This window comes from Pinus tabuliformis, chromosome 1_1 (genome assembly GCF_031772625.1).
Source record: "Pinus tabuliformis cultivar Carrire ecotype Pingquan chromosome 1_1, CPIR1, whole genome shotgun sequence".
NCBI lineage: Eukaryota > Viridiplantae > Streptophyta > Pinopsida > Pinales > Pinaceae > Pinus > Pinus tabuliformis.
In genome coordinates, this window is record NC_142297.1 from 659,131,761 (window position 1) to 659,275,939 (window position 144,179).

Sequence of the window (144,179 nt, forward strand, 5' to 3'; positions counted from 1 at the left end):
AATATAAGCCTCTTGAATCCATAAAATAGGGTCCATTTCTAAATATTAGATTCCTGTCTTCCTTAGTTTCGAATAGAAAAGTAAAATATCCCCTTCCACAGAATCTTATGGCTATTTTCCCTTAGATATTTGCACTCCAGTTTCTCTCTACCCATTTTTGGACTACTCTGGGAGAGGGCCACAACCCTGTAAATTGTCCCACCAAACCACGTTCAGCTAAAGAGATAACAGCTTTTCTGGGGAGCATTGGAGGTAATGAGATCTCTGGAATGTCTACTAACTTTTTCATGAATTTACTAGCGGTTGGCCTAGCTTTTGGAACTCCATTTTCTGCTAATAGAGAAGCAAAGGCTGCTTCATGATCATATGTTCCTTGCTGGGAGGAAGAATCCCCCCCTGCAGAGAGGGGCATAGTGAGGGAGAACTCAGCAGTACGACGCTGCCAAGAGGAAAGAGAACAGCATGAGGCTGCGCAGGGAGAGGGAATGCATCAGAGAGGGGCCAAGCCCGAGCTTAGGAGAGCTCAGCAACAGGAGGCTGCCAAGCGAAGGGGCTACAAGAGGCAGCAATGGCTACTAGGTCAGACCTGCGCGCGCGGGAGCTCTCATCCTTCTTTCTCCCTTTGGATCAATTGCCTTGCTTTTGGAGAACAATTTTTAATTTATCCTCTGAAACTTCGGCCATAAGTTCACAATTATCCTCCTCATTGAGAAAGTGGGGAAAGGGAGAATCATGCAAATGACTTACCCTCAAGCTTCTTTCATTAAACCAAAATCCAGCTTAAATTATTCATACCAACTTCTTTAGTGTTGTTAAAATGTCTTTTTATTATTATTCTTATGTCTCTATATGTTCCTCATGGAACATTCTTGTGTGTCTCTTTATGCTCTCATGGAACATTCTTTAAGATCTTTCTTGCTAAATGTCACATTTGATTAAGTAGTGATGCTAGCTAACACCACTTAGGTTCTTCTTCCTTTTCCCCCTTAAATCATGGATTTGTGTCCCACCCTTTAGGCCATTAATGAGTTATAATATTTTATAATAAAAGAGGCATTACATTACAAAAATCAAGGGGACTATACCAGTGGTGTCACATCCAGACCCTAGATCTAGTAGACAGAGGTCTTCCCATTGAAGTTTTTTATGAAGATCTAAATTTTTTCCATCTCCTTCTGTCTCATCGTCAGATATGACAAAGATTGACTAGATCCCAAATCTAGCTAGAGTAACTACATTGCATCCATATTTGCAGGTATAAAAGGATATAAACACCTTGTCTTCAAAACCCGTGAAGTCCTCAAATCTCTATCTACATCTAACTCTATAAGAGATATGAGATCAGGATGGCACAATTTCACAAATTCTACAAACCACTCATCCCTATCTACAAAAATATATGCATGAAAAAAATGGAGTCATAGATCCGAGCTTACTAGAGAGACATCATTTATGGTTTTAACAAAGATCTGAAAAAACTCCTCTAAATATATATTTGTATTATGCAAACTGTTAACTACATGACTCTTTGCTAGATCTATGGAGACATGAGGCAGATCTACACCAAGAGTGGATTATTTCAACATATGCATGACCAGTTGAGCAGATCTTTGTCTGCGTAGAACCATAAACAAGAATCCCTCATGGAATTTACCATCTTTGTAATTGCTACCATGAGTGACAGGATCCTTGTGGTATTATTTATATCCATGACTATGAAAGTAAAGTAGTCAAAAAACACATATTTACAATCCATAACACCCATGCAATCCTATCCACACTCTGATATGCAAGGGAGGGATAGAGCTGCCACACCTTTGTAACCCAAAAACATCTCTCCGCCCTTCCCATCTCAAAATTGATTATGTAGACTTTTGATATCAAAGAACATGAAAACAACCATACCCATTCCAAGAGTGCTCCAAAATAGACTCAACCATGAATAAACTCATGATGAAGCAAGGTATCTCTAGGACTATGATCACCAAGTGCTTCAGAGATGAGTTGAAGCTCGATGCTGGCAGAGGTTACATCGCAGGAAAAAACCCTACCGCACATCTTGGCTCCCTCCCCAAATATAAAACTAGCATATCTATATAAATTAAATGTGTGGTAAATGTCCATGGGCATCAATCCATAATGAATATCAAAACACACACTTCATAATACATATCACAGTGCCAAGGTTAAAAAAAAATTATAGAGATTCACCCCACTTTACCATGAAGATTATTAACCTGTACATAGGCTTTGTTACAATATCATGAGCTAATACCGTGACCAATCAAACCAAGAGTCATTTCATATGAAATTTGTTCATATAGCCTTTTATTTAATTAATTACTTTAATTAAAATGGTGGAAAGGGTATAGCTAGTAAGAACATTTTAAAACATTCAATGGAGGGTAAACCCCTACCATACACCTAATAATTATTCATAATCAAATTAAAATTATGGAAACCCTATTCCAAAATAGACATGCCTATCAGCCTAATTAAATAGACAAATCAATTATTATCAATGATTTTATGAATAAATCAATTACTATTAAAAATACATAAATTAAAGTAATGTTTATAATAAATCTACAAAATAAATCTTTAATTTTTTTGTAACAAGGTGCATGAATCTTATTTATGAAAATCAACACTTACTTTTAGGAGGAGATGCCATGGTAGCATGGATTTATTATGAGGAAGGTCCAACAGGAAGATAAGTTTGATGCCTATGTATATTGTTGTTTAATTAAATATTAATTGTGTTTATATTATTGTTTTATTTTATAGAATTGTTTCCAATTAAAGCTTTTCTTAAACATTTTTTATTTTTTTGGATGTATATATGGACATGGAAATAAGAGAATATACTTATATTAATATATGCATCTAATCTACATACCCATTTCTATAAGAAAAAGAACTAACATAAATAATGACTTCTATTATACACCTACATACATATCTCACCCATGCTCTTGAAAATGCACATATATATCCCTCATAGTTTAAACCCATATTGTATATAAGAGACACGCTTAATGACTCATGCAATTGGGGAAATACACCTAATTAACATGAATAATGCATGCAATTTATCTAACTACTCAATCATATAACCATGTACATGACCTCAATTGTTAACTTATGCATTCATAACCCTTGTAAATAAAAGGCATAGTACATAAGCAAAATGGGTAACATAATGACACACCTATTCTATGCAATAATGACTTCTATTATACACCTACATACATATCTCACCCATGCTCTTGAAAATGCACATATATATCCCTTAGTTTAAACCCATATTGTATATAAGAGACACACTTAATGACTCATGCAATTGGGGAAATAAACCTAATTAACATGAATAATGCATACAATCTATCTAACTACTCAATTATATAACCATGTACATTACCTAAATCGTTAACCTATGCATTCTTTACCCTTGTAAATAAAAGGCATAGTACATAAGCAACATGAATAATATAATGACGCACCTAACCTATGCACCTACCTATGTAGCTATGTGACACACACATAAGAAACACGCCTAACATGAGAGATGCACCTAACCTATATTGCACTTAAAAATACCTCTAGACGATGCAAATAACCCTTTCAAGACTATATATCCCATGCACCTATTCCATATATATAGATGATATGTGAATTAGGTGCTATGGATTAGTGCATTAAGGGGTATATATTAGTGTGCTAATGTGTTAGAAGATACATGTTAATGTGTAATATTTCTTCTTTCTTCCTTTTTTTGCTAAAGCAAGAGTCGTACCTTCATTATCATTAAATCGGAAAAATATTTACATAGAATACAACCATCCACATGGATTCATGGATCTAGCCAAAACTACTTTCTAAAAAACCAAGGGTCTCGAGTTAAGTGTGAAAACTCTGAACCCTACCCACAAAACAGCACCACCCTCAAAAGCAAACAGTACCAAGGCCACAAAATCTACCCATCAAATCCAGATGGGGGACCAAGCCTTTAATCTCCACCATCAGTACTCCTTGCCCAATCCAACGGCAAAGGAGGACATCGTTGTGCCAAGACTCCCGCCAATTAACAGTTTGGACCCACCAATATGCGCGCAGGTTCCTGACCGTAGATCCTCCCAACTTGATCCAACGGTTGAGGAAAATATTTCACTGCTTAGAAGTCCGCCTTTTAACCTTATGGACCCACTGACATGCCCGATGAATCTTAGCTGTAGATCCGTTGTTCTTGATCTGACGGCCGAGGATCATATCGCACGGATCAAAAGTACTACTAGTTAACGTGCGATAAGGGCGGTAAACTAACCCACCCCTCGGCCACGTGTAGCACGATGAGTGGGATCGCTCCCAAATCTTAAAAACCACTTCCCGCCCGAGAGGCCCCTGATACACTGAAAACCACTCTGCGGGTGGATTTGCGTCCTTGTACAGAGAATCAGGAATATTCCGACCGCCACTAGAGGCCGGATTCTAGCAGCTCACACCTTCTCCTTTGCACCCGTTTGTGAGCCCATGTGAAGTAAAACCCCATCCCTCCAGCCAACTACCCGGGCAGCAAAATCCGCTGAGCAACCTAAGAAAGAACAAAAATAGGAAAAACTTGCAATTCATAACTAAACCAAATTAACTGGACAGAGCCTCCATGGTTTTGTTACGATACACCATCATATCTTTGTCTGCTTGGTTGTCGCATTGTTCCTTGAGACCGTCTTGAGGCAACCCTTGCCAACCCATCGCGACCCTATTAATGGTACACTTCACTCCTTGATTAGCCAGTAAATCAGCCAGTTTGTTAGCCTTCCTACGCACATGGTTAAAACTTACTGTGCGTAGGCCTCTGAGGTGGAGCTGGATCCTTTGAAAGCCCTGGATCAACCTCCAGTGTTTTGAAACCTTCTCCGGCTCCGAGCCCCAACTAATTCTTTTCATTGTGTTGATGATTAACTCAGAGTCAGCTTCGATAATCACATTTTGCCGATTATCCTGCACCAGGAGTTCTAAGCACTGCTCCATAGCCATGGATTCTGCCATGTTATTTGTAGCTCTGCCCAAATGGCCATGGAAGATGGAAAGGATATTATCGGTATCATCCCTTAACACCCCTCCAAAGCCTGCAGTGCTTGGGTTTCCTTTTGAGGCCCCATCAATGTTATATTTCAGAAAGCCCATAGGGGGAGGATGCCAGAAGTCCTGCTCAGTATCCATAACCTTAACCTTTCTGTTCAGGCCCTGCGGAATAAGCCCCTGCATGCCCAACTGTCCTAGAATCCTCATGTTAGCATCTGAAGGTGGATTCTTAGGGGTATTTCGCACAATGGTACCAACTGCCTCCTTCAGTTGTGCCAAGGTCTGCTCAAAAAGACATTGGAAGGGTTTTTTTTCATTTTTGAAAATTCTCTTGTTCCTTTCTTTCCAGACATTCCAAATAATGAAGTTGGGCGTAAGAGCCCAAGCTGAGCCAAGAATTTCATAATCTGAAAAATTTCGCCTCCAATTGGTTAGGGTGTTGATGATACTCCCTCTATCCCTGTCAGTCTTTTGGAAGATGTTGGCGAAAGAATCCCACAATCTAGAGGTGAAGATACAATTATTGAGGAGATGTTCCATGGTTTCCTCTTGGGCCTCATATAGCTGGCATCTGGAAGGCCCCAGAACACCCCTTTTCCTTATGTTATCCCAAGTCAGAATTTTCTTATGATAAACAAGCCACATGAAGAGTTTAATCTTCATCCAGCCTTGATGCCTCCACAGATTCTGCCAAATTCTATCTGGAGCAAGAGAATCCATCTCAAGGAGTATGCATTTTGCCTCCTTAAGATTAAAGGTGCCCTCATTATTGTTGCCCCACCTTAACTGGTCATGCCCCCCTGTCACTAGAATCTTCCTTTGTTCCAACATCTGCATAAGAGCCTCTACTTTAGCTTTCAAGGGGCTATCTTCCCTGTAAACCATGTTCCTCCACTTTCTCCATTTGCCTGCATTATTGGTTTGGTCCCAAAAATATTTGACCTTTGATAACCCTATGATGTCTGTCTCTCTCTTGAGGTCCACAAATTCCTCTTTTAGCAGTGTTGGTTCTTGTTGCCATTTATCTTCCCAAAAAAGTGCCAGATCCCCCTCTCTGATTTCCCAAAAGCTATTCTTTTGTACTAAGCCTCTATTCTCCCAGGCCTTATTCCAGATGTATGAGCCCTTTATATTTCCAAACATCCTTATATGATCATTAATTTGCCAAGTGCTGGCATATTTTTCTGTCCAGATACTAGCCCACTGAGCCTTTGGTTCTTTGACCCATCTCCACCATAATTTAGCCCCTAAAGCCCTACTTAGAACCTCTGGATCATCCAAACCCATACCTCCATGATTTTTTAGTTTGTAAATCTTTTCCCAAGCTACTAAGGCCCATTTCCTTTTTTTCTCCCCCTTACCCCAGAGGAAGTCTCTTTGAATGGTTCTGAATTGTTGTAAGACTCCTTTTGGTGCTGGGAGTGCTGATAGCATGAAAACTGGGATAGATTGGAGAATAGCCTTTGTAAGCACCAACCTGCCAGCCAAGTTTAAAGATCTGATGGTCCAATTCCTGATTTTATCCTGCATCTTATTAATCACCAGCTCCCATATGCTCTTATGTAGAGGTTTAGCAGTTAGAGGGACTCCCAAATATTTTGAAGGTAGAGAATCCCTTTGAAAGCCTAGAATTCTGGAGATATTCCTTTGAATAGCAATATCGGTATTAAAGAAAAAAAGATCTTAGATTTGGAAAGATTAACCTCCATACCTGTGGCCATGGCAAAGTCACTTAGAAGTTGTTTGTATGCCAAAGCTTCTTTGACTGTAGGGACTCCCTGCAGCATGGTATCATCCACAAATTGTTGATGAGTCAAGGTCTGTCCATTCTCAGAAAGTTGAAGACCCTTGATTTTGCCTTCTTCTTTTGCCTGCTTAATCGATCTACCAAGTCCTTCCATCATGAGTATAAAGAGAAAGGGAGAGAGTGGATCTCCCTGCTTGAGTCCTCTTGAGGGAATAAAAATCTTGGAGGGAGAGCCATTTACCAAAATTAAAAAATTGGAAGAAGTTACCAAAGCCATGACCCATCTAACCCAATTATGATCAAACCCAAAAGTAGTAAGAACCCTCCTTATATAGGTCCAGTTCAACTTATCATAGGCTTTGGCTAGGTCTAGCTGCATGATCATTCCAGCCTTCCTGTTGCTAGTCAGTGAGTGCACCACCTCCTGTGCTTGAATGATGTTGTTGAGAATTTGTCTACCTTCCACATAACCAGATTGCTCCCCAGATACAAGAATGGGGAGAAGAGGTTTGAGTCTGTTGGCCACAACCTTGGATATAATCTTGTAAACCACACTGCACAATGCTATGGGTCTAAACTTATTAGGACTTAGGGCATTATCATGTTTAGGGATCAGAGAAATGAAGGAGGTGTTGAGTGCCTTCAGAATAGTTTTATTCCTCCTGGAATCTTCTACTACATTCAGAATATCCTGTTTAACAATATTCCAACAAGCTTTAAAGAAATCCACATTAAAACCATCAGGGCACGGCACTTTACCATTCTGCATTTCCTTGAGGACTTCACTGATTTCCTCTTCAGTTACTGGCCTAATGAGGTTGAAATTATCCTCTCTAGACACTAGTCTTGGTATATGTCTTGTTAGATCCTTGATGTAAGGCTCTCTGTTTGAAATGGTTTCCTTTACAATCCCACGAAAGTGTTGAACTAACACAGCTTCTATTTCTTTATGGGTGTTGAGCAGTTACCCTCCCTCATCCTTAATCGAAGAGATTCTATTATGAGCTCTGTTTGCCAAGGTTGACCTGTGGAAAAATCTGGTGTTTCATTCTCCTTCTTTTAGCCATTGCACTCTAGATTTTTGTCTCCAAAATATTTCTTCTTGTTTACATAAGTTCTCCCAATCTTGCTGGAGTTTGGTGGCTCTGTCATTGCTGACTTTATCAAAGCCATCCTTGATAAGGGATTGGTTGAGTATCTACAATTTGTTTTCGACAGCTTTTTTTCCTTCAAAAATATTGCCAAATTCATTCTTGTTCCAATCTTTTAGCCTGAGCTTGATATGTTTTAGTCTTTTGTGAAGAAGAAACATACTTGTACCCTGAATATGCAAATCTTCAAACCACCAACTTGAAATGTTGCTGGTGAAATCTGGATGGGTGAGCCAGATATTCTCAAATCTAAAAGTTCTATTCCTGGGAGTACCAATGCCCCTAATCTCCAGTTGAATTGGCCAGTGATCAGATCCTCCATAGGGGAGAATCCTTGCTTCCATTCCTTTATCATTGAGTATAAGGTCCTCTGAGATGATAAATCTATCTAACTTTGAGGCAACAAGAGACACTCCTCCTCTTCTATTGTTCCAAGTAAAGAGACCATTACTTGAATCAATGCCAACCAGCTTCATAGTATCCATAAAAGATTGAAAAGCTAAGGAATCTTTGTTTAGAGTTCTGGTACCCCCTTTTTTCTCCGATAGTGATTTGATCATGTTGAAGTCCCCACCCATAATCCATGGTATCTCTACATATCTCTCTCTGAGATCCATAAGAGAATCTAGAAACCTGAGTTTGTCATCCATTCTCTGAGGGCCATAAACATTCGTGACCAGATAGGTCTCCCTATCCCCCACAGGTTGAATAACCACTGATAAATAATTTCTAGAAGCCTCAGCATCTATTATACCAATCTTTAGGGGATTCCAAAGAGTAAGAATGCCTCCTGCTGTATTTTCTGCCTTGACTTCTAGAAACTCAAATCGATTGAGCCATTTGCTATAAAGTTCTTTTATTTTCTGAATGGAACATTTAGTTTCCTGGATAAAAATAATATCCGGAGCTTCTTGTTTCATTCTGTTACTAAGTAATCTTTGCTTCCTTTTACTACCTAGACCCCTGATGTTCCAAGAAGTAAACTTCATCATTAAAGATTTGTGAAAGAGTAACTAGTTAGGTCTTTCATCTTACCTAAATCTATCATTAGCTTTCCACACACCATCAACAGCTCATTCTGCTTTTTTTTGCCTCTTTTCTTTCCTGGGCATCTAGGTGCTAATCCTGATCTGTTTTTTATAGATTTCACACCTTCGTTACCCTGGTTTGCCATATTACCTTGCCTGTCCACCCCTTTAGCCTGGGTTTTCCATAAGTACAGTTGTTGTACTCTAGAGAACTCTTCTTGAGGTAACGAGTCTAACCCTCCCATGGTTCCCTGTTTCAAGAACCCTTCCAAATCTAGGTGCTCTCTATCCAGAATCTCCTGAAGTTCGTGGTCCTCCATTTCCATCTCGCTCTGGGTCATTTCCTGGTCCATATCCAGTTCTACATCGCTCATCATAGCCTCTTTCTGTATATTATTATTCTTTGTTTGGTCTTTTTCTTCCTCTGTCTCCTTCTCCTCTGGACTTGCCTCCATTCCCTGATCTACTTTTATCATCTCTTCTTCTTCCTCGAGAACTTGGAACCTGTTCAGCTTAACTTGAGGCCCTTCTGCTTGATGTTGCTTAAGTCCCCTTTTGCCCCCTTTTCCTCTATGGCTCACTTTTTGAAAGCTTTCTGTATCTTTCATTGTGGAAGCTTTGCTCTTATTCTCTATTTTACTGAGAGGGCAATCCCTGAAAATGTGTCCATGCTCATGGCATATGCGACATCTAAAGGGAATATGTTTGTAATCTAATGTTTGCACCCATTCTTCATCAAAAACTTCCAAGATCACCTCATCCGGTAGAGCTCTGAAGAGATCCATTTCCACACAGATTCGTGCAAAGGAAGTGTATTTTCCTCTTCTAGTGGCTTCAGAAGCTTTGACAAAATGTCCTAATTTATTACCTATGGTTGTTAATGATTTTGTTTGCCAGTAATCAAGAGGAAGGGAGTAAAGTCTTACCCAAACCGGAACTGATGTGAAAGTCTCCCACTCCGGGACAAAGTTCATCATCCACGGCCTCATATAGAGGCCAGCAGCTACATAGAAGTAGGGCCCTCCTTCAAACACTCTATCTTTATCCTCAATATTAGTGAAGACCACAATAAAGAATCCTTTTGACCCCAGATGTAGGTCAATGCTCCCTTTTGGTTTCCAATGGTATTTAATCCATGTCTGTAAAGCTTTTTCAGTGGGCCATACTCCCATGAATTTAAAAATGATAGCATAAGTCCGCATGTGGTCCATGTGTGCCTGCAGAGCAGGATCATTCAGAACTACTCTAGGTGTAACCTCAGTTTTGGGTTTACAAGGTCCCTTCTGTGCCTTGGTTTTTGCTCCCTTTTCCTTGTCGTTTTCCTCCTTTTCTTTTGTGCTATTATTCTCTCGATCTTTGACTCCCTCTTGTTCTTCTTCCCTGCTCTCTTTCCCTTCTTCAGCAAGACCTCTAACCTCTTCTATTGGCTTATTACCTAGGCTGGCAACAACCTGCTTGTAGGAGGGAGTGGAGCTCCCTCCTCCACGCCCTTCCATGGAGTTCAACGCCTGCTACAAACTTTCAACCCTAGTTGTTCGTCGCGCTTCCACCAATATTTCTTCTTTCTTCACTCTTTGCTAGTCTTTACATATTTCTTCTTTCTTTGTAGCCTTAGCAAATACTACCAAGCATTAGAATTAATTTATGTTTTTGTCAAATTAAGAGTAATTTCAACATAACATCACAAGTCAACAATATAATAGGTGATTTTAGTTTTATATCAAATTCCAAAAATTGAAATTTGACACTATACCTAGTAGTAATAGCATTGAGGTTAAAGTCAACCTCAAAATTGAGTTTTAAACTTGGTGTTATTTTTTGAAGCAAAACCCAATGTTATACTTTCCATTTAGAATGTTTAGGTCACCATTAGTGCCAACCCATGAAATAATGTCGAACTTTCATCAAATACACTACAAATGTAAATGTGAGCAAAAAGAGAAGCTAAAAATGAAGTTAAGGATAAGGTTTTGTTGTAGTGGGAGAACATGACAAAAATAATTGAAGTGTTTAATGGCCCACCATGGCTATCCCCATAGTAAATGAAATACCATATATGTCTTCAAAGGCTTATAAATTGTCTAACAAGGTTGCATCGTTTCTCCATTCCTTTATATACAATTATGTAAATCAATATGGAGAGCCTTGAATCAGAAAGAAGAAAATGATTTGTTCCCTTTATGGAAATAGTTGTAGGGTCCATGTCCATCAATAACTCCTAATTCATTGAGTATACCCTCTTTATGGGCAGAAACTCAACCATAATAGCATAAATATTAAAAAATATTTTGGGCATATATCTTTTGGATTTTGGAGGGAAATAATTAACAACAAAGGTATGAGATATTTGAAATTAATGTTGATGAAATCATGCTTTCAAGAATATCCATTATTTTAGATAATTTTTATAATTCTAAATGATATTTAATAACATATTTAGGGATCCTAATAGTCACTCATATATTGGGATTCAAAGAATGTTGTATATTGATTAAAAAATTCAAAAGGATCTTTTAAAAGCTGTTTCTTTAATACCATAGAGATGATTAGCCCCATTTATCAAGAAGTGGGATTTTTTTACATTGTACAAGTACCAATGGATGATTCAATGAACCCTTTGTGAATATATGTCAAAAAAAAAAATTGAGGAAGTGAGCTAGAGGGGAGTTATGATGGTGCCCTCCTTTCATTACTTTGACTAGCCTTTATATCCTCTATGGTACTCATTCCTTCAAGCTCTTATCCTTTCCAACCCCATCTAGCCCATCTTTTAGCATAAGATTGGATGCTACCATCTGTGGTGGATTAAAAGGAAACACTTCTTCCCCAACCAACAAATTAAATAGCTTATAGATCATCGTCATTGCCTTTTTAATTCCATCCAAGAGAATCGATAATATAGTAATTCAAGGAGATACATTATGGGACAATACAATACAATATAAATGATATGTTTATGTCTACCATCAATATATGCCCCTTACCCTAAATAGCTTAAATGATGGAGATACAATAACTGATGCAATGAAAATGTGTTTATCTTTATCCACTAGGTATTTTGTTTACTAATCTCACCTAAAACAATTTCTTGAACTATTTCTTGGCCTTTGAGTATTACTATTACAACCCCGTTGCAAATTCCACTATGTATCCTTCCACTATTTTCCTTGCTTTTAAATATATCCCTTGATTAAATAGATGATCACAATGTTAGAGTTATTAGATTATTGATATTCCTTTTCGTCATCTTCTCATATCTGCAATGGTGTTGCAAATCCTCGTCAAGTCTATGCAGCCATTCTTACAAAATCAAGGGAAATTCTAACCCAAATATTATAGAGCTCTTCATAAAATGATGTTTCCTTAAACTTTTTCTTGCTCCAACATAGCAACATAACTTTGTTTAAAGTAAAGACGTTGACTTGTTAATCAAGCCAAATTTATAGTTGTGATTTAGTCAACCATTGCTTGATTTGTTGAGAATCATCATTGAGAATTCGGTGTTGGAAATAGAAGCATATATAAGCTTGAATTGATAGGTCATGGTTCACATAGGTGTCCAATAAGGCTTTTTGTAGTAGCACGAACATAGTCAATCATTGAAATATGGAGGGCCTCACCAATTCTATGTTTCCAAGATGTTGGATATGTGGGGAATACTACAAAATAAAGACCTCATGTTACAAAAAGATGGTTGTACTTTACATTTCCATTCATCTACTACACGTTAGATCTACCACATTAAGCTTACTTCATAACACTCATCGATAATTATGAAAATATAATCACGAAACACAACATAAACATCATCAATATAAATCATAAAACACAAAACGTGTAGAAAATGAGATGGGTCCATATTATATTTGATAATTAGTAGCAAATATTTTACGATAAATTAGGAGACCAACAACTTAATGTTATATACAATATGGGTTTAAACACTAAGGGATACATATGTGAATTTTCAAGTGCATGGGTTGGATATGTATGTAAGTTTCGAGATGGAAAAGATGAGTTAGGCTTGGAGGCAGGAACCTTTGCCTTCGCAGCCCTTTGTATATTTTTTTCTCTTGTCTATTTGGTTGATCTTTGTCGTCGCCGCAATGGCTCTTATCATCATTGCCTTCCTTCGCAATTGCTTTGGTCTTCTCCGTCGTGTCACTGTGCATATTGCCTGGGTGTCGTTGTTTCTTCTCCACTAGTGGTTTTGTTTTTGCGAAGGGAGTTGAGGGGGCTAGGGTGTTCTAGCTTCACGCATCCCTTTTTCCTTTGGCCTCGATCTATTGTAGGGAATCGAGGAGGTTGGAGTATGACATATTCACTATCATTTTTTCTCCAGTTTTGTGCCTCTTTTGCTCAATTTCGATGGAGGAGGCTAGCTGCAATTCAGGTTTGTGGTGGTTCCTTCGCGGTATTGGCCAATTTCTTCATGTACTCGAAGGTATTGTTGTTGCAATTGTGGTAGTTTTTTCGAGACAATTTATTGCCACAGTTTTCGTATGGGGTTTTCATGGGCTTCTTGGGCAGCTTTTGCCCTGGTTTGGTGACCCGTTTTTTGGGGTTTATTGTTTTTTATGTAATTATTGCCCATCTTGGGGTTAGTTTTATGCCGCCCCTTTGGGGTTTCTTTTGTTTCGTGCCTATGTACCCCATTTTTTGGGCTTTCTGGTGTGCCCTTTGGGGTTTTATGCGGGTCTGCACTCTCTGCTCTATTGTTGGCTTCTTGGCCTTTTATTTGAATCACCATGAGCTTTTTCTAGTCAGCCTTGGGTTGATGTATCTATAATGGCCACAAGCATCTGCAAAAATGTAATTTCGTCGTTGAATAAAATTATGGTTTTTTTTTCCATGGAAAAAATATGTATGTAAGTTTACAATAGAAGCAATTATTTATATTAGTTGTTTTTATTATAGAGATGGGTATGTAGATTAGATGTGTATCTTAATATAAGTAAATTTTGTTATATATCTATGTCCAAATCCACATCCAAAAATATAAATGTTTAAGAAATCTTTAAATGAAAATAATTCTATGAAATAAAAAAATAATATAAATGCAATTAATATTTAATTAAAAAACCCCGGATGCGGGTGTCTAGACAGGTATCAACTGGGATGGGACAGGGGTGGCGCGAGGAGAGGCGACACCTGCCCACCCAGTACAGTATGATAAATTGGTTCATAAACGGAGGTGCTCGAAATATGGTATGTGCAGAGCTCATTTACTCGATGTTCAACGACTCTGATTTTCCCACCCTGTCCGGCACCCTGGTTTATGCTCTCGCACGCTTCGGCTCGTCTCAGACCTCGGCTCCATTCATAGCTGCAGTAATGACGGAAGTATCTCGATGCCTGAAGGAGGTTGGAATGTTAAGGCTCAGTTATAAGCTAGCGGGGGAGCAAAGTCCGTCATTTCATCCGCAGAATTATCCAGAGTCTGGACGTAGCTCTATTTTCTATAAATCTTATGTGGGTCTCATCCTCTCTACTGCCTATGGTAGATTGAACGGGGAGGATGCTCTGAATCCTTGCTCTAGTTTTGCGGTAGCGCTGCCTCCGTCCTCCTTTTGTTTTATATCCTGGGCATCAGGCCTGCGCATAGTCGTTTTCCTGATTTCCTCTGGCCTGGTCATTGCTGCTGCCCCGTCTCGCTCTCCTCCCGTTGCTTCGGTCTCCCAAATGCCTCGTCGTCACCATAGGATGAGGTCTCGCCGAGGTCAGCCCAGGCGGGTGCCCTCCAGCCCTTCCTCCAAGTCGCCCTCCCTTTCAAGCGATTTTTCTGTTGGGCACTATCCGCGCACTCGAAGTGGGAGAGGGCGTCCCTCGTATGGCTCTGCGTTCTTCACCTTTTGCAGTTCTCTGAACCGCCCAAGGATCACAGCCCACATCTCAGTGGTCTTCCATGAGGAAGCCCAAGAGGGAGAGACTAGCTCTCATCAGGAGGGCCCGGGATTTGGTTCTGTTCTGGTTTCAAACATCCAGATGGGGATTGGCAGTGCGTCTATGCAGGTTCCTGAAGCTCAAGCTCGCAGCGCTCAGAATGTGGAAATGGCGCCGGCAGACCCTGGTCCTTCCAACTCTACAGCAGCTCTTGAAGGGGACATGCCGGATACAGGTTGGTGCCGGATTGTTGAAGAACCTCCAGATGTTTAGCTTGCTCTCTGTTGACATGTCAGCATGCCTTGCGGCCCATACTATTGGGCATGTTTTTGTTCAGACAGTTATATGGAATTTCAGTTCTTTTTTGGTTTTTTTGTAAACACAGTAAGTAGTTTTGGATTGAGCTCCCTGAAATGGGGCAGTGACATTCCATGTTTATCTTGACAACTTTGTCTCTCTTTAGGGCAGTGTTTTTGACTTCGGTCACGATGTAATTTTACTCCCTTCATGTTAATAGATTAATCTTATTTAAAAAAATAATAATAATAATAATTAAAAAGAAATATACATAGACATCTACCTTCTCTTCCTCTAATATTCTCTTATATAGCTATGCTATTTTTAAAATTAAATTTCCATAAAAAAACAAATGCTAAATTTAGTACTTTACTTTTATTTTATTAAGAAAAAATATTTGATATTTCACATTTGCTCTCTAATTTTTACTTATTTTACTTTTTACTCCTAATGCATTATTCATCACATATTTAAATTAATGCATTATTCATCACATATTTAAATTAATTTTACTAACTAAAACGTTAATTGCTAAAATAAAGAGTGCACATAAAATAACTTGAAAGTGTTACAAACCAATTTTTCCTCCAATATAAAGGAACAAGCGTTAACTTTAAAATATTTAAAATTGAATCTATTTTGTACAAAAATCTTAGTAACCTGGAAATGCATTCCAATTAATAGTTTCATCATTGCTTTGACAACTATCTAAGTGAAGTGTGACACTAATTAATGCCCAAAACAAACTATATTAATCCTATTAGGAGACTTATACTATTCCTTTGCATTTGCATTCTCAACCACTTTCATGTTTGTCCTTCCACAAAAGACTTATATGGGCATAAATGACCAGGCAAATATTGTCTCCTGTGAGACAACTTTATAATGTTTTCAGATAAAGAATTCAATATTCTTGTGTAAGCAATGCAGTTGAGTTGTGATGCGTTGAGACTTGAGAGTACAAAAATATATAGAAATTTCTTTATCATTTCAGACATATAAAATAATACCATTGATCACAGCAAAAGCTAAATTATTTCTTTAAAATTAAATACATGAGTAAGCAATATCTTTCAAAGTCTATTATCAAGAATGCATGGAAAGTAAAACTAGTGGATCTGCCAAACTTAGCAAGGAAATTATACCCACTGATGCTCCAATAACCTTACCGAAATTAACGAGAATGCAATCAACCCATCCATTACAAAAAATCAAAAAACATAGTTACACGAGATAATGGGTGAAACTGTTGTCCATTGGTAAGTCTTGTTTCTAAATAAAACTTCATACATGACATAAAAAGATAATAAAACAATTGCTTTGCAGTAAAAAATAGTTAAAACTATTCCAGGTGGCCAACAGATATAGTCTATCATAGCCTCATCTCCCATAGTATCATCTGTAAAACACATAAAAATATTGATAATCACCTCTAGTAACTGAGATGCAATTAAAAGCATCAAATAGTAAAAGATAACAGTAAAGTGTAATGAAATGTCTTGACGTGGATGGTCAAGTTGTCTCTCTGCATGCTTCCTCTGGGAGTATTTAGTTTCCAGTGCTTGATAACGTTGTGCTAAATGGTCTAGCTCACCATGCCAGAACTGGGTCTACTTCACCAGTAACTGTTTTCTCACAACCAACCGGTCTCGATATCTTCTCAACCATTCATTACTCTGGAGTAGAGCCTGATTCTCAATTTCTAATTGAGTGCATTTTCTTCTAAATCTCTTAACTTTTTTCTTAAGCTTATTTACTCTCGGAAGAATCTCCAAGGACTTCTGATCTTCCTTCCCAACACCTTCGGCAATTTCTGACTCTTTCCCCGTGCTAGCTTCCTGTTCCATTTCAAGGTCAGCACCACGAATAAATAAGGATGTTCAAATATCATTGTGGCCTAGAACATAATAGAAACATTGTATTTTCATATATCATTATGGCCCAGAACATAATAGAAACATTGTTTAGGTTACGAGGTAATGATTAAACCATATTTTGGCAGAGGAAAATCTTCAGATATCATTGTTGCACATGCATTACTGGGTAATGATTTAAGCCATATGTTGGCAGAGGAAAATGTTCAGATATTATTGTGGCACATGCATAAATAAGGATGTTCAGATGTCGTTGTGGCCCCTAACAGAATAGAAACATTGCTTGGGTTACTAGGTAAATAGTTAAGCCTTAATTGTGTATATATTATACAACAAGAAGTTGGATATAGTCTCAAACTTCTGTTGCAGTGTTTTTTTGAAGAAAAAAAAGGAAATAACACAAATCAGATACAAAATATTCCATAACTCTAGAAAACATTTTTGAGTATTTGGGTAGACGTCAATATTACTTGACACTGCATATCCAACCCAAGCTTAAGAAAATATTCAACCGCTACCTGGGCGGTTGTGTTCTCTGCCTCCTCCTTGTGTTTAAATTTCAGAGGTGAATCATATTTTCAACCATTCAAAGTTTGACTACACTGAAACTAGGGCATATGATCTTTCCCTTCATTCCTATTAGTGTAGATTGGCAGTTGTAAATAATGCTTTTGCGCATACTCCTGCAATTTACTCTTGAACATTTTTGCTCTAAAATGCAGAAATAAGGTCAGAGACAAAACATAGAAACAAGTGTAGAACTGAGAAGACAGGCCTACTACTAGCTCTTTGTATAGTGCACCACTCATGGGATCCCAGGAGCTTTTGGAGAGAAGGGGTTTATCTCAGCTACTTAGGCGTCAAGGGGCCAAGTTAGTTGAAACAACAATTCCTTCAATGCTCAACTTCAAATCAAAACTATACAGAGCAAGCAAAAATTCTTTATAGTGGGTAATTAAAATGTTCTAATTTCACAGTCTGGTCACTGCAATAAACAAAAGACATGCTTATAATCAAATATAAAAAATGTCAATCTTCAGAATTCCTTAGTGCACTGGGGATCGGGTAGGGATTCCACTTGCAACCTTTTTCTCTTTAGAATGCCTTAGAAGCTTTATGTTTGGGGACACCTTGGGAATCATTTTTTCAACCTCCTCTTGTTTATTTATATATGAAATTCATGTGCACTATGTTGTAAGACACTATTTAAAACAAAACAAAAAATGTACTAGACCATTGGAATTAATTACTTGAAAACATGTTGGAAGAATATTTTAATTTATCAAGATATGCCTAAGTGACAACAACTAGTTTTTTGAAGCTAATCTTATTTGATAACCCATTCATCTTGCTTTAACATCATCTAGTTCCAATTCCAATACAACCATAGAGGCCTCTTCTAAGTGAAAAAAAACCACAAAAAGTGATTTAGAAAAACCAATTACTTGTGAATCTTACCGAGCACATTTCATGGTTTGGAATATGAGGGTAATACATATGGTTAAGGTTTCTCACGCTTGTCTAATGGTAGAGGATTCACTACTTCTAGAGTTAATGAAAGCTATGACCATAATATGTTTCTTAGAAAACCAAAAAGCCTTGTATTTACTACATAAACAAGCACAATGTGCACCTAAATTATAATGCTACGCAAAAAAATGAAATTTAACAAGGCATGACTTATGGAAATATTGAGAAAAAGTACTTTACAATATACTTGCAATAACTTGCAATAAAGGGCATGAGTATTGGAGCTTATGTGGGGCAATGCTACACAACATTATATCCACACAACAATGAGTTTCCACTGATACCATTCAAAACACACATGCACATAAGTCAAGATTTGTGTTTAGGGTTAAGGAATTTGGCATCTTTTAATGTATTACACTATAATTCTCAAGTGTTATACATCAAACACATGTACGTTGGACAATTACATAAATTTAATACTCGTCTATTAGGCTTTTCTTCTATTAGACTCTACTCATACACATACCTACAAGATTGTAGTTTGTTAAACACAAGGTAATCTTAGCTTAGATCTACCTTCAGTTATAAACACACGGGAAAGTGTGGCAAGGTCTTCATTTCTTGTCCTCATTGAATTCAAGAAAAAACATTTAAAGACACTCAACAAATTATATTGAAGCAAACTAATGCTAATACATAAGAAAAAAATTTAAAATTATCCAAAAATAATAACATAGGAAAAACTTAGGCCAACTTGGAAAGGAAGTTTATTTCATTGCTATATGGATGGATTAATCACCAAAAGTGATTAGAATATTTCTTGTGGGCATGGATTAATAAATCATTGAAATTGACTACCAAGGTTCCCAAATTTCTTGGTCCTTTAAGTAGCTCTGCATCCAAACATTTAAAATGAGGGCATTCCACGATGACAGACTGGATACTTTGAAAGTTTGATCATTTGGGTCAAGTGCATTTCATGGTCACACGTTCGATACTTCGTTTATCGAGATAAAGTAGTTTGTCCATTTCGTAGAAGTCATTCAGCTCACTTAAATAAAATTGTGAATGTCTTCATCTCCAATTTTTATTTGAATTTATCTTCCAACTAATTTGTTATGAGTAATCATTTATAAATAAAGAGATTATCACTCTAAATAAATATATATAAAAAATGAACAACATTGATATTTGTATTTCGAAGATTTAAAAATTTGTGAACTTGATACTCGCAAAACAACTCCACACACCTCAATGTTGACCATGGAAATCTCAACAAAATTCCCAAACCCTTTGATATTGATAATAAAAAGATATTACAAAAAATGATTTAACAACAATCACTTATAAAGAATGTCATCAATGATTTGAAATTGACAATATTTATATATGACAATAATATGTAACATTTGAGTTTTCAAATGATATTAAATTGCCATCTACAGTTTCATCAACTTTAACAACAATCACTTATAAAGAATATCATCAATGATTTGAAATTGAAAATATTTATATATGACAACAATATATAACATTTGAGTTTTCAAATGATTTTAAATTGCCATCTACATTTTCATCAACAAAATCTAAGGAGGCACTCTAAATCTTTGATTGTACAACCAAGTTAGCAAAAAAACAATAATTTCCCTGGCACACGTTTCCCTCCTCGATGATCAAGTCTAATTAACTATAAGTCCTCCAAATTTAGACAACAACTTGATATTTATAGGCACAATAATTAATAAATATCATTAAAAAAATTATAGACAAAAAAGGTTCATTTTTATGTAGTGATATGAATAATATACAAAATACTTACACCAATTTTAGATCAATTTAAAAGAACAATTAAATTTTATAAACAAAATGTAACTTTATTAATTGGAATTAATTTAAACCGAAACAATAACGATCATTTCTCCTAGTTATTCAAGTTAAACTTAATTAACATAAATAATAATAGTTTGTCTAAAAAATTAAATTATATTTAATAAGGTGTAATTAAGAAGGAAATATATTACACCAATTTTAAATCAATTTAAAAAAAAATGTTATAAACCAATGTAATTTTATCAATTTGAATTAAATTTAAACAGAAATAATAATCATTTCTCCTAGTTATTCAAGTTAACTTAATTAACATAAATAATAATAGTTTGTCTATAAAATTAAACTATATTTAATTAGGTGTTAATTAAGAAGGAAATATATTAGGCCTAGTTTACCTTTTTCACATAATCAAATGATACAATTTTGCATAAAATCACTATTTTTCATGATTTATAATACATTTTTAAATGTATAAATAAATTCACAATAATAAAAAACTTATAAAATATTTGATCAATACAAATTTAATAATTTAGCTCTGAATTGATCAAGTCATCGTCACTAAAGCACCTCGCTAATAGGAGGTCACATGGTCAATTCTCCTCGATAACCTCACGGTTAAGCTCTACTAATAAACCAACATGATGCAATCTCTTTGGATGGATATGCCCAAATATTTCCAAAACTAACAATAATTCAAATATACTATTTCTAATTAAAATTTGGATAAAACTTAAAATACACTAAAAAAAAATTACAAAATCATAACATGATAAAATATTTAGGTTGCAATGAAATATTATCTTATTCATCCACAATTATATTTATTAAAAAAAAAACACTCTTTATAAATCAATTGTTGTAAAAACTTTAAACCTACATTTATTTATTCACATCACACACACATATTCCTAGGAAATATCTAGGCAGATCTACCCGAAGGGATCACATTCTACAAACTTATTAGCAAATCCTAATCGTCGAGGAGAATTAACCCCATGACCTCCCATTAATAAGGTGCTTTAGCAACAGGAACTTGACCAATTAACCCTCAAGGCTATATATATATATCTATATATATCTATATATATATATATATATCTGACACATAATCCATGTCAATTTTGAACTACTCTAACCTGGTTTTGGGAGAATTTGCGGTGTGAGAACAAAGGAGATGGCCTCGACTGTTTGCGCCTGCTTTTCCTTGGGCTCTCTAGTGGGTTTAGAGCAGGGAGGATCCAGATCCATAGTCGATCGTCCGCCCCTACAACCCCTGGCTCAAACGAACCCGGATCAAAGCGAACCCCCTGCCCGCCAAGATCTGGCAGATACGGTTAACACCCTGAAGAAGCAGATCGCCGACAATCTCTGGGTTGAATCAAGCGGTTCGAACGGCCACTCAGGAGATCACCAAGACGCAGCTGACGAGAGCAAGATCGGCGGAGAAGCGGCCTTCTGCAAAAATGGAACTAGCAGGATGGAAAATCGTAGTTTTTATTCAAGGTATGGAAGTAAAACCCCTTTCATTGATTTTCAAAACGCTGCTCTGCCCTTTATTGGCGCAGATCTGGGTTCCCTCCTACCATGGAGCTCGAATTTGGAGCTCTTCCCTCCGATCCGTGGCATCCTGTATAGAGTATGTCCTAAACTAACAGACCTAGACTCTATAATGGCATATCGACCCCATTTTGACCCGATCCAGGGGAAAAAGCGCAGATCGAGACCTGGGAGCGTCAAACCAGATATCAACTCGACAGATCGGACCCATCAGACTCAAACCATATCAGATCTGGTCGCCCACCCTTTGATATGGGACATGAAAAAACCACAGAACAAAATCTCTGCACCAGATCCATCAATTACAAGAGATGGAACTCCGGCAAGAGGATTCCAAGTATTTATTAAACTACCAGAAGGAAAATCGAAATTTATCTGGGTACAAAAAACGGATACTGTAAAGCAAGTGCAGGAAATGATCAGGAAACAATTAGGATTCCCCATCAGATCACAAAATCTGATATATGAGGGCAGAGCCCTTCAAGATACTAAATATCTCTGGGAATATCAGATTGAACCCCTGTCAACAATCATACTTAATCTGAGATTGAGAGGGGGAGCATCTGTTAATGGCAGAAATAATAATAGAGCAGAAGGGAGTGGCACAGGTGCTGGGAAAAAACCAAGTAACACCTCCTTCAAGGACATCCTGCAAGGGAAAAACAAAGAAGGATCAACGCCAAATCAATCAGGGATGGTCGCCAGGCCATATATTGTGGAACAGCTGGATCATACCCCAGTATATAACATAGACACACCAGAAACAGAGGAGTATTGTAATATATATGAAAGGCAAGCAGTTATATGCAGATTTAACAGCTTTTGGCCCAAACCAGTTGATTTATTCCACTGGATCTTCACGAACTGGACCATGCAATGCGAAATACACCTCTGCTCCAAAGGATTCTTTATAGTAAACTTCTTATCAGCAGCTGATAGGGACACAGTTCTGCAGGAAGGACCATGGTTCTGGGGATCCACAGGGCTTTTCATCCCACCCTGGTTTCCAGAATTTGACGCAAACACAATGGTTGTTACAAAAATGCCAGTTTGGGTGCGTCTACACAACCTCCCAATACATCTCTTCTTATCAGCAGCTGATAGGGACACAGTTCTGCAGGAAGGACCATGGTTCTGGGGATCCACAGGGCTTTTCATCACACCCTGGTTTCCAGAATTTGACGCAAACACAATGGTTGTTACAAAAATGCCAGTTTGGGTGCGTCTACACAACCTCCCAATACATCTCTGGACTGATCAAGTACTAGCTGGAATTGGAAATACCATCGGTCGCTACATCAAATGGGACACACAGCGATTGGAGGAAAGAATTTACACATATGCTCGGATATGTGTAGAAGTAGACCTCAGCAAAGGCCTGCCAGACCAGATTCAGCTGAAGCATGGGCAGCGGAGCTGGACTCAAGGTCTAGACTTCGAAAATACCGCCTTCAGATGCTGAATATGAAGACAAACAGGACACCTACAAAACACATGTCCATCAGCCAAAAAAGACAATCGAAGAAAGAAGAAAACAGAAAAACAAGTGAAGGGATGGCAATTCTCCTCACCTGATTCAGATGACGAGGAGGAAGAAGAGATGGAGACCACAAATCCCAAACAGCCCAGCCAGACAAACGAAGTACCAACAGCGGAAGACAAAAGACCACAGGAAAAATCAGAAATAACACAGGCAAATACAATAGATACCATGGACATGAGCAGAAACAAGTGACATCACATATCAGATTCTTCAGACTCTGATAAAGAAAATCCACAACCTGTGGCTGAAACTGCATTGGCATTGATAAGTCCAACAGAACCACAGGGGGTTTGGAAAAAAGTTGAGAAGAAAAAGGGGCGAAAACTATGATTTTCCCCCACATGTACATAATCATATATGCATAACATGATATTTTCTTGCACTTGTACACCCTGCGCGGTGTTGACAGATCACTGCTTTCTTTTAAAAAAGCACCATTTTTGACGGAACACTGCTTTCAGCATATGCCGATGGCATCTACAACATGTAATTTTTCAACATTAATGAAAGATTACGATTTTTCCAGTGGAAAAAATATATATATATATATATATCGTTAACGCAAGGGGTATCTATAATATTACATATTTTTTGTCATTGATTAATATTTTTATAAATTATTAATTATGTATTTAAATGTACAAAAACAATATAAATATTCCCTCTTGGATGAACTCCCCTCTAGCTATATATATATATATATATATATATATATATATATATATATATATATATATATATATATATCGTTAACACAAGGGGTATCTATAATATTACATATTTTTTGTCATTGATTAATATTTTTATAAATTATTAATTATGTATTTAAATGTACAAAAACAATATAAATATATATAATTTTATGTCGTAAGGAATTTCCCTCTTGGATGAACTCCCCTCTAGCTATATTTTCCACTACTTTGTGTCGTTGAATGATTTGTAAGACAATTAAAGTATTTTTAGGTGTTGGTTTCATGTCCCGCAGGCACATGTTTTTGCAGGTATTTAGGAGGTTGGATGGGAAAATCTTAGCCATAACCACTTTTGTCTTATGCTTTTGGTCTCAGATGGCCACCTAGGAGGAGTTGTGGAAGGACCTCTGCCTTACAAATGTGGCCCTCACTGGACTCACAAGCACAAGTTTTTGTTATGAATGAAGCAGGAAGCAAAAGGAAACTTTATGTGTTGTGCTACCATGTTAAACCATGGCTTTCCATGGACAATCTCATTTTCCTTTGTTCGTTCACTCAATGCAACAACGAGCTCTACCATGTTTTTTCTATGACACGATGTTTAGATTCTTGGAATTGTTTCATGAGGAAGAGCTGGGAAATGCGATGGTGGGCGACTTTGGTGAAATGAAGGGGTTGAAGGTGAGTTGGGTAGTGACAGTGAAGGGAATACAAAGGGTTTTTCAAGTTATGAACAACAAGAGCGTTAGGAAGAAAATGATGGGGAATTCCTGTAATAATTTTTCCGGAAGTCTACTTGACCATTCAAATCTTAATGGACCACAATCCAAATTTGGACCATCAAGTGCTCACATGGTGGTTATGAGTGTCGTAAGTAAAAGCATCAAACACTAGATGTGTGCATCCCTTTGTGTTTACTACCCCTTCCAATATAAATCATGTCACATTCCACATGATTTAGGCTCGCGCAATCTTTAATTTCTTATACTCCATGAGTTTAGGGATGTTAGTTAATAGTTTTCATGGCTTCAATCCAAATCTAATGGAGAATTACTATGTGAATATCTCCAAATACCAACCAGAAAGCCCAGAGAAAGCTTATTCAAATGATAATCCTATCTAGCATGAGTATCTTACTTACGCAAACGATGCTCATTTTGACATTGATATTTTATTGCCCTTATCCCCAATAGACATTACTCCACTCGTAAGCTTAGACAATGATGATGGAAAAAATAAATATGATTTGGACTCGTTTATTTGTAGACCAAACCCCCCCCAAACCCAGATCATTGCATTTCTCCTCCCGCCGAAAAATAAAATAAAAATAAAATAAAATAAATAAATAATAATAAAAATAATAAATAAATAAATAAATAAAAATAAAAATAAAAATCACCAAGCCCAACTTATTCCCCTCCAACTTCCTACACCACCTCTAGATGATATTGATAAGGATATTCCCTTTCCACAACCTTGTAATGTTCCTAGAGTCAAGATCCAGTTCCCAAAGTTGCTCAAAAGTGCTACCAAGTTGAATATATCTTTGTTGGGATTTAGAAAGTTGACTAAACATGGAAAGGATTTGCAAGCTCCCTGTGTTTAACATGCTATTACTATTGACCCTACTATGCCAAAGCATAATAGATTCGTTACTCTGAAATTAAAGGTTGTGGAAGTACCATTGGTGTCTCTTTTCACTAGAGATAATTCTAATGGTTCCAAGAGAGTTGACAATAATCATGGGCTTCAGAAGAAATCAGAGGATTATGATGATGGAAAAGGACAGTGTAAGAATATGGATAGGGAAAGAAGAGAACCAAGGAGATTGTTCAAAAGTATGTCCAGAAGATCAAGCCTCTTTATCTTAAGATTTCATAGAGGTATAATGAGAAAATTAGGTTCAGAGATCTAGAGAAATCCGGGGAAAGAAATGGAGTGAAAAATGGTAGAAGTCCAGGTTCAGAGAGAAAACTTGAGAAGCAGATGTCATTCTCATATTTCTCTAGTAACTTGAAAATGGTTCACAAGCATTTGAGTAAGGGGAAACAACAACCTTCTAATATGCAAGAAAAATATTGAAACTACAGTAGTGACAGCATAATTGATGGAGATATAAAATGTCATTACCCATTGCATACAATCTAGTTGCATTGATGGTAAGTAGTGTGGTAGAAGCCCTGCTTTATTAATATACCCATTCCTCTTATTATTTTGTAATTGTGCTTACTCAGTCTGTTGGGATCTCTTCTTGTTATGTCTACTAATCCTAATGGGAATTCCTCTTATGCTTTTACTATTAACATTGGTTCTTGTAGATCCTAATAGTCATACTTTTATGTTTTGCAGAATTCCCTCTAGAACCTTTTAGGTGTTCTTCTTATTGTTTACCTAATTGATTTCTATTTTGAGTTGGCTCAGTGTCAAGGCTCAAACATATTAGCCACCCAAGTTCTAACTAGAATTCCTCACTTCCATAAGCATTATTCACTTATCATCCTTCCTATTTTTGTTTTTGCAGTTATGACTGCTCACTACAACAAAATAGGCAATTTGCACCATATTTTAGTGCATTCTTTTTCCAATTGGGATGAGCAACCTGGCGTTAAATCTGGCTATATTGTACATTTTTTAAAGCATCCTTTTTATGCCATATTTCGCATCCTTTTTTACACCAAATTTTGCATCATTTTTTGCATTAGATTTTGTACCCAGTTTTGCGCCATGTTTTGCGTCTAATTTTGCACCACTTTTTGCATTTAGTTTTGAACCTTTTTTTACGACAGGTTTTCCTTCCAATTTTGCACCAGGATTTGCATCTAGTTTGACGAGAAGTTTTGCTTCTAGTTTTGCACCAGTTTTTGCATCGTATTTAGCGCCAAATTTTAATGGACTTTTTTTACAATTGGGATGAGCAACCTGACGCTAAATCTGGCTCTATTGTATATATTGTAAAGCATTCTTTTTTGCACCTGATTTTGCATCATTTTTCATGCCATATTTTGCATCCATTTTTACACCAAATTATGCATCAAATTTTGATGCCAAGATTTGCATTAGTTTATGACACGTTTTGTGCCATTTTTTGCATCTATTTTTCTTCATTTTTTGCTTCTTATTTTGTGTTATTCTTTGCTTCCATTTTTATCCCATCATTTGCATCAAGTTTACATAGTCTTTTGCATCCACTTTAGTGCCTCTTTTTGCATCCATTTTGTGTCGATTTTTGCACCTAGTCTTACATCATGGTTTGCATCTAGTCTTACACTAGTTTTTGCTTCTAATTTTGCACCTATTTTTGCACTAACTTTGGTGTCTATCTTTGCACCATGTTGAATTTGATTTAGCACCAAATTTTGCATCCATTTTTGTGCCCTTTTTTGCATCTTTTTTGGAATATTTTTTACGTCCACTTTTACATTTGATTCGTCTTCCTTTTTCGCATCTCATTTTGCACCATATTTTGCATCATTTGTTGCATCTAGTTTTGCATCGTTTTTAACACCATTTATTGCATCCAATTTCAAATCCTTTTGAGCATCCAAATTTGCATCTATATTTGTATCATAGGTTAAACCATGTGTTGTGTCCACCTTTGCATTCCATTTTGTGTATAATGTTACATTAAATTTTGAGCCATTTTTTATTTCCACTTTTGCATTTGTTTTTGCACCAAGTTTGCATCTAACATTGCATCTCAATTTACATCCATTCCCTATGAATATTAGGGCACGGTAGAATCGAACCATGAATCACCAACCCCCTGCTTGTAAAGCAGATGCTCTTCTATTGAGCTAGCACCCTTCAAAGAATTAGACCTTGAAACTTATAAACTCTAAGTTATAAAACTTTAATTAAATTATAAAACTTTCTGAAGTCTTGTAGGTTTCATTGACTCAACTGACAAAAACAATTGTTCAATAAATGTAGAACATAATTGTCTTAGAACAAGAAAGCAGTTTTCACATGGTTAATATGCTCAACCACCTAAAAAATAGCATGTTTAAACTTGAGACTAACCAAAGTACAAACCCAAAGTCCCCAACGTTCTATCTACTCTAATACAAGTTTGGAGATGAAAGAAATCACTAAAGAACTTAAAAATTGTATACAACTATAGTAAAAATTGACAAAAGTAGGCATTATAACTGCTATGATGATTAAAAATGAAAATCATGTAAAGCAAGCAATTCAATACAGACACTGGACATGATGGACCTAACATGAAATCTAGTACATAGTTCTCATATGGGCTCCATGAATATACATACCTCTTATACCTCTGGAATGTAATTCTTTTGAATCCCCAAAAAATTAATATAAAACTCCAATGATATATGAAGAAAAAAACCAAGAAACCAAAGGGCCTTCAAGAACTAAGACACAAGGGACAATGAAAACACATGGAGAGTGTTCCCAGTAGCACATTTCCCTTCAAGACGATGATAATTAGCACAAGGTCACTCTAGCTCACCTTTGTCTCTGAAGCTATGGTTTCTTTTTTTCTCACTAGTATTAATATAGTGGACAAAGGCCAAGTTATCTCCCTTAATGTTTTGTCTTGTTTAATTGGCACAAAAATTTCCAATTTTAAACATGATATTGGTTAAGCTTCCACACTTAGACATAACATTTCCATGAAGCAACATGAGGGTTTCTCAATCGAGTTATCAAAAAGCATGTAAACATTTTATGTGCATATGAATAGGTGACCTACCTCTTATAGATAAAAAAACAGAATTGCTTTATAACATCGTAATACAATCTTATTGTTTATGATGATTAAAGATGATATATGGGACCAAAACAGAATATTTTGAATTTGAAAATGCCAATAAACCCTTCTAAGAATTGAATCATAAATAATCAGCTAGTTTAGCAAAAGGACAATGAGCAGGCAATCTATCAAGGTTGGCTTGACTTTGTTTAACAAATTTGGTTGATAGCGTTCTAGGGAAAGAAGCAAGTAGAGCAAACATAATATATGATAATTTAGCAATCAAGAAGGCATGCCATTTGAGATCTCAGTGCCTGTCACATTATGTTTGTAATGCTAATAACAATATAATGCCAATATTGATAAAATTAAAGTGAAACTAGACTCTGGCTATTGATTTTAAGCTTGGCCTTTTTAAGCAGCAAAAAAAATAAATTTTGATCTTTTTGAATTTTTTTAAATATTGGATATTGATTAAAATAAATCTAAACTAATATAAATCCATCTTTCTGATTATTTTAATAACATAAATCCATCTTCATATCATATTTATTCAACAAATAGACACTTCATATCTATTAAATACGAAGACATAAAAAAACCACATCTGTTTTTGGTTTTTTTCCCTCCATTATCTATTACATACAATAAATACAAAACAAAAAAGGTTTGTTTTTATCTTTATTTTCCCTTCTTTCTTTCAAATTAGACTTTGAACATTAGATTATTTTCTATTAAATACCTGCATACATACAAGGAAATCTCTCCTGACATTTTCAACTAAATGAAACTTCTTTACCAGAGTTGAAAAAAACTTTTTACTCATAGAAAAACTAATGACTTAGCATTGATAGCTAAATAGTAAATTTGAAGACCCTAAAAGAACATAATATCGAATAATGGTGGAAGAGGATTTCTAAATCAATTATAAAAGTAATAAAAGGTAGTTAAATCAGTAATATGAATGCCACTCACATCTTAGGTGCTTTGATGGATGAATATTCCCAGTGGAGAATAATGACCATAGATTTTCCATTTTTGATGTTGTCTTCCAAAAAAAATCCATGTCCTTAGTAATAACTAAAGGGACAAATTGAAATAACTAACTGGTAAACAGATAAGTGAAAAATGAATAATGCCCTCAAATTTACATGTATATGACCACCTCTATACTCGTAATTATAATAGCAATCAATAATAGTATAACCCTCAACATCGTATTCTAACTCCCCCTTCATAATTTTACTCAACTGAAGCAACAATATAATTAAAAAAAAAAACAAGAATAAATTCTTACAATATAGTCCTTTGTTGGGAACATTAAAATCTGAAATTAAATGAATTGCTCTCAATTAGGGGTAAATTTTACAGGGAATATTCAATAACAAGGAAAATGGGTTTCGGCTCGTTGAGGAGATTGAAGTTTTCCATGGTGATAAAATAGAACTTTATGTAATTTTTGGTCCTCTGAAGCTCTAAAACATTGGCAGTCCAAATTTACCCTTCAAACAACAATTAACTTGACTCTCAGATGTTTGCTCCACCGCCAAATAATTCATGATAAAAAAAAATAAAACTAAAATGACCAGGAAACTCAATTTTTTTTGTCACCTTTATGGGTAGGGTAGAATGCACCACATGCTTCAGAATGCAGAGAAATCAAAGACATAATGATATATTTCTTTGAAATCCCTGCCTCCGTGTTCTATAAATCATTCCAGTGTTGCATCTTTTCTGGGACGAGAGAAACAAGTTCAGTTATTAGTCATATCGTTACAAAAATTTCCATAGGACTTGATCATTGTCATTAACATTATCCCTTTTTTTCAAATTAGGATTGGAGAACTTAGTATTAAATAAGGGATGTTGCAAAGCAGCAGGTCCCTGCCAATGTCAATAAAGTTTAGGTAATCGGTCTAGGGTAAGATCAAAAGCTGCAACAAGATGATGAAAAAAAATAATGTCAATTCATGCACTTGGGCATCATACAAGTAACAATATTTCAAATCATAATTTGATGTTTTTATATGCACATATAAATCATATTATTTTTGGGCCACATTCATGGTAACTTATTCATGAGTAGGAAGTAAATCAACAAAAAGTATTAACAAAGCTTACCAGACAGTTGTTGCCATAGTTCTTTCTAATCCATACACTCAGAAGTGCAAGCATCACAGGCAGCTTGATCATAATATCGTTTTTCCAAGTGCAAATCAAAAGGAAGGCCCTCCTCGTGTTCATTCATGTATGCAAGGTTGAACATAACCTGAGCATTTGTCTGGGAATGAGCATGCATGTAAGCCTTTGTAGCACGCTCAAAAATATGTTTCAATACCCTGCAAAGAAAGACCAAAAAGTCAAGAGTTACTCTAATGACCTATACAAGCTGCCATGACATTCATATTGAGATATCTAGAGAGAGAAACTCACCCGTCCATAATAATAGGCAGCCCCAATTAAAAGTGTTGCATGCTCATTACCTTGCTTTGGTGCATATATCATATTCCCCGAAACTTTGTGCAACCTCATATCCAAGTTAAGCAACTCTCGAGTAGAATAGTAGAGCTTTGGCTCTTTTCCCTTTCGAGTAGCACTCTAAAGCCCATCGCAACAAAGGAATGCCATTGGCAGAAAGGAATTGGGAAATAGGTTCATTTTCATCCACATAATCTTGCACATTGTACATTTGTGCAAATGATGTGGTGTGAGAGGCAATCGTGTTATTATTTGAACAATATAAGATCACAATTCCACAGTTTAATTTTCAACATGTTTTTGTTTCATTGCACTAGGCCCAATCCCATGATATTGATTACCCATAAGCTTAAATTGTGTGTATATACTTCGAAATGTTCCCATTTAATGCCAGTTTTTCTATTGTGGTTTGATTCACTTGAAACTTTGTTTCTGGTTTGGCCTTCTTATTTATTTAATTTAATAACCTTTTGTTCATATAAATTGTGTTTGCAGTATATTCCTGGCGCTTGATCATATTCCCAACTACAGTCTGATGATGAGGATCAAGTGTTGCATCTATTTCATCAATCAGGCTACAAACTAGTAACATACGCTTGTTAAATAAGTTTCTTAGCCTTTCTATGATCATCTTGTTACATTTCCCAGGCATAGCAGCTCAATCCATTGTTGATAAATAAAATGTTGCAAATGTGAGAACACTTCCTAAATATTGGGTCCACATGTCCCTGAGGCGCGTAAATGATTCTCCAATACAACAGTGCTTTTTACAGTTACACAAGAAATGTAATGAAATCACGTATAATTCAGTCGAATCCAATTCAATTTTAAGGTAATGCATTAATTTTGTTTATTTTCCATGGTTTATTTTTGTTGCATATGAAGGACTATGCAAAATTTGTTGTGTTCTGCTTCAAAACTTTTGGTGACAGGGTGAAATACCATTTAAAATGGATTTCTTACATCCCTAAATTTTTCCATCGGCGGAATAAGTATTAAATTTTCCAGACTACTATAAGGGTTTGGGAGAATATATTTTTGGTTGAGCGAGGTAGAACACTATTATGAGGATAAGGTGCCTCCCAAGCCATTTAGTCAAAGGTTGTGGAATGGCGGATGGAAAGATGTGAGCTGAGCCACAATCAATCTTCGTGAAAAGAAGCAAAAAAGACTGTGAAGTAAAAAATGTAGTGTGAATTAAAGGAGCATGAACTTCCTTCTAGTTTGGTTATCATTACTATGAAATTGCTTTTGGCTAAACAAGTCGTTATCAAGTCTTTGCAGGAAATAAAGAGCACAACCAACTCTAACAAGGATCACTTTAATGTGATGTGGTCGAGAAGGTCAAGTGCAAGTGAAATCCATCCTGAAGGAGAACATGTATATGTGCAAGTCAAACTAATGATCCATATCATGGAGCATGGGCCTATGTGGAAACCTTTGGTGACTTATTTTTTTATTTAAAAACAAATTCTATGGGAGCTATGATCACTAGAAAGGCCATCTTTGCAATACTCAATTTCACCATTCAATATGTTCTTGCACAAACATTATTGAATATGAAATCACAACTAAAGGTGAAGAGCACCAACCCAAGGCAAGTTGGCAAGTCATCCTCTGATGTCATTGATAATGAAGAAGATAAATAAGAATGAATTCTCTAGATTGACCTCATTAAATTACTTAATTCATAAATTCATTCAAAGATGCAACTTCAATATACATTCATTGTTTCATGTGTGTTTAATTGAAATGAGGCCCATTATACTAAAATACAGTAGGCTCCAAGGGATAGCTCAGTTGGTTGGGTTCTTGTTGCTAAGTACCTCGCCTATTGGGAGGTCACGGGTCAAATCTCCTCGACGCCCTTCGGGTTAGCCTTGCTATTTTGGCCGGCAGGTAGATCCCTTCAGGTTGATCAACTTAGATTTTCCCATGGATGGAGCGACAACTCAATGTCCGTGAACCACCTTTAAAAAAAAATACAACACAGATGAGTTCCAAAAGAAGAAATTACACAACCATCCAAGAGAAACTAAAAGATACATACCTCCCCATCTTCAATTGTGATGATGTGTGGAGTAAATCCATGACCCGAACTCCATGTGAGAGACACATTTATAAGTAACAGAATAACAGCAATCCATTGTCAAGGAATGGTCTCGAGAACAATTCATAGACTCATAGCCTATTTTAAAATCGGCAAGAGCTAACCAGCCTGCCATAGGGCATTAAATGCCCGTATGGAGGCCGGCTCTACCATGGATGTTCATACCCGAATCCATCGCCTCATGCCCGCATCCATCGTCATGCCATCGTTTAGCCGGCTGGCCGTCTGCATCGCGTCATTCCTTTTCCGGGAATGCGGGACCCACCACCCCCGAGTTGGCACCGGATCATTTTTCAAACCTGCCCTCGCACCAAAAGAGCCATTTTCATCATTCACGCTCGCGTTTGAAGCTCCTCTGCTCTGCCTCTACAACCTGACGGGAGGAAACACCGCCCGCACTCACAGTTGCACCCACCTCGAAGGCAATCCCGGGCACTCACAGTTGCACCCACCTCGCAGGGAATCCCGGGCGTGAGGTAAATTAAAATTACAGTAACAATGGATGTGCTAGTTCATCAGCGTTAATTTACAATGCAGAGCCACTAGCGCAGAAGAATGCAGATCAACTTAATTACCTGAAAAATTACCTGAAAGATGTGGAGGTTTGCCGTTACACCAAAACCCGTAGGTGTTGGTAAACATTACAAGCCAGTAACTAGGATCCCCAGGGTGGAAATTACAGATTCTATAGAGGTGCGGTGATTCTTCCAACACCCCCCCTCAAACGCAACTTGGGGGAATCGAACCTGGGTCCAAGCTCCGATACCATAAAAATCCAGACCCCTAAAGAGCAATTTCGAAATGAAACAGAATTTTTCAAACAGTGAAAAATTATTCCGAAAGAAACCTGTGCTCTGATACCATGTGGAGGTTTGCCGTTACACCAAAACCCGTAGGTGTTGGTAAACATTACAAGCCAGTAACTAGGATCCCCAGGGTGGAAATTACAGATTCTATAGAGGTGCGGTGATTCTTCCAACACCCCCCCTCAAACGCAACTTGGGGGAATCGAACCTGGGTCCAAGCTCTGATACCATAAAACAGTGCGAACAATGCATATGGATTTCCAAATGAATTAATTAATCATGAGCAAGCTGAAGCTCAATAATAATACAGAGATATTTACAATAATAGAAAATCAAGTTTCTATGTAGAATATGGAAACAATCAGTTTCATCTAAGAAACTGCTAAAAGAATAAAAATAGCAACAGCTAAAAGAATGAGCATTAAATACTAAATAGGAATATTCTAATAAAAGAGAACCCCTCTGCTTACAGAAAGTAACCGAATGTGCTAAAAAAAAAAAATTGTTTTGTGACTTGCAGTTATATATACTGCGCAAAGTTGTCATTCAAATGTCTAATAAGTATTAAAATCAGGAATCAGCTCAATATATAGCAAATGGATTTTCAATCGGATAATAATTTGCAGCTGAATTAGGTGAATTTTTCAAGCATAATGAAAGTTTTACTATAAGCAAGTCTCATATCTTATTGTACAATTTTCCTATTCTGAACAGAGTTTGAGACCATTACCTATTATAAACAGAGTTTCACATTGATTAATTTGAAAATTTGAGCCATTTTTAATGTCTTATTGTACCATTTTCCTCTTCTAAACAGGGTTTGAAACATTGATTGATCAGAAACCTTGAACTTTTGTTTAAAAGTAAACACATTTTCTTTATATAGGGAAAAGAGGACACTTTATTTTCCAAGATAATGTTTTTCTTAGTTTTTAATAGAAAGTTGCTTACTCATTTCAATGCTTTTTAATATTCAGCTATTTAATCATTGCAATCTAAAGGAAAATGTTAAGGCAAGTTAACCAAGTGTATGGTTGATGAATCTTACCCATGTTTTGAACTGTGTCAATGCAGCGAGGAAACTGGAGCCAAAAATTGGTTTGCAAAACAGGGGTTAGAGTTAGCAATCCCTATCAACAATATTTCAGGGGAAGTGAAAGCATAGAGCAGGTTATGATTTTGTTTCAGGACCAATATAAAATTTTATGGCTGCATATTATTTATTTTGTTCTATCTTATGAAATGCCTTTTTTCTTTGTACCAAAATTCTGGTAGAACCTGTCACATATCTGCTATTTCCCACCTGAGTAGCTTGTCCAACTTGGTTCTTTATATATTCATTCTTTCTGTCAAACTGTGGAAATAAAATAACTAAAGACTACCTTTCTTATAAATGATGTGTTTGAAAATCACCTAGATGCATAAGAGTTTACCAAAACCAGATAAAGAGCCTACTTTACATGCAGTAATGCCATGGTACACGTTTATTTTAACCGGCTCTCTGAGGCCCTCTTATAATAACAAAAAATATGTAGTGTGACCTTTGATGACCAAAGTCAAATAGATATTATATCTTATGGAGATTTAAACTGGGGAATCTATACTTACAAAGTGGAATTTCTTGATTTTGCTAAATTTGAATTATTACAAGAATCTCATGCTTCCATTTTTTCCAGCAATTCATTCATTTTAGTCCCGCTCTTATGCATTGACAATATCTATCCATTGCTTCAACCAGATGACATAACTCAATATCAACCAGCGACAGTTTGGTTGAATGTACATGTTTATATTTCTAATGTCAATATCTATTGTTTCATTTCACAATTGTGGAGTTTTGTTTTCATCATCTTGGATACTTACATTTTTCTTGATATGTATCAGTACTCTGTTTTTTTTTTAAACCAGAACTTAATCATGTCCTCTTCTGTGATATATGTATCTAAATCATTGACTTTGAACAACATTTCTTCCACTGAGATTTGGTTTTTACAAGCCATTGTACAAAAATTTAGAAAAACAAAGACAAAGCTAATATTGTTGCTTCTTGGCAAAGATGATGTAGATCCATCAACAAATGCAACATATGGTTCCCTCGTAAAAAGCTTAGCATTTGTGAGGAAATTTGTTGTTGGAATCATGGTTCCAAAGGACTACATTTGCTCGGTCGATACAAACTTGTATTTAGAAGCACCTACAAGTATTCTACAAGATGCACACTCTGCAGGGCTGGAAATATTTGCTGCTAATTTTGCCAAATTATAGCTATGACCCAGTAAGGGAATATCTTCAGTTTGTGGACAACAAGAATTTCACATTTAATGGCATCCTAACCGATTCCTCTGTAACAACATCAGAGGCTATAGGTATGAATTTCTTTCTACTTAACCTCCACCAATTTTTGAAATTCCTTATCCATGCCCACTTGGCCAAAGAGGTATTAGTTTATTTCTTTAAACTTGCAGACAATGCAAACATCAATCATCATAATAGTTATATCAGTGCAATATTTAGCAGCCTGTGTCCAAGCCTTTTTTTTATGGTGCCAATCCATTTCCGCCATCAAAACAACGATTTAAACACTCCCACGGATTTCCCCAAAATTTTCTCACAAGATTTTGTCCAGAAATTCATGGTGTGGACAAAATTTTGGGGTCATGAGACAACACCCAAAAGTTTTGAATTGCAAATTCTGGGAACATCTAGGGTGGACAGCAGCAAAGTCAAACAATTTATGTTTTGTACTGCAGATTCTGCGAACATCCAAGATGGACAGCAACCAAGCTAAACAATTTATGTTTTGGATTGCAGATTCTGCTAGCACACATGATTTGACTTCATAGATTGGAAACATTTAGCACACATGATTTGACTTCCTGGATATTGCCTCTTGTTGATGGTGATCTGGATAAGCATAGGAGTGTTCTCTCTATTTGGAACCCTCCACCCAATGCAATCCCTCTTTCAAGATGTGAGCCATAGCTCTGGAAAACACTAACAGTGAACTGCAATTGGAATCGCTGGATATAGCAATGTTTTTGAAAATGTAACAGGAAAAACCATTTTCTAGGGTTTCTTTAGTCAATCTTACTAAAAGATGATATTTTGAAGTCCTTAGAATCCTTGATAGCATGACAAGGTTTGTCTTAAATGATTCATTTCTTCTTGTCATGCTACATCCTCATTTTCATGAGCATGCATGCATTATTAACTCTTTATGCCCAAAGTCTTATCACTGATATTTGATTTTCTGTTATTTTTCAAGGATGTGCATTCAAACTTGAGGTAGCATAAAAATAATCAATTTCAATCAGGATATTTTTTCATATTAAAGTATTCTAACATGAATCTATTTTGTTGTTGTCACTATGCAGTGCTTCTAAACTCATGGAATGGTGGAAAAGTGGACACTGTGCATTGAAGTATCATGCTACCCAAATCCGAGTCGAGCATCTTTAAAATTTGTCCTTCACAATGGGCCAAAAAAACATGTGATTTATAGAATATGGGAAGTGCAGGGAAAGAACCAATAACGAAGCATACTACATTACACTTGTTGCGGGGTTAAAAGAGGCAAAACACAATGGGGTGAATAACATAACAGTGCTGACAAACTCAGATTTAATCTGTAATCACATGGAAGGCATCTACAATGTTCGCGCAGACAATTTGAAGCCCCTCTACAGAGAGGCAAAAATCTGGAGTGCTCGATTTAATTCTTTTACGATAAAGCACCTTGCGGAGATCCATAAAATGTCTACTGATCTAATGGTTGGAGCAATCTCAAGTGTAGATGCAGGTGCCAGAGATGATTCAGGATCATCGTTCATTCCACTGGAAAACATTGATCAGCATCAGTATAGGTCTCGACTATGTGTATACACCATGGTTGTCATTTTTCTAGGGATTCTCATACCGTGGTTCTTTCAGTAAAGAACTCGTTAATGTACTTTTTTTTCGTTTTGTAATATCATTCACCTTAGATGTCCAATCATGTTATAACTGAATTCATGTGTCCAATTATGTACATTATATTTGAGGTGAACTAATTATTCTTAACCTACTAGTGGTTCAGCGAAGATTATTGTAGCTCCGTTTGAATTTAATTTTAATTTCAAGTTTCAGATGCTACCTCTTTAATACAGTGTTGATTTCCACCTGGATGGATGCCATGGGAATAAATGAAAGTAACAAAATAGGGTTATTTACATCTGGTTTGTTGGTTTTCACAACATTTAAGAAGTATAAGTCATTTCTGATGCAAACCCTAGCTATATCCATATCTATATGATGACAAGCCGAAAATAGTTGATGCATGATCTAATGTGAGATGAAGAATTTCATACCATGAAACCCTCCTAGGAACATTGATGCATAATAATGACAAACTCTAACCTAGTATGAAGTGAATTTTCTTAGGTACATGGTTTGCCCTAGAATGATGCAATGTACGCATATATCAATGAAGCCCTACATGCCCATGATGCCTTTGAAGATGCCATAATCTTAATAAATAAAGAACACAAGTGAAGAAACGCTCATCTTTCAAAATTGCCTAAAAGATTAAAAATATGGAGTCCCTAAACTTTGTCAAAATCATAATGATAAATTCTGCTTCAAAAAGCTTAATCCCCCATTTTCTTGACATTTGTTTTTCTTGACATGTCCCTTGTTCGTCACACCCACACTAATCTTCCAACTAGGACACCTTTCTTACAAGCACAAGAAATGCTCTAGAGTCTAGTGTCCCATGTTTCCAGCACCAGAACCAAAAACTAAGGCTTTGGAATTTGCAAGAATGACACCAACAATAACAACTAGAAAGTTAAAGCGTAATGCCCCATAATATTGGCCATCTCGTTACCACAGGTCTAACTCAGCTAATGGCCATAGCTCATCATCTAATCAAGAACACTCACTATTGACTTTACACCAGAATCAACGGTGATGTGCGACCATAAAAAGTATGCCATAAACCATAACAGGGAAGTACATCATCACCATCCATATTCATCAAAGTGTAACGAAGAAAGATGTAACAAAATACCATGCTTATTAACATATACACAGCAACTACAAGAATCCTGATGGAACAGAGTAGGTTATCAAACATTTAGAACAATGCTCCATTCAATATCCACACAATATGGCAAGAACCCTTCAATAGCATGCCAAAACTAATCAATGTTACCACTTGTAACAACCCAAAACTAGCAACAACCCTAAACTGTTCAGAGCTCAAGTACTTGTACACCACTACCTGCTCAATGGCAATTTAGGTAACCTTTACAGCATTCTGTTACCCTGATGTACATGCATCTTTCACATCCAAACTAGTAAGTAAAGCAGAGTCGTTTCCAAAGAAACGTTACAATGAGTTCGAAGCTCTCTTAAAACTTCCAAGTTTAAAATGAATATCACTTTACATTTGACCAAGTCAAATAATATATCTAAAATGGGGATTAATAACTCACCAACCAAGTTAAATAATATATCTAAAAGGAGGATTACTCGCTGTACCATATAATTCATCTTTAGATCCTGTGTAATGCATAAAGAGGTGGAATACTATGTTATGGAGCCCATGTACTATTATCACAAGCATCACTTTCACTTATATCAAGGTGTCAAGGTTATTTCTATATTATATGTTAATTAGTGTCTAGCAGTGAGCAGCTTGATTAATTCATATATCCTGAAGCCTTATGAATAATTGTATAGCTATGTTTTTATAGAGATGTAAAATTGGTTATGTTAATGGCCTAGAGATGGCCTGTGCTCATGGTTTTTTGGAGCCAAGGCTAGTTTACATATGACATCACTATGTTTTCACAATCATAACAGATTATATCAGTTCATTTACTAAATGAACTAAATTATGGTGCATCCAGAAACCAGATTAGTGTGATATTAGAAATTTTATTCATTAGATTTTAAATCCAGAATGTTTCAGTGTAATGCCTTATGGACCTATTTTCACAATCATAACAGATTAAATCAGTTCATTTACTAAATGAATTAAATTATGGTGCACCCAGAGACCAGATTAGTATGATATTAGAGCTTTTGTTCATTAGATTTCAATCCAGTGTAATGCCTTCTGCACCCTCTTTGGTATATGGGTTGTTATCTATGTAATGTCCATAATAATTGCAACTTTTACAATAATACTATCCTTCCTCCTCCTCACTGATTGAAGAACAAGGATCCATTAAGCTGCCAATATCCTCCATAGACAAGATAACCGCTTAGCTGTATAGCTAGTTACACATATCAAACTAGTAAGTAAAGCAGAGTTGTTTTCAAAGAAACGTTACGATGAGTTCGAAGCTCTCTTAAAACTTCCAAGCTTAAAATGAATATCACTTTACATTTGACCAAGTCAAATAATATATCTAAAAGGAGGATTACTCGTTGTACCATATAATTCATCTTTGGATCCTGTGTAATGCATAAAGAGGTGGAATGCTATGTTATGGAGCCCATGTACTATTATCACAAGCATCACTTTCATTTATATCAAGGTGTCAAGGTTATTTCTATATTATATGTTAATTAGAGTGTAGCAGTGAGCAGCTTGATTAATTCATATATCCTGAAGCCTTATGAATAATTGTATAGCTATGTTTCTATAGAGATGTAAAATTGGTTGTGTGAATGGCCTAGAGATGGCCTGTGCTCATGGTTTTTTGGAGCCAAGGCTAGTTTACATATGACATCACTATGTTTTCACAATCATAACAGATTATATCAATTCATTTACTAAATGAACTAAATTATGGTGCATCCAAAAACCAAATTAGTGTGATATTAAAAATTTTATTCATTAGATTTTAAATCCAATGAATGTTTCAGTGTAATGCCTTCTGGACCTATTTTCACAATCATAACAGATTAAATCAGTTCATTTACTAAATGAATTAAATTATGGTGCACCCAGAGACCAGATTAGTATGATATTAGAGCTTTTGTTCATTAGATTTAAATCCAGTGTAATGCCTTTTGGACCCTCTTTGGTATATGGGTTGTTATCTATGTAATGTCCATAATAATTGCAACTTTTACAATAATACTGTCTTTCCTCCTCCTCATTGATTGAAGAACAAGGATCCATTAAGCTGCCAATATCCTCCATAGACAAGATAACCGCTTAGCAGTATGGCTAGTTACACAGATCAAACTTTACAAAAAAAACTCATTGAAAAACCATGGTGCTTTACAGGGCTTATCTTCCCAAGCATATACTAAAAGCATACAATTTTGTATAAATATAGTGAAATATGCTACAAATTACAATGACATTTGAAAAACTCCATCACTAACTCTGCTTTCCAAAGCAATGGGTGTCTCACTTGGAGGAGGCTCACAACACAAATAGCCATGGAACTGCTATTATAGCTCTGTTCCGAAGAATAGATAACTCTTGATACATAATATAGCCGAAAAGGTATAACAATAACCAGATCGTTCTGCAGGAAAGTGATCTAAGGTTAGACTAAACATCTGAAAACAAATCTAATATATTCTTAGTGTGAACAGGACTTTATTAGTTATGACTTCCACCTGTTGCACCTTGTCACCATCCTATACGAACCAGTTGACTCCCTGATCAGAGAATCTGTGAGATGGCTTTCCAAACAAACTTGGAAAGGCTGATTTTATTCACTTTCATGGACATCAAAAGACAACTATAACTGCAAGGAGATGATGATTCTGCCATAAAAAATTAATAATCAGCTCAAGATTGCGGTCGATTGCCACGCAAACTGCTAGGTGATGCCTGGCGATTAAGTTCCTAGAAACATGAAGCACAAAATAATTTAGAGAACTGATATTGTAGCATGTACTCTTTGCTTGAGTTTAAGTGTTGTTTGAGAATTCTAGGGGGCAGCTGCAAACTTTCAAAATTTTGAGTGCATTCTTTAACTCAAAAATTCAAGAACAGAAAAAGCCCAAAGCAGAAAAATATCAAGGTCAAATGTCACAATTTGGAATGAGCTTGATTAGCATACCTCTGAAAAACGCAGGTGTCCAAGTTGTGTATAGGTTGACTTCACAATGGTTTCCCATAGTAAGCCAGTCTCTTCTGCTCTCACAAAATTCAATATCTTTCCAGCATAGCTCTTGAAATTAAATCCCTGCGGTCTCTAATACTATACAATGAGACCCTCTCTGTTTAATAGAGCAACTGATCATTTCATGCCAACATCACTATGCAAGCAATCCTCAGAGGTGTTTTGTTGCAACTATAAAACCAACCAAACCTATGAAGAATAGCCCAAAAGTCATATCATGAGGAAGCAAAGCAATAAAACCCCAAAATGAAACACTTTGAATACACTGACCAAAAGAAATGACAAAACCATAGCAAGAAACAGGTAATGGCAATTGTTTGATTCCTCCCTTGTGTTATCACTTAGAACTAAAAAAAATTTATGCATATAGTTGTTGTCCTATTCCAATTACAGAAGGTCTGTGTCAAGTTGATTTCGTTTTATATGTCTTACTTAGGATTTGGAGTTTTAAAGTTTTTGATTTAAACTATACTCAAATCCTATTGGTTCTCCTCTACCATCATTGTTCCATAGTCATGTCTTGTCTCATCCGAGTCACCGAGTCTTTTAGGGATTTCGCAGCGTAATCCTATTGGCCAGTTTCGCAGCGCAATCATGGTTTAGTAATTTCGCAGCGCGTTATGATTAGGTTGTTTCGCAGCGCATCATTAGAATTTAAAACTAACAGCGCTGCGAAATCGTGGATTCGTGCATTTCGCAGCGAACCCTTCCCGAAATGTCAAGTCCGTAGCTGAGTCATCAGTTGTGTCCACTCATGTCAGTTTATGTGCCTCTCGTATCACGTTTGAGCGCTCATTTGCCACTACCCCACTTATAGATCTGTTGATATGTACAGAAATATCATTCCCAATAGATTCTACCGTGCATAGATCTTTATGATAGTCGTAAGTGCTGCATGAGTGACCTGTCTGTTTGATTATGTATGGAAGTGTTTCAATGAAAAATTTGAATTTCAAGCGAGCCCGATTACAAGCGAGGCTGAATTAAAAAAGAACTGAACCATCATTGCAACTGAAGCTGTTAGACTCTGTGTGTGTGAAGATTTTGAAAGGAAAATGGAGAGAAAAGAGCACAGATCCGGTAAATGCCAGAGGACTGAACCCGAGGGCTTGGATATAGCGTTGAGGGATGAAGGCGTGAAGAAAGCATTCAAAGATGTCGGCTGCTGGAACTTTTGCAAGAAGCTACAAGGAGGACATGCGCAGGTAACCAAAGAATTTGCGCTAAATTTCACTGGTTTAAATTCAAAGATAGCTATGCTAGAAGTCCAAGTTTCTCCAGAAGCCATAGCTGCTGTGACAGAAATCCCACGAGGACGAGAAGAATGGTTTAAAAATTTTAAGTTTGATATGAACCCTTGTAAAGAGTTTTTAAAAGAGGCATATGTAAACGAAGACTTAACAAAAGCAGTGCCCAGAAATTATGTCAAGGAACATTATGCTCTTCTTCTCACCTGCATTCAGAAATACTTGACATGTGAAGGAAGGTACAATAAGGTCTATTCATATCATTTCAAACTGCTTCTACATTTCACTGGGAAAGTATCCATAGACATTCCTTTTTATTTATTTCGCAGTTTGAGTAAGATGTGTGACAAGGTGCAGTTAAGGAAAGAGGACTGTGAAACCTCTTTGTTTCATCATGGTTTAATTAAGTTGCTAGTTTTGGATGGCCTCCAAAAGATAGGCAGAGACTGGAATTCGTTTATTTTCATGGCTGGATTCCAAAACAAGACTGGCCTTACTCCACAACCAGTCAGAGAACTCACAATAGCTGAGCTCCAAAAAGAAGCAAGAGCTAAAAAGCAAATCAAGTCACAGCAAAGGAAACCAGTGAAGCCACTGATCATTCAAGAACAACCTCAATAATCAACAAAGGAAAAAACTCAGGATAAGAAGACTGCACCTAAAACAAGCGGATCAGAAACAGTCTCAAGGGTAAAGACAAGAGGTCAAATAAATAAGGAAAAGGGTAAAGCCATAGCTGTTGAAGAGAGCCCAACATCCAAGGCAAGCTTGAATGATTTATTACAGGCCATTGAATTCGAGCAGTTTGAACTAGTCCATATTGATTTGACACAGTCATCACCAGAAACTGCCAAGAAGTCTAAAGCCTCAAAAAAGCTCAAGTTCGATGAGCCAGGTGAAGAATTCATTTTAAAACCTCGAAGACCTATTACAAGGAAGCAAGTAAAAGAAGTGTTGTCAAAAATAGAGGCAATCGAGAAAGTTAGGCAAAATAATGCAAGCAGAACAATCATCACATCCCAAGGAGATAATATAGCAGTCATAAAAAGACAATTAGAAGCAGCTAAATATGAGATTGCCAAATTGAAGCAAGCAGTTAGAAAACATGCAGATGTGTATACAAATTATCGTAAAGCTCTGTGGAAAGGGACTGAAACTTTTCAAAATCAGTTGAATTCAGTAGTTGATGGCCATGCACAATTTCACACATGGACAGTACCAGCCATCAAAGAGGCCCAGTTCATTAGAAAAATAAATATGCAATTAAGAGCTGAGAATAAAGCTCTGAAGAAGAAGATTGAAGACCTGAAGGTACAGCTGGACCAGTTATCTACTAAATGAATTTTCTCTTCAAGAGAGGTTTTGTTCCAAATTTTTGTCAAATTTGTTTAGTCTTATTGTTTTTGAAGGCATGTAAATCCCTGCTATACATATGAAAAGTCGAAGGAAATTTTTGGCAGTCAAATGTTTTGGTGATAAAGGTCTCGGGTCCAAGTCAAACTGTTTCAAATAATTCAGCAGTTTCGTAGCGCGCTACGAAACTGCTGTAGGTGATGATTTTAACGCAGACAGGCAGTTTGGTATTATGAGCGGGAATTTTGAAAGGGAGACACCTAAAGGATATACAAGATATCAGATGGAACTACAATAGCCGTTCAGATCAAGACAGGTGTACCTTAAAAAGGGTGGAATATTTTAACCCAAGTTAAATTTCTGTTATAAAGCCACTTTATCACCGTTCAAAGGGTATTAAATGAGTTGCATACAAAGAACTTTTGCTTGCACCCATATCCATCGATGCAGCCTCCAACACATCAGGAACGTGGCAGTGCTCCATATTTTGGGTTATTAAAAGCTAAAGACATGCTGCTGTACATTTGAGAAATTTGAGGAAAATTGGAACCGAGAAGCAAGGGATATCTCCTAACACTACTGAGCAGTTAAAGGATTTGGCGTTCAAAGTCGAGATGGAGTATTAAACATCCAGCTCAGCCACATCAAAAAGGGGACCAGGTGTCAAAGAACAAGAAGAAGTCATTATGCATGGAAGATAGAGTTAGAGTCATAGTTAATTTAGAACTCTTTAAAACTCCAGTCAGCACTTTATTGTATTTAATAGTTAGTTAAATAGCTGATAGGTGTCATTAGAGGCAGTTATCGAATTCCCCTCATGCTGGAGGAGGAAGTTCGAATTAGTTAGAATAAGGATTCTATATATAGCTGAGACAGCGATGTAATGAGGGTTGGATATTTTATAAAACAGAGTATTGTTTTGGCTTATGTAAAGACAGAATTCAGTAATATAAGTTGGCTGTTTTTCTTCTCAGGATTCATGAGGGATTTCCATGTTTAGAATGTGTGATTTATTCTTTCCTTAATGTCTTTTACAGTTGCATATATGTGTAATCACTCAGAATTCATTGATCATGCTCTGACTTCCTGTATGCATGTATGAACTGTGGTTTTATATGAGTTGTGTTCTGAACATCTAAATGCTAAATGCCCTGACTTCTATGTAAAGGCAGTCTCATTATTTACTGAAGTATGATTGACTCCATAGGCCCAATGGAAACTAGTTTAATGTTTGTCCAGCCTTCATATTTGTTAATGTTATTCCACAAGAGTTAGCCATCTTATTAATAGTCAAAATCAATAACCCTTTGAGAGAGCCCTCTCAGGCTAAGGAGGCTAAGCCTTAGTCAAAAGATTGGTTTGAAACAATTACTTGAAGTCTTCCTGGTCTGCAGCCTTCCAGGGCCTGATTTTGAGATAACACCTTGAAAGGAAGGCTACGAAGGATTTTGGTTGCAATAACAAACATGAAATCATAAATCATCTTTCAGAGCAGCACTATCCAATCCTAGCATGGCTCAAACAATTTGCAAGGCAAGATCAGTTTCAACTGTCACTAAATTTTGGGCAGTTGGGTTATTGGCCCTAACACCATTAGGATCATCTAGGTTCTTTTCATTCCAATAAATATTTTGGCACAGAAACCCAACTGAACAGAAAACTTACTTAGCATAACTGAACCACCAACCCCTCCCCATGATGATGGCAATGCTCTTCAACAGAATTAAATTGCAGTCAGAGAACACGGTGTTCTAAGCTAACTTAGAAGTTAGAACCACCATTCCCTATTTGATCTAATCCAAAATCTCCACATACACTAACAGTTTACAGTTCCAAGGCCATCAAAAATGCAGGGAAACCGAGCAAAAAGGGCAACTGCAAATGGGTAGAAATGGAAATGTAAACAGTAAGTCAGCAAGCATGGATCCTTGGGCCTGTTATCTGTAACTCCCAATGTTTAAGCAAGCAATATCATTATGGAGGCCTGGGAAGTGATGAAAAATGGTCAAACTGAAAAAGAATTCAAAAGAAATATGGGGAAACTCACCTTGTGGTAACTGATAACGAGATGAACTGTGGTTTGAAGAGCATTTGGAAGGCTTGTGAGGCTGTTAAGATTTTTCTTTCCTAGAAGGATTAGTTTCTCAGATATGGCATGTCATTTAATGATCACCAGCTGTGGTGGTCCCCTCTTGTGAAGTTTGAGGGCAAGCTGCTGTTCGAGTCTCCCTAGGTCTTAACTTTAAGGTTTTTGAAAAAAGGCATTAACTTAACCAATGAATTCTTTACCAGATGATAAAATCCCAACGTGTAGATTGCTAGCTCTAACACCCTTTGTTTGAGCCAAAATTTTTGGCCTCCTAGCCATTGCCAACCAAAAAATGGACAGGCTAGGAATTGGACTAAACTCTGTCTCCAAACAAAGTATTAGATGGTATACTATTTTGCAAGAAGAGAGAGAATTTTTTGAGTATGGTCATTTTAAATTAGAGGATGCCAATAAGTTTAGAAGGGAAGTAATGGCTGAAGGGGTTTAGATTCCTTCTTCACCATATGTGGACTGTCTCCTAATGGCAGAACTGGATCTCTCTAAATAAGATGGAAGAGACAATACACCTACTATGTGGCCATGGACGACCAAGGAAAATGTTGGATGACGAAATTTGGTGAAGCAGAAATACCTCTATAACTAAGCTGCATGATATGGGGAAATGGAAACCTGAATTTGAAACAGAATGTGATGGAAATGTGACCCCTCAAATTAGTAAACAGTGAAATTTTCAGTTTTAACATTATGGTTTAGAATATAGATTCATGATTTAAAAGATACCTTTTTATTTCAGATCCAAAATTCTGGTCACGCAGTTTTTACTCCAAAAGAAAGAAGCAATAAGATACTTTTTTCAGCCCCACTGAAATGTATTTTAAGCGTGTTTCAGCCGTGTTTTAGAGTTTTTGTACCGAAATGTGGCTGGTATGCAGGGGGTACATTTCCTGCAACATAGCTCTACAATAATTGTTTTTATCCTGCTAGGTCCATCCTTCCTTCATGAGTCATGACACGTTGGACTTGAAAGACATAGTATTGAGTATGCAGAGATTTAAGGTATGGATCTGGTGAGTTCTTCACAGGGGCACCTCGAGATTCTTTCATGACAAGAAAGGATGTGTCAAACATGTACAATAATATCAAGAGGCTGGAGTGTGTGAAGCATGAAAGTGATCCAATGAGTGTGGATTGTTGGGTTAGTGAGTGCCCAGAGAGCTTTTTCTTCTACCAACAACAAGATGTTGTTAAAAACATCCCTTTCATTATAGGCATACAAACTAAGTGGATGCTTTCAATGATGGTGATATACTCACACAACAACATGTTATCAATGAACTCCACTTTTAGCACTAACAAATATGGGGTAAACATATTTACCAAAACTTCATTTATTCAACTTTATTTTAATGTCGTCATCTTATATGCTTATAATCTTGTTTTTTTACTGTAATGCGGTATCAACTGTACACCATAATGGCTTTTGATGATCATCACAATGGGATTCCAGTGGCATGGGTAATATCATCACGGAATGGTACTCCTGATATTTGTAAATGGATGTCACAATTATTTGCAAATGGGAAAAATGAAAACTCAGATTGGCATGTCCGAGCTGTCATCACAGATGATGCAGCAGCGGAAATCAAGGCATTAAGGTGAACCAGTTTTTATTTTTAGAAGAGATAAAAAGCAATAATGTTCAAGGATATTCTCTTATAATGTTATATTATTTCAGGACTTGCACAAACTGTACACTATTATTGTGTGTATGGCATGTCCGTAGAGGGTGGTTGAAAAATGTTGCAACTAAAGTCAGGGGAAAGGAAAATAAAGTATGTATCTTCCGTGCTCTAGGATTAATCATGCATTCGTGTGAAGATGATGCATCTGTGCAACATGAAATTCAAAGTTTCTTTGATGAATTCAAAGAAGAAACTGTGTTTTTGGATTATTTTGCAACCAACTGGTTAAACAACAACAAATTATGTAAGTTTCTTAAAGTTGCATTTTATCAGTTTATTTTGTAATTGACCATTTTCTATTGTTTTTTCGCATCTAATATATGTTTTTTTCCATATATGTGGGCAAAAGCATATAGGGACTTCCCACATCCAACCAGGATACTAATAATGCTATCAAATCTTATCACCGGTATCTAAAGCAAAGGTACCTTTGTGAGAAGAACAATGTGTCCCATAGAAGGGTGGATTGGTTGTTGCACCTATTATTAAAAAAAGTCGAGTTGTATTACATTCACATGCAACGTCTAAAAAAAACTGGTTTTGTCCGAGCTTCAAAAATTGAGCAACAAATAAATTTAAGTAAGTGCAAGGCAAAGAATATCCCAGATGAAGATTGTATGGCTGATGGAAACAAGGAAAGTGAGTATTTGGTTCGTAGCCAAACTATGGAAACTCGTGATACATGGTATCATGTCATCTATAAAGCGCTGAATCTAAACTTTTGTAATTGCAAATGGGCCCTAAACGGCAATATTTGTAAGCATATTTTAAAAGTTGAAATGGTAGTAACTAACAATGTTTCGGGGGGCAATGAATTACCTAATGTCTCTAGGTCTATTACAGAAAGACCTGTATATTTACTAGATTTAAATGAATCGTTTGTAATGACCCCAGAAATTGAAATGAACCTTCCAGCTTCTCCTTCCACTGATTCAACCATTGTAAGGCCAGATAGCGCCCTAACAATCGATGAGAAAATTAAACTTGTGATGTCATCAACTCATAAGAGATTGAGGGGTTTATTACAAATAACACGCACAACTTTGGAGCAGGCATATGCACTAAATCAATTGGTAAAAAATGTAAACCAAGAGTACAATAATAAGAAATTTGATGTCGTAACTCCATCCAAGGTCACTACCAAGAGGCGACATAGTTTCTTGAGCCCAACAAAAAAAGGGGGTAAAGTGTTCCTGCGTTGAAATCAAGAAAAGATGGACCACAGTTTCTAAAGGTTAGACGGTGTCGTGGAAGGAAAAGAAGCATGAATGAATAATTTGAGATTTCTTCTACAAAAGAAATCAATCTGGACCACACATCTAGAAGGGTACAAGGTTCTATTTTACAAAATACTGGTATAGAAATATCAATTGATGTATCATTTTATGTGAAATTCAAAATATCATTATCTTCATCGCCTTCAATGCAATTGCATAACAATGTGTTTTTTTTTGTTACAGCTGAAGATTCCACATCTCATAATACTTCAAGTTGTCAAGTTCGTTTATTACATGAAAATAATGTGGATCCAAATATGGGGGGTTCATTTATTCCTTTTCCATTTGATTCACCATGTCCACCTCTCCCGTTTGATCATCGAACCCCCTGGTTGTTTCCACCAATTGCACCAAATTCATTCATTGGGCAGCCTACATCAACCCATAACATTTCGGTTCCACATCCTAGGGTGATGCCCCCTATTGTACAACCAGTCAGATTGTATCGCCGCTTGCACTCTATACAAGAAATAGCAGGTGAAGAGAACAATCAAAGTGCCAGCAATCAATGGCGAGATGACAAATATTCGAGCTGATGAGTATTCATGGATATAATATGGGCATAACCCTATAGAGGGCTCTCCTAATCCAAGAACATGTGTGCATGATGGGTTGAAAATAATTCTGGATATGTACAACATTATCTAATTTCAATTTTGTACGGTTATCGTATTGAGCTATTGAAATCTTTTTGTTGAACTCAAAGCATATAAAATCTCAGTGTAAATGTTGGCTGAACTCTAACAAACTCCAGGAAAAGGTTATTTGCCTTTTTGCTACTGTAAGCTTGATACATCCTTTTTGGATAACAATATAGTGTATTGTACATAAAGGCAGAATTGGAACTCTTATATATCATGCTGTCTCACTATTTTAGATGTTATTTTGGCATGTGCTTCAATACAAAATGAATTTTAGTGAAAATTGGTGAAAATTATTGACATGCTCAAAGTCAGTGCTTTGGTGTCTGGAAATGATTGAAAATTGTGGAGTTGGAACAATAACATAGTATTGAGTATACATAGATGGGTTCCAACTCCACAATTTTCAATCATTTCCAGACACCAACGGACTAACTTTGAGCATGTCAATAACTTTCACCAATTTTCACTGAAATTCATTTTGTATTGAAGCAACATGCCAAAATAACATCTACAATAATGAGACAGCCTAATATATAAGAGTTCCAATTCTGCCTTTATGTACAATACACTATACTGTTATCCAAAAAGGATGTTTCAAGCTTATAGTAGCAAAAAGGCAAATAACCTTTTCCTGGAGTTTGTTAGAGTTCAGCCAACATTTACACTGAGATTTTATATGCTTTGAGTTCAACAAAAAGATTTCAATAGCTCAATACGATAACCGTACAAAATTGAAATTAGATAATGTTGTACATATCCAAAAACATTTTCAACCCATCATGCACACAACATGTTCTTGGATTAGGAGAGCCCTTTATAGGGTTATGCCCATATTATATCCATGAATACTCATCATCTCGAATATTTGTCATCTCGACATTGATTGTTGGCACTTTGATTGTTCTCTTTACCTGCTATTTCCTATATAGAGTGCAAGCGGCAATACAATCCGACTGGTTGTACAATAGGGGGCATCACCCAAAGGTGTGGAACCGAAATGTTATGGGTTGAGGTAGGCTGCCCAATGAATGAATTTGGTGCAATTGGTGGAAACAACTAGGGGGTTCGATGATCAAACGGGAGAGGTGGATGTGGTGAATCAAATAAAAAATGAATCAATGAACCCCGCATATTTGGGTCCACATTATTCTCATGAAATAAACGAACTTGACAACTTGAAATATTATGAGATGTGGAATCTTTAGCTGTAACAAAAAAAAAACACATTGTTATGCAATTGCATTGAAGGCGATGAAGACAATGATATTTGAATTTCACATAAAATGATACATCACTTGATATTTCCATACCAATGTTTTGTAAAATAGAACCTTGCACCTTTCTAGATGTGTGGTCCAGATTGATTTCTTTTGTAGAAGAAATCTCCAATTGTTCATTCATGCTTCTTTTCCTTCCACGACACCGTCCAACCTTTAGAAACTGTGGTCCATCTTTTCTTGATTTCAACGCAGGAACACTTTGCCCCCTTTTTTTATTGGGCTCAAGAAACTATGTCGCCTCTTGGTAATGACCTTGGATGGAGTTACAACATCAAATTTCTTATTATTGTACTCTTGGCTTACATTTTTTACCAATTGATGTAGTGCATATGCGTGCTCCAAAGTTGTAAGTGTTATTTGTAATAAACCCCTCAATCTCTTATGAGTTGATGACATCACAAGTTTAATTTCCTCATCGATTGTTAGGGCGCTATCTGGCCTTACAATGGTTGAATCAGTGGAAGGAGAAGCTGAAAGGTTCATTTCAATTTCTGGGGTCATTACAAACGATTCATTTAAATCTAGTAAATATACAGGTCTTTCTGTAATAGACCTAGAGACATTAGGCAATTCATTGCCCCCCGAAACATTGTTAGTCACTACCATCTCAACTTTTAAAATATGCTTACAAATATTGTCATTTAGGGCCCATTTGCAATTACAAAAGTTTAGGTTCAGCGCTTTATAGATGACATGATACCACGTATCACGAGTTGTCATAGTTTGGCTACGAACCAAATACTCACTTTCTTTGTTTCCATCAGCCATACAATCTTCATCTGGGATATTCTTTGCTTTGCACTTACTTAAATTTATTTGCTGCCCAATATTTGAAGCTCGGACAAAACCAGCTTTTTTTAGACGTTGCATGTGAATGTAATACAACTCAACCTTTTTTAATAATAGGTGCAACAGCAAATCCACCCTTCTATGACACGCATTGTTCTTCTCACAAACGTACATTTGCTTTAGATATCGGTGATAAGATTCGATAGCATTATTAGTATCCTGGTTGGAATGTGGGAAGTCCCTATATGCTTTTGCCCACATATCTGGAAAAAAAAAACATTTATTAGATGTGAAGAAACAATAGAAAATGGTCAATTACAAAATAAATTGATAAAATGCAACTTTAAGAAACTTACATAATTTGTTGTTGTTTAACCAGTTGGTTGCAAAATAATCCAAAAACACAGTTTCTTCTTTAAATTCATCAAAGAAACTTTGAATTTCACGTTGCACAGATGCACCATCTTCACACGAATGCATGATTAATCCTAGAGCATGGAAGATACGGACTTTATTTTCCTTTCCCCTGACTTTAGTTGCAACATTTTTCAACCACGCTCTACGGACATGCCATACACACAATAATAGTGTACAATTTGTGCAAGTCCTGAAATAATATAACATTATAAGATAATATCATTTAACATTATTGCTTTTTATCTCTTCTAAAAATAAAAAAACTAGTTCACCTTAATGCCTCGATTTCCGTCGCTACACCATCTGTGATGACATCTCGGACATGCCAATCTGGGTTTTCCTTTTTCCCATTTGCAAATAATTGTGACATCCATTTACAAATATCAGGAGTACCATTCCGTGATGATATTACCCATGCCACTGGAATCCCATTGTGATGATCATCAAAAGCCATTATGGTGTATAGTTGATACTGCATTACAATAAGAAAACAAGATTATAAGCATATAAGAGGACGACATTGAAATAAAGTTGAATAAATGAAGTTTTGGTAAATGTGTTTACCCCGTATTTGTTAGTGCTAACAGTGGAGTCCATTGATAACATGTTGTTGTGTGAGTATTTCACCATTATTGAAAGGAAAACCCAGATTGGCATGTCCGAGCTGTCATCACAAATGATGCAGCAGCGGAAATTGAGGCATTAAGGTGAACCAATTTTTTATTTTTAGGAGAGATAAAAAGCAATAATGTTCAAGGATATTCTCTTATAATATTATATTATTTCAGAACTTGCACAAACTGTATACTATTATTGTGTGTATGGTATGTCCGTAGAGCGTGGTTGAAAAATGTTGGAACCAAAGTCAGGGGAAAGGAAAATAAAGTCTGTATCTTCCGTGCTCTAAGATTAATCATGCATTCGTGTGAAGATGACGCATTTGTGCAACATGAAATTCAAAGTTTCTTTGATGAATTCAAAGAATAAATTGTGTTTTTGGATTATTTTGCAACCAACTGGTTAAACAACAACAAATTATGTAAGTTTCTTAAAGTTGCATTTTATCAATTTATTTTGTAATTGACCATTTTCTATATTTTTTCGCATCTAATATATGTTTTTTTTTCCATATATGTGGGCAAAAGCATATAGGGACTTCCCACATCCAACCAGGATACTAATAATGCTATCGAATCTTATCACCGGTATCTAAAGCAAAGGTACATTTGTGAGAAGAACAATGTTTCCCATAGAAGGGTGGATTGGCTGTTGCACCTATTATTAAAAAAAGTTGAGTTGTATTACATTCACATGCAACCTCTAAAAAAAATTGGTTTTGTCCGAGCTTCAAAAATTGAGTAACAAATAAATTTAAGTAAGTGCAAAGCAAAGAATATCCCAGATGAAGATTGTATGGCTGATGGAAACAAGGAAAGTGAGTATTTGGTTCATAACCAAACTATGGCAACTCGTGATACATGGTATCATGTCATCTATGAAGCGTTGAACCTAAACTTTGGTAATTATAAATGGGCCCTAAATGGAAATATTTGTAAGCATATTTTAAAAGTTGAGATGGTAGTGACTAACAATGTTTCAGGGGACAATGAATTTCCTAATGTCTCTAGGTCTATTACAGAAAGACCTGTATATTTACTAAATTTAAATGAATCGTTTGTAATGACCCCAGAAATTGAAATGAACCTTCCAGCTTTTTCTTCCACTGATTCAACCATTGTAAGGCCAGATAGCGCCCTAACAATCGATGAGGAAATTAAACTTGTGATGTCATCAACTCATAAGAGATTGAGGAGTTTATTACAAATAACACCTACAACTTTGGAGCAGGCATATGCACTAAATCAATTGGTAAAAAATGTAAGCCAATAGTACAATAATAAGAAATTTGATGTTGTAACTCCATCCAAGGTCACTACCAAGAGGCGACAGTTTCTTGAGCCCAACAAAAAAAAGGAAGCAAAGTGTTCATGCGTTGAAATCAAGAAAAGATGGACCACAGTTTCTAAAGGTTGGACGGTGTCGTGGAAGGAAAAGAAGCATGAATGAACAATTGGAGATTTCTTCTACAAAAGAAATCAATCTGGACCACACATCTAGAAGGGTACAAGGTTCTATTTTACAAAATACTGGTATGGAAATATCAATTGATGTATCATTTTATGTGAAATTCAAAATATCATTATCTTCATCGCCTTCAATGCAATTGCATAACAATGTGTTTTTTTTTGTTACAGCTGAAGATTCCACATCTCATAATATTTCAAGTTGTCAAGTTCGTTTATTTCATGAGAATAATGTGGATCCAAATATGGGGGGTTCATTGATTCCTTTTCCATTTGATTCACCACGTCCACCTCTCCCGTTTGATCATCGAACCCCCTGGTTGTTTCCACCAATTGCACCAAATTCATTCATTGGGCAGCCTACCTCAACCCATAACATTTCGATTCCACATCCGAGGGTGATGCCCCCTATTGTACAACCAGTCAGATTGTATCGCAGCTTGCACTCTATACAGGAAATAGCAGGTGAAGAAAACAATCAAAGTGCCAGCAATCAATGGCGAGATGACAAATATTCGAGCTGATGAGTATTCATGGATATAATATGGGCATAACCCTATAAAGGGCTCTCCTAATCCAAGAACATGTGTGCATGATGGGTTGAAAATGTTTCTGGATATGTACAACATTATCTAATTTCAATTTTGTACGGTTATCGTATTGAGCTATTGAAATCTTTTTGTTGAACTCAAAGCATATAAAATCTTAGTGTAAATGTTGGCTGAACTCTAACAAACTCCAGGAAAAGGTTATTTGCCTTTTTGCTACTGTAAGCTTGATACATCCTTTTTGGATAACAATATAGTGTATTGTACATAAAGGCAGAATTGGAAATCTTATATATCAGACTGTCTCATTATTGTAGATGTTATTTTGGCATGTGCTTCAATACAAAATGAATTTCAGTGAAAATTGGTGAAAATTATTGACATGCTCAAAGTCAGTGCTTTGGTGTCTGGAAATGATTGAAAATTGTGGAGTTGGAACAATAACATAGTATTGAGTATGCATAGATGGGTTCCAACTCCACAATTTTCAATCATTTCCAGACACCAATGGACTAACTTTGAGCATGTCAATAACTTTCACCAATTTTCACTGAAATTCATTTTGTATTGAAGCAACATGCCAAAATAACATCTACAATAATGAGACAGCCTAATATATAAGAATTCCAATTCTGCCTTTATGTACAATACACTATACTGTTATCCAAAAAGGATGTTTCAAGCTTATAGTAGCAAAAAGGCAAATAACCTTTTCCTGGAGTTTGTTAGAGTTCACACAACATTTACACTGAGATTTTATATGCTTTGAGTTCAACAAAAAGATTTCAATAGTTCAATATGATAACCGTACAAAATTGAAATTAGATAATATTGTACATATCCAAAAACATTTTCAACCCATCATGCACACAACATGTTCTTGGATTAGGAGAGCCCTTTATAGAGTTATGCCCATATTATATCCATGAATACTCATCATCTCGAATATTTGTCATCTCGACATTGATTGTTGGCACTTTGATTGTTCTCTTCACCTGCTATTTCCTATATAGAGTGCAAGCGGCGATACAATCCGACTGGTTGTACAATAGGAGGCATCACCCAAAGGTGTGGAACCGAAATGTTATGGGTTGAGGTAGGCTGCCCATTGAATGAATTTGGTGCAATTGGTAGAAACAACCAGGGGGTTCGATGATCAAACGGGAGAGGTGGACGTGGTGAATCAAATAGAAAAGGAATCAATGAACCCCCCATATTTGGGTCCACATTATTCTCATGAAACAAACGAACTTGACAACTTGAAGTATTATGAGATGTGGAATCTTCAGCTGTAACAAAAAAAAACACATTGTTATGCAATTGCATTGAAGGCGATGAAGACAATAATATTTGAATTTCACATAAAATGATACATCACTTGATATTTCCATACCATTGTTTTGTAAAATAGATCCTTGCACCCTTCTAGATGTGTGGTCCAGATTGATTTCTTTTGTAGAAGAAATCTCCAATTGTTCATTCATGCTTATTTTCCTTCCACGACACCGTCCAACATTTAGAAACTGTGGTCCATCTTTTCTTGATTTCAAAGCAGGAACACTTTGCCCCCTTTTTTTATTGGGCTCAAGAAACTATGTCGCCTCTTGGTAATGACCTTGGATGGAGTTACAACATCAAATTTCTTATTATTGTACTCTTGGCTTAAATTTTTTACCAATTGATTTAGTGCATATGCCTGCTCCAAAGTTGTGGGTGTTATTTGTAATAAACCCCTCAATCTCTTATGAGTTGATGACATCACAAGTTTAATTTCCTCATCGATTGTTAGGGCGCTATCTGGCCTTACAATGGTTGAATCAGTGGAAGGAGAAGCTGGAAGGTTCATTTCAATTTCTGAGGTCATTACAAACGATTCATTTAAATCTAGTAAATATACAGGTCTTTCTGTAATAGACCTAGAGACATTAGGCAATTCATTGCCCCCCGAAACATTGTTAGTCACTACCATCTCAACTTTTAAAATATGCTTACAAATATTGTCATTTATGGCTCATTTGCAATTACAAAAGTTTAGGTTCAGCGCTTTATAGATGACATGATACCATGTATCACGAGTTGCCATAGTTTGGCTACGAACCAAATACTCACTTTCCTTGTTTCCATCAGCCATACAATCTTCATCTGGGATATTCTTTGCTTTGCACTTACATAAATTTATTTGTTGCCCAATATTTGAAGCTCGGACAAAACCAGCTTTTTTTAGACGTTGCATGTGAATGTAATACAACTCAACATTTTTTAATAATAGGTGCAACAGCAAATCCACCCTTCTATGGGACGCATTGTTCTTCTCACAAAGGTACCTTTGCTTTAGATACCGGTGATAAGATTCGATAGCATTATTAGTATCCTGGTTGGAATGTGGGAAGTCCGTATATGCTTTTGCCCACATATCTGGAAAAAAAAAAACATTTATTAGATGTGAAGAAACAATAAAAAATGGTCAATTACAAAATAAACTGATAAAATGCAACTTTAAGAAACTTACATAATTTGTTGTTGTTTAACCAGTTGGTTGCAAAATAATCCAAAAACACAGTTTCTTCTTTGAATTCATCAAAGAAACTTTGAATTTCATGTTGCACAGATGCATCATCTTCACACGAATGCATGATTAATCCTAGAGCATGGAGATACGGACTTTATTTTCCTTTCCCCTCACTTTAGTTGCAACATTTTTCACCCACGCTCTACGGACATACCATACACACAATAATAGTGTACAATTTGTGCAAGTCCTGAAATAATATAACATTATAAGATAATATCATTTAACATTATTGCTTTTTATCTCTTCTAAAAATAAAAAAAACTAGTTCACCTTAATGCCTCGATTTCCGTCGCTACATCATCTGTGATGACAGCTCGGACATGCCAATCTGGGTTTTCTTTTTTCCCATTTGCAAATAATTGTGACATCCATTTACAAATATCATGAGTACCATTCCGTGATGATATTACCCATGCCACTGGAATCCCATTGTGATGATCATCAAAAGCCATTATGGTGTATAGTTGATACTGCATTACAATAAGAAAACAAGATTATAAGCATATAAGAGGACGACATTGAAATAAAGTTGAATAAATGAAGTTTTGGTAAATGTGTTTACCCCGTATTTGTTAGTGCTAAAAGTGGAGTCCATTGATAACATGTTGTTGTGTGAGTATTTCACCATTATTGAAAGGAAAACCCAGATTCGCATGTCCGAGCTGTCATCACAAATGATGCAGCAGCGGAAATCGAGGCATTAAGGTGAACCAATTTTTTATTTTTAGAAGAGATAAAAAGCAATAATGTTCAAGGATATTCTCTTATAATGTTATATTATTTCAGGACTTGCACAAACTGTACACTATTATTGTGTGTAGGGCATGTCCGTAGAGCGTAGTTGAAAAATGTTGGAACTAAAGTCAGGAGAAAGGAAAATAAAGTCTGTATCTTCCGTGCTCTAAGATTAATCATGCATTCGTGTGAAGATGATGCATTTGTGCAACATGAAATTCAAAGTTTCTTTGATGAATTCAAAGAAGAAATTGTGTTTTTGAATTATTTTGCAACCAACTGGTTAAACAACAACAAATTATGTAAGTTTCTTAAAGTTGCATTTTATCAGTTTATTTTGTAATTGACCATTTTCTATTGTTTTTTCGCATCTAATATATGTTTTTTATATATATGTGGGCAAAAGCATATAGGGACTTCCCACATCCAACCAGGATACTAATAATTCTATCGAATCTTATCACTGGTATTTAAAGCAAAGGTACCTTTGTGAGAAGAACAATGTTTCCCATAGAAGGGTGGATTGGCTGTTGCATCTATTATTAAAAAATGTTGAGTTGTATTACATTCACATGCAACCTCTAAAAAAAACTGGTTTTGTCCGAGCTTCAAAAATTGAGCAACAAATAAATTTAAGTGCAAAGCAAAGAATATCCCAGATGAAGATTGTATGGCTGATGGAAACAAGGAAAGTGAGTATTTGGTTCATAGCGAAACTATAGCAACTCGTGATACATGGTATCATGTCATCTATAAATCGTTGAACCTAAACTTTTGTAATTGCAAATGGGCCCTAAATGGCAATATTTGTAAGCATATTTTAAAAGTTGAGATGGTAGTGACTAACAATGTTTCGGGGGGCAATGAATTGCCTAATGTCTCTAGGTCTATTACAGAAAGACCTGTATATTTACTAGATTTAAATGAATCGTTTGTAATGACCCCAGAAATTGAAATGAACCTTCCAGCTTCTCCTTCCACTGATTCAACCATTGTAAGGCCAGATAGCGCCCTAACAATCGATGAGGAAATTAAACTTGTGATGTCATCAACTCATAAGAGATTGAGGGGTTTATTACAAATAACACCTACAACTTTGGAGCAGGCATATGCACTAAATCAATTTGTAAAAAATTTAAGCCAAGAGTACAATAATAAGAAATTTGATGTTGTAACTCCATCCAAGGTCACTACCAAGAGGCGACATAGTTTCTTGAGCCCAACAAAAAAAAGAGGGCAAAGTGTTCCTGCGTTGAAATCAAGAAAAGATGGACCACAGTTTCTAAAGGTTGGACGGTGTCGTGGAAGGAAAAGAAGCATGAATGAACAATTGGAGATTTCTTCTACAAAAGAAATCAATCTGGACCACACATCTAGAAGGGTACAAGGTTCTATTTTACAAAATACTGGTATAGAAATATCAATTGATGTATCATTATATGTGAAATTCAAAATATCATTATATTCATCGCCTTCAATGCAATTGCATAACAATGTGTTTTTTTTTGTTACAGCTGAAGATTCCACATCTCATAATACTTCAAGTTGTCAAGTTCGTTTATCTCATGAGAATAATGTGGATCCAAATATGGGGGGTTCATTGATTCCTTTTCCATTTGATTCACCACGTCCACCTCTCCCGTTTGATCATCGAACCCCCTAGTTGTTTCCACCAATTGCACCAAATTCATTCATTGGGCAGCCTACTTCAACCCATAACATTTCAGTTCCACATCCTAGGGTGATGCCCCCTATTGTACAACCAGTCAGATTGTATCGCAGCTTGCACTCTATACAGGAAATAGCAGGTGAAGAGAACAATCAAAGTGCCAGCGATCAATGGCGAAATGACAAATATTCGAGCTGATGAGTATTCATGGATATAATATGGGCATAACCATATAAAAGGCTCTCCTAATCCAAGAACATGTGTGCATGATGGGTTGAAAATGTTTCTGGATATGTACAACATTATCTAATTTCAATTTTGTACGGCTAACGTATTGAGCTATTGAAATCTTTTTGTTGAAATCAAAGCATATAAAATCTTAGTGTAAATGTTGGTTGAACTCTAACAAACTCCAGGAAAAGTTTATTTGCCTTTTTGCTACTGTAAGCTTGATACATCCTTTTTGGATAACAGTATAGTGTATTGTACATAAAGGCAGAATTGGAACTCTTATATATCAGGGTGTCTCACTATTGTAGATGTTATTTTGGCATGTGCTTCAATACAAAATGAATTTCAGTGAAAATTGGTGAAAATTATTGACATGCTCAAAGTCAGTGCTTTGGTGTCTGGAAATGATTGAAAATTGTGGAGTTGGAACAATAACATAGTATTGAGTATGCATAGATGGGTTCCAACTCCACAATTTTCAATCATTTCCAGACACCAACGGACTAACTTTGAGCATGTCAATAACGTTCACCAATTTTCACTGAAATTCATTTTGTATTGAAGCAACATGCCAAAATAACATCTACAATAATGAGACAGCCTAATATATAAGAGTTCCAATTCTGCCTTTATGTACAATACACTATACTGTTATCCAAAAATGATGTTTCAAGCTTATAGTAGCAAAAAGGCAAATAACCTTTTCCTGGAGTTTGTTAGAGTTCAGTCAACATTTACACTGAGATTTTATATGCTTTGAGTTCAACAAAAAGATTTCAATAGCTCAATACGATAATCGTACAAAATTAAAATTAGATAATGTTGTACATATCCAAAAACATTTTCAACCCATCATGCACACAACACGTTCTTGGATTAGGAGAGCCCTTTATAGGGTTATGCCCATATTATATCCATGAATACTCATCATCTCGAATATTTGTCATCTCGACATTGATTGCTGGCACTTTGATTGTTCTCTTCACCTGCGATTTCCTATATAGAGTGCAAGCGGCGATACAATCCGACTGGTTGTACAATAGGGGACATCACCCAAAGGTGTGGAACCGAAATGTTATGGGTTGAGGTAGGCTGCCCAATGAATGAATTTGGTGCAATTGGTGGAAGCAACTAGGAGGTTCGATGATCAAACGAGAGAGGTGGACGTGGTGAATCAAATAGAAAAAGAATCAATGAACCCCCCATATTTGGGTCCACATTATTCTCATGAAATAAACGAACTTGACAACTTGAAGTATTATGAGATGTGGAATCTTCAGCTGTAACAAAAAAAAAAAAACACATTGTTATGCAATTGCATTGAAGGCGATGAAGACAATGATATTTGAATTTCACATAAAATGATACATCACTTGATATTTCCATACCAGTGTTTTGTAAAATAGAACCTTGCACCCTTCTAGATGTGTGGTCCAGATTGATTTCTTTTGTAGAAGAAATCTCCAATTGTTCATTCATGCTTCTTTTCCTTCCACGACACCGTCCAACCTTTAGAAACTGTGGTCCATCTTTTCTTGATTTCAACGCAGGAACACTTTGCCCCCTTTTTTATTGTGCTCAAGAAACTATGTCGCCTCTTGGTAATGACCTTGGATGGAGTTACAACATCAAATTTCTTATTATTGTACTCTTGGCTTACATTTTTTACCAATTGTTTTAGTGCATATGCCTTCTCCAAAGTTGTGGGTGTTATTTGTAATAAACCCCTCAATCTCTTATGAGTTGATGACATCACAAGTTTAATTTCCTCATCGATTATTAGGGCGCTATCTGGCCTTACAATGGTTGAATCAGTGGAAGGAGAAGCTGGAAGGTTCATTTCAATTTCTGGGGTCATTACAAACGATTCATTTAAATCTAGTAAATATTCAGGTCTTTCTGTAATAGACCTAGAGACATTAGGCAATTCATTGCCCCCCGAAACATTGTTAGTCACTACCATCTCAACTTTTAAAATATGCTTACAAATATTGTCATTTAGAGCCCATTTGCAATTACAAAAGTTTAGGTTCAGCGCTTTGTAGATGACATGATACCATGTATCACGAGTTGCCATAGTTTGGCTACGAACCAAATACTCACTTTCCTTGTTTCCATCAGCCATACAATCTTCATCTGGGATATTCTTTGCTTTGCACTTACTTAAATTTATTTGTTGCCCAATATTTGAAGCTCGGACAAAACCAGCTTTTTTTAGATGTTGCATGTGAATGTAATACAACTCAACATTTTTTAATAATAGGTGCAACAGCAAATCCACCCTTTTATGGCACGCATTGTTCTTCTCACAAAGGTACCTTTGCTTTAGATACGGGTGATAAGATTCGATAGCATTATTAGTATCATGGTTGGAATGTGGGAAGTCCCTATATGCTTTTGCCCACATATTTAGAAAAAAGAACATTTATTAGATGTGAAGAAACAATAGAAAATGGTCAATTACAAAATAAACTGATAAAATGCAACTTTAAGAAACTTACATAATTTGTTGTTGTTTAACCATTTGGTTGCAAAATAATCCAAAAACACAGTTTCTTCTTTGAATTCATCAAAGAAACTTTGAATTTCATGTTGCACAGATGCATCATCTTCACACGAATGCATGATTAATCCTAGAGCATGGAAGATACGGACTTTATTTTCCTTTCCCCTCACTTTAGTTGCAACATTTTTCAACCACGCTCTACGGACATGCCATACACACAATAATAGTGTACAATTTGTGCAAGTCCTGAAATAATATAACATTATAAGATAATATCCTTTAACATTATTGTTTTTTATCTCTTCTAAAAATAAAAAAACTAGTTCACCTTAATGCCTCGATTTCCGCCGCTACATCATCTGTGAGGACAGCTCGGACATGCCAATCTGGGTTTTCCTTTTTCTCATTTGCAAATAATTGTGACATCCATTTACAAATATCAGGAGTACCATTCCGTGATGATATTACCCATGCCACTGGAATCCCATTGTGATGATCATCAAAAGCCATTATGGTGTATAGTTGATACTGCATTACAATAAGAAAACAAGATTATAAGCATATAAGAGGACGACATTGAAATAAAGTTGAATAAATGAAGTTTTGGTAAATGTGTTTACCCCATATTTGTTAGTGCTAAAAGTGGAGTCCATTGATAACATGTTGTTGTGTGAGTATTTCACCATTATTGAAAGCATCCACTTAGTTTGTATGCCTATAATGAAAGGGATGTTTTTAACAACATCTTGTTGTTGGTAAAAGAAAAAGCTCTCTGGGCACTCACTAACCCAACAATCCACACTCATTGGATCACTTTCATGCTTCACATACTCCAGCCTCTTGATATTATTGTATATGTTTGACACATCCTTTCTTGTCATGAAAGAATCTCGAGGTGCCCCTATGAATAACTCACCAGATCCATACCTTAAATCTCTGCATACTCAATACTATGTCTTTCAAGTCAAAGCAACTGCAGGAACTTCGGGATAAATGGCAATCAGTCAAAGCCACTGTGAAATCAAACATTATAACATCATCTTATAGCAGCACTAACTTTTTATACTAATATTGTGGAATTAGGACAATTTTGACACCTTCATAAGCAATACACTTCAAAAGGTAGCAGATATGGGTTTGGGAACAAAAACAGTTCCCATTTTCATAGGACTTTATTTTTGATTTAAGTAGGCTCTTTATTTGGTTTTGGTAAACTCTTATGCATCTAGGTGATTTTCAAACACATCATTTATAAGAAAGGTAGTCTTTAGTGATTTTATTTCCACAGTTTGACAGAAAGAATGAATATATAAAGAACCAAGTTGGACAAGCTACTCAGGTGAGAAATAGCAGATATGTGCAGGTTCTACCAGAATTTTGGTACAAAGAAAAAAGGCATTTCATAAGATAGAACAAAATAAATAATATGCAGCCATAAAATTTTATATTGGTCCTGAAACAAAATCATAACCTGTTCTATGCTTTCACTTCCCCTGAACTATTGTTGATAGGGATTGCTAACTCTAACCCCTGTTTTGCAAACCAATTTTTGGCTCCAATTTCCTCGCTGCATTGACATAGTTCAAAACATGGGTAAGATTCATCAACCATACACTTGGTTAACTTGCCTTAACATTTTCCTTTAGATTGCAATGATTAAATAGCTGAATATTAAAAAGCATTGAAATGAGTAAGCAGCTTTCTATTAAAAACTAAGAAAAACATTATCTTGGAAAATAAAGTGTCCTCTTTTCCCTATATAAAGAAAATGTGTTTACTTTGAAACAAAAGTTCAAAGTTTCTGATCAATCAATGTTTCAAACCCTGTTTAGAAGAGGAAAATGGTACAATAAGACATTAAAAATGGCTCAAATTTTCAAATTAATCAATGTGAAACTCTGTTTATAATAGGTAATGGTCTCAAACTCTGTTCAGAATAGGAAAATTGTACAATAAGATATGAGACTTGCTTATAGTAAAACTTTCATTATGCTTGAAAAATTCACCTAATTCAGCTGCAAATTATTATCCGATTGAAAATCCATTTGCTGTATATTGAGATGATTCCTGATTTTAATACTTATTAGACATTTGAATGACAACTTTGCGTAGTATATAATAGAAATTATGAACTCTATTTCCCCCGGTTAAAAAAAAAAAAAAAAAAAAAAAAAAAGACAACTTTGCGCAGTATATATAACTGCAAGTCACAAAACAATTTATTTTTTTTAGCACATTCGGTTACTTTCTGTAAGCAGAGGGGTTCTCTTTCAGGTAATTTTTCAGGTAATTAAGTTGATCTGCATTCTTGATCTGCGCTAGTGGCTCTGCATTGTAAATTAAAGCTGATGAACTAGCGCATCCATTGTTACTGTAATTTTAATTTACCTCACGCCTGGGATTGCCTGCGAGGTGGGTGCAACTGTGAGCGCCCGGGATTGCCTGCGAGGTGGGTGCAACTGTGAGCGCCCGGGATTGCCTGCGAGGTGGGTGCAACTGTGAGCGCGGGCGGTGTTTCCTCCCGTCGGGTTGCAGAGGCAGAGCAGAGCAGCTTCGAACGGGAGCGCGAATGATGAAAATGGCTCTTTTGGCGCGAGGGCAGGTTTGAAAAATGATCCGGTGCCAGCTCGGGGGTGGTGGGTCCCGCGTTCCCGGAAAAGGAATGACGCGATGCGGAAGGCCGGCCGGCTAAACGATGGCATGACGATGGCTGCGGGCATGAGGCGATGGATTTGGGTATGAACATCCATGGTAGAATCGGCCTCCATACGGGCATTTAATGTCCTATGGCAGGCTGGTTAGCTCTTGCCTTTAAAATCAACCACCATCTAAGACACATCTATATAATTTGACATCTAATTTGAAAAACACTCAGTAAAATTAGAAGGTTGGAAGAACAAATATTATATTCATTGTAAGAATAAGTGTTTAATATGCCATTTATAGATAGCCTACTTGGTAGAAACTGCCATTGTTGGCAGAGGGAAAAAAAGCATAGAAGGTTGTTGGAAAAAACGGCATTTTTTAACGTATTTGTGATCATGGGTAATGGGCAGAGGGGAATGAGATATATGTAGGGAGTATTTTGTTATTTTTTTCTCAGAGGCCAATGGTTCAGGATCTCATTGTTTGTCTTCATCTAGGTTTCTAATGATAAAAATGGAAAAATTAGTAGAGAAAATGAAATGGGTGTTTTATATAGGTGGGTACAGATGAATTAAGGTCATGGGATCAATGGGTTTGAAGTAAATTTGGGCATTTAATGTGCACCGACTCGTATAACAAGGAGTGTGAAGAGATGCCAAAAGGAAGATCATTGGGAACTTGGAACTAGTTTGTCAATGGCATTTAAGAAAAAATAGTTACTATATTTCATAAAATAATATAATATTTTGTTAATTATTAGATATTGGGAAATTGCCTCCAACGTTGTGCATATATTGTCTTCACTGCTCTAGCCTTTCTTCACTCCTCATCTCAGCTGCTGCTATCCCTCTTGCCTTGTTTCTTCATTTTGTGAAGAAGAAGAGCCCATAGTCCATAGCCATTGTGTGTATGTCAGCCTTGCTCAAGTGCTTCTGCTGATGGGCATTGTGGCTCTGTGATCTCTAAGCAGTGATAGTAGATAATGTTGTATGTTTTGGTGTAGGTTGCTAGAGAATTAAGCAATGCTCTCACTTGGTTCTGCAGAATGCTCTGCATCTTTATAATGCATAAGTTGTGTATTGCTTTTTTCTAGTTGTAGGCCTAGTTTTGGGTGTTGTGCCTCTTTTGCTGAAGCTACATTGTCCATTGTTGTGGGTGTTTGTTGCTGCCAGTCTATGAGATCTGTTTTTATTGAGAGGCATTTTGATGAATGCAATTCTGATGTGTTGGGGCATATAGATATATATGGTGAACTGTTTTAATCTTAATCCTGATAGCTAGCAGTGGAGCTTAGATTTCTCAGCTTTCCCACATTCAGATCTGGTCATTTGGGGTTTTTTTTGTTGCAGTGAATTGCATTAGTCCTCCAATATATTAGTTTTGAGTACGAATTCTCATATGCTTGATTTGAGACGAGACATTTTGGCTTCATAGATCTATATTTGATTCACATTGAGATTGATTCCCAACTTTCACTTAGCTTGTTGCATTATTCTTTCAGTGACTGTCTCCTCCTTGTCCATTGCATGTTATCCTATCAGCAATAACTACCTTTAAGGTTCTCACAAGGGAGCCTTATCTGAAGTGGGTCCATCTAGTTTAATTCAATTGAGTTTCTCCACGGCTTCATATCTGTATGTTTTTGTAACAATCACTCCCCTTACCATTTAAGCCCAGGGAGGTGGTTACTAGGTTGACCCGACTCCCAAAGTGTAGTTATGAGAATGGGTTTTATAGATTTTCATTATTTTTCTTGCATTTGCCACATCATCCCACTGATCCACTGCAGCATAAATGTTAGATAGCAGGACATACATTGCATCATGTTGTGGTTCCAACTCACTGACTTGTTTTGCCACCAGTTTTCCAACCTTCATGTTGCCATGCACTCTGCAGGCACCAAGCAATGTTCGCCACACCAGAGCACTAGGTTCAAATGGCATTTTGCTGATAAAGTTCTCTGCTTCATCCAAGCATCCAGCACACCCTATAATGTCAACCATGCAAGCATAATGCTCTATTCTTGGAGTAATGCCAAAATCTTGACTTATATAATTAAAATAGCCACGACCTGTCTCATTTAGACCTGCATGGCTACATGTGGAAAGAGAACCCATAAGAGTGGCATGGTCTGGCTCCATGCTTGCATGTTGCATTTGGTCAAAAAGTGTCAGGGCTTTCTTAGCATGCCCATGCTGAGCACATCCTGTGATTATTTCATTCCATGAAACCATATTTCGCGTAGACATTTGTCAAATATCTTGCAAGCATCCACTGTGCTCATGCATTTAGCATACACCTCCAGGGGCTGTCACGCTCTCTCCATCTGTTGGCTTCCATAAACCAAATATTATTGCCTTCCACTCTTTCTGGTAGTGTAAATAACTCTATATCTTTAGTTTTAGGAGGGTTTACGTCCTACTATGAGGAATTGCAAAAGCATGGCAAAGAAACTAGTTGTTTGAGAAGTCTCTCTAAGATGGAGAATGGATTTTTAGAAGTATCGTAACAACCTTCAAGACATCATGCAGGAGAAAATCCCATAAAGTCTATCTCTCAGATGTGCTACTCTAGCTTGTCTATGTGGGAAAGATGAAGGAAGTTGGCAACTCCATGTCATTCTGCCCTATCTGCCCCAAGGAAAACAATGATGAGCAAACACGACTTGCCATTCTCTCAAGCAATGTTCTTATTCCACAAATATACTCTGAAAATTTAGAATATAGTAGCTTTGAGGATTAGATTTAGGAATCCTTTGTGCATAAATAAACTTGTGAATGTCAATGTATAGTCTCCTTGCTTAATAGATCTAAACTCAAACCAAGACTTCACTCTAGTGGTCTCTATGAAGAATTGCACATTTTTTTGGATAATGATTAGCTTCCAAGGGCATCTCCTACAGTGGCTTCTGAGGGCATTTCTAGTACTAGGTGAGTTCAAAGGAAATTTCTACCCAACTTTTAGGGATCACAAGGCTCTAAGACGGGTGTAATATTCATCTATATCTTGCTTGGCATCAAATATTAGCATTTGGATGTCCTTATCTATCATAATTGAGTAGGACCTTCTCAAGTCTTTAGATAATAAATGGTATTTACCTCTGATTTCAATTAGACTAAGAATGAACAATAAAATGCTCATCTTTCTCAAACTCTGACAATAATAATCCGTAATGTGGTGATTAAAGGCAACATGATATTCAACCCATATTTGAGTAACTGTATATACTAAAATATTAAAAATTGCTAAATGTATAATGTAGTGTGCTAAACTTAAAAAAAAACAGTTTGGAGATTCTTGAAACTCGAAGAGATGGCCATAATTTCATTCTACAGATAAGTTGAATTTAGTTGTGTACAGACTCCAAAGATGCATGAGGACAATACATTTGTAGAACATATATATATTTCATATTTGGTTTCATTAGACTCCAACTGCAACACCAGAAGGCTTAGTAACCAGTACATGACATTTAAGAGGAATAATTTGGTGAGACTATAGTCCCAGAAGCAAACGTCAATTATGAATTACAACACACACTACAATTTTGTGACTTGTTGAACGTCAACAATTGAAGAATGGTTTAAATTCTATTTTCTCAACAATAAGCACTATACTCTGGGTTGAATATGTTCTCACAATACTTGATTCTAGGTCAACCATACATCTGTCATTCATCATACGTTCAAGCCATTACACTCCCAATACAAATTTGGGTGCATGCTAGACAAAATGCCAATTGAATATATACATGTACATTTATACTCTGTTTTATTTAACTGAGCAGGACCGAGCACTAAGTCCACCTATTTGTGGAAGGGACATTGGTTGTATGCATATGAGGTATAAAAACAAACACCATCAATTCTAGTATTTTAAGCCTCCTGGCCTGTTGACCTGAATATAGTGAGATTTTTACCCTGGAAACAACAATTGATGGTGTTTGTTTTTATACCTCATATGCATACAACCAATGTCCCTTCCACAAATAGGTGGAATTAGTGCTCGGTCCTGCTAAGTTAAATAAAACAGAGTATAAATGTACATGTATATATTCAACTGCCATTTTGTCTAGCATGCACCCAAATTTGTACTGGGAGTGTAATGGCTTGAACGTATGATGGATGAAAAATGTGTGGTTGACCCAGAATCAAGTATTGTGAGAACATATTCAAGCCAGAGTATAGTGCTTATTGTTGAGAAAATAGAATTTAAATCATTTTTCAATTGTTGATGTTCATCTGGTCATAGAATTGTGAGAACAAGTCAAAGAATGAATGCAGATAAGGTATTGATCATTAAATATTTTCCCTGTACATCGACAGGAATACGCAAACATAACCAGACAACCAAAAGTAAAGAGATGCATGCAGACAGAGCAGAGATCTAGCTGTAGTACTAACATAGAATTATACAGAAACCGAGACTCCCTAGTTGAAGGAGGATGAGTGTAATGACCCATTTATAAAAGTTAAGAAATAATAAAAAAAATATAATAATTAATTAATATAAAGTTATAAACTTTATATTTAAAATAATATTAATGAAACTTCATATTTAGAATATATATGTAAATCATATTAAAAATACAAAACAAACTTTATAATTTAGAAATGGAATACCCAAAATTAAATACATAAAACATAATAGAGTTAAAGGCCAAACCCCGTGACTGAGCCATAAAGCACGAAGGGATTAGCTTCTGGTCTGAGAGACGTGGACAGGAGCGTGGCAACAGGGAGGGAGGCGGTGGTTGCATGCGGGAGGGCGGCCACCGCCAAGCCCGTGGTTAAAACTGGAGGTTTGAATCGAGAACAGGGGGGAAAAAGACAGCTAGAAACCAGAGGAAGAATTCAACAGTGAGAGAGATTTTGCCATTGGAAGAGCTTTAATCAGTCTGAGGTTCTGGGCACGGGGGACAGTAAGCTTCTGTTGGGAAGCTTACTGGATTGAGCAGCCAGGCTTTGCTCAGTCTAGGCTGGGTGGAATTGGTTTCCCGGTAATTGGTATCAGAAGCAACCACAACGCCATCAACATCACCAGAGCAACACCAGAGCAAGCAGCAGTTCAGGTAGGTGTCCAAATTCTTTTACTGTATTCCGGTTCAGTTTTGTTCTTACTGTATTTAGTTCTGGTTATTACCGAATTTCAGTTTATGGTCGTTATACATGTTATCAGAGTGCGTGTTCAAACCCTTCGGGACCTCCCAGGCCATACGCTCTTGTATATTTTGTGATTTAATTCTGCTGCGTAAAAACTTGTAAAAAAAAAAAAAAAAAAATCTCGGTTACATTTTTACGGTTTCATAGAGACGGCCCCTTCCCTAAACGCATTTGGCTTTTCGTTCTTGGACCAGCAATCTTTACGAGCGTTGTGTGTTACCACAAAACCCTAGACGCGTAAGCTCTCTACGGCGTTTTACAGTGGTAATTTGTCTCCTTTGAAAGAATTTTGAGTGAGGAAATTTTAATTCGAATTAATCCAGTCCCCGCGTGAGTCTCTACGGCGTTTTACAGTGATTCCGGACGCTTCGCGCGGAGAAGAAAAGCATGGACAAACTGCGGGAGTTGTAATTTTACCAGCCGAATCTTTGGTCGAGTCTGAGAATGGACCCAGAACGAGATTGGTAAAACGCAGTTGTTGGAACGCACAGGTTATGCGTTTAATCCGGATCCGACCCAAACTGGAGGCGGGAGGCGTTTTCTTCCCTGTTCAAAAGGTGCAGAAGAAGAACACGGGCTGATCGAGTTTTACAGAGTCCAATGGCAATATTTCCCTTCCTTCTACATCAAATTCTGTTCTCGATGGAGGAGTAGTTCAACGGCAACTTGAATCTTCGACTTCTTCCTATTCGAGTGGAGTCGAACTTGAAATTTAAAGAGACAGAGGATGGCGAAAGGATCTCATCGCAGACAAAGGACAGCTGCTGAAACGCAGAAGAATTTGATATTAGATATCCTCCGAAACCCACGCGCTCAAGCTGCGCTCTCGGGGATCACTTTCTTTCTTGCCTTTCTTATAAGTGGAATAAGATGGTTGGTTTCCTTGAATGGCTTCAACCAGCTGTTAGTGGGCATCGTCACAGGGTTCCTTTCTGTGACCACACTTTACTTCTTCCAACGCTTCCGCACACAGTCCCGCTTTCGCAGAGCTGTGGCGAGCGCACTAATGGCAAGATTGAATTTAGAAGATTTGAGAAGATTGGTCCCTAGCCATTTGGTGGATCATGTTTCTTTCACAGAATTTGAAAAGATTGGATGGCTAAATAAGGAGATTGGAGAAGTTTGGCCCTTCTTGGGAAAGGCAACTTCTGGTCTGATAAAGGAACAACTTCAAGTTCTTCTAGATGACTACAAAAACAGGTCTTGTTGAAGCTTTGTCAATTAAGTCTCTTTGGCTAGGGGTGAGAAGTCCTAATTTTACAGGTATAAAGGTCTTGGAAGGTGGTGATGATGATGTGAGTTTGGAGGCTATATTTGATTTTCAAACTGATAAGGAAGACGTTGTAATTGATGTGAAAACCACTGAACTAGACATTGCTCTAAAAGTCACTGATATAACATAAATGGCACATTAAAGTTGATGTTCAAACCTTTAAGGGAAGAGCTGCCTAGATTTGGAGCAATACTTATATCATTTCTAGGAGATCCAGACATGGGGTTCAATATAAGGATTCTAGGTGGAGATGTTAAGGCATTACCGGGGGTTGACAACATGATAGATAGTACAATCAAAACAGCGATAACAGATGTTTTGTGTGGCCTAGTCGATATGTTTATCCTATTTTACCTGGAGATTACAGTCATCTGATGTAGCAAAGCTTCAGTCCACCTCTGCGTTGCATGGGAATCCTTGATGGCTGCTGTGATGGCTTGCCAAAAGCTCGAACCACAAATTTTTCAAACTTCCTTATAAGTATTTGTTGTAACTTCTCTCGAAATTTAAACATATTTTGATATGTTGAAGGAGTCTTGGAACCATTTTAGATGCTGACAGCTACCATTGACAGCTGTGTTATGCACTTTCAACCATTAGAAAGTTGCTGCAACCCTTTCAATTATTTATTTATTCAAAAGCCTTGTTTATTTATTGATCACCATGAATTATAGGTTGTTTGCTGTTTGCTGTCATAATTTTGCATGTTGTACATTGTGCATAACAGCAACCTTGATAGCAATCATTAAATCAAAGATGGCATGTTTTGGGACCCATTTGAGTATCTCCAGGTCTCTGAGCCATAGGTCCTCTAAACTCCTTAATCTCATCTCCATTTGCCTGTTGCTATAAATATAAAACAAATGGTAATTTATTACCATAGGCACTTTTGTAACCACAAGGAAATTATCAAAACCTTGCTATTGCATCAATTCCTTTAATAAGGAATCGAGAAAAGGCAGCGTTATCAGTTTAAAAATAATGCAAAGATTTGGAAAGAGGTCAACCATTTTCGTAGATTAATTGCTCCAGCATCATGAATTTTTGCAAACACCGGTGCAATCTTGAGAAGTGGTTAGTAAAAAGTTTAAATCCATACTTGTTATCATCAATACTGCTTCAATAATTCTTCAAAACTAAGTCCCGTGCTGAAATTTATGAAGGTTCTACAATAATGATTAAACTCAGCAAACTTGTATTTTTCCAGAACCATAACTTTATGATCTTCCAGTACAATCTCGTGAGCTTATAAACAAAATTAGATGTACATAAACGTACTTACATACAAGAATTTGTGTTTAGGTACAGAGTAGTTTCAATATAATGCATTGCTAGGTCATCTCTAAAAATAGCTCTAACATTGCCATGATCTTACAAAGTTTTGATTTTGTAGTCCCGTTACATAATGCCTGTAGGTGGCTTTTAAAACATCTAGAAATGAGATGGTGCACTAATGTAGGAAAGGATAGTATAGATCATTTTATTTACATACTATTAAACTAACCTCTTATAATCTGTACACTGTCCCCAAATGCATTCAAGTTTACTGAATGCAAATGCCAATTACCCCTCTGTCATGTGCCATGGTGAACTGTTAAAATTACATACCTTATATTGCCTTTATGCTACATTATCTGCTGAATGTCCACTTTAAATACTTAATTATTTTTATGCCAATGACATTTTGAACAGAGGCACAAAGCTGCATGTATGACCTTATACAGAGCTTAATTAGGAAACCTTGTGTATACTTTACAGCACTTAACACTAAGATTAAGGAATAGAAGTTATTTCCAAGTACATCCAGTCAGTAGATCATAAAACTCCAATTTGGTCTAGCATATGCCCTTTATATATGCAACATATATTCTTTTAAATTGTAAAGAGTTGGGTTTCCAATTAATGGTAAGTTCATACTAAGAAATAATCATGTCTATAAATAGAAGTAAAATATAAAAACCATCACCATAATTCTTACAATACAAAACTGAGTCTCATTTTAAGAGAGTCCGGTACAAAAAATGAGGAGTAGGTACTTACCAGTTTTAGCAAAAGCAATTCACCTCAAGCAAATGAGGATAATAAGAAAATACTAATCTAGTATGGCTTGTTCAAAGCCTGGTTACCTAGACATGAGATCTAACTTTGAGAGAAGGGTCAGTTAGGCTTGCTCCTTGAATATCACATGCTGTGAAATTGGGCAACGCAACCGCTCAGGAAGAGAGCTTGGATTACCATGATTTCAGTAAAAGTGGATGTCACACAGTGTTGGTACCTTGGGTCCTCGGTCACTCAAATTTCAAAGTAGGATGCTGGGGAAACATTAAAAGAACTACTTTCTTCATTGCCTGATCAACTGCAATATGTAGACCACTGACCTACATTTTAGGTACAATTTGACTATTGATCTGAATTTATCCTTCAGTTGACCCCAACCTACATTCTGGTATACTGCTGAACTGTATCTCTCCTAGATTGTAATCATGACATGTCTATGTTAAATTTTCCGACTAAAGGACAAACTGATTTGGAACCAGAATAACCCTTCATTTTATTATAGGTTTAATCCATATCTAAGTAATATATTCAAAAATATAAGTATGTATGACCTTCTTTAAAGGTAGTAGCTAGATTGAGGCATGGCGGGTATGTTACCGAGGTGCATTGTAACGAGACATTTTATTTTTTTTATCATAGATGTCATTGGTGAATAAACTTTGGATGTCTTACCTTAGGAGCTTATAACCATACTTCTGCATTATTCATATTAGGATCGAATACCCTGCATTAGGACAAGGAGGTCGTGAGACCACCCTCCTTGACCTCGGTACCAGTAAGATGCGCCTAGCGGATAAAAATAGCAAAACTATGCCCGTTTACAAATGTGAAGTTGCAAAAGAAAATTATGTGTTAAATTCAGTTGTCGGCCTCAAAATTTTTATAGAAATTTTATTATATGTTCAGGGACCATTACAATGGTAAGGACGTATGAGCGACGACGACGTGACCAGGCAGCATCACCACCATTAATGCCGCCACCGTCGCCATCATCATCCCCATCACAATCGTCACCACCTAGACCATTATCAACATCAAACGCCCCAGCGCCAAAGTTGACTGTGATAATGAACTCTTTGGAAGCCTTATTGGAGACATTTAAGGAATCAACTAAGGCTAAAACCAAAGAGGAATTTCAGCATGTAGCCACCAGTTCAGCGGAACCAAATAATTATGAGCCCAGAAGACCGAAAGAAGACATTTCCAGGGAGCTTCAGAAAATTAGACTCCCAGAATTCTCAGGAGGTCGAGCAGGTGAGCGCGCTGAAGCGTGGTTAGAAGGAATGAACCGGTGCTTTAGGTTAAGAAAATATTCTTCTTCTGCAAAAACAAAAATTGTCGTGTTTCAATTAAAGGAAAACGCCTTGATTTGGTGGGGAAATCTGGAGAAGCAGTTACACCTTACATCGAATAATGTCCCTTGGGAACTATATGAGGAAAGGTTCCGCGTAAAGTATTTACCTCCATACTTTCAACAACAGCAAGTCAGAGCCTTTCATACATTAATTCAGGGAAGTAAAACGGTGGAAGAGTACGAGATAAGGTTTATGGAGCTGGTAAAGTACATTCACTACTTAGACTCTGATGAATGTCAAGTTGAACGCTTCATATTTGGGTTAAATCCTCGCATCAGAGCCTTGGTAAGCATGTGGAAACCATCATCAGTAGCCGAGGCAGTCGAATGTGATCGTTATGCAGAAGAACATCTTGGAATCAAAAAAGATATGGGGCCAACAGGGCCTATCCAACCAGGATTTCCAGGAAAGAACCCCCGAAACTTCTTCAGAGAAGGTAGCTCGAGGTCACCTTACGGTAACAGGTTTGCCCCAAGAAATGTGGGGACAAGAGATTCCATGGCAGTAAACACTATAGCCGCGGAATCATCAAACACCAGTCCATGGACATTTCGAGGGACTGCCAGTAGAGGAAGAAATTCGAGAGGAATCAACATGAGAGGACGAAACTCGTTCTCTAGAAATTCACGTCCCGATTCAAGAGGATCAACGCAGCTTAATTGTTGGGGATGTGGGGGACCGCATTTTCAACATGACTGCCCAGAAGCTTCGTCGAATATATTGCATAGGACTGGAAAGGGACCAATATCAAACAATCGAGGTAATCATAGAATTCACGCAGTAGTCGGCAACGACCAAGCAGCACATCAATCCACGGTAGTGGAATCTTCAGGTATTATCAGTGGTATAAAACTCAAAATCTTATTTGACACTGGTGCCACAGATAGTTTCATTTCATCATATGCATTAAACAAATGTGGGTCGGCAGCTCGTAGACAAAATGATTTCCACCAAGTGGAACTGACCTCAGGAGAACTCCAAACCGTGGGCTTGAGTGTGGATCAATGCAAAATTGACCTAGGGGTCTGCGCGACTAAACTGAAAGTTTATGTCACAGCCTTAGGAACGTATGATCTTATCATAGGTATGGGCTGGCTAGAAGCTCACCAAGCTTGGGTAGACAGTTATGGGAAAGGACTCTAGGCATAAATGATGAAGGAGAAGTAATCCAAATCCAAGGAATCAGGAGGGAAGTTTCCTTACGCTACATTTCAGCAACGCAGATGAAGCGTTGTTTAAGGAAAGGTTGTCAGGCTTATGCAATTCAAGAAGTAAGCCATGGAAAAGGGCCATCCTTAGAACAATATCCAGTGTTAGCTGAATTCCCGGATATATTTCCAAAAGAACTACCTGGATTACCCCCGGTAAGAGAATTGGATCTCACTATTGAATTAAAACCAGGTACCCAACCAATCTCTAAAACGCCTTATAGAATGACAGCTCCAGAACTTCAGGAATTGCAAATTCAATTAAAGGAACTACTGAATATAGGGCATATTCGGCCTAGTTCATCACCTTGGGGCGCTCCTGTAATTTTTGTGAAGAAGAAAGATGGATCTTTAAGATTATGCATAGATTATCGAGACTTGAATCGAGCTACAGTAAAGAATCAATACCCTATGCCTCGAATCGATGATCTTTTCGATCAAATGAAAGGAGCTGTTGTCTTTTCAAAAATTGATCTTCGCTCAGGATACCATCAGCTAAGGATTTCTGAAAATGATATTTCTAAGATTGCATTCTGGACACGTTTTGGACACTATGAATTTACGGTGGTACCCTTTGGATTAACAAATGCACCAGTCGTATTCATGAATCTTATGAACAGTGTTTTCCGTGAATATCTTGATCAATTGTGCAAGTATTTTTAGATGATATTCTCATATATTCCACAAATGAGAAAGAGCATGAAGATCATTTGCGGATAGTATTGTCCTGCCTTAGAGAACATCGGTTATATGGAAAACTATCCAAGTGTTCATTCTTTCAGGAAAAGATTCATTATTTGGGTCACATCATATCAGGTGAAGGGATTTCAGTAGATCCTGAGAAGGTAAAAGCGATCATGGATTGGCCAATACCGAAAAATGCACATGAGATACGAAGCTTTATGGGTTTAGCCGGTTATTACCGAAGATTTGGGGAAGGATTCTCCAAAATCGCAAAACCAATTACCACCCTTCAGCGTAAAGGTGTTAAGTACGAATGGACCGAGAAATGTAATAAAGCATTCTCTGAACTCAAAAGACTACTCACCAGTGCACCAATCCTAAGAGTCCCAGACATGGACAAAGATTTTACTGTATGTACTGATGCATCCAAACAAGCGCTGGGTGCAGTGTTGATGCAGGATAGGGTAGTGGTAGCATATGTTTCCAGAAAGTTAAAACCTCATGAAGAACTCGATGCTACTCACGATTTAGAACTAGTCGTTGTAGTGCTAGCTTTAAAGATTTGGAGGCACTATCTAGTAGGACGAAGTTTTACACTCAAAAGCGAGCATCAAAGTCTACAATATTTGTTCACCCAAAGAGACTTAAATGCCAGGCAAAGGCGCTGGAGCGAATTCCTAAGTGAATATGACTTCGAAATATCATACATTAAGGGAAAGGAGAATGTGGTAGCAAATGCTTTAAGCAGAAGACCTCGGATATTTTCTCTCATACCCATTAAAGTAGACTTAAGACAACGAGTATTGGATCATCTTATAAAAGACAACTGGTATTTAAAGGTAAGAGCAGGTCTTGAAGGTAATAGGGCAAAAGAATCTAAATTTGAGGGATATGAATTAGAAAACGATGGGATCTTATGATTCCATGGAAGGATGTATATTCCTGATGATAAAGATCTTCGAGATACCATCCTTGGGGAAGCCCACAGGGCAGTATATTGTGCTCATCCTGGAGTAGGGAAGATGTATGCGGATACCAAGAAAATCTTCTTTTGGGCAGGCATGAAGCGTGATATCACTCAATTTGTTGCAAAATGTCTGGAATGTCAGCAAGTATAGGCAGATCATTGTCACCCAGCGGGCCTCTTACAACCCCACGACATTCCTATGTCTAAATGGGAGACCATTTCGATGGATTTTATGATTGGACTACCTCTTACTTCTCAAAGACACAATGCCATTTTGGTAGTGGTGGATAAATTAACAAAAAGCGCCCATTTCATTCCCGTAAGAGATACTTACGATGTTGCTGACGTAGCTCGAGTATTCGTAAATGAAGTTATTAGATTTCATGGAGTACCTAAAAAGATTATATCCGATAGAGATTCGCGATTCACTTCTAGATTCTGGACTTGTATGCAAACAGCCTTAGGTACTCAGCTAAATTTAAGCACTGCTTACCATCCTGAGACTGATGGGCAAACTGAAAGGGTAAATCAAGTACTTGAAGACATGTTGCGAATGTATGTGATGGATCAGCAATCACATTGGGAAAAGTACTTACCCTTAGTCGAATTTGCATACAACAACAGTTACCACAGTTCGATTGGGATGCCTCCATTTGAAGCTTTATATGGCAGACCTTGCAGAACTTCGTTAAGTTGGGACAGGTTAGAAGATCGAGTGATAATAGGACCAGAATTAATCCATGAAATGGAAGCGCAGGTAAGACAAATTAGACAAAGATTAAAGGAAGCACAGGATAGACAAAAGAGTTATGCGGATGCTCACCGAATTGATAGGAGGTATGAAGTAGGGGATCAGGTCTTCATCCGCATCAAACCAAATAAAAGTACTATTCGATTCGGAAAAGGGACAAAGTTGTCACCCCGATTTATTGGACCATTTAAAGTCATGGAAAGAGTTGGACCTGTTGCCTATCGTCTTGCCCTGCCACCTCACCTGCATAGAATTCATAATGTATTTCATGTTTTTGTATTAAGGCATTATATAGCTGATCTATCTCATAACCTTCAATGGAAGGAATTGCAGGTATCGGACGAGGGAGTCGTAACGGTCGAACCATTACGTATACTGGAACGTAGGGTTCGACAGCTGAGGAACCGCCTGGTGGACCAAGTTAAGGTCCAATGGGACAAGTATAGTCCTGGATCAGCAACTTGGGAAGATACAAAGGACATATGCCAAAGATACCCTAATCTATGTCAATTTTGAAGAACTTTAAATTATGTTTAGTATATATTTACTTCACTACAATCAGAGACTCAGAAACATTTTGAATGATTATGGATAAACGTGAAATTTTGGGGCATAATATATGTTTAATTCCTGCAGGTACATGGATACCAAAACAATATATGTGGTTCATTTTACTAAATTATAGTTGTCGAAGTAAAGTTAAGGCAGTTGAATGATTTTACTTCTGATAGAAATTAAGATATTATAGATCTGATTTATTTATACATGTCAATATGATCAATGGGATAGAAATCAGGAAGTGAATACATTCTAGATGAAAGACAAAAGACATGCGTGAAATATGGAAAAATATGTTGTACTGTAGTATCATAAATGAATTAATAAGGGAATAATATGTGAGTTATTTTGAATATGCTGATGCACATTTTACGGATGCATGGATAAGTGTACGATTGCAGGTAATAGACAGTTACCGGGATGACCACGTGATGACAGAACCTCAGAACAATTAAAGCTCCAAGTGATTCTACGATAGGGTGTTAGCCCTGAGTTCTATTGGGAGGGGTGGAGGTGTTGCCCACCGTTTATCCTCCGAACCCTGGAGTCATGGGAGGATTGTGTGAGTCACGCTCCCCTAGACGTGTGATGATGACTGTTGGATGCCTACTAGGGATCAGGTCGGTATAACCGACGTTGTCACCTTAGAGTTTATGAATGGTCGGGTCAGTAAAACTGACGCCATGGCATACTCCAGTAGAGGACGGATAGGATGGGAGCGGAAGAGATTAGGAAGGATAGGTTGATTTTAGAATAGCTTGGGAACCTGGATGGAGCACGATATATCCATTAAAATCATAAACCTAAAATTCTAATTTTGTTTTAGTCTCTTGATATTAAAATAAAATTTTAAAACTAAGAAGGGGGTACTAATTACTATCATAAGTAATCAGATAAGATAAAACTCTAACTTCGGGACGAAGTTTTCTGAAGGGGGAGTGTATGTAATGACCCATTTATAAAAGTTAAGAAATAATAATAATAAAATATAATAATTAATTAATATAAAGTTATAAACTTTATATTTAAAATAATATTAATGAAACTTCATATTTAGAATATATATGTAAATCATATTAAAAATACAAAACAAACTTTATAATTTAGAAATGGAATACCCAAAATCAAATACATAAAACATAATAGAGTTAAAGGCCAAACCACGTGACTGAGTCATAAAGCACGAAGGGATTAGCTTCTGGTCTGAGAGACGTGGACAGGAGCGTGGCAACAGGGAGGGAGGCGGTGGTTGCATGCGGGAGGGCGGCCACCGCCAAGCCCGTGGTTAAAACCGGAGGTCTGAACCGAGAACAGGGGGGAAAAAGACAGAGCTAGAAACCAGAGGAGGAATTCAGCAGTGAGAGAGATTTTGCCATTGGAAGAGCTTTAATCAGTCTGAGGTTCTGGGCACGAGGGACAGTAAGCTTCTGTTGGGAAGCTTACTGGATTGAGCAGCCAGGCTTTGCTCAGTCTAGGCTGGGTGGAATTGGTTTCCCGGTAATTGGTATCAGAAGCAACCACAACGCCATCAACATCACCAGAGCAACACCAGAGCAAGCAGCAGTTCAAGTAGGTGTCCAAATTCTTTTACTGTATTCCGGTTCAGTTTTGTTCTTACTGTATTTAGTTCTGGTTATTACCGAATTTCAGTTTATGGTCATTATAATGAGCAGTGAGTGATCCAAGAAAACAATAAAAATATGTTTATGTAGAAAAATCTTCTCAAGTCCTGGAATCGATGGCCCATTTGTCCTGCCCATGTGCTTATGTTTTTCTTTCGAATATTTTCCATATCTACCAAGGTGAAAAGTGACCGGGGCCATCACAGTTTTGAGTTTGGCTCTCGACATTGGAGCTGCAGTAGTTGGTCATGACTATGGTGCAGCATTGAGTAAGAGTATCATGTTAAAAGAAGCTCAGAGATCTGGAAAGCTTCTTAGCAATGAGAAAGTCACCTGGAGGGCTAATTCTGGTCTACGTGATGGATTGGCCAATGGGGTGGATGTAGCAGGATGTGATACTACGACACTTGTGACAATGTTAAATTTGGCCTCCCAATGGAATTCACAGTCACCATGCTCTCATGGAGTGTTGTTGAATATCACAAGCAATTGGCCAGCAGTGATGAGTTGGGTAATTCGATGGAGGGTATTAGATGGGGGACTGATTATTTGCTCAAGGAACATACAGAGCCTGATGTACTGTATGGAGAGGAGGGTGATGTCGACTCGGACCATTATTGCTGGTAAAGGCCAGAAGACATGACCACACTTCACTAGGCATATAGAACTGATGCAAATAATCCTGGCTGGGATATTGCAGGAGAAACAGAAGCTTCAATGGTTGCTGCTTCAATCGTTTTCAGGCACTCTGATCCTGCCTACTCCAATGAGCTTCTCAACCATGCCAAGCAGCTTTTCACATTTGCTGACCAGTATAGAGGAAAATATGACAGCAGCATTACTGTTGAACAGAAATATTATGCCTCCAAAAGCGGATATGCAGATGAGTTTCTTTGGGCAGTGGCATGGCTTCATGAGGCTACTAGAGATCTGTCTTAAATGAACTATGTGATTGACAATGTCACTTCCCTAGGTGGAACAGGATGGCAAATGACTGAATTCGGCTGGGATGACAAGTATGCAGGAGTTCAGGTCCTGGCCTCAAAGTCCCTCACGCAAGGTAGAGGTGGGCAGAGTAATGTTTTTCTACAGAACTATCAGGAAAAAGCAGAGGTTTTCATGTGCGTGTGTTTGCAGAAAGGCAACAGGATTGTACAGAAAACTCCAGGGGCCTCCTGTTTTGGCAGAAATGGAACAACCAGTTTGTCTCCTCACAGTTTACTCTGATTACCTCACTGCTGCTCGCAAGAATCTTCAGTGCCCGGGTGAAGCTGTGTAGCCCTCAAAGCTTCTATCCTTTGCACAATCTCAGATAGATTACATCCTCAGAGACAAGTTACATAGTTGGCTATGGTAGCAACTAACCTCATCCAGTACACCACAGAGCTTCATCTATCATATCTTACAAAGTAAACCCATCCTTCATGCCCTACAGAGGGGGCTATGCCACTTGGTTTAGCAGCAAGGGAAGCGATCCCAATGTTTTGCATGGTGCTCTTGTTGGAGGGCCTGATCAGAATGACAATTTTGCAGATGAGAGAGACAACTATGAACAGACAGAACCAGCTACCTACAACAATGGCCTTGTTGTGGGTGTCCTGGCCAGGCTTCATGCTGGTGGCAGCTTAAACCAGCTTCTTCCAGTTGTTGTTCCTGCACGTGTAAGCAAACCCAAACCATCTCCTGCTCCAGTCCAGGCCTCTCCTCCACTGGCACCTAAAGATTACTCTCCAATTGTTGTACCACAATCGGTGACCTCATCCTGGAGGTCTTGGGGTCGAACTTACTACAGATATTGTATTACCTTTCTTTGGGATGCTTGATCCAGTGGTGTGTGACAATGTTTGCTGTAAGTGCTGCAATATTTTTCTAAGAAAAAGCTGCAAGCCTTATAATATTGAGAGAGTGCAGCGTTTAGGTTTTCAACATAAAAGTTTTCCCTTTTTTTTGTTTATTACCTACCTTATTTACAAACTTTTTTCTTTTCATTCCAATTTACAGACGGCCAATCTACTAACTATCAGTATATGCTAATGCAAGAGTTTCAGCGCCAGGCTATATAGGGAAATGGTCAAGCTGCACCTTCTTTCAGTAATTTGAATAATTCTTTTTCTAATCAGATGATCTCTTCTCCATCTCATAATTTTTCTAATCAACACCAAAAGCACCAGATGCCACAGCCGCACAGTAATCTGCACCATTCTCAATTGCAAAATCCCAATCATAATCCACAAGCCTATATGCTTCGCCAACAGCTACAGCAGCAGGAGCGTCAACAGTATCTCCAGCAACAACAATTTCCTCCAAATGGATCCCCACTGCCACAGTCCCAACCACACCCACTTTCTCAAACACTGCATACAATGCCACCTCTCCCTAATAACTCTCATCCACAGCAACATTCAATGCCACATGTGCTTCAGCACCAACATACTAGTGGTCCCCAGCAGTCCAAATCCCAGTCACCCCCAACTTTGCAGCATCAACCACCCCAGCAATCTGCTATTTCATCCCTTACTCCATCTATGTCGCAAAATACACAAAAGTGAAATCTAAGTCTCCCTCAAACACCTCGATAATGTTCTCAGGGTGCTGACCAATTGAGCTTGCAACCAAACCAAGTGCAGAAGTTGCATCAACAGCAGCAGCAACAGCAACCAAAACATCAAGCACAACCGCAGCAACACAAGCACCAACCATAATGTCAGCAGCAGCGACAGAGTCAAGTATCAAAAGGTTTGGAAAAGGGGAGCATGATAATGCAGAACCTGTCTGCAGAGACTGGTCAAGGAAATGGGCCTCTAGGGCCCGTACCTGGAAGTCAACATGCTGAAAAAGGGGAGAAAATGGTGCAGATAGCACCAGGAGAAAGGATTTTTACTGGTCCAAGTTCTCTGCAGTCCGGGAAAAAAGTGATACAGTCAAGGATGACAGGACAACAAGCACAAGGTCCTGTGCAGGCAGAAGGTATCCTGTCTCAGACCTCAACCTTTTCTCAGCATCAAAAGGGATATTTGCAACAATCGTCAGTAAAGCAGCAGTCTCAGGTTTCTTTATCCATGGAAAACCAACAATCATCAATGTCATCTCCACCTACTGTACAGCCACAGCAACATGTGCATATCTCACAACAAGCAGCATCTTCTTCCATCCCTCCATTAGCTTCACCATCACAACAACAAAGGAAATCAATGCAATCCCAACAGGTTGTTCACCAAAAGCTTATGCCTCGTCAAACAGGATTTGATGCTGGAATACAACCATCCCCTCAACTAAGCAAAGGCTCTGTGCAACAACAGGATCAGGCTGCTTCTAAACTGCCATCTCAACAGGACATATGGCATTTCAAGTTGAGTTTAATGTGGGTAGCCCATTAAGTACAGTATCACCCAGTCCTGTTGTACCCCTTGCTTCTGCTATGAATTCAAATGCCACTGCTGTAAATACAGCACAGTGGAAAGCAGGGCAGAGCATGTCACAAACAAGTGCGCCACATAAATTATCTAATCATTGTAGTGTTTCAGGCACTCAAATATCTCCAGCCAATTCAGCAGGGACATTGATCACCCTATTAAATGGAACTGCTGCAGTGCCAACACCCACTACTTCTGCATACTGTCTCCAGAGACAAATATCACAGGACCACCCCAGTGACAGTATGTAAGTCCACTTGGTCCAGTTCATGGTCAAAATGTGGGAGACCATCTAGCTATAACGGCAAGGATGTCACCACAAATAGGTGCTCAATGGAAAACTCGACAGTCATAGTCACAACAGCAATAACAGGAAGCAACAAGGGCACAATGGAATGCAGAGTTCCATGTCCAGAAGTTTAGGAAGTCCATATATGGAACCTCCAACTTCTGGACCAATGTAATGATATTAGGAAGTGGCATAAGTGCCAGCTTTCAATACCAAAGAAGTTCTTATCTATGCCAGGCGAACAAGGCTCTAGCCCATGCCTGTGTAACATATAGTATAGGTATACCTGTTCAAGCTCCAAGGCAACCGATGTGTGAATATTTGATACATTAGTTTTTCATGGAGCTAATCTATAAATGTTTTTAGTTATTAAGTTCCATATGTTTTTGCATAAGGTAAAATTAAATCCCTATATACTTCTTGTGGGTGCCTTCACAGTGGAAAATGGTCAAATCACAGAAGGTATTTTATAATGGTTCAATGCAAGTCTTGTTAATATAGCTGAGGCTAGCACATGCTGGACATTTTCTTGGGAAAGTGTTGCTGCTCTTAGGTATCTATTTCTCTCTTTATGACGAACTTGATCCCTGAAGATATTTTCAGGAGCTTGATATTGGATAACGTACCAGTCATCAGTTCTGCTACTGACACTGCCCAAGATTTCCTTGCAGTAATGAAATTCTTGTATTTCTGTCATTCTTTGTATTTTACAGTAGTTTAATCTAGATGGGTAGGACTTTGGTAAATATGCACCCTGAGCTGGATACAGATCCAAGCCAGGTGATCTGGAAATATTTCAATTTTCGGTTGGTTTATTATTTCTTCATCTAATTTATTTTTGTATAATTTCTACTTCTCCAGCTAGATTGTAAATTTTCCAATAGAAATATTCAATTGATAGGAAGCTCAAAAGTCTCCTTGGGCCCTTTTGTGCAACAAATGTCATTTCAACAAATGTTTCTTACTTGGTATTTTGTCCATTCAATAATTTCTAGTGTCTTTGTCTCCTTGTGATTTTTATGTTTTGGTAATTGCTTGATGAAGAGAACATAAAAGTTAATAAGAAGCCAACAAACATTCACAAGTAATTATCAGGAAGAGAAATCAAGCCTATACTTGGTTTCTTAACATGGAATCAGAGCGAAGGTTAAAGGAAGGCAGATTGAAGATCACATATTGTTGGCATATTTAAAGACATCCTGACAGCAGTTTATCTCCCTCTCAAGACACACTAGGATCTCTACTATTAACAATATGACAAGTACCAAAATTCAGGAAGAAAGCATACCCAAGGAGCAACAAAAAGTCTATTCAAGCAAGGAGTCTTCTCTTCTCTCTCTTAGGTCCAATTCATCTTGTACAAAGTCTGTGGCATTCACTTGATCAAGTCCATAGCATGGTTCCGAACTTGTGATTTTGTTCTAAAGTCTATTGATCTGAAGTCTGCAGCATCCGATCCAAGAAGTCTGAGACTTATATTTGTTTGTGATCTGCATTGCTATCAGTCCAAGATTATTCTTTCTTTGGAGTCCAATCTCAAGAAAAGTTGTGACAAAGAATTCTGAGATATGTAAGGACCATATATTAATATCATCTCTATGATTACATAAATCTTCATGTATATACGAGTTCCGGTAGGCAAATAATGCAAACTTTTGTAACAGAAGATGCAAGTGCCTGTGGATAATTTCCTGTAATAATACGGCACCTATGTGACCTAATGAGAAACTACACTTTCTATAGAATGCAAGCCAATTTGAAGTATATGATGATGCAAGTTTCTGGGGGTCAGTCTCCTATATTGATGCAAAGTTCAGAAGTATAATCAGATTGGGTGATCTTGTGGACAAATCATAGCAGAGCTTGACTTGAACACTTTGTGAAGCTGATCTAAGACAAGCCTCCAAATTCCTTGACAATCCAAACTATTATAGAGGCAAATTTCTATCCCTTTGGAACCATGAGTAGCATGTATTTGCTTGTGAGAAGAATATATATTTCAAACTCATCAAAACACATACATATGAAGTTACTAGCTCTAGGAAACTTGAAAAATCACAAGTAAAGGTCTGAAATATAAAGGTCCTAAAGGAGAAATCTGGAACTATACCCCTATGGAATTCTTGAAGTATGTAACAAGTTCATTTAAGAGACATGACAAGAAGTGCCAAACATGGAAACAATGTTTCATCTCCCTATGATAAAGACTGCGATAGAGCATGGAAGGTATATCTATGACAGATTCAATACATATTTAATGACACCTAGCAACAAAACACCTATCCAAGGTCCGAACTATTCATGGCATACGAAATTTTCTGAGTAGTCTGAGTAGTCATGTTCAGAAATACTTATAATGAATTTCTATGTAAAAAAAGAAATCCAAGTTTAGTGGCAAGTTGGCAACCTATGAGTAGACCTGTGGGACGTTACGACATAATATATGCTATAGACAGAAGTTTGTTGACCATGTTACATTGAATGTCAAACATATGACATTGTGTTTTGAAAATCACCAAAAGTCTGGGTTATCTAGTGGAAGGGACTGAAATTTTGTAAACTATGTGGAAAGAAACTTAACTATTAAAGTCTATCTCTGATCATGAGGATCATACCCTCTGAAAAAGGAATCATATTACCAATGCCAAGCCTAAAGATCTAGTTGTAGTAAGGATTGTGATAAGAAATATGAAGGTGCTTGAAGTTCATCTCTGTGGCACAAAAATATGAAGCAGACATACTACCAAGATTTCCTTCTTATACAGAAAAGAAAGACAAATTGCATCAACAAGGCCAACCTATCTAATTCATTGAAGTCTGCAAGATCTGAAGTATCTCTATTAGAGGAAGATGAAAAATGTAAACTAAAGAAAAAGTCAAGGAATCAAATCTCTGCAAGGATGGTTTAGGTAAGATTGAGAGAGGTATGTATAATCTGCTAATTTTAGGCAACAATGGTATGTTCTATGCTTTAGAGCAATTTTACTTCAATTTCTTTATGAGCCCAATAATAAACATGTAAGTAAAATGCTGATAGAACATAAACATAAACAGTACAAGACAAGAGGACACAAGATGTGGCACCAGCCAGGGACAAACCCCAATGTGGGGAAACCCTTGATCAAATCTTCTTTTAGTCTTCAATAGTTCAGCAAAGAGAGATAGTAGAATTTACAAATTCTAATAATTTATAACAGCAGCAAAAGAGACCTAACCAGAAAAGTCAACGCTGGTCAACAGGGCAGATTTGACCCTCAAAGATTCCGTCAACTTCAGTCAACTTTAGCCTCCAAACAGCAAGATGAAACAGCCCTCAAAACAGTCAAATTCTGCCCAGTCAAAGTCTGGTCAAACAGTCAACCTGCGGTCAGCCCTAACCACAGTCAACACTGGTCAAGACTCTTCAATTTTTGTGCCCAGAACTGTGGCCTGCTTGGACAGAGATTCCTCACCCAAACCGAAGTCAAAACAGGTCAATGCATCAAGTCAACACAGTCAAACAGCCTCCCAGCAGCTCGGTAAACACTAGTCAACGCAGCAAACAGAAACCCTAGTTCACATGTGTGGAGAGAGAAAAGACTGCCTCGGATAGTGTACCCAATCACAAGAGGAGAGAGAGATATGTGTGATGAGATGGTGGTGAAAACGACTTGAGGTCTCCTTTTTATATGCAACGTTGAGGATGAATTGGGGGATTGTGTATCTATTTTGCTTGCTGGCCAACCTTGACAATTTGTCCATAATATAAATAAATTCATATCTTCATTTGTAAATGTCAAAATCGGATGGTCTTTAGATCAATCCTACACCTCTCCGAGACAGGAATCTAATAAAAATACCAACTGTCATAACTAAGATGACCCATGTGGAGTTTGGCCCTAGTTGCCAATTTTAACACTTTCTCTCAACTAGGGAGAACTCCACCTGCTAATCCATTTGTCAATCTGTACCATCTCTGCCATCCATGCACTGCTCTGCTCTGTTGAACTATGAAGAAGAAGAAGTGACTGAAAATGTATCATACCATTCTCTACTGACCCGAAGTCAGTCCCAATCAAAAGAGAGTGTCTCATACCACTCTTACTGACCCGAAGTCAATTCCCATTGATCCCAGATCAATATCGGACATCCTAGCATAGGGAGTACAGTAGTACACGATGCGTCCATCGGCAGTGTTATGGTCCCTATCCTCATTTCCCTACTCATTGGCTAGATGAGAGGTACTTCCCATTAGTCCCGAACTGCATGTGTAGGATGTCTTGGCAGGAGAAGGATGAACCACTCGTCCTGCTCACATGTCGCCAAGGGGTATCACAGGGGAAGGATGAACCACTCACCCTATACACAACAAACCACTAGGGGAAGGCTGAACCACTCACCCTATGGTTGCTCACCGCTCCAAGAAGTACCCCAAGCCCCCCGGAGCTCCCAGAGCTCAATGTCCATCTCATACAGGACCCTCATAAGAGGGTTTCTCCACGACTCCAAGTCTTTCTCAGAAGGCCAAGAATTTGAGGTACCAGAATGAGAGGTTTATCATTCTCAACCTTAAATTAAAGGTTCAAATCGGCTTCACTTCTATTGAATCCCAGCTTCATCAAATAGCTATCGATCCTCTCATACCAAGCCCGAGGTTCTTGCTTCAATCCATAGAGAGCTTTCTTCAACCTGCATATATAAGATTCTCGATCATGAACTTCAAACCCCTCGAACTGTTCCACATAGACTTCCTCTTTGACTGAACCATGCAAGAAGGCGGTCTTGACATCCATCTGATGTAGGTTCCATCCTTGCGAGGCAACAAGGGCTATGATCGAGCAGATGGCGGTGTATCAGGCAACAAGTGCAAATATCTCATCATAATCTACACCTTCCTTTTGAAAGAAGCCTCAAACAACAAAGCGATTCTTGAACTTTTTTACACTTCCATCAGCTCCATGCTAGAGCCAGTTACAAGTGACAACCGATTTGTCCTGGGGTCTAGGAACCACATCCCAGACATCTTTCTTCATAATTGACTTGTATTCTTCATTCATAGCATCCTTCCATATTTGTTGCTTCATGGCTTCTTCAAATGATGAAGGCTCATTTTGAATGATAGTGCTCATGGCGGTCAAATATCCTTGGTTCCTGTTCGGCTTTTTACTTTCATGGAAAGTCCCCCTTGGTGCAATGTGCCTCTTAGCATCTTCGAGAGTCTCCCTAAGCCATGAGGGTCTCCTCTTGGAGGAGGAAGGTTCATGAGGGAGTGGATCAATAGGAACCATAGGTTCATCAACATCAGGCATCGTTTCGTCCTCTTTTTCACCATGATTTCCTATGTCAGCTTCTTTGTCCTTCCTTAGGATAGGAAGGTTATTGATCTTCCTGAGGGCCATATCTTCGTTGAAGGTGACATCATGACTTATCTCGACTTCTTTTGACCAGCCACATAAATTCTATAACCTTTGGAATTTTCACTATAGCCCACAAAGATTCCTTTCTTCCCAGATGCACCCAATTTGCTTCTTTTCTCTTTCGGCACATGAAAATATACGGGACTTCCAAAAATTGTAAAATGAGAGACATCGGGTTTTCTTACCAGTGAACATTTCTTCAAGCGTCTTGGAGTCCAATGCTTGATGAAGGCATCAGTTTTGAACATACATGGCGGTATTTGCAGCTTCACCCAATAGAAACTTTGGAAGGGCTTGATCATGAAGCATGGCACAGACAGCGTCTACAATAGAGCGATTCTTCCTTTCAGCCACACCATTCTGCTCAGGAGTGTATGGCATTGTAATCTCCCTCTTAATGCCAGCTTCTCTGCAATAATCTTGGAATTCATTGGATTCATACTCAGTCCCATTATCAGTCCTCAAAATCTTGATTTTCTTCTCAGATTGGTTTTCGATCAAGGCTTTGAAATGTCGGAACCAAGTGAACAATTCATGCTTCTTCTTCAAAAAGTAGATCCAAGTCTTGAGAATAATCATCCACAAAGATGAGATAATATAAGTATCCTCCCAAGGAGTTTACGGGCATCATACCAGATATGTCAGAGTGGATCAATTGCAACATGTTTGTGGTCTTGCTATTACTTGAGGGGAATGGTCCCCTTGTAATTTTTCCGTCGGCACATCCCGAGCATACACCTTCATGCTCTACTCTAAACTCGGGCATACATGTCACCATCTATCTCACATCGAGTAGGGCCTTATAATGAAGATGGGCGAAATTCCGGTTCCATAGTTCAGATTGTAGAGATGTGTCGCAAGACATGGCTCCCAATGGACTTCCTCCAACTTGATACAAATTGTCAACCCTAAACCCAAGAGTAAAAGCATCCTTGAAATTTCTTTTCCAAACACATACCTTTCCATCGATAAAAGCCACCTTGAATCCTTTATCTTCCATTGTTGAAATGGACACCGGGTTCTTCTTGAGATCAAGTACATATAGTAATTCTTGCAAATGAATAGTGTTACCTTGATTCAATTGAAGGGTAACATTCCCTACTCCCTTCACAGGATAGCTGGCATCATCTCCAAGGATGATCTCCAAGTTTGTCTCCTTTTCTTTCATATTAGAGAGCGCTTTCTTGTATCCAGTGAAGTGCCTTGAGGCACCACTATCAATCAGCCAATTTCCCAAAGTGTCCAAAGGAGAGGCAGTGGAGAGGACCGATATAAGATAGTACTCTTTTGCTTATTATTAACAACATTGGATTCATCATACTTGGAGTTCCTTGATTTCTTGGAGGGTTGACCATTTCCTTGATGTCCCGCATTCCTTTTTCCTTTGCCATTGGACCTGCCATTCCTTTGATTGTTTTTGTTGTTGTTGAAGTTGCCCCTAGATTTGTTATGATAGTCATCATCTCGAGGTGTATCCCTTTTATTAGGACACTCCCTGCATAGTGGCCAAACTTATTGCAAACAAAGCACCTGCCCTTCCTTCTTCCCTAAAATCCAAGCTTTCATGGAAATGACCTTTAGACCTGCAATATTCCTCCTTTTGGCATAAGCGAAGAATGCAGTGGGGTTTCTTCTCTTAGAAGGCATTTCTTGCTCCACCATTCTTGTTTCTTCTCGAATGCATCTCGACATCAATTCTTCAAACCTTGGAATTCGGTCATTGTTGAGTATAGTGGTTCTAAATACATACCACTCAGGTGGGAGTCCTCAAAGGGTGGTGAGAGTAAGTTCCTTGTCAGGAATGACTTCTCCAATCGAGAGTAGATCATTCTTGATCTCAATAATCCTCAAGAAATAGGATTGAATTTCCTCGTCCTTGCCCTTCTTAATATCCTTCAACTTATTTTTGAGAAAGAGAATTTGATTAGCATTACTAACCTTGAACATGCCAACCAACCTGTCGTATATCTCCTTTCGGAGATATAGGCCACCAGATGCTTGTCAATGGAATCCTTGATAATCTTCTTCGCTTTGACTTCAGCCTTATTGCACTTGGTCTTCGCAACAACCGGTGCATTTGAAGGAGGCTCAGGGATTTTACCATGCACATAATCCATCACTTCCTTCTCTTCCAAGGTCAAATCAAGAGACATCTTCCATCCATGATAGTCAGATTTATCATGGAGCTTGTCTTCAGCCGAGAAGTAGGATGAGGAACTCATTGAGTCTTTTTTCCTTGTCCAACAGTCTTTGGTGATTGCTCTTTCACTCTTGCTTGGGCTTTGTCTTCACCTCAGCTCTGATACCATGTTAATTTTAGGCAACAATGGTATGTTCTATGCTTTAGAGCAATTTTACTTCAATTTTTTTATGAGCCCAATAATAAACATGTCAGTAAAATGATGATAGAACATAAACATAAACAGTAGAAGACAAGCCAAGACAAGAGGACACAAGACACCAGCGAGGGCAAACCCCAATGTGGGGAAACCCTTGATCAAATCTTCTTTTTGTCTTCAATAGTTCAGCAGAGAGAGATAGTACAATTTACAAATTCTGATAAATTATAACAGCAGCAAAAGAGCCCTAACCAGAAAAAGTCAACGTTGGTCAACAGAGCAGATTTGACCCTCAAAGATTCTGTCAACTTCAGTCAACTTCGGCCTCCAAGCAACAAGATGAAACAGCCCTCAAAACAATCAAATTCTGCCTAGTCAAAGTCTGGTCAAACAATCAACCTGCGGTCAACCCTAACCATAGTCAACATTGGTCAAAACTCCTCGATTTCGTGCCCAAAATTGCAGCTTGCTTTAGACAAAAAGATTCCTCACCCAAACCGAACTCAAAACAGGTCAACGCATCAAGTCAACACAGTCAAACAGCTCAGTCAACGCTAGTCAACACAGCAAACAGAAACCCCAATTCACACGTGTGGAGAGAGAGAAGACTGCCTCGAATAGTGTGCCCAATCACAAGAGGAGAGAGAGATATGTGTGATGAGATGATGGTGAAAATGACTTGAGGTCTTCTTCCTTTTATATGCAACGTTGAAGATGAATTGGGGGCTTGTGTGCCTGTTTTGCTTGATGGCCGACCTTGACAATTTGTCCATAATATAAATAAATTCATATCTTCATTTGTACATGTCAGAATCGGATGATATTTAGATCAATCCTACACCTCTCCGAGAGAGGAATCTAATAAAAATATCAGTTGTCATAAATAAGATGACCCATGTGGAGTTTGGCCCTAGCTGCCAATTTTAACACTTGTTTATTTGCAATTAAAAATCTATGTCAATGTTAAGATAATGATCTAAAGCTCTTGAAAGATAGTAGTGCATTATATAAAGGGTTTGTGTAGAGGTACTTGAGAGATCATTGATATATTAGCTTTTGAAGTCTTTCCTTGCATATAAAGGTTAGGATACTGAAATCAAGGAATGAAATGAATTCAATATAGAGAGCTTGCTAATAAAATTTCTAGGGTTTGTATATATGTAAAACTTGCAATTTGTAAGCTAGTAGATCTTGAAGACTTTGGCATCCAGAGGTTTTAAACCCTAGCAAATCTTGGACTAAGAAGAACCCTAAGAACAAAACCCCATCCAATCGTTTCCGTTGTAAGAAAAAAATCTAACCCTTGATGATAACAGAAATGACATGGTGCTAATGTGAGAACAAGGTTGGAGAACAAGTCCAAGATTAAGAGGGTGTTGACCTTCCTCAAAAGATAGTACTTTACTACTACTGTTATTGTCTTTGTACTTTGTTTTCTCATAGTCTTCTAATAAAGCTTGCGGGTCAAGAGAAGAACTATCTAAACTTGACTAACAAATGGAAGAATTGGAAGAACGTAGCAAAGAACAAAGACTTTGAAAAGGGAGAAAGCTATGAAGTAAACTAGATGGAAGCATGAAAGCTAAAGAAGAAGTTCACCTACCTCAACTGGAAAGAGGGAGTTGAAAACATAACATGATATTTGATGATCAAATATAACATTTTAAAGTCAAAATATACTTCTAGAAGATTGGATGATAGTTTTCAAATAGATGACAATATCACTGAAGAAGTTTTTCACCATTATGGTAGCAGCTGATTGGTTCAAATCTTGGAAACATCATTTAGATTGGCAGTTCTATTGATGATACTACTAATGATCGTTTCTACAATTTCATGGAAGAATGTGAAGCAAGATTCTACTGCATATGCAACAAAGGCTTGTATAATCAGCTATGAAGAAGTTTGGGTCTGCAAAATATCTGATGAACTATTTGATGGCATGATTAGATTATGATAGTGATATTGACGAAGATTACCAAGGAACCTGGAAGGTCGAAGCACACTTTGGTTTGTGACATGATGCATGAAAGGAGCCAAGAAGCTACAACAGATCTCCATAAATAAACAAATAGCCAATGTAGTGATAAAGTTCTTTCCTAAAGGGAAAGGTTGAGTATTATGTGACAAGCTTAGGCTTATGGTTATCTCCTCCCAACCTAGGATGGAGTATAAATGGACACCTTATTCTCCATGTGTCATGTACTATGGCTAGGACTAACAGCTGCAAACCTAGCTGCAAACCTAGTGAAGAGCACTGGTAGGGAGAATGGTGGATTGGATAGCCATCAGCGACATAAATTCTTGGGTCATGTGACTAGGATTAACATCCTAAGTTGGATACATGGACTTGGTAAGAATGGTCTAGAGGACGAACTTGTCCTTGGTATAAGAAGGAAATGGTCTTGTGAGGACATACTATGAGAACACTTAGGTGGGGTATGTGCCTGAGGGGCAATGGTGTCCATGCCTCCCAAAATTGTGCTCTGATCTTGTGGAAAAATAGAGCTTACTTGTCAAGGCTTTAGTATTTTCACATTGTTGGTTATGATGATATTATCATCATTGATGCTTATTGATCTGGATTCTTTCTTATATGAATATTTCAACTTGAGAATATCATGTTGTGTCATTATGAATACCTCCCTAGTTAAGAGGGAGTGTTGAAAATGTAACTAGTGTCGGTCTTCATAATGTAATTTTATCATCATTTATTTATCATATTCATTATTATTATTGTTTTATTTTGGTCTAAGCACGTTCTTCATGCTCAAAGAGTCAAAAGGGATCAAAATAATTTGTATTTGAGTTATGTCCCATTTGGACATTTGAAAGAAACGAAAACGAATTCTTATTTTTAGTCAAAGAGTCAAACAAAGACCAAGTCGGCCCTCCTTGAACAAGTTGGCCTATGTGGCATCTATTCAACCCTCCTATATACAAGTCAACTAGACCTCTTGGAGATTCATTCATTCATCACATCATCTTCTATCTATTTCTATGATTGATTAAGAAGAAAAGGAATCAAATTCATAAGAGAGAGAAGCAAGTCAAAGGAGAGAGAAGATCAAAGTTTTCTGCCCTAGTCCACCTCACACTATGGTACTATAGGCCCGAAATTTCAAAGGTTTGACCAACATTGACTTTTTTTTACTTTGATCTGATTGAAGGAGACTTGGAGGAGGGTTGACTTGGAATTTTTGTGATAGTTTTGGTCTTGGCTCTTGGATATCTCATTTTGACTTTATTCTATAAAGAAGGATTGGTTGGGCTTTTCCTTTTGTGGGATTTTTCGATGGCTTGGAGCCAAAAGTGTTCTTTGTCTTTTTGTGATCTTTATGTTTTGGTAATTGCTTGATGAAGAGAACATAAAAGTTAATAAGAAACCAACAAGCATTCACAAGTAATTGTCAAGAAGATAAATAAAGCCTAATTTATTCTATACTTCATTTCTCAACATATCAAACCCTCGTGTTAACCAATTCTCAATGGCATTCAAAATTTTGCAATTGCAATCCCTAAGTCTCATTCCAACTGCAATACTTTCCATGACAACTCTGGAAGCTTATTCTACTTTTCATGACAAATCTAGAAGATTTTTCCAATTTGGGGAATAGTTGCATATTTGCAAAGCCCTAAGAATTCCAACAAAAATCAGACATATTTTCTCTATAAAATCATTGTTGGAGAAGGACCCAAATGGTAGCCACTTATACACTTTAGCTAAATCAGTAACTTGGCAGTCATGGATACTTCCTAGATGTAAGAACCACTTATAGCTTTACTCCAATAAGTGAATATTTTCTTCATGAAAGAAAGACGAATTCAAAAGATAATTGCGGCCAGCTTTAAGGGGAAACTTGAGTTGATCTCATCATAATTGACAATACAAACTGCAAGAAAGAAAATATTCCACAGAATTCCTAGATGGTCATAATCAGCCATGTTAATGTGAAATGAAACCTCTCTGAGAAATTTGCAGCTTTTATCTTTGGTGAGCTTGCATTTATTAGAGCATCACAAGGAAGGGGATCTACAGAGCACCCAGGAACCTCTAAGCAATGTTCATACTGGAATAAGACACTGTCCTCACATCAATCTGGCGACTCGCACCCCAAAGCCAGCTCCTAGATTAGCTAAAGCTTTTGATGAGTGTGGTGTTTCGTAAACCACAGTTGTCTCAAAATTGTTGCCAATGCCAAATTATTACACTCACATTCACACCCTTTTTTTGTATTTGGCTTACGCTAGAGCAAATATGTATTGATTAATACCAGAAATGCATTTAGAGCTGACCATGTTTCATAAATTATGATCCTTTTGCAAATTTAAGTGCCCATTAGCCAAAACGCTTTTAAGGATATGTTGTATGATAAAGGGAGCACGAACTTAACACGCTTTTTTAGGATATATTGTATGATAAAGGGAGCATGAACTATGTGATCCGTTGATGCGTTGAAAATGCGTTGAGCTGGTAGTATTATCAATTAACATCAATGGCAATTTGTCTCCTTTATTGATCATGGCCTAGGTTCTTGATTTCGAAAGATCAGTGAAATCGTGAGCACGTGAAACACAGTAAGCCACGGGTGTGGACCTTCCAAGCCTGTGAAAGTGGGAGACTCCATAAGCATGAACCTATGTATGATCCTTGAACCTATGTTTGAGCCCTGCGCTTTGCAAGGATTCCAATAAGGTTTTCTGAAAGGAAATTGTTAATTTATTTGAGTTTTATGGGATGCCATTTAAAAATAGACCCTGTAATCTTTTGTAAAATATTGAGACACTGATCTGAAACTGAAAATGCAATAAAAACCACAATCTCTTCCAGAACAACTATGAAAGATAGTTTCAAATAATGATCAGAAAAATATTCTAAATGGATATACCATAATCCTTTTATGGAGAAAGGAAACACATCCTTTAAATCTTAATTGTATCCTAGTATGCACCGATAGTTTACAGTTTTTCACAAAATAATATATGATTGAGGCTCACATTAACCTAGCAATCATGTGGGCTCCATGTTTTACCTTAAGCTTAAAAAATAAAAATGGTCTGCGATGATTCGATTGATGGCATTGCAAGTGATGCGCATTCGCTGTTTTCTAGTGTTTGTGAAAATCAATTCCCTATAAAACCACCATCGACACCACAGAAACCCCAAAAATAAACATTAATGGCAACAAAAACATCACTGTTTTCAAACAAAACGAGGGTATGAACAAAAAGTCGAAGATACTTACTCATAACTAGAACTGGAGCATGCATGGCTACAATTTATGGCCGCTAATGCTTCGTCAAAGAGAAAACGGTAGACTAGAAGAAAAAAAAATGTCAAACTCGAAAATGCTTCAGGGTCGTTGAGTTTCAGCTAGGTACTGGAAGCCAAAACGGCAGAGAGTCATTGAATGAAACAAGATTCTAGCCGGAGCCGCTAAAACCCTCGCCAGCACCTAAAGAAAGACCAACTTCAACCTTGCAGTATTTAAAATGAGTAATGAAGTTGCAGTATTTAAAATGAGTAATGAAGTTGGTCACTTTTGTGTCACTTTTTTATGAATGTTTCTCTTTTGTTTGGCATTTTTACTTTTGATATTTTCATGGGTTTGAGCCTTATATTTTCCATTCTTATTAGCCACAATTTTAGAGGTTTCTTATGATTTTATACTAATGGGTTTACATAGGCTTTTTTTTAAATTTAATGGTTTACAGTATTATATTCGTAAGATGACACGTTCAAATTTCTTTCAAAATAATAAATTTTTTATGTTTTTTTTTTAACAATATATTAATATTATTGAGTCGAAAGGTTCATTAATATGATGTGTAATGTTGTTCGTCTATCATCAAAAAGTTGAAATTTTGTTCATAAGGTTCATTAATATGATGTGTAATGTTGTCCGTCTATCATCAAAAAGTTGAAATTTTGTTCATGTTGGTCAAAATAAAAAAATTAAAATTAAAATTAAATATATATATATATATAAATGAAAAAAATAAATAATTATAGAAAACATTTAAATAATGTTGATTCACAAAAAAATTGCACGTGAAGAAACTGGATCCCTCTCAGCTTATATTAGATTCATATTTAAGATGGATCTATGTTGATGTATGACTTAAGTAATCTCAGAGAAATCAATTGTAACACCCTCCTCTCACATCTATCCAAGTAACTAGCCAATTAGTGTAAACATGAGACGAGAGGCTACTATGATTGAATTCGACCTCCTATGTAACCTTAAGGAAGTGGAATCAATAGAAACATCACACACAGTCATCCAACATTGGCTTTAAAATCCTTAGAAGACATGTCAGCCACTTAGACAGTCTGTCCCTGGGTCCCACTAATGTTCTGGACTTCTTAGGCCTCAGTCACTCCCATGCTATAGGCAAGAAAGCGTCCAGAAACACAAAGTCGCTCTCACAAGCTTGCCTGCCAACGACCAGAGACTAAAATTGTCAGTTCTGTGCCAACGACTCAAGGATTTAAGCCATGTTTTCAGGCCCAAAGCCAAGTTCTCTGCCCATAATGGAGTGATAGCTTAAAATCAGTAAAAATACAAGGAAACAATGATGCAAAAGCAATAAGTTGAACTAGACCTTAACCAAACCCCTACTAGCCATGGCAGGCATTTCGTTAAACATATCATCAACATGTAACCTACAGGTGTAAACAACATAATCAAGTGTAGGGATCTCATACTTATCTAAGAATCGCTATGAACCATTGTTCCCTCATGTCATTTGTTGCATTATCATCTATTAGGTCATAGACACATTATCCATTCATATACAAGTAAAAGCATGTTGAGATGCATACATAGTTATTGTCATAAAACATACATATAACCAACATAATATGAACATAAATATCGTAAACATATCAGCCATAAAATCCTCATATACATCAGTACATTTACACATGAAAATCAAAGAAATGGATTTCTCATTAATGAATGCAATAAAGCAATCAGAGATGGGATTTCCACGTTCCACCTGACCGTAGATTGGCTGAGCCAAGTCTCTCTTCAGCCAATCACCCTCGTTCCATATTCCAAGCATGAATGTGGGACTCATAGAATACACCAAAAAAATACCAGCAAGCATGGATGCATTGAGTTCTCCACCTACACCGTGAGGAATTTGAGTCCCTCCTAGTCTCTCAGGATTTACCGTAATCCAGAGTCCGATCCAGGGATCACTAGGCCCTACATCGAGACATATTCTCTAGGGTTTACCGTACATCCCATTCTGTACTACTAGGCCCAATGGAGAGAAATCCACCTCTTGGATTTACCATATATCATGTCATTCACCGGCAAGGATTCTTAACCCCACCAAGGCACACAATCTAGTTTTACCACAACCCAAAGTCCGGCTCAGGGGTTACTAGGCCAGTGGCTTTACCATGATCCACAGTCTAGTTCAGGGACCATGTTATGAAACCAGCTCAAGAAAAGATATAAAAGATAGATTAACGCCTTAGAATTCAGCCTCTTCCAGGGGGCAACCTCCTTTACATTACATAAATGAACAATTCTTGGATGATACAAATGACAAAACTTCCTTTCTATATATAGGAGTCTAAGGAGTCACAATATAATCCAGTCGACCTAACAATAATAATATAAAGCCACAAAAATAACAATAGAGGGATTCTATGGGGCACATAAATAACAATATGGGGTAATAGGGGCACAACAATATAAATAAGGGGTATAACTACAACAGTAATGGGGTAATCACTAGTATTATAGGGACCCAACATGCCCCTCTCCTTCAAAAAAGTGTTGTCCTCAACGCTTGAGTAGTTATGGATACTTCTGCATAAAATTCTCATCCTCCCATGTGGAATCTTCAGCGGATAAGTTCTTCCACTTGATAAGATACTCTGAAATTGATCGATTTCGTAGCTGTCGAGTTCTTGTTTCTGTGACTGCTTCTAGTTCCAATATAATTTTTCCTTCCTCGTCAAGTTCTGGCAATATTGTTTGAATTGGGAGCTTGTCACCTATAACCTTCTTTAAACATGAAACATGGAAAACTAGGTGCAATCGAGAAGCTGCAGGAAGCTCCAATTTGTATGCCATAGTACCAATCTTTTGCAACACCTTGTACGGACCATAATACTTTGGTTCCTATTATCCTTCTTAGCTTGCTTTAGGGACATTTGCTTATATGGTTGTAGCCGTAGGAATACCCAATCACCTACATCAAAACTTCTTTCACTGCGATGTTGATCTGCCTGTTGTTTCATTCTATTTTGTGCCAACATGAGGTTATCCTTTAAGAGTTGGAGGACTTGTTGTTGATGTTCGATGTGATGTTCCACTGCCTGAACCTTAGAATTTTCTCTTAAATATGATGTGATGGATGGTGGTTGATACCCATAAAGTGCCATAAATGGGGTCATTTTTGTTGATGTATGGAAGGAAGTGTTATACCACCATTCAGCCAGAGGCAACCATTTGACCCATTGTGTCTGTTTATCAGATACAAAGCAACGAAGATATCCTTCCAAACATTTGTTTACTATCTCAATTTGCCCATCAGATTGAGGATGATAAGATGAGCTATGAGCTAACTGAGTACCAAGACAAGAAAATAATTTTGTCCAAAAATTTCCAGTGAAAATGGGATCTCTGTCACTTACAATAATCTTTGGGTTTCCATGTAGCTTTTGAACTGTTTCCATAAATGCAGTAGAAACTGTACTGGCTTTAAATGGATGTGATAATGCACAAAAGTGTGCATACTTGGTAAGTCTGTCAACTACCACCATGATGACACTCTTTCCCTCAGACTTGGGTAAACCTGTGATAAAATCCATTGAAACCTCCTCCCAACGTTGGCTTGGAATGGATAAAGGTTGTAATAGACCTGGTGTCTTAATTGTTTCAACTTTATTTTGTTGGCAAACCAAACATTCCGCCACAAACTTTTGAATATCTGATTTAAGGCCATCCCAAAAAAGTTCCTTCTTAACCCTGTGGTAAGTTTTTAAAAATCCTGAGTGCCCTCCTAAGGGAGAAGTGTGCAATTCCATAAAAATCTTTTGTTTTAGCTGGGAATTCTTACAGAGGTATAAGCGATCTTTGTACCATAACGAATCATTTTGCCAGCTAAATGTATCAGAAGTACTGGAATCTTGTTGTAGCTTTCGAATAAGTGCCCACACTTCTTCGTCATTCTTCCATTCCTCCCTTGCTTCGTTTATCCAATCTGGTTGGATAATAGAAATGGCACACAACAATGCTTCCACATCCTCATCCTTTCTTGAGAGTGCATCTGCCACCACATTTTGCTTCCCTTTTTTGTAGATGATTTCAAAGTCATAACCCAACATCTTTGTGACCCACTTTTGTTGCTCTTCAGAGGATAATCTTTGTTCTAAAAAGTATTTAAGGCTATCATGATCCGTTTTTACCTTGAAGTGTCTTCCCATTAGGTAGGGTCGCCATTTCTTAAGTGCATGGAGTATTGCCAACATTTCCTTCTCATAAATAGCTTTGCTTAAAAACTTTCCCTTGATTGGACGACTTTCAAAAGCAATGGGTCTTTCATCTTGCATTAGAACAGCACCAATTCCATTTCCTGAAGCATCACATTCCACAATAAAGGTTTTTGTGAAGTCCGGTGTAGCTAAGACCGGTGCTTGGCACATTGCCTCTTTAAGATGTTCAAAGGCCTTTGTTGCTTCCGGAGTCCATGAAAATGAATCTTTCTTCAATAATGTTGTTAGAGGTGCTGCTATTCTCCCATAATTCTTAACAAACTTGCGATAATACCCTGTCAACCCAAGAAATCCTCGCAGATGCTTTATGGATGTGGGGATTTTCCATTCCTTAATGGCTTTAATTTTGCTAGGGTCTACCTTAACTCCTTCATGAGATACAATATGACCCAAATATTCCACCTCCTGGACTCCAAAGAAACATTTGGATCTTTTTGCATATAATTGTTTCTCCTCCAATAGTTGTAGCACCCTGTCAACATGTTCAACATGATCCTTCCAAGACTTGTTGTAGATTAGTATATCATCAAAAAATACTAACACAAATTTTCTAAGGAATGGTTTGAAAATTGAATTCATCAAACCTTGAAATGTTGAAGGTGCATTGGTAAGGCCAAAAGGCATGACCAAAAATTCATAATGACCCTCATGAGTTCTAAATGTCGTTTTCGGAATGTCTTCAATCTTCATTCTGATTTGATGATATCCCAAACGAAGATCCAACTTGGTGAAGTAAATTGATCCATGCAATTCATCCAGTAATTCATCAATAACAGGAATGGGGAACTTATCTTTAATAGTGAGCTTGTTGAGCTCCCTATAATCCGGACACATGCGCCATGATCCATCCTTCTTGTGCACCAATACTACTGGAGCTGAGAAAGAACTTTGACTCGGTTGAATTATACCAGCCTCTAGCATTTCTGCAACCATACGTTCAATTTCACTTTTTTGGACATAGGGATATCTGTACGGCCTGATGTTTGGAGGAACACTTCCTGGAATCAGATGAATAGCATGATCATGATCACGCATAGGTGGGAGACCTTTTGGAGTCTCAAATACCTTGGAATGATTGTCCAAGACTTTTTGGAGATCTGGAGAAATAGATGATTCCAATGTGGAAACATCTAGCGAACATAATTGTGCAATTACACCTCTTTGCTCCTTTTTTAGAAGCTTTGTCATGCCATTAGAGCTGATTATCTTTCCTGGTTTCCCTGCAATACCCCTTAATTCAACTTCCTTTCCTTCCGTAGAAAATTTGATGAAAAGTTCTTGAAAATTAAAAGCTATTGTACCCAAGGATTGTAGCCATTGGACTCCTAGTACAACATCAGCACCTCCCATTGGAATGGAAAGCATTGGGCTAGTCAATACATATTCTCCCATGGATAGCTTGATATTATGGCACTTTCCAGAGCAATTTATTGTTCCTCCATTTGCAATCATCACTTGACACTCTGGTGCTGGATATAGGAAGCAATTCAATTCTTTTGCTACCCTACAATGAATAAAATTGTGGGTGCTTCCTGAATCAATCAACACTATTACCTTTTTCTTCTTGATTTGTCCTTCTATCTTGATGGTTTGAGGAGTGGTAATTCCCGCCAATGCATTACAATATATGGTCGGATTTATTTGTTCTTCATCTAGGCTTTGTTCCTGGAGTATATCTTCTTCTTTTGACCTTTCTTGCTCCTTTTCTTCTTCCTCTTCACAATCTATGTAGAATAATTTCTTCTCAGCACACTTATGACCTTTAGTGTATTTGCTATCACAACTGTAACAAAGCCCTTTTGCTCTTTTTTCTTCCAATTGTTGTGGTGTCAACCTTATAGGTTGTGGAAGACTAGGGCAACAACACTTCCGTCTTTATAGTTGTGAGTGGTATGCTTCCTGGTTGCCATAATTTTGCTTTCCATTTTTCTTGCTAACCTGAATGCCTTCTCTAATGAATCAGGTTCCCAAAGGCGAACATCATGTTGGATATTATCCTTTAAAGACCCTATGAACACATCAATCCTATGCTCCTCTGGAATATCTTTTACCCTTATGTTCAATTTTTGGAACTCCTCAATGTGCTCCATTACTGAACCCTTTTGTTTGAGACTTATCAATTGGCTAAAAAAAGTGTTGCTTTTTGTATCTTCATAATGTGCTATCAATTCTTCCGTAAAAATTGCCCAAGTGATAAATTGTTTACGAGAGCAAAGCCATTGATACCATACAAACTGATTTGGTTCCAAATATACAGTTGCCATACGTACCTTTTGTGTGTTTTGAACATTATTGAGATCGAAGAATTGCTCCATCTGTAATATCCATGTGGCGGGATCCTTGCCATCAAACTTCCTCATATCGATTTTTGGGATATGGTGATTCTTCGATCCAACATTAACGTCTATGGAATCATGATTAACATTTCTTTTGTTCTCATCATGAGTTTCCTTTACTACCTTTTCACCATTAATGACCCTTTCTTGTAGCAACTTCTTCAATTCTTCCATGTCTGTCTTCAAATCTATCTTCAAATCTACCATGTCTCTCTTCAAATCTGTCTTCGAATCATCCATCTTAGCTTCCATGCCCTTTATCTTAGATTCCACACCATTTATCTTAGATTCCACGCCACTTATCTTAGCTTTTGTGAGCGTGACATTTGTTGCACTTGTTCTTGTAATTTTGATATATCATGTAGCATTTCTTCCTCTTCTTCATGAGTCATGCTAGAGCTTTCAGGTTCCTTACTAAGTGTTTGCATTTTCTTTCCTCGGGGCATCAATTACTGATAATAATGCTTTACTATGCCCTTTGAATTCCGTTAAACCAAGCTTACACAAAAATTAAAAAAAAAACTACACACCTTTTTTCACTTTATAGAAGCCTGATATTGAATCTGATGTATCTTTGTAATTTTGGATCATCCAGTTCTAAAATTGCTACATGTAGTAGCCTTCTGCATCCTCTTTCCAATGCCACAAGTCTGAGCCAAATTGGATTCTCCAAGGAAGAGTTATGTGAAATCTCCCACAATGACATGCTTTTAGACTAGTTCAGTAGAGCGAACTTGTACGACGTGCCACGAGTCACTGTTTCAACCTTTGAATCTGAAACACACACACAAGAAACTGCAGTCCGTCCTCTTTCTGTACCTTCTTACGAAATTTCAATCCAATCCCCAGAGAGAAAGTTATGACGATTTTCCCCAGGTCACCTGTTTTGAATGTAATTCAGGAGTCTGCAAAAAGACCAACTTCCTCAGATCATATCTTCGCAAATATCACGCGAAAAGCTCTGAAATTCGGACCCAAAAAAAGTTATAGCAAAAATGCCACGATGACCTGTTTGGAGCAGCAAAACCCTAGAATCTAAAGCTTTGATACCAAATGTTATGAAACCAGCTCAAGAAAAGATAGAAAAGATAGATCAACGCCTTAGAATTCAGCCTCTTCGAGGGGGAAACCTCCTTTACATTACATAAATGAACAATTCTTGGATGATACAAATGACAAAACTTCCTTTCTATATATAGGAGTCTAAGGAGTCACAATATAATCCAGCCGACCTAACAATAATAATATAAAGCCACAAAAATAACAATAGAGGGATTCTATGGGGCACAGAAATAACAATATGGGGGTAATAGGGGCACACAATATAAATAAGGGGTGTAACTACAACAGTAATGGGGTAATCACTAGTATTATAGGGACCCAACAGACCACTAGGTCATGTGTTCGTTAGTTCAGAGATCCACCCCACTCAACTTCGAATCCAATCCAGCCATCCCACATTAACCGTGTATGAAAAACTCATCTCATCAAAGCTATCAAGAAATGGCAAGGCTAGAGTAAAGAACATTGTCATACCTGGAAAAACCCATGCCATGATAGAAAAGAACCACATGCAATCCCATGCATGCCAAATCTAGAAAGGAAAATACACATGGAAGTTGATACCTGCAATGAAGCATGTTGCAGCTACTTGATGTTGCCTTTCCTTGCTTGATCTTTGCTTCCTCTTGCCTTCTTTGTCTTTCTTGCTCCAATGCCAAAGTGCTCCAAGAAAACTGTAAAGAGAGAGAGAGAATAATGAGAGAGCTCCAAAGCTAAACTGGCAAATGGTTACCAACTGATCCGCCTTTTTATGAATGAGATCTATATTTTCTTCATTTTCAATTATTTTCCTTCATTTTCCTCTTCACGTGCAACTTGTGACCTTTCACCTCCCTTTTCTCCTAATTTCCATTATTTTCATAAATAATTGTGCTAGAAATGTCATTTTGTATTTCCAAAGCCTTATCCATTTCCTTTGTCAATTTCCTTGGCCATAAACAATTAAATGAACACCCCCTAGGATGTCTTGCCCAACATTCATCTTGGAATAAGTGTCCCATCAACCGTGGTTATTTTTTTTTACTTTTATTACATGGAATTTTCACTAGGGTTGTTACAGAACCCTCCCCCTTGGGGGACACCGTCCTCGGTGTTCAATCACACATATACCTGAGAAACCTGTTGAAAGCAAACACACTGCTCATGGAGCATTATAACATAGCTCGATGCAATATTTGCAATGAAGGACCTACTCAAAAGCAAAACATCATGACAACATACGACATACTGGAGCTTTATAACATAGCTCATTACGGTATTTACATAGATCATCCTGCTGAGTGCCAACCCAAATGACATCATAACATCATGATAACATAACCACATGATAGCATAGTAACATGACAACATAATCATAATGACATGACACCCATAACGCTTAGTGGAGCTTTATAACATAGCTCACGGCAGTATTTACATCCATATACATATGCACATAAAGCAATATCAACAAAATATATACCATAACATCATATCAACATATACCAAAACACCATATCAAAGCATATACCATAATATCATATCCAAACATATACCAAAACACCATATCAAAGCATATACGAGAACACCATATCAAAGATGATTTGCCTCAACCGACAAACAAGGAAGGATACATAGCTCGCATCTAATCTACCATCTCCCATGTAGCTTCATCGGGCCCAAAGTGCTTCCATTTCACTCTAACTTGCTTGGTTCTGGAGCATGAGCACCTTTTTCTGCAATATACATTGAGGGTCCAACTAGAATTCTCCATCTGGTTCCACCTGCAATACAAACCAGTCAATCACATTATCAACATCCTTAGCATACTTCTTAAGCAAAGATACATGGAAAACATCATGGACTTTCACTGTCGGATGCAATGCAAGTCGATAGGCTACTAGCCCAATCCTCTCAATGATATTGAAGGGTCCACAAAACTGTGGTGCCATCTTGACACTAGATCCAATCTGCAAGGAGCTCTTCTTCGGTTTGATGTGCAAGTACACATGTTCCCTTACCTAGAACTCCTTGAACAACTTGTTCCCATCTGCATAACTATTCTTCCTATCTTGTGTTTCCTTTAGATTATTCTTGATCACCTGCATTTCTTGTCCCATGTCTACCAACATATCTCATTCGATCAATACCTTGCTAACCGGATCACTCCAACTGATAGGAATGTTACAACTCCACCCATTCAATGCTTCAAAAGGACTCATCCTCAATGACTCATGATAATTGTTGTTGTATTCAAACTCTACCAAAGGGAGATACTCTTCCCACTTCCATTGTTGATGAATCACATACATCCTCAACATGTCCTCCAACATCATGCTGACCCATTCTGTCTATCCATCTATTTGTGAATGATAAGTTGTACTAAAGGCTAACTTTGTGCCCAAACCTGCAAATAACTCCTTCTGGAACTTGGAAGTGAACTTCACGTCCCTGTCTGACGCAATCTTCTTTGGAACACCATGCAACTTGACCACATCTCTGATAAATACTTGTGCCACATTGCTAGCTGAGAATGTAGACTTCACTGGAATGAAGTGTGAAACCTTCGTCAACCTGTCCACGATAACCATGACGGAATCATGTTGTCTCACTGTCTTCGGCACCCTGTGATGAAATCCATGGAAATAACCTCCCATTTCCATTATGGAATCAGGAATAGCTATAGCAGTCCACTTGGAGGTTTGCACTCTATTTTCACTCGTTGAAAGTCGGAACACCTCGCCACAAGCTTTGCTACATCCCTCTTCAAATTCGTCCAATATTAAATTCTCTTTAATGTTGTCAATGTCTTTTGATAACCTGGGTGACCTGAATAAGGTTTCGCATGAAACTCCCTCAAGATCATCTTCTTGAGCTCACTATTCTCTGGCACATATATCCTGTCTCAGAACCTGACCAATCCATCTATTGCAAGACAATAATCCATACCCTATGCACCTGCACCTGTACCTGTGCAAGTACCTGTTACCACATGTACATGTACTTGTACTACCACCTATACATGTACCAATACCTTGTTGCAACCTGTGCACAATTTCCATATATCTGACATCCTGCTGACCTACCTGTAAGATCCTATCCTATAAGTCTGTCCCATAGGAGCTTATAGTTGCCAAGTGGTTTACCTATACATGCATACCGAGAGCATCTACCACCCTATTCTCCTTTCCTTTGATGTACCTGATCTTGAAGTCAAACTCATTGATCGTAGCCAACCATCTAGCCTGTTTGACATTCAGATTCGGCTGGTCAAACAAATATCTCAACCAAATATGATCACTCATAAGTACAAACCTCCTGCCAAGAAGATAATGTCTCCACATATTAAATGCATGTATGATTGTTGTTAACTAAAGATCATGTGTCGAGTGGTTTTGCTCGTGCTCGTTTAGTTTCCAGGACTCATAGCATACCACCTATCCATCCTGCATAAGGACTCCACCAAGCCCTCTCTTGCAAGCATCTGTGCATACCACAAACTCTTTGTCTGGATCTGCAATCTATAGCACTGGTGCATGTGTCAACAACTGCTTAAGTTGCTCAAAGCTAGCCTCACACTCCTCTGTCCATTCAAACTTCTTACCTTTCCTTTGCAATGATGTGATAGGATAAGAAATCTGTGAGAAGTTCCTAATGAACCTCCTATAATAGCCTGCCAAACCCATGAAAGATCTCACCTCATCCACACTCTTAGGAACTACCCACTCCATGATGGCCCTTGTCTTCTCTAGATCTACTGCAATGCCCTCCTTGGGGACAACATGTCCCAAGTAGTGTACCTCATTTTGAAAGAAACTACAATTGATGAGCTTAACATACAACTTATGTTCCCTCAACAACCTCAACATTGCTGCTAAATGCTCGGCATGCTCTTCCTCATTTTTAGAATATACCAATATATCATCAATGAACACAATAACAAACTTATTCAAATATGGCCGTAACACAAGTATTCATCAAACACATAAATGTAGTTGGAGCATTAGTCAAGCCAAATGGAACAACAATAACCTTATAATGCCCATACCTGGTCTGGAACACAGTCTTGTAAATGTCCTCTTCTTTGATGCGTACCTGATGGTATCCGGATCTCAAGTCAATCTTCAAGAACATTGTTGCTCCCTTCAGTTAATCGAACAAGTCTTCAATCCTCGACAAAGGGTACTTGCCCTTGATGGTCACTTTCTTTGACTACCTGTAGTCAATGCATAGTCTGAGAGTACAGTCTTTCTTCCTCACAAACAATATCGGTCTGCCCCAAGGTGATACACTTGGCCTAATGAATCCCTTGTCCAACATTTCCTTCAACTGCAACTTTAACTCAACCAACTCAGGTGTGCTCATCCTACAAGGTGCTTTTGATGTTGGAGCTGCCCCTGGCACTAACTCAATAAAGAAGTTTGCCTCCCAATGAGGTGGCAACTCTGTAATGTCCTCAGGAAATACATCCTGAAACTTCTACAAAATTGGGTACCTGCTCAACACATATGCATCTTCAACCTCCTTACCCTTATCACTAGAAATGTGTACTGCAAATAATGTACATCCTTTCATGCGGCTACGCTTTGCTTGCATAGTTGTCACCATCCTAACTGATGTGGCTTTCTTCTTCCCTACAAGACTAATAGTTCCCCATTGTCATCAACACGCTCAATAGCTTTATCATAACAGTCTACCTTGGTTCTATGAAGATACAACCAATCCATGCCCAACAACATATTGTATGATCCCAACAGTAGTACATTTAGATGTGTCGTAGTAGGAATACCATTCAAATCATATGTACAAGCTCTTACCCAATGATGCACTTGCTTCTTGGTACCTATAACCAACTGCACTAACCAAGACTCGGCATGCAATTTTTTTCCTCAAACCACACTTACCCACCAAGCCAGGACTTGTAGGTTTTAACCCTGTACAGAAATTACCTGCATACGAATTCTTAAACAAAGAAAATAAACAATGCGAGAGCATAACCCATAAAACACATATGCACAGAGATTTTTCCCTAGATCCCAAAACCGGGACTACCAGCTTGATTTTTCATTATGTTCCTTTCAATGTTACAATACATATTTATACATGCCGAAGCATCCAATACCATGGACCGAAAAACCATCGCGTCCAATACCATGTGCGAAAATCATGCACAAAACCATAGGTAGGTTCGCCCAACCTAATATATCAAACCCCCCGGACAGGGGGGGCTACCGCCCCCCCTGTGACCCCCCCACTGCGCAATCGGCGCAACGAAGGGGGGCTACCGCCCCCCTCTAACCCCCCGTTTAACTACGTAGGTTAGTTGTGGAAAGAATATAACACAACCCAACAATCTCCCACTTGTTGTTTTCTTTCCACAAGGGGCCACAGGAGAGCTTAGTCATTTTTCCAGCCCTGAAACACCCATTGTTTCTCTACACCAAGAGAACTTCTCAGAGCTCACAGATTTTGTCAATGCATCTGCAGTATTCTTCAAAGTGTCCACCTTTACTAGCAACACCTTTTTGTCTTCTATCATATCCCTCACAGAGTGATACTGAACATCAATGTGCTTTGTCTTTGAATGATAAGCAGGGTTCTTTGCCAAGAAAATTGCACTTTGGCTGTCATAGTCTATTCTTATAGCTCCCTGTACTAACCCCATACTTGAACACAATCTCTGCAACCAAACTGCTTCCTTGCTTGCATGAGTGGCTGCCATGTATTCTGCCTCTGTAGTTGATAGTGCCACTATAGATTGTTTCTTACTCATCCAACTGACTGCACCTCCAAATAGGTTAAACACATACCCACTTGTAGATCTTCTCTGATCCAGATCTCCAGCCCAGTCTGCATCAACAAAACCATGAATATCCAACACTCTGTCCAATCCTGGTCTTCCTTGGTAGCACAAACCATAATCACTAGTGCCACGCAAATACCTGAAAACCCGCTTCACTGCTGTCCAGTGCTCCTTCCCAGGTTTTGACATAAACCTGCTCAATACTCCCACTGCATGTGCAATGTCTGGTCTAGTACAGACCATTGCATACATCAGGCTACCGACTGCACTTGCATATGGAACACGGGACATGTCCTCTTCCTCTTCTTGTGTCTTGGGACACTGTTCAGCAGATAACCTCACACCTACAGGAATAGGAACCTTCACCGGTTTACTATCCTGCATATTAAACCTCTGCAGTATTGTCTCGACATACTTCCTCTGGTTTAACCAGAGCTTCCTCTTTGCCCGATCTCTTTTAATTTCCATGCCCAAAATATAGTTTGCAGCACCAAGATCTTTCATGTCAAATTTGGAGGACAATTGGGTCTTCAAATCCTGGATAATTTCTTTCTCATTTCCAACTAGCAACATATCATCCACATACAAGACCAGATAAATAACACGGTCACCAATTAATTTAAAATACACACAATGATCTGCTTTACTTCTGGTGAAGCCAAGTCCCCGTATAAATGTATCAAATTTCTGATACCACATCCTTGGTGACTGTTTTAACCCATACAGAGACTTCTTTAACTTGCATACCAGTTCTTTCTTACCCTTCACCGCAAAGCCTTCAGGTTGCCTCATGTAGATTTCCTCTTCCAAATCCCCGTGAAGAAATGTTGTCTTCACATCCATCTGTTCTACCTCAAAATCAAAAGCAGCAGCAACAGATAAAAGTAATCTAATAGAAGCTACCTTGGCAACAGGAGAAAAAATATCACCAAAATCAATTCCCGGCACCTGGGAATAACCTTTTGCTACCAACCGAGCTTTGTATTTCTCCACCTTTCCTTCTGCATTAGTCTTCTTCTTGAACACCCATTTGCTGCCAATGGGTTTCCTTCCAGCCGGCAACTCTACCAGATCCAAGCCTCATTTTTGTGCAAAGATGCCATTTCATCAACCATGGCCTCTTTCCAGAGTTTTCCATCCTCTGAATCCACTGCTTCCTTCACAGTTCTGGGATCATCATCAGTAACAGACAAATCAAAATTTGAACTGAAAGCAGATGGACTATACCTTTCTGGCTGCCTTCTTTCTCGACCTGATCTTCTCACAGCCGGAGTTTGTGGCTCTTCATCTTCTGATTCCTCCTCTGCTGCAGAGTCTGATTCTTCCTCCTTTGGCTCAAACTCTATCTTCTAAGGTTCCTTTGGTTGGACTTCAGATTGAATAACATCTTTTACCTCTCTGAACACCACATCTCGGCTGTACACAACCTTCCGTGTGACTGGGTTCCAAAGCTTATAACCCTTTAAACCATCCTTATACCCAATAAAAATGCACTTTTCAGATTTACTATCCAACTTGGTTCGTTTCTCCTTTGGAACATGTACATATGCATCACATCCAAATACCCTCAGATGTGAAAGAGAGGGTTTCTTACCAGTCCATACTTCTTGTGGAGTCTTATCCTCCAACGCTGATGAGGGTGATCTGTTGATCAGGTAACGTGCAGTATCCACCGTCTCTGCCCAGAATTCCTGTCCTAACCCGGCACCACTGAGCATGCTTCTTGCCCTTTCCATCAACGTCTTGTTCATTCTTTCTGCAACTCCATTTTGCTGAGGTGTATATGGAGTAGTCTTCTGCCGTGCTATACCACACTTCTTACAAAATTCTTCAAATTCCTTGCTGCAAAATTCTCCACCATTATCTGTCCTCAGTACCTTTATCTTCTTCTCTGTCTGGTTTTCCACCAAAGCCTTAAATTCTTTAAACCTATCAAAGACTTCAGATTTCTTCTTAAGGAAATATATCCATGTATTCCTTGAGAAGTCATCTATGAATGATACATAGTACACAGACTTACCCAGTGATGGAACCTTCACAGGTCCAAACACATCACTGTGCACAAGCTCTAATATATGTTTCGTCCTCTTACCACCAGAGGGGAAACTCACTCGATTCTGCTTCCCATACACACAATTTTCACAGAAATCAAAATCCAGAGAGCTATCATTCATACCTTCTACCATACCTTTACCATGAAGTATTCGAAGGCCCTTCTCTCCAATATGTCCAAGCCTTTGATGCCACAACATGGTCTTCTCTCCAGAGACCACTAGATTTTCTACTCCATTTTCAGGAACCATAGAACTATTGCACCCATCAACAACAGTGCTACCTTGCAGTTTGTACAGAGTTCCAGTCCGAACTCCCCGCATCAATATCAGTGCTCCTCGAACCATCTTGCAGGTATCTTTCTCGAACACCGTCTTTACACCTGCATCATCCAACTTGCTTACAGAAATCAGATTCCTGGCCAATGCAGGAATATGTAGAACACCCGGAAGTGTTCTAACCCTTCCACCTTGCAACTTCAACTTTACTTTTCCCCGACCAATGATTCTAGCCTTCCTATCATCTCCTAAGAAGACATCACCACCATCGTATTTCTCATACTCGCAGAACCATTCTCTATGGGGAGTGAAGTGAAAGGATGCACCTGAGTCAATCAACCATGCCTCATGATCTACATGTGTACTTGAAGAAGCCAAGTACACATCCCCACCTTCATCTGAGGTGGTTTTCGCCTCTGCAGAAGGAGCATCATCAGATCCCTTTCCTTTATCAGGAGCTTTAGATTTACAATCCCTTCTGAAGTGCCCTTCCTTTCCGCATTTCCAGCACACCACCTTTGTAGGTTTTCCTGGAGATTTAGATCTCCCTCTAGATTTAGATCTCCCACTCGATGACTTATTTTTGTTTCTGTTCTGGGACCGTCCTCGTACAGACAAGGCATCACCATTCTGGTTGTCCATATTCTTCCATCTCATCTCCTCCGTCAGCAAGGCTGAGACTATTTCATCAAACTGCAAGGCAGTTGCATTGCTACCTATTGCAATAACCAGACTATCCCACGAATCTAGTAGAGAACACAATAGACTGATGCACTTATCTTCATCTGAAATTTTAATATCAACAGATAATAATTGACTTACCACAGTATTAAACGCATTCAGATGCTCTGTCACCGAGTCTCCATCTTTCATCCTCAGGTTATACAGCTTTTTTCGCAGGAACATTTTATTCACCAGAGACTTAGATTGGTACAAAGTCCCTAACTTGACCCACAAAGCCTTTGCCGTAGCTTCCCCTGATACATTCAACAATACTGAATCTGAGACACACAATCGTATTGTGCTCTTTGCCTTCCGATCCAATTTCTTCCATTCTACATCGGTCACTCCCGATGGTTTAGTACCCGGATCTACCGCGATCCACTGATCTTTATCGACCAACAGATCCTCCATCTTGAGTTTCCACAACTCAAAACTCTGACCATTGAACTTCTCAATCTCGATCTTTCCACTGCTCGCCATCTTCTTTCACCACCAGAATCGATCTCGCAGATCTCCTACTGAACAGGGTCTACCACAGGCCCGAGCGAAACCCCTCAGCAACAAAGGCGTCCCCTTGAAGCCAAAACAGCTTTGATACCAAATGTAGGTTTTAACCCTGTACAGAAATTACCTGCATACGAATTCTTAAACAAAGAAAATAAACAATGCGAGAGCATAACCCATAAAACACATATGCACAGAGATTTTTCCCTGGATCCCAAAACCGGGACTACCAGCTTGATTTTTCATTATGTTCCTTTCAATGTTACAATACATATTTATACATGCCGAAGCATCCAATACCATGGACCGAAAAACCATCGCGTCCAATACCATGTGCGAAAATCATGCACAAAACCATAGGTAGGTTCGCCCAACCTAATATAGGGTCCAAAAAAAAATTTCCCGGGGCGCTGCCCCGCCCCCCCTGTGACCCCCCCGCTGCGCAATCGGCGCAACGAAGGGGGGCTACCGCCCCCCTCTAACCCCCCGTTTAACTACGTAGGTTAGTCGTGGAAAGAATATAACACAACCCAACAATAACATAGCTATAACTAGATCCAGGGTCAATCAAAATATAAATAACTTGATCACAAAGCTCACCGTCCATGTCAATGATAGATGCCTGGTGTTTTGACTGCCTGTTGTCCACTGCTGCATAGATACATGGAATACTCTAGCCAACATCCCCAACAGTCTGCACCTCCTGTGCATTGTGTATCTTAGGCCTACCACCCTGATGTTGTGGACAATCTCTCCTAAGGTGTTCCTCACCAGATGTCCAACACTCCAACCGACCAGTGTCCTCACCTCTATGTTGTTGATGTTGTGACTCGTGTCCCTGTCTAACTGCATTAAACTTCTTTTGTGGTGCCATAGTTTTCATTCTGAGGCCTTGTTCTCTTAGGCTGCCATTTATCTTTACCTTTGTCTTTTCTCTTCCATCCATGCTAAGATTCATTCTTATGTTTTGATTATTTATAGCAATGCCTCAATTTCCCAATGAATTCCTTAAGTGACCAAGGCTCATCATACTCAATCCGATCTCTAAATGCTAATGGAAAAGCACTGACAAATCTCTGAACTTTAACCTTCTCATCAGTAAGATATTGTACATACCTCAATAGCTCTACAAACTTGGTTATGTACTATTCATTTGTCATTGATCCCATCTTTAGCTCATAAAATTCTTTAACCTTATTGTCATAGCATCTCCCTCACAAGTACTTCTTCCTGAAAAGCCTCTTAAACTCTCGCCAACTCAAGTCATATGTCCTGATGTCTCTGATCTGCTTAACATATTCCCACTAGATGTTTGTTTTACCTTTCAAGTTGAAGGTAGAAATTTTGGCCTTCATGTTATTTGTGTACTCATGCAACTCAAATAATTTGTTCATCCCAAGTATCCAAGCCTCTGCCTCTTCCAGCTTCTTCAGATCTCCATCAAAAGTAGGTGGTTTTTCTTTCTTCAATTCATCCGGCAAGTATCCCTATCATTCCTCCTGTAAGGATGATAGCAATGATGATCATGATGTCTATCAGAACCAGAACTAGAACTAGAATAGTACTTGTACTCATCACCCCTCCTATCCGGAGTGTCCAACAACCTGTCATCTCTCACTATATCAAATCTATATGACTTGTGTCTACCAGGAGACCTACTGCCATATGCCCCATTAGTTCTATCCTCTTGTCCATGGTTGATTCGAAGCGGCCCTTGTCGCTGCAAGTCGGACAAACTCTGAAGAAGTATAGCATTAACCTCTACTTGCTTCTCTTGTGCCTATATGATTCGGTCATTATCTGCCTTACAACTCCTTATATCTTCCTTCAAGCTTCTCAATGTATTGGCCAAATCAAAAGTATGCCCCACACCATGGTTTTCATCTTATGCATAGGGAGATTCTATGTAGTCTACCACATGGCTAGTCATTTGATCTTTTTCTTGCAATGCATAATATGTCAGATAAACCAAATCACAAATAAATCAACATACCTTCGTATAGCTCGGGGATGATACCTTGTTTGCAAGATCACCAAATCAACGTGATACATATATAACATAAACATAACAACATATATATACATTTGCAAATAAATGTATCAACATATAAACATCACTTTAGTTAGGGTCCAGTCATCAATGCAAGGCCATATCAACAATGCATGTTATGACCTCATGCATGGCAACAACCGTTACTCCATTGTACACATTTCCACATGCAACCAATAACATGCATCAACAATGCCAAATCAACTACACATACACATAAACGTATGTAGTCGAGCATAAGCGATCAATTCTTGTAATCAACCTACAAGACTGATACATGTAATCAAAATATTCAAGAATGTAACCTAACATACAAGGATGTAAGTAGGCAACATAAAATCAACATGTAAGCGACATATAACCATATACAACCAGTCATATACTCATGACAAATGCATTCCACAAAATCAATATCCAATTTTCCATGGCAACATTACTACAACCATAATCAATCATCAAGCAAATGCAACAAGCACATGAAATGCAAGTGTAAGAGACACACATGCAACTAACATGCATGCATGACCAACACACACTGCCCATCTAGTCTGAGGGTTGAACCATGCTCTGATACCACTTTGTAACACCCTCCTCCCACATCTACCCAAGTAACTAGCCAACCGGGTTAAAAATGATACGAGAGGCTACTATGATTAGATTCGACCTCCTATGTGACCTTAAGGAAGTGGAATCAATGGAAACATCACACACAGTCATCCAACATCAGCTTCAGAATCCTCAAGAGATATTTCATCCACTCAAACAGCCTGTCCCTGGGTCCCACTGATGTTCTGGACTTCTTAGGCCTAGGTCACTCCCATGCTATAGGCAAGAGAGTGTCCAGAGACTAAAATTGCCAGTTCTGTGCTAGCGACCCCGAGATTTAAGCCACTTTTCAGGCCCAAAGCCTAGGTCACTGCCCAGAATGGAGTGATAGCTTAAAATCAGTGAAAATACAGGTAAACAATGATGCAAAAGAAATAAGTTGAACTAGACCTTAACCATACCCCTACTAGCCATGACAAATATTTCGTCAAACATATCATCAACATGTAACCTACATGTGTAAACAACAAAATCAAGTGTAGGGATCTCATACTTATCTAAGAATTGCTATGAACCATTGTTCCATCATGTCATTTGTTGCATTGTCATCTATTAAGAATTGCTATGAACCATTGTTCCCTCATGTCATTTGTTTCATTGTCATCTATTAGGTCATAGACACATTATCAATTCATATACAAGTAAAAACATGCTGAGAGCCATACATAGTTGTTGTCATAAAACATACATATAACCAACATAATAGGAACATAAATACCATAAACATATCAACCATAAAATCCTCATATACATCAGTACATTTACACATGAAAATCAAGGGAATGAATTTCTCATTAATGAATGCAAGAAACCAACTAGAGATGGGACTACCACGTTCCACCCGACTATAGATTGGTTGAGCCAGGTCTCTCTTCAGCCAATCAACCCCATGTCATATTCCAAGCATGAATGTGAGACTCATATAACACACCAAAAAAACACCAACAAGCATGGATGCCACTGGAGTTCTCCGCCTACACCATGAGGAATTTGAGTGCCTCCTAGTCTCTCAAACTTTATTGTAATCCATAGTCTGATCCAGGGATCACTAGACCCTACACTGAGAATTAAGGCGAACTTGGATTTAATCAATGTTAGTCAAATGAGAAGGCTAATAAATTCAAGTAAAAATTATATCCTCATGACTGTTAAAGAACAACCTAAAGATAAGTATGATGTTTTTCAAGGGTATGATTCTTGTTTTAAGGACAAATTGGTTGAAATAGTAGATTCTTATAAAGAATTGTTTAAAGAACCAAAAGTTTTACCTCCAAAACAAGAAATTCAACATGATAATTAGCTTCAATATGATGCCTCTCTCCCAAACATTGGCATGTATCATATATTAGTCATACAGAAAGAAGAGATTAAGAAACAAATCCAGGAATTGGCTGATAAAGGCTTTACTCAACCTAGTTCTTCTCCATGTGGATCACCGATCATATTAGTCCCAAAGAAAGATGGAACTGTGTTGATTTTAGAGCCTTAAATAAAATCACCATTAAGAACAAGTATCCTATTCCTAGAATCGATTATTTTCTTGATCACTTAAAGAATGTTTTTTACTTTGCAAAACTTGATTTAAGAAGTGGTTATCATCATATTTGTATTGCAAAAAATGATATATGGAAAACTGCATTTAAGACTAGACAGGGACTTTATGAATGGTTGGTTATGTCGTTTGGGTTATGCAATGCTCCAACAACTTTTATGAGAGTGATGAATGATGTTTTTTGTCCTTTTATTGATAATTTTGTCATAGTCTATCTAGATGATATTCTTATTTTCAGTTCAAGTTTGGAAGAACACGTAAAGCATGTTAAACAAGTTTTTGATGTGTTGCAAAAAGAGAAATTGTATCTCAAACTCTCTAAATGTGAATTTGGAAAAACTTCCTTAGTATATCTTGGTTACATAGTTAGAGGTGGTAAGCTAAAAATTTATCCAACTAAAATTGATGTGATTCTTAAGTGGCCGAGACCTCAAAATGTGGCGGAAATTACAAGTTTCTTGGGTTCAGTTTAGTACTGTAGGAATTTTATTTCTCATTTCTCTTTTATTGCATCCCCACTTCATGCTTTAACAAGTTCTAAAGTCTCCTTCCAGTGGGGAGGAAAACAAAAAAAATAAATTGATACTTTAACTTAGAAAATTTTTACAACTCCAATCTTGGTTTTGCTAGATCTTCAACAGCCATTTGAAATAGAAACTGATGCTAGTGGGTATGTAATGGGTGGAGTATTATTACAAAAAGGAAAGGCTATTCGTTTTCATTCAGATACATTTTCTAAAAAAGTTGCTAATTATACAACTTATGATAAAGAATTGTATGCATTAGTGGAAAGTGTTAAAAAATGGAAACATCATTTAATGGGCAAAGAAACAATGATTCATATAGATCATCAACCACTTCAGTACCTTCAATCACAAACTAAGTTGCAATAGTATCAACATTATAGATGGATAGGGGTTTTGCAACGATTTCATTTAGTAATAAAATATAAGAAAGGTAACACCAATAAAGTAGTTGATATGTTATCAAGACCTTCTTTGAATGCTTCAGTAATTGTGCAACTTTTTTTAGCACATGAAAGTTACATAGAACAATATGCTGAAGATATTGATTTTAAGGATGTTTATGAATCACTAACTCACGGTGCTCAAGTGGAAGAAGTGAATTGTCATGTTGATGACAGGTTATTGTACCATCTTGGCAAGTTGTATAGACCACGGGGAGAAAGAGTGCATGTGATCAGGGAAGCACATTCTTCTCATGTTTCAAGGCATTTTGGTGTAGGTCCTTCTACTAGCAGATCTCCTTTTGAAACATGTTTTGGGTACATGCCAAAATCACCAACGAACTTTATGTTTGATGAAGAAGCTAAGGAGGATGGACATGGAGATGTCAACAAAGTAATCAAGTTCATTCAAAGAATTCAAAAGATTCATGAATCAGTGCAAGATCAATTGGAGAAAAGTGAGGCCAAGTACAAAATACGTCATGACAAGCATTAGATGGATCATCACTTCTAGGTTGGTGATCAAGTATGGCTATACATCAGCGAAGAAAGGATGAAAGGTGAAGGTAAAAAGTTGAAACCTATAAGGTATGGTCCTTTTAAACTTGTTGAAAATATTAGGCACAATGCATTCTGGTTGAATTTGCCTCCATACACACACACACACACACATATATATATATATATATATATATATATATATATATTCAGTTGTAAATGTTGAAAATTTGAAGTTGTATGAACCTCCAATGATCATGGATCCAGAGGAAAATGCTCAAATTCCAACCGTAGATGATTTTGCACCTGAATGTATGACTAAGTTACAGGAAGATACCATCTTGGATAGGAAGGTCTGCACTTCCAGGTGTGGAGATGTTGAGTATCTTCGAGTGGGACTCAAAGGCATGAATCCAAGCAAACCAAGGTGGATGGAGATCAGGAGAGTAAGGGAGTTATACCATCACCTCATATCTGCTTAAAACCAAACTTTTGGTGGTCTAAAAGCTTCCAATGGAGAGGAATGATCTAGGAGGATCCTCAAAATGCTCAAAATTCAACAATCTCATATGCTCATGAAACTAGCGCCAAGTCGAAGAGCTCGTCGCGTTGATTCCAGTGGTATATTCAGTTTTCAAAATGGCATCCGTATGAGGGATAAAATGCGTTCTAATTTTTTGTCCAGACAAACAAAAAATGGGCTAGAACAGGGCAAGTGGCAATCTTAGAGCAGGGCATGTGGCAAGAGTCAAGTCAAACTAGGCGGAGGACTTATGGGTCGAACCCGCGACCACCGGGTCTACACCACAAAAAATTACCAACAGGCCATGAGCTTGTTTTATTATATAATGGCAAAATATTATATTTAAAGTTTGTTATGCTACGGTGTGGTGGGAAGGGTTGGCGGAGCCTACCATATTCGGCAGGCCTGCCAAACCCAAAGTTTGTGTTATCGATGGTCTCCAAACTTGGTACGACAACCAACACAAACCATATGTTCAAACCATAATACAACAACTGCAAACAGCAGGGAAGGCGCAGGAGGTTAATATTATTCAGAATATATTGTTATACTATGATTATTAACCATGTGTATGTATGGTGCATGGAGTTATCACACATACCGGCCTAGACTAATGTTAACACTTTAGTTGTAACGAAATGCCACGGGTTGATTATTGTATCACTGTGGACTATTGTAAAACAATATATTACATATGTGGCATGGGGTGTATATCAATACAATAGGCATATACTATGTATTACCATATAGTTGTAATGATATACCTTATAATTCCAGGAAAATCTTTGGAGGCCCGTGGGTTTGACCCCGCGACCTCCTGTGGGTCTTATAAAAGAGTTTATCACTGCGACATTGGCCAAGGGAGATATAAGGAGTGAATCGATAATTGTTTTGAACAGTGCCTATAAATGCCTTTTGAGGCAAATCTCGGCTAATATTGGGCCTTTTTGTAATCTGAAACTTGCGTTGGAAAGTTGAGGCAGAGACCTTTCAGCTGACAATAGCCATTGATGCATGTGAGTAAATTCTATGATGGTGAATTTTGATGTAAAGAGATTTTATGAGAATTTTCAATACATTAGACGTCCATTGGAAGCGGACCTAGAGATGTAGTCCAGAAGGGACAAACTCCGTCATCAAATTTGTTGTGTTTGCTTCTTATTTTTGTTGTTCGTGGTTGATTTCAGATTTCAAGTTTTAAATTTTAAGACACATAAAAATCCATTTTCCTTATTAATTCACTTTAAAAGAAACCTTAGTTAATATTTGAAGAAATTGAGCAAATAGTCAATTCTGTTGTTTTTTGATCACTAACACTCGTAAACAATAAACTTCCCTATAACAAGCCAATCATCTAAAAAAGAGAGAATAATGGAAAAAAAAAATTATATACAAAATAAACAAGTTTGAAGATCCTTTAATGGAGCCAAATAAGAACCATGAGACAAAGTTAGTGCTATATGTTATTTGAATCTTTTTTATAATCACATTGTCAAGATGGAGGCTCAAGAATTATGGCTCTAAAGTTACTTCTCAAATGTTCTTTAAAAAACTGTCAAAACTAATATAAGCCTCTAGTGACTCTATCTTCGATATAAAATGGATGAATGACACAAATCAACTACTAAAAAACTATCTAAAGCCTTTAGTTATCCATTAACAATACTTTTTTTTTCCAGGGAAAAAATCGAACTTTCATTGCTGTGACAAAAAATTACATTATATATGTTGTTAGGCATTCAGATGATTGTATGATTTTCGATCATAGAGTTGCTAAGATGTTATTTGAAGGTTTCTCCTTCTACCATCTTGTTTGTCTAGCATTGAATCACTGATCAATTTTGAAACCAAGGCCTCCTCAAAGAGGAAAACAACCCCAATTGATCAATCCATTAACAGTACTTGCAAATTCATCTGAGGCAATTTCTTTCACACTGTTTTGGAGAGAAAAGTGGGATAACATGTGTTTTATGAAAGAACACATAATGATTAAATGACGAAATTTTTGTGATGGAAGAAAACAAGAATGGAGTGACATGTATCTTTAAATTCAACATGTACTAAGAAGTGTTCGGGAGTGTTAGGAAACACAAGGGAGAACTAGGTCAAAATGCATGGAAATGAATGAATAAGTGGTTGTGATAGGAAGTGTTAGTGAGTTCCAGGTGTGCTAAGGAGGGAATGTCAACAAATTCTAGGTGTGATAAGGAGGGAGTGACAAGGTACGTTGGGTAGTGCCAAGGAATGTTAGAGTGCCAAGATGTGCCAAATTCGAGGGTGTGCCAATGCATGCTAATATTAATGTTAGGGAGTGTTAGGGAAACACAAGGGAGCACTAGGTCAAAGTGCATGGAAATGAATGAATACGAGTGTGTGACAAGGAGTGTTAGTGAGTTCCAAGTGTGTTAAGGAAGGAGTGACAAAGTTATATGTTAGACAGGCCAAGGCATGCTATAGTTTCAAGGCATGTCAAGGAGTGTTAAAGTGTTATAGGGGGTGTCAAAACATGGTAAGGAATCCAAAGGATGCAAAACCTGACGTAAAAGTGGATGCAAAACATACACAATATTCGATGTAAACTTTGACACAAAAGAGGATGCAAATTTATATGTAAAGTGGAAGCAACTGTGGGTTGGAACAATAAGTGCAAGATATGGCACAAATTGTGGTGTAACAAAAGTGGATGCAACAGTAGATGTGACAACAGACACACAAAAAAAAATTGCAAACTTCGATGCAAAACAATATGCAAAAAGGGATGTAAAAGTGGATGCAAACATGGGTTCAATAGGCAAAACAAAGTTGAATGCAATAGAAGTAGATGCAAAATTAGATACAAAACGAGACGCAAAACCTAATGCATAAACTTGACATAAAAGTGGATGAAAAAAGAGATGCAATATTTGATTCAAATATTAGATGCAAAAGAGGATGCGAACATGGATACGAAATTGGAAGCAAATGTGGGTGCAACAGTAAGTGCAAAACATGGTGCAAATTGTGGCACGACAAAAGTGGATGTAATGATAGATGCAAAAAAAGAAGCAAACAAAGATGCAAAAAGGAATGCAAAAGTGGATGTATGCATGGGTGCAACAGTACATGCAAAAGTGGATGCAACATAAGTAGATGCAAAAAGAGACACAAAACTTGATGCAAATCCTGACACAAAAGTGGATACAAAAAGGGATTCAAAAATAGATGTAAAAGTCGATGAGAACCTAGACACAAATGAGGATGCAAACTTAGAAGCAAAAGTGGGTGCATAGGGAGGTGCCAAACTAGATGTAAATTGTGGCACAATAAAATTGGATGCAATAGTGGACACAATAATAGATGCAAAAGGGGATGTAAATATGGATGCAAACAAATATGCAAAAAGGGATGCAAAAGTGGATGTATGCATGGGTGCAACAGTACATGCAAAAGTGGATGCAACAGAAGTAGATGCAAAAAGAGACAAAACCTAATGCAAATCTTGACGCAAAAGTGGATACAAAAAGGGATTAAAAAATAGATGTAAAAGTCGATGAAAACCTAGACGCAAATGAGGATGCAAACATAGAAGCAAAAGTGGGTGCATAGGGAGGTGCCAAACTAGATGCAAATTGTGGCACAATAAATTGGATGCAATAGTGGACACAATAAAAGATGCAAAAGGGGATGTAAATATGGACGCAAAACAAGATGCAACAAAAGTAGATGCAAAATTATACACAAACCTCGATGCAAAACTTGGCACAAAAAAAGGATGCAAAAAATGATTTTAAAATGGATGCAAAAGTTGATGGAAAAATTGATGCAAGTGTACGCTCAAAAAGTGGATGTAGTAGAGGATGCAAAACTAGGTGAAACAAAATTAGGTGTCAAAACTGATGCAAAAATTGGCATAAAGCCATATGCAAAACCTAGTGTAAAACCTAGTGGAATACATGGTGCTAAACTTGGTGTAAGACTTGGTGCAAAACTCGATGCAAATTTTGCATCAAGTTTTGCACCATGTTTGACAAATTGACGCAAATAATACCAAAAATGGGCTCTAGACACATAAAAGGAAGCAAAAAAGGGTGTTAATAACAGGGTTTTGTTGCAGTGGCTCATATTGATACGCATTCATCTCAAACCTTGTAAGAATATATTTTACTCCTATAATTATTTATGGTGTTCGACCACTTGGTGAGATCATAGTCAGTCAGTTTGTTAGGACTACCAAAAAGGTATGTGATCTGATGATACTTTGTGCAAGGACATTGTTTCTCGTTATGCATTGCAGTAAGTGGCCTGTGTGGAACTCCATAATAATGTGGTCCAATTTCCTGAGCTTTTCCAGCTTAATCAATAAATCTTAAAAATCCAACATAAGCATCATGAAAATGTATATATTAGGTATACGATTATGATTTATTCGTGTTGCTTTAACCTGTAATGTATTGTCTGATTCAAACTAGGTATTTTCTAAAATTCAAAATAGACTTCATTTTGGTCATATTTTTGCTAAGTAAATGGGTATACTTCAAAATATATTCTTCCTCTTTTCATTAATGCTCCTATTATTCTTGCTCTCTTTGTGTCTTTTGATGGGTAAGGTGTGGAGAAGAGTGGACTATAGTAGCTAGAGTTGTTCTGTTCCTCTGATCATTTCATACTGCAATTATTTTTGTCTGGCAGTAAAAATTCTTAAATTATACTTCATTATCTATAGACTAAAATATTTCCAATGTCTCTGATTGCATATACTATTAACTAGTTGCAATTTCTTTATGATACTGAAAATCCCTAAATTATACTCCATTATCTCTAGACTAAAAGCTTTTTAATGCCCCAAATTGCAAATAGCACTAGCTATTCCAAACCCAGATGTTCAGATGAATCTTAAGAATGTTCTAATGGAAGATGAGTATAAGGTTATTCTTGGAAATTTATCATTAACTAACTGCAAAAGCATTGTCGCAAATCTCGCAATGCACTTTAATAGATCTTGAAAGAAAATGAGATCTTGGATACTTTATGTGAAATATTGATGAATATTGTATATATATGGATTTTTTTTGTTACCAATATGACTTTGACAGACATCTCCAAACTCCTTCTTATTAGTAGAGGGATTTATTTTTCTTCATTTACTTCGTAGGCCCTGAAGGTGAAGGTGAGTTTTTGCTTGTTTGTGATAGATGATAAGTTGCAAGTTGTAAATTATTTGATCCTTACTTTTTATTGAATTCAAAAGTAGTTAGAAATTAAATAATAGAGTAACATAACACATAAAATATTGCGGAAACACAAACATAGAAAAACATAAAACAAGAGAGACACAAATATATGTGGTTTACCCAATTTGGGCTACATCCACAGAGAAACATGAACCAATCCTTCCTTTTATATTATTGAGCAAAATCTTGGAGATTGATTATATCAAATCCATCGCTACTTCGCTTGCTAGATAATGCCTCCACTTGGACCTTATTGTTTCCCATCTTCACCATCATACTTGAAGACCAATTGATAATAAGAAAAAACTCAGTTTCTCTTTGGTTACAACCTTTGTTAACATATATGCAGTATTCTGGCTAGTGTGTATCTTTTCCAGCTTCAACTATCCATCTTCCAAAAATGATTGTATTAAATGGTACTTGATTTGTATATGTTTAGTCTTGGAATGAAATGTTGAGTTCTTTTCAAGATGAATACCACTATGGTTATCACTATATAACCTGCCCATCTCCCACTTCTTACCCAACTCATCCGTAAACCTTTGTAACCAAATCATTTCTTTACTAACCTCTGTAGCAGCAACATGCTTAGCTTTTGTAACCACCTCCTCCCACACTTATCCAATTTCACTGATCCACTAGGGTAAATATGTGACGAGGAGCTCCTAGGTGAAATTAAGGAAGTGGAATTGACACACCAAAACCTTACTGACTTCCCTCAGGTGCTACAAGACCCTCAAGAGATAAACCACCCTTCCAGGTGCCCAAAACCTGAGTTAAACTTCTTTTTCAGTGACCACTCCCAGGTGTTGGAAAAACACTGCAAAAATTCAACTATAACCCTTCAGTCGCATGCATAAGCTTGCAAGGTAGCGACTGCAATATTTTTCTCCCAGTTTTGTGCCTGCGACCACCACCCAGAACTTGATGAAACTTTCCAGAACATTGAATGACACTAGGACAAAGGAAATCATACAAACTTAGACAAGAACCTGAATTAGCAAGGCCTAACCATGACAATCATTTCGTCAAACACATTGAGAACATGTAGTCTCTAGGTCATAAAAGCATATCTAAACATAGGGGCCTAATACTTATTTGAAAATCACCAAGAAGGTCTAATGCCATTTCATAATAGTTGCATTAACATCTATTAGCTCGTACATTCATTGACCATTCCTCAACCAATCAAAACACATCAAGATCCATAGGCATTATACATCTCATGACCATCATATAGCCATTAAATGAACAACATATACATCACGATAAACTAGCCATCAATGCCACATAATAACAAATACAATTAATCATGAAATACAAGAGGAAGAGTTGTTATTAACATTTGTAAAATCCAACCAAGTCAGGGACTTCCATGTACCACCCGACCATAGATTTAGTTTAACCAAATCTCTCTTTCATCCAATCACCCTCTCACCATATTCCAAGCATGAATGTGGATTCTCATGGAATAAACCAAGAAAAACCAAACCAGGTCTTCTAGAGGCCAAATCACCTCAACCTTCAAACAATGATTCCACCTCACGGTTGGACATCACTAACATAAACAGATCGGTCTCTACCCAAGTTGTCCATGGATATAAAGCATTTGTTTCAACCCGTCTCTGGGACTAGTAACTCAACCCACAATTGTCGCAGGGCTCTAGTGCATTTGTCCAACCAAGGCTCCAGGACTAGTAACTCAACCCACCAAGGGCTCTAGAGTGTTTTCTAACCAAGGCTTCCAAGACTAGTAACTCAACCAAAGTTTTTCCAGGGCTTCTAGAGCGTTTGTTCATCCAGGGCTCCAGGAACTAATAACTCAACCCACAACCATAAGGAGCATGAGCACTAATAAAATAACAAAGGGAAAACCCACAACACCATGGCTATCTAAGAAATGGCAAGGCTAGGAAAAACCATTATCAATCCAGGCAATCCTCCATGCCAATGACAGATCATAACCAAATAACCACGTGCATACCCATGCATGCTAGAACTAGTAAACCATACATGCAACTCAATACCTACAAATCAATACAACTATAACTATTGATCCAATTATCCCCTTGTGCTTTCCTGCTTTCCTTTGCCTTATTTCTCCAAATCCAATGTGCTCCAATAATGCTCCAAGATTTCACTAAGTGTGCAAGAGTGAGAGAGGGAGAGAATAGAAAAGAGCTCCAAGCTAAACTGACAAAAGGTTGTGAATTGATCCTCAAAAGCCCTTTTAACATGAGGCCTCTATTTTCTTCAATTTCCTCCTCACATGCAACCTGTGACTTTTCACCTTCCTTTTCTCCTATTTTCCATTATTTTCATAAATAAATGCCAATTAATGCCACTTTGACTTTCCAAAGCCCTTGCCAATGCCTTTGCGAGTTTCCATAGCCATTAATTAACCACCAATTATCTCCATCGCTATGCTTTTTCCCAACATTCAACTTGGAATATGTGTCCCATGACCTTGGTTTTACTTTTGCCTTTATTAACTTTACTACATGAATATTTAACTAGGGTTGTTACAAAACCCTCCCCCTTGGGGGAACACCGTCCTTAGTTTTCAATGACACTTATAAACCAAGAAGACACTTGATTCCCATGGAGCTTTAAAACACATCTCGATGCAGCATTTACATCATATCATACTTTTGAAAACAAAACCAACATATCATGAACACCATACTGCTTCTTGGGGACTTATACCACGGCTCGATGTGGTATTTACATACATATACATAGACATAGACATAACCAAAACACAACGCCAAAACATATATCAAAAGACATTTTCTCAACCAACAAATAGAGAAGGATACATAGCTCGCATCTGATCAACCATCTCCCATGTAGCTTCATTGGGCCCAAAGTGATTCCATTACACTTTAACTTGCTTGATTCTAGAGCATGAGCATCTTTTGTTGAAAAATAAACTGAGGTTTCGACTAGAATTCTCCTTCGAGTTCCACCTACAATACAAACCAATCAATCACATTATCAACATCTTTCATATACTTCTTAAGCAATGACACATGGAAAACATCATTATCTTTCATTGTCGGAGGCAGTGCAAGTCGGTAGGCCATTGGTCCAATTCTCTTAAGAATCTTGAAAGGCCCGCAATACCGAGGTGCTAGCTTGGCACATGACCCAAAAGGAACTTTTCTTCAACTTCATTCACAAGTACACTTGTTCTCCAACTTGAACTCCTTAAATACCCTATACTAATTTTCATAAATTTTCTGCCTATCATGTGCTACCTTTAAATTCTTCTTGATAACCTGTATTTTTTGTTCCATCTCTACCAACATGTTTGGTCCAAGCAACACCCTGTTCACTAGATCACTCCAAATGATAGGAGTATTACAGCTCCGCCCATAAATTGCCCCAAATAGACTCATCCTCAAAGATTCATGATACTTGTTCTTGAAATCAAACTTAACCAGTGGAAGATACTCTTCTCACTTCCGTTGTTGATGCATAATGTACATTCTTAACATGTCCTATAAAATCTTGTTGACCCTCTCTGTTTGTCCATCTGTCTATGGATGATAAGCTATACTGAAGGCCAACTATGTACCCAAAGTTGCAAATAACTTTTCCTAGAACCTATAAGTGAACTTGGCATCTCTATTTGACACAATATTCTTCAGAACACCATGCAACTTCATTATATCTCTAATGAAAACTTGTGCTACCTCACTAGACGAATAAGTAGACTTCACTGGAATGAAGTGAGGTACCTTTGTCAACCTATCAACCATAACCATAATAAAATCATGTTGTCTAGATGTCCTTGGCAAACCTATAATGAAGTCCATGAAAATGACTTCCCATTTCCACTTTGGAATCAGAATCAGTTGTAGAAAAATACCTGGATGCTTACACTCTGTATTTACCAGTTGATAACCCAAACATCTAGCCACAAACTCTACCACCTCTTTCTTAATATTCGACCAGTAGTAGAACTTCTTCATTGTTATTAATGCCTTTTAATATCCTGGATGACCTAAATATGAATTAACATGAAATTCCGTAAGATAAGCTTCTTGAGCTCGTTGTTTTCCAGCACATAGATCATGTCCCTAAATCTAACAAAACCATCTGTTGTGAGATGATAGTCCACATCCTGTTCACCTGTACCATGCTACTATAACTTGTGCCTAAGCTCCATGTACCTGTCATCCTGTTATCCTACTTGCAAGATTTGATCCTGTAAATCGGTCCCATAAGAACTCGTAGCTGCAATTTCATGTACCTATACTCTTTTTCTAAGAGCATCTCCAACCTTGTTCTCTTTACCCTTGATGTACTTGATCTCAACATCAAACTCATTGATCATAGCCAACCAACTAGCTTGCATTTCATTCTGATTTGATTGGTCAAACAAGTATCTCAATCCACTGTGATCACTCGCCAAGATGAACCTCCTACTAAGAAGATAATACCTCCTCATATTCAAAGCATGAATGATCGTTACCAACTCAAGATTATGCGTCACATAGTTCTGCTCGTGCTTATTCAATTTCCTTGACTCGTAACATACCACCTGTCCCTCATGCATAAGGACTCCACCAAATCCTCTCTTGCAAGAATATGTACACACCACAAACTCTTTATCTAGATATGTAATATTTAAAATTGGGTCATTTATCAACAATTGTTTCCACAACTCAAAACTCGTTGCACATTCCTCTGTCCATTCAAATTTATTTCCTTTCCTCCACAATGATGTAATAGGATAGGAAATTCGTGAGAAGTTCTTGATGAACCTCATATAACAACTTGCTAACCCCATGAATGATATAACCTCATCCACATTTCTAGGAGTTGCCCATTCCACGATAGCTCTTGTCTTTTTTAGGTCCACTTCTATACCTTCCCTGGAAACCACATGCCCCAAATAATGTACCTTTATCTGAAATAAATTTCATTTGATAAGGTTGGCATACAACTGATGCTCTCTTAGCAATATCAATACTATTGTTAAGTGTTACACATGCTCTTCCTCATTTTTAGAATATATCAATATGTCATCAATGAATACAATAATAAACTTGTCAGATAAGTACGCAATACATTATTCATCAAGCACATAAAAGTAGTTGGAGCATTAGTCAAACCAAAAGGAACTACAACAAACTCATAATGCCCATACCTAGTCCGTAAAGCAGTATTGTAGATGTCCTCTTCTTTGATGCATACCTGATGATATCTTGATCTCATATCAATATTCGAGAATACCGTTGCTCCCTTTAGTTGATCAAATAAGTCATCGATCCTTGATAAAGGATACACGTTCTTAATTGTCACCTTGCTCAATTTCCTGTAATTAATGCATAACCTGAGAGTTCCATCCTTCTTCTTCAAAAATAATACTGGTGCACCCCAAGGTGACACACTTGTCCTAATGTGTCACTTGTTAAGCATTTCCTTCAACTACAACTTCAACTCCACTAACTCTGGCGTGCTCATCCTGTAAGGTTCCTTTGATGCTAGTTTTGCTCCCGGTACCAACTCAATCGAAAAGTCCACTTCCCTGTGAGGCGAAAACTCTGAAATCTCCGTGAGAAACACATCCTGAAACTGTTGTAAAATCAGGTATCTGCTCAATACCTCTACATCCTCAACATCCATACCTTTATCTCTAGGAATATCCACTGCAAACAATACACTCCCTTTCCTTTGATTGTGCTTGTCCTACATAGTTGTAAGCATTCTAACTGATGTAGCCTTCTTCTTACACTGCAAGATTCTTTGTTCTCCATTATCATCCAAGCAATCAATAGCCTTACCAAAGTAGTCCACCTTAGTCTTGTGAAGATACAACTAGTCCATTCCCAACAATATATTGTGTGATCCCAACAAAAGCACATTTAGATGCGCTGATGTAGGCATACCATTTAGTTCAAATGTACAACATATTACCCAATGATGAACTCTTTTCTTTGTACTTGTAGCCAACTACACTAACCAAGATTTTGCATGTACTTGTTTATTCAAATCACACTTATCCACCAGGTTAGGTTTAACATAACTATAATTAGATCCAAGGTCAATGAAAATAGAAACAATTTGATCACAAATCTTACCTTCAATATCGATAATAGATGCCTGATGATCAGCCTACCTATTATCTAATGTTGCATCCGTGGAACACTCTGTCCAACATCCCCCACTGTCTTTGTCTCTTGAACACTGTAAATATGCGTTCTTCCACCCTAATGTTATGGACAATCTCTCTCCTGCGATGATCCTTGCCACATGTCCAACACTGTAAAGGATTCCTGATCTCACCCTTGTTTTTCTCCTCAGATTGGAATCCCTATCCTCCATAAGTTGCATGGAACCTCCTGTGCGGTGTTGCATTCTCCTTGTCAGTTGTGTCTTTTAGTTCGCCTCGATTCTTATCCCATTTTCCCTTATTCTTATAATTACCTTTCAATCATGTTTAGATTCAAACTTGTGCTTTGATTGCTCACAATAATGCTTCAACTTTCTGATGGCTTCCTCCAACAATCTAGGCTCATCAAACTCGATTTTGTCCTTGAATGCTACTTGAAACCCACTGACGAATCTTTGAAAAATTGCTTTCTCCTCCTTAAGATAAGGAACATATCTTAACAACTCCAAGAACCTAGCAGTATACTCCACATCGATCATGGATCCCATCTTCAACTCATAAAATTCTTGTTCCCTATCATCATAATATCTCTCAGCTAGATAATTCTTCCTAAAAAGTCTCTCGAACTCACTCCAAGTTAACTCCTCTTCTTCAATACCTCTGGCATTCTTTACATCTTCCCACTAAATGTATGCTTTACCTTTAAGACTGAAGGTAGCTATCATGGCCTTCATGTTCACTGAGTACTCATGCAATATGAAGAACTTGTACATCCCAAGTAACCAAGATTTTGCATCCTGTGACTTTTTCATTTCTCCATTGAAGGTAGGTGCCTTTGTTTCTTAAACTCTTATTGCAAAAACTACTTCTCACTCCTCCTATACAGATGGTAACAATGATGACGATTTTGTCTCTCTGAACCATAACTATAATGAAATTCGTGGTCATTATCCCTCCTGCCAAGGTGTATCCATGAATCTACCATCTCTGACTATATCATCCTTGTCAAACTTGTATCATGATGGAGACCTACTACCATATGTGCCATTAGTTCTTTCCTCTTGTCCATGATTGATCCTAAGCGGTCCATGTCTCTGCAAGTCTGAAAAGCTCTGAAGGATAACTGCATTAACCTCTACTTGTTTCTCTCGTGCCCTAGTAAGTCTCTCCGGTGACTGAATGATCCTATCATTATCTGCCTTACAACTCCTGATATTTTCCTTCAAACTTCTTAATGTGTCTGCTATGTCAGGGGAGTACTCATCACCATGTTACTCATACGATTTGTAGGGAGAATAACATGAATTGTGGTCTACCATCTTGCTTGTCATCCTTGATCCTTTACTTCCTACAAACATACCATGTCATATAACTAAATATAAACAAAATCACATGTACCTCAGTGAAGTTCAAGGGAGGCTATCTCGTCTACACCAATCAATCCAAATTAGCATAACATATATACATATATGTGTGTGTGTGTATGTATGTATGTACACACACACACACACACACACACATATATCAAATATACCATCAACTTATACACGACAACTCAATTGTAATAATGACCAATACCCTGCATACATGAAAATCATATATTCAATCCACATGCATGCATGACACACACATTTCTCCCATCCAGTCCAAGTGTTGAACCTGGGAGCTCTCATACCACTCTGTAACCACCTCCTCCCACACTTACCCAAGTTTACCAGTCCACTGGAGTAAATATGTGACGATGAGTTACTATGATATGACTCAACCTCCTAGGTGAAATTAAGGAAGTGGAATCGACACGCCAAAACCTTACTAGATTCCTTCAGGTGCTACACGACCCCTAAGAGATAAACCACCCTTCCAGATGCCCAAACCCTAAGTTAAACTTCTTTTTCATTGACCTGGACTCCTCGACGCTGACAAAACACTGAAAAAAAAATTGATTGTAACCCTCCAGTCACGTGCATAAGCCTGCAAGGTAGCGACTACGATATTTTTCTCCAAGTTCTATGCTTGCGATTGTGAGATATGAGCCACTTTTTCAGAGCTAGTCTCTAGCCCACTGCCCAGAACTTGATGAAACTTTCCAAAACATTAAATGACACCACGTAAAATATAATAAAACAAACTTAGACAAGCACTTGACCTATCAAGGCCTAACCATGACAGTGATTTCGTGAAACACATTAAGAACATGTAATCTATAGGTCATAAATGCATATCTAAACATAGGGGTCTAATACTTATCTGAAAATCACCAAGAAGGTCTAATGCCCTCTCATAATAGTTGCATTACATCTATTATCTCATATATTCATTGACCATTTCTCAACCAATCAAAACACATCAAGAGCCATAGTCATTATACATGACCAGCATATAACCAGTAAATGAACAACATATACATCATGATAAACCCGCCATCAAAGCCACATAATAAAAAATACAATTACTCATGAAATACAATAGGAAGAGATCTTATTAACATATGCAAAATCTAACCAAGTTAGTGACTTCCCCATGCCACTCGACCATAGATTGAGCTGAACCAAATCTCTCTTTTAACCAATCACGCCCGTGCCATATTCCAAGAATGAATGTGGGATCTTAAGGAATAAACCAAGAAAAACCAAATCGGGGCTTCCAGAGGCCCACCTCATGGCCGTACATCACTAACATCAACAGATTGGTCTCTACCCAAGTTATCTAGTGCTCTAGAGCATTTGTTCCAACCCGACTCTAGTACTAGTAACTCAACCCACCAAGGACTCCAAAGCATTTGTCCAACCAAGGCTTCCACGACTAGTAACTCAACCCAAGTTGTTCCAGGGCTTCTAGCGCATTTGTTCGACCAAGGATCCAAGAACTAATAACTTAACCCACAACCATAAGGAACATTAGCAACAATCAGAAAGCAAAGAGGAAAACCCACAACACCATGGTTATCCCAGAAATGGCAAGGCTAGGAAAACCACTATCAATCCAGAGAATCCTCCATGCCAGTGACAAATCATAACCAAATAACCACATGCATACACCATGCATGGCAAAACTAGCAAGTAAACCATACATGCAACTCGGTGCCTACAAAGAAATCCAGCTATATTTATTGATCCCGTTGTCCCCTTGAGCTTTCCTGCTTTACTTTGCCTTCTTTCTACAAATCTAGTGTGCTCCAAGAATGCTCCAAGATTTCTCTATATGTGTAAGAGTGTGTGAGAGAAAGATAATAGAAGAGAGCTCTAAGCTAAACTGACAAAAGGTTGTGAATTGATAATCAATAGCCTTATTATCATTGAGGCCTCTATTTTCTTTAATTTCCATTATTTTCCTTCGATTTCCTCCTCACATGGAACCTGTGACTTTTCACCTTATTTTTCTCCTATTTTCCATTATTTTCATTAATAAATGCCAATTAATGCCACTTTTCCTTTCCAAAACCTTTTCCAATTTCCATAGCCATTAATTAACCACCAATGATCCCCATCACTATGTTTTTTCCCAGCATTCAGTTTGGAATATGTGTCCCATGACCTTGGTCTTATTTTTTCCTTTATTAACTTTATTACATGGATTTTTAACCATGGATGTTACAACTTTCGTTGTTGACAGTGCTAAAATGCTTTGCATTTTAAAAACCCAATTTACCATTGTTCCACCTACAATAAACACATACCATGTGGTGCTCCTCTTGTTATCTCTATCACTTGCCATATCTGCATCAATATATCCCTATAGAACAATGTTTGAACTTCCAAACATAATACATGATTTATGGTACATCTCAAATACCTGAGAATCCACTTCACTGCCATCTAATCCATCTAATGCTCTTTTCCTAGATTGTTCATTTACATGCTTACAACTCCCACTACACGTGCAATATCAAGCCTTGTGCAGACGATTGCATACATTAAGCTTCCAACTGGTGATGTGTATGGAACTTTACACATATAATCCATCTCTTCCTGTGTATTAGGACACATCTCCTTACTTAGTTTTAAATGGCTAGCCAAAGGTGTGCTAACTGGTTTTTCATTCTGCATATTAAATCTTTCCAACACCTTTTCTATGTACTCACTCTTAGACAATGTTAATTTGTGATTTTTCTTATCTTTAGTTATTATCATACTAAGGATTTGCTTTGCAACACCCAAATCCTTCATTGCAACTGAACTAGCCAATTTTCCTTTGAGCACATTTATTTCCTGCATGTTAGACCCTGCAACAAGCATGTCATCTACATACAACAGCAATATAATATAACTGCCATCATTTTGTTTCTTAATATAAACAGAGTGGTCAGAGTGACATCTAGTATAACCTTGTTCAGACACAAACCTGTCAAATTTTAGATACCACTACCTTGGAGCTTGTTTTAAGCCATACAAGCTCTTCTTCAACTTGCACATTAATTTCTCCTTCCCTTTGACCTCATACCCTTGTGGTTACTGCATATGGATCTCTTCCTGCAAATCCCCGTGGAGAATGGTTGTATTTACATCTAATTTTTCAAGATGTAAATCTTTAGCTACCACTAGACTTAAAATAGTTTTGATTGAAGTCATTTTAACAACATGATAAATTATTTCATCAAAGTTTATACCTTTGTTTCCTGCAAACCCTTCACCGCAATTCTAGCCTTATACCTTTTTTTCCCTTTGCCTTCTTCCTTCAACACGTAAACCCATTTATTATGCAATGTTGTTTTACCTACAGGCAACCTGACTAAGTCCCAAATCTAGTTATGTACCAAGGATTCCATCTTTTCTTTCATCACTTTCTCCAACTTCTTCGTGGTTTCTACCTGCATTTCTTCCTCATATCCTTATGGTTCACCAGAGTCAGTCATATAATACATAATATAATGAAGGAGAATCGTTCAGGGGGTCTACTTAACCTTGTATATCTTCTAGCAACACTAGCAGGAGTTTGTGGTGCCTGTTGTTGTTGCTATCATTGATCATTATGATTTCCTTGCACCTTTGAATTTACTTTTCTTGTGATCTCATCAAGCACTATGTATTATGTGTTTTCTTTTTCATGTTTCTTTCCTTGTAACTAATCTTTGTACAAAACTCTTTTATTGAATACCATATCTCTACTCTTGATGATTTTATGGTCTTCATAATCATATAAGAGATAACCAAAATCATTAACACCATATAAAATGAAGGTACACTTCTTTGATTTTACATCAATATTTGATCATTTTTCCTTATTAATGTGTACAAATCCTTCACAACTGAAAGTCTTTAGAAATGAATAGTTTACCTTTTTACCTATCCATGCTTCCTTTGGAATACCACCATCTAAGGAACTTGAAGGCCCTCTATTTATTAGATAAACATCAGTATCTACATCATCTTCCCAAAATTGTAAGGGCAATCATGTATGCAACGTCATGCACCTTGCATGCTCCATATTTATTGTGTTCATCCTTTTATGGTGTTCGTGGAATTGGCTTCTCTCTAATAAATCCACGCTCTGAAAAACAATTATCAAACTCGTTGTTGCAGTATTCACCTCCATTATCTGATTGGAGACACTTCAACTTCTTTCATGTCTCATTCTCAACCAAAGCTTTGCATTTCTTAAAAGTACCAAAGACATTAGATTTATTTCGAATACAATAAACCCATGTTTTCCTAGTTGCATCATCAATAAAAGTAACATAATAGTAGGAACCACCAAGAGATGATACTTGAGCAGGTCCCCATACATCCATATGCACAAGCTCTATTTTTCGCTCTTCTTTTCTTTCCCAACTTCAAGAAATAAGGTTATATTTTGTTTTCCATAAACATAATTCTCACGAAAATCCAAATCAACATGCTTCAAACCAAGAAACAAATTTCTTGAGTGAAGAATCTACATCCCCTTCTCACTCATGTGCCCAAGCCTATGATGTCACAATGTTGTACCTACTCTCGTGGAGGTTAAAACATTCGCATAATTATAAATACCATTGGATAAATACAATGTACCAACCTTTTCTCCTTTTTCTATTTCTAGGGATCATTTAGTGACCTTCCAAGTTATGTCTGTAAATGTAGTTACACAACCTTCACCTCCCAACTGCCCCATTGAAATTATATTTTTCTTCATATATGAAACATGCCTTACCTCCTTTAATACCCACTGGTTTCCATTTTGTTTCTTTACAAAAACCTTACCCATTACAATGATTTTACAGGTTTTATCATCACCTAGACGAATTTGTCAAAAATCTCCTTGAACATAGTCATGAAAATGTTTTCGATCAGGTCTGGCATGGAATGAATACCCTAAATCCACCACCCAGGCATCAATAATATTTTCTAATGAAAGAATCAAAGTATATTGTAACACATCCCTTGTTACATTCTCTTCATGATTGTTATCTTGTTTCCATTTCCTTCTTTTCCCTTTTGAGATTTATAGTCTTTCTTCAGGTGTCCTTTCTTCCCACATTTCCAACACACTATCCTCGACCTGGATTTGGATCTTCCTTTCCTTGACTTACAATGATGTCTTGGGCCCTTTCCTCTCTCTAGCTTTCTTCCTCTAGTCTTTGTAATCAAAGAATTACCTATTGTCTCACTTTAGCTTTTTCGTCTCATTTTCTCGCTAAGGATAACACTAACATCATCAAACTTTAAAGTACTAGATTCAAAGATAGAATTACTGATGGACACGACTAAGCCATTCCAACTTTATGGCAATGAGCACAGAAATTATAGAGTCCTAACTTCATCATCACTATCTACCCCTACAAAATTTAACTTACCGGTAATAGTTTTAAATTCATTTAAATGATTAACAACATATCCACCTTTTAACATCTTCATATTAAATAAACTATTCATAAGAAATACCTTGTTTGATGCCAAGGGTTTTTCATATAGTTTGGCCGATGTCATCATTAGACCCTATGTTGTCATTTCCTTTGAGATGTTGAGTGCCATTGACGTTGCCAGACACAATTGTCTTGTTCCTAGTGCCTTTATATCAAGAATCTCTCATTCTTCGTCCTTCATACTTAACGACTTCTTTGATTTTCTGCTCAATGTTAGGTAAATATCTTTCTGTACAAATAATCCTTGAGTTTCATCTTCCACAGATGGTAGTTTTGGTCGTTTAATTTCTCAACCCTAAACCTACCATCTTCTTCCACTGCTCCCAATCGAACTAGGAGCACTTCTTTCTTGTGAGTTTGTCAACCAGATAGACCTTTGACTCTGATACCAATTGTTAGAAATTAAATAACAGAGCAATGAAACACATAAAATATCGTAGAAACATAAATGCATAACTCTAGAGAGACACAGATATATGTGTTTCACCCAATTTGGGCTTTGTCCATGAAGAAACAACTAGTCCTTCCTTTTATAGTATCTAGCAAAATGAAGAGACAAATCCTACAACAAATTCATTGTAATTTCCTCTTCACTCTCACACAATCTCTCTTGTTTTCTTTGCGCACAAATCAATAATTATACACAACTGCAATACAATTCCCTCATATAAATTGAGGGTTTCCTTCTAGGGCAAAAAACCTTAAATTAGCATAACTTCTACCGTGAGATCTTCTGCCTAATGAATAGCCCAAATTGACTACGAAATTACAATATTTTACAAGACAAATTTTCATCTAATTTTCACTTTGAGGGTGTTGCCCATGAACGCCTATTAAGGGGGGCTAGGTCGCTGCTGCCAGCCCCCGACAGAAATAATGGGGGGGCAAGCCCCCTAACACCCTCCCGTTAAGGAATAGGATCCAAACATAGCTGAAACAAAACCTCTGAATCAAGAATATAATCAGGCTCCACACCCAACAAAAGCAACATATGTGGGTCCTACTAAATGCCAACTATCACAGGGGCTATCATTAATGGTAGTATTCTCCCACCATTTAGAAGGTGGGAAAGTGATACAATTATGTTGCATCTTAATTAGAAGAGTATATTTTATCATGGATATCTCAATTAATTTTTCGTTGATTTATATATGTGATACAATTATGTTGAATTTCAACCAAAAGAGTGTTTTATCATAAAATTCTCAATCCATTTTGTGTCGAATTTTGTTTGTGATATAATTATGCTACATTTCAATAGGAAGAGTATGTTTTATCAAAGAATGCTCAATCAAGAGGTAATTGAATTTAGTTATTTATGAAATCTATGTTATAAATATGTTCTATACCAAATTCTTACTAGATCGTAGCTAAACTTAGCAATGAAAGTTACAAATTATGATGCAAAAATCAAAACAATTCAAACACAACGTTTAAGAAGGTCACCATTTTTTTAATATTTTATATTGTATAAAAATGTTGAATAAACCCTTTTTCTTTACGAGATAAGGTATAATTTTTATTTGTAATTGATATCTAGGAAAAAACATACTTGTGCTAGAGGATGTCCTTACCAGTAAAACTGTAAAGTGCCAACTTCGTAGTATTAATCTATTTTTTCATTCACAATGAGGTAATGAAGGTTGTGTACATGGAAACACTCTTCATTCTATGTGTGGGTAATGTACATCTGAAGTAGAGGGTAAACCATAAGTTGTGTTTCCTCTAATGGCTATAACTATACCTTTTGTTGGGTGAACCACAAGCGAGGTGGTAAAAATTGTTGCAATATGACTACTATCCCTAGCAAGAAAGCGATCTTCACCTTCTTCCAACCTTCTTTGGTTTAAATACTTATGACTATTAGCAACCCAATTTGTTCTTTCCCATTCATTATATCCTGAGTGTGAAATACTTTCTCCATTAATATTTGAAGTAGCAATAAAATGATATACAAAGGATATTTTCATGGCATAGATGTCAAAATTTATGGCGCACTAATGGAACATCCAGCCAAGCCCACTTTTGAGATAGAAAACTCCTGGTTGTTTGGGTTCTTAAAATAAATCTTTCGATTTGAGTCTATGATGACCTTTCATAGTAATGTAGAATTCAATTTTTTGTCAGCATAAGAAATTTCCAAATTTCTGGAAACCTGCCTAGGTGAATGACTCCCTACCCACTGGACATGGTCTCTTACATCATGCTCTACTTGCATAATTGAACAAATAAATAAAACACAGGTGATTTTTTTTTTGTCTTCATCTTTCCTTTATCTTCTTGTTTTTTTTTGTCTTCTTTTTCTTTAGGCCCATAGGTTGCGTCATGGAGGTTTTCAGCCTATGTGTGTCTACCCCAGGTCCCTCAAGGGAGGTTTTCACTCGCGGATATTCTTTTTTTTGTCTTTTTTCTTTCTCTTTTCTTTAAGCTCATTAGCTGCCTTTAGGAGGTTTTCATAATATGAGGCTACCTCAGGTGCCTCAAAGAAGATTTTTACCTAATGTTTCTTTTCTTTTTTTTAATCAAGGTATGAATGGACGGGGAGCTCTTATGCTCTCAATTGCATTCTTCTATCTTCTTATTGGATTGGAAAAATCAACCCTTGAGATGGGATTTCTATAAAACTTCAATCTATATCATTTCACTAGAAGTGGGATTTGTTCCTCATCAATTTTCCTGATATGAATTGAGCCATTATCGTCGGGACAACTTGGGAACCAATAGGCAAGAAAATCTACTTGAAACCTGAGCTGATGGAGCAATATAAACTTATACGCATATACAATGTTAAGCCTTCCTTCACATGATAAATATTCGAAGATATGGTAGGCCATTTCATCCCGGGTGTATGGAAAACTTTCCCTCTTCACTTTGTTTTTATCTTCTATGGGCTGCTCATTCTAGAGGAAGAAATTCTTCTTGGTTGTAGTGGTCTCAGACCTCTCTTCTTTGTCCCATTTGACCACCCTAGGGATTTTGGTGACACTATTGATACTTTCTTCATTTAGGTAGATGATCAGGCCTATAACCATAGTGATAGCTTCATTCCCTTCTGGCTGCTAGATATTTGAAGAAAACTCTTGAGCAATTTCATCATCAAATCCTCTTAGCTTCTTGAAAAACCCTAGCTATTGATAATTTGCAAAAATGTTTCTAACATCAAGGTGTTTATGGATCCTAGAGGGGTATGTGGGATATCTTCTATCAAATCCCCATCCCATGGCTTAATACACTTTTAACAGAGTGGAACAATGGATTTTCCTTTTGATGTTATAAGATCTTAGGGTTTCTTGTGCGGTGGAGGATGTCGAAATAGAGGAAAATTTGATAGTTTGTTTTATGAGGCAGAGGGAAAGAAAAATTACAACATACACTTTTTCTTTCTCCAACACACCCTATCCTTTCAACACACCATATTATTTAAGTAAATTCTAAGCTAATTCACTATTTTTCTTACTGAAATTCAAAACTGTGAAAATTACAAATTGTTTTTCCTAAGAATTGAGATGGTTTCTTAAGTCCTTATATCAAATGTTTGTGAGGATAAATTGCACTTACACTCTTTCTGATGATTTTCCTTTACTCCTCAATGTTTGATGGCTATCTTGGGCAGAATTGAGATTCATATAGTACTCTATGAACTCCTAGTAGTAGTGGTCTATAGAACCTTGCAGCGTCTTATAACAGTCTGCATTTGAAATGTTTTGGCTATGTCAACCTCTTATAGCACTAACGAGCCTCCTTGGTGTTTAAAAGAATTATTTCATGCAATAATAGACTCTGGGGGCTCAACATAAGTGGTTATTTAATGAGGTGATAGGATATGTGTGATATGTGAGTTGGCCCCCAAAAACCACGTCGAGTTACACATTCTACAATGAGTGTGACATGTTAGCCCATTCTCTCAAGTTATCTCCAATTTTGTCTTGTCTTCCTTTTGCATGTGTGGGTGTCATTAGAGAAAACTAAATTTGAGTGCCAGATATGGATGAGGTTGATCTAACTATGCTTGGTTTATGAAACCTTTTCCTTCATACACTTTCAATATTCCTTCAATCTAAAATAAGTTCAAAGGGGACGTTCTGAAAATTTGCATACTTGAGCATTACCTTTAATGTTTTCTTGCAGATGATATTAAGGTTGTTGATGTCACTATTAAAGTTGTGTTTGATGGTCCTGAAGCTTCTTGTGATGATGATCCTGAGTTGCTTGTGTTGTTACCATTGCTTCTAAGGGTCCTCAAGAATTTGCTATTCTTGTTTTTTTTGCTCCACATATCTCTAGTTTAGATGGCTGAAATATTGTTGTTGTTGTTGGTGATTGAAGATCCTATGGTAGCT

The 144,179-nt window shown here is 37.5% G+C and overlaps 1 protein-coding gene and 2 pseudogenes across 14 annotated transcripts; 2 read left to right on the forward strand and 1 right to left on the reverse strand.

Annotated features, from left to right (window-relative positions):
- Positions 1–16,439: 16,439 nt before the first annotated feature.
- LOC149215117 (ERAD-associated E3 ubiquitin-protein ligase component HRD3B-like) lies at positions 16,440–98,719 on the reverse strand. Of its 14 annotated transcripts, none has more exons than XR_016251006.1 (5): positions 98,461–98,719; positions 98,248–98,346; positions 86,768–86,969; positions 64,965–65,060; positions 16,440–17,029 (listed from the first exon to the last, which is right to left on the reverse strand). XR_016251006.1 is itself a non-coding variant. In XM_089392524.1 (5 exons), exons 4-5 carry the CDS (start codon positions 31,122–31,124, stop codon positions 16,802–16,804), a joined length of 351 nt encoding a protein of 116 aa, XP_089248650.1. In that variant the 5' UTR covers positions 31,125–31,219; positions 86,768–86,922; positions 98,248–98,346; positions 98,461–98,719; the 3' UTR covers positions 16,440–16,801. The 14 variants fall into 14 exon arrangements, 9 of the variants coding, with proteins under 9 accessions (XP_089248650.1, XP_089248648.1, XP_089248649.1 ...); XM_089392524.1 differs by lacking the exon at positions 64,965–65,060 and adding an exon at positions 31,002–31,219 and having other exon boundaries at positions 86,768–86,922; XM_089392522.1 differs by lacking the exon at positions 64,965–65,060 and adding an exon at positions 31,002–31,219.
- Positions 72,006–72,969, forward strand: LOC149215118 (synaptotagmin-5-like; annotated as a pseudogene).
- LOC149215119 (endoglucanase 6 pseudogene) lies at positions 77,211–83,619 on the forward strand (annotated as a pseudogene).
- Positions 98,720–144,179: the final 45,460 nt, after the last annotated feature.

Coding starts and splice junctions, on each gene's coding strand:
- LOC149215117 (XM_089392528.1), bottom strand. CDS start 31,124: ATGAACACGAGGAGGGCCTTCCTTTTGATTTGCACTTGGAAAAACGAT. Junction 17,030..31,001: donor ACTATGGCAACAACTGTCTG/GTAAGCTTTGTT, acceptor GAAATGGAACAG/GAAGCTAGCACGGGGAAAGA.